General features: G+C 35.4%; 11 protein-coding genes, 1 long non-coding RNA gene and 6 other non-coding genes across 24 annotated transcripts in view; 7 read left to right on the forward strand and 11 right to left on the reverse strand.

Moving 5' to 3' along the window:
• LOC132634884 (ubiquitin-conjugating enzyme E2 5) overlaps nucleotides 1-96 on the forward strand; it is a 4990-nt gene extending 4894 nt beyond the window's left edge. The window contains exon 6 of the mRNA XM_060351017.1: nucleotides 1-96. This exon is cut by the window's left edge and continues 225 nt beyond it. The gene's annotated coding sequence lies outside the window, so the exon portion shown is untranslated.
• A 10222-nt stretch (nucleotides 97-10318) lies between these two features.
• Nucleotides 10319-14939, reverse strand: LOC132634885 (uncharacterized). 2 transcript variants are annotated; one of them, XM_060351019.1, is made up of 3 exons: nucleotides 14628-14939; nucleotides 14180-14363; nucleotides 10319-13577 (listed from the first exon to the last, which is right to left on the reverse strand). In XM_060351019.1, exon 3 carries the CDS (start codon nucleotides 13512-13514, stop codon nucleotides 10527-10529), a length of 2988 nt encoding a protein of 995 aa, XP_060207002.1. In that variant the 5' UTR covers nucleotides 13515-13577; nucleotides 14180-14363; nucleotides 14628-14939; the 3' UTR covers nucleotides 10319-10526. The 2 variants fall into 2 exon arrangements, with proteins under 2 accessions (XP_060207002.1, XP_060207003.1); XM_060351020.1 differs by lacking the exon at nucleotides 14628-14939 and adding an exon at nucleotides 14487-14606.
• A 12361-nt stretch (nucleotides 14940-27300) lies between these two features.
• Nucleotides 27301-30215, reverse strand: LOC132637084 (uncharacterized). Its single transcript, XM_060354231.1, has 4 exons — nucleotides 29834-30215; nucleotides 29252-29779; nucleotides 27971-28578; nucleotides 27301-27843 (listed from the first exon to the last, which is right to left on the reverse strand). The coding sequence occupies exons 1-4, from the start codon at nucleotides 30213-30215 to the stop codon at nucleotides 27301-27303; spliced, it is 2061 nt and encodes a 686-aa protein (XP_060210214.1).
• A 4445-nt stretch (nucleotides 30216-34660) lies between these two features.
• On the forward strand, nucleotides 34661-44370 carry LOC132634886 (puromycin-sensitive aminopeptidase). 3 transcript variants are annotated; one of them, XM_060351021.1, is made up of 33 exons: nucleotides 34661-34891; nucleotides 35490-35597; nucleotides 36031-36108; nucleotides 36243-36287; nucleotides 36384-36524; nucleotides 36614-36689; nucleotides 36892-36968; nucleotides 37088-37201; nucleotides 37328-37402; nucleotides 37484-37591; nucleotides 37875-38087; nucleotides 38181-38242; nucleotides 38334-38361; nucleotides 38450-38536; nucleotides 38638-38663; nucleotides 38811-38874; nucleotides 38962-39042; nucleotides 39149-39196; nucleotides 39317-39335; nucleotides 39464-39480; nucleotides 39600-39656; nucleotides 39758-39867; nucleotides 39952-40032; nucleotides 40337-40520; nucleotides 41382-41530; nucleotides 41618-41756; nucleotides 42142-42288; nucleotides 42400-42481; nucleotides 42566-42738; nucleotides 43228-43338; nucleotides 43416-43532; nucleotides 43957-44028; nucleotides 44119-44370. In XM_060351021.1, exons 2-33 carry the CDS (start codon nucleotides 35520-35522, stop codon nucleotides 44197-44199), a joined length of 2940 nt encoding a protein of 979 aa, XP_060207004.1. In that variant the 5' UTR covers nucleotides 34661-34891; nucleotides 35490-35519; the 3' UTR covers nucleotides 44200-44370. The 3 variants fall into 3 exon arrangements, with proteins under 3 accessions (XP_060207004.1, XP_060207005.1, XP_060207007.1); XM_060351022.1 differs by having other exon boundaries at nucleotides 35493-35597; XM_060351024.1 differs by lacking the exon at nucleotides 35490-35597 and having other exon boundaries at nucleotides 34663-34891.
• A 5261-nt stretch (nucleotides 44371-49631) lies between these two features.
• On the forward strand, nucleotides 49632-49719 carry LOC132639034 (small nucleolar RNA snoR114). Its single transcript, XR_009582081.1, has one exon. It is a non-coding gene; the product is annotated as a small nucleolar RNA snoR114 (small nucleolar RNA).
• Nucleotides 49720-53859: 4140 nt separating this feature from the next.
• On the reverse strand, nucleotides 53860-53947 carry LOC132639037 (small nucleolar RNA snoR114). Its single transcript, XR_009582083.1, has one exon. It is a non-coding gene; the product is annotated as a small nucleolar RNA snoR114 (small nucleolar RNA).
• Nucleotides 53948-54178: 231 nt separating this feature from the next.
• LOC132639038 (small nucleolar RNA snoR114) lies at nucleotides 54179-54266 on the reverse strand. Its single transcript, XR_009582084.1, has one exon. It is a non-coding gene; the product is annotated as a small nucleolar RNA snoR114 (small nucleolar RNA).
• A 241-nt stretch (nucleotides 54267-54507) lies between these two features.
• Nucleotides 54508-54596, reverse strand: LOC132639033 (small nucleolar RNA snoR114). The gene has a single exon (XR_009582080.1). It is a non-coding gene; the product is annotated as a small nucleolar RNA snoR114 (small nucleolar RNA).
• A 5-nt stretch (nucleotides 54597-54601) lies between these two features.
• TRNAG-GCC (transfer RNA glycine (anticodon GCC)) lies at nucleotides 54602-54672 on the reverse strand. The gene has a single exon. It is a non-coding gene; the product is annotated as a tRNA-Gly (tRNA).
• A 986-nt stretch (nucleotides 54673-55658) lies between these two features.
• Nucleotides 55659-57909, forward strand: LOC132638071 (xyloglucan-specific galacturonosyltransferase 1-like). Its single transcript, XM_060355059.1, has one exon. It carries the CDS (start codon nucleotides 55870-55872, stop codon nucleotides 57766-57768), a length of 1899 nt encoding a protein of 632 aa, XP_060211042.1. The 5' UTR covers nucleotides 55659-55869; the 3' UTR covers nucleotides 57769-57909.
• Nucleotides 57910-60041: 2132 nt separating this feature from the next.
• On the forward strand, nucleotides 60042-60164 carry LOC132639012 (U11 spliceosomal RNA). Its single transcript, XR_009582061.1, has one exon. It is a non-coding gene; the product is annotated as a U11 spliceosomal RNA (small nuclear RNA).
• Nucleotides 60165-60320: 156 nt separating this feature from the next.
• LOC132634887 (probable phospholipid hydroperoxide glutathione peroxidase) lies at nucleotides 60321-64161 on the forward strand. The gene is made up of 6 exons (XM_060351025.1): nucleotides 60321-60588; nucleotides 61673-61749; nucleotides 62622-62683; nucleotides 63426-63544; nucleotides 63679-63846; nucleotides 63962-64161. Exons 1-6 carry the CDS (start codon nucleotides 60337-60339, stop codon nucleotides 63992-63994), a joined length of 711 nt encoding a protein of 236 aa, XP_060207008.1. The 5' UTR covers nucleotides 60321-60336; the 3' UTR covers nucleotides 63995-64161.
• Nucleotides 64162-64761: 600 nt separating this feature from the next.
• Nucleotides 64762-66028, reverse strand: LOC132634888 (putative ripening-related protein 2). The gene has a single exon (XM_060351026.1). The coding sequence runs from the start codon at nucleotides 65228-65230 to the stop codon at nucleotides 64796-64798; it is 435 nt and encodes a 144-aa protein (XP_060207009.1). The 5' UTR covers nucleotides 65231-66028; the 3' UTR covers nucleotides 64762-64795.
• Nucleotides 66029-66327: 299 nt separating this feature from the next.
• On the forward strand, nucleotides 66328-66719 carry LOC132637085 (putative ripening-related protein 2). Its single transcript, XM_060354232.1, has 2 exons — nucleotides 66328-66412; nucleotides 66460-66719. Exons 1-2 carry the CDS (start codon nucleotides 66328-66330, stop codon nucleotides 66717-66719), a joined length of 345 nt encoding a protein of 114 aa, XP_060210215.1.
• Nucleotides 66720-67318: 599 nt separating this feature from the next.
• Nucleotides 67319-72541, reverse strand: LOC132634889 (AT-hook motif nuclear-localized protein 5). The gene is made up of 5 exons (XM_060351027.1): nucleotides 71465-72541; nucleotides 70620-70687; nucleotides 69965-70096; nucleotides 67986-68147; nucleotides 67319-67886 (listed from the first exon to the last, which is right to left on the reverse strand). The coding sequence occupies exons 1-5, from the start codon at nucleotides 71934-71936 to the stop codon at nucleotides 67668-67670; spliced, it is 1053 nt and encodes a 350-aa protein (XP_060207010.1). The 5' UTR covers nucleotides 71937-72541; the 3' UTR covers nucleotides 67319-67667.
• Nucleotides 72542-84988: 12447 nt separating this feature from the next.
• On the reverse strand, nucleotides 84989-87114 carry LOC132638072 (uncharacterized). Its single transcript, XM_060355060.1, has 2 exons — nucleotides 86945-87114; nucleotides 84989-85872 (listed from the first exon to the last, which is right to left on the reverse strand). The coding sequence occupies exons 1-2, from the start codon at nucleotides 87027-87029 to the stop codon at nucleotides 85229-85231; spliced, it is 729 nt and encodes a 242-aa protein (XP_060211043.1). The 5' UTR covers nucleotides 87030-87114; the 3' UTR covers nucleotides 84989-85228.
• A 5070-nt stretch (nucleotides 87115-92184) lies between these two features.
• Nucleotides 92185-107579, reverse strand: LOC132634890 (uncharacterized). 4 transcript variants are annotated; one of them, XM_060351028.1, is made up of 5 exons: nucleotides 107197-107579; nucleotides 95550-95813; nucleotides 95365-95418; nucleotides 95222-95287; nucleotides 92185-93595 (listed from the first exon to the last, which is right to left on the reverse strand). In XM_060351028.1, exons 1-5 carry the CDS (start codon nucleotides 107336-107338, stop codon nucleotides 92637-92639), a joined length of 1485 nt encoding a protein of 494 aa, XP_060207011.1. In that variant the 5' UTR covers nucleotides 107339-107579; the 3' UTR covers nucleotides 92185-92636. The 4 variants fall into 4 exon arrangements, with proteins under 4 accessions (XP_060207011.1, XP_060207014.1, XP_060207013.1 ...); XM_060351030.1 differs by lacking the exon at nucleotides 107197-107579 and adding an exon at nucleotides 100006-100705 and having other exon boundaries at nucleotides 92187-93595; XM_060351029.1 differs by lacking the exon at nucleotides 107197-107579 and adding an exon at nucleotides 96754-96977 and having other exon boundaries at nucleotides 92188-93595.
• Nucleotides 107580-108511: 932 nt separating this feature from the next.
• LOC132638073 (uncharacterized) lies at nucleotides 108512-110302 on the reverse strand. Its single transcript, XR_009581595.1, has 2 exons — nucleotides 109626-110302; nucleotides 108512-108725 (listed from the first exon to the last, which is right to left on the reverse strand). It is a non-coding gene; the product is annotated as an uncharacterized LOC132638073 (long non-coding RNA).
• Between the last annotated feature and the right edge of the window lie 2753 nt (nucleotides 110303-113055).

Raw genomic sequence — 113055 nt, forward strand, 5'->3', positions numbered from 1 at the left:
AGAAAATTGCTCTGTTTCTTCTGTCATTTAAATTGTACTGTTATGTGATTACATTGTGTCCTGATTCCTTAAATGTTCATCTGGACCTTTAGACTTTCTGCACTTTTATCTAATTTAAGTAAGAAGCAATATGATAAAGAGTGGTACCTATTTGATGTAAGTACTAATGCAGCTTGTCAACTAATAGCTAGCTTAAAGAGCTGCAAGTAAGTACACTCAGGTAAAAAATGGAAGCTATGAGTGTTAAGTCGATATCTTTGGTGGATGGAGTTAGCCGGTATTTGTGCGAGCAGAGTGTAGCAAGTTTTAACCCCGGTTACCCTGGTTATTAAAGTAATAAGTCTTAACAAAAGCTTCAAGTTTTCAGCTCATTATCAATTAAAGAGCTACTAGCGGGTTAAGTTCACAAATGGCCTCCATAGGAGGTGGTCATGAATTTTTTATCCCGCTTAACAATTTTTTTTAAAAAATAGCCTTCGCTTTAGAAAATTCACTAGGCAAAACTTTTATTGCCCATTGAACATAAGTTGTGAACATAAATTAGTTTAAAGTCTGCTCAATTGACCACAAATCATGCCTTATAGGCAAGAGTTAGAATTTATGCCTGATGGACAACGGAGGGAAGCTTTTGTTGTCATAAGGCATAACTTCTAGCTCTTTGCTTATAAGATAGGAGTTCAGAATATTTCAAGACAGTGAACTGCTCAATTGACCACAAATTCTATCTTATAGGCAAAGTTAGAATTTATGCCTGATGGACAATAAAAGTTCTTTCCTAACGGTTTTTTAAAATTAAGGTCATTCTTTTAAAATTTTATTTAGCAACAACAACAACCCAGTGAAATCCCACCACGTGAGGTCTGGGGAGGGTAGAGTGTACGCAGACTTTACTCCTACCAAGGTAGGACGGCTGTTTCCGAAAGATCCTCGGCTCAATAAAAAAATATTAAAAGAGGTCAGATAAAAAAATTTATTTAGCGGAGACAAAAATTCAAGACCGGGCACTTTGGGGGACACACGTCATTTCCTGCCTACTAGTTAGTACACTCAAGCACTATACATGATGGTACTATAGATATATACAGTGTTTTTAAAAAGTGGCGAGACGTTCTATGCAGCACGGGGCGAGGCGTAGCCCCGAGACACGGGGCGTAAGTCTCTTGGATCTATGGGGTGTATGTCTCAATATCTACAATTTTATAATTGTATTACTAAAAAATAAGCAAAAATAAAGTTTTCATTGAAATTCTGCAACTAAATTCAAATAAATCATCAATAATATAAAAAAAATTATTATAAATATTATTTGAGAAGAGTAACAACACAAAAAGTGATAATAGCATATATAATCTTTAAATGAAATCTTCATTCACTTCATCATCAATCTCCAGATCTATTAATCCTTCCCATCCTCAACTAATATTTGCACTGACTTTTATTTATAAATTCAAAGAAGGAGAAGGGAAAAAAGTGTAAGAGCAATGAAAAAAAATGGATAAGTTGCTTCAAAAACATTATGCTATGATGTAACACCTCAAACCTTTAATTAAGCTTTAACCATGATTCTAGACTTAGAAAACCAGATAAGGAATGTTCGAATTGAAAAATTCTCTATAGTTATTAGATGGAGATTTACACCCCAGAATACGGACCGTATAATCCTGTATTTCAAATCGTAAAGTGACACCCAAAATCACTGTGCATTCTGGATATTTGGCTCAGGAAATTATATAGTTAAATACGACTCGTATTTTGCAATACGGCCCGTAATTGAGGAAGGAGTTAATGTTGTCCACTGTTTTGGGACCAATATGGGAAATATAAGAAGTGTTTTGAAAACTAATCAAATCATAAGAAGAGTCTTTGAGTAAAGCAAAGTTGGAAGTCACTCTTTGGGGCATGTTTTCAAGTGAGTTTGGTCTTACTTTCAGTGACCGTAACCCCTTTATTAATTGGGAATTTGGGAAAACTTCCTCATGAAAGTTGTAGATCTTTGAAATACCTTTCCAACAGTATATTATGCAGGTCAATCGGACATCTGTACAAAAAGTTATAGCCATTCTACTAAAGGGTCGCAGAGCAGTCCTGAAATACAACCCGAAATACGGACCATATAATGAAATACGGCCCATATTTTCTTGGCCGTAAACTTCAATGCTCCAGAACAGTATATATTCGTCTATATCAGTCCAAATCATTATTTTTCATTCCTTCAAGCCCTAGAATGACCTCCTACCCTCTCCCATCACCAAGAACACCAAGGTAAGCCTATTCTAAGCCTTGTAAGTCAATTCTAATTATTCCAAGTGAATTCTAATATAAGATTATGAACATGAAGCACGAATTCAATGTTCCTAACCTAGGCTTTTCAAGAAAACCGATCTAAGGGTTCAAGACTTAGGCTTTTGGGATTCTTCTCAATTTCAGACCAATAGTTACAAGACTTGGAGCGTATACAGGTATGTGAGGCTAACTATCTACGTTATGGAATGTTCATGATTCTCCCCACGCCTCATTCTTCATACTTGTTAGTAAATTGACTCAGAATATAGTTAGCCCTAGTTTCATGAACAGCTATAGAATTCATGTATTTTAGGCATTATAACTGTCACGACCCGTCTAGAGGGCCGCGACGAGTACCTGGTGCTAGCCCACCCGGGCACCCCTTAACTTACTTTTATACTTACATCTAGGTGAGCCACATAATTTAACATACATTTCGGTTCATCAATCACACTAGTCCCATTGGACGACGTTGCCTTTATATCATAATTGGCATTCATGCCACATCAACGTACATGAGCCGACGAGGCTATCAAAATGATATACAAAATATAGGCCGACAAGGCCAGACATACCTAACCATATACACGTGTCTACGAGCCTCTAAGGAGAGTATAACATATCACATGAGCGGGACAAGACCCTGCTATGCCCATAATTATATACACAAAAGAATAAGTACCCAAAAGTTATGGCTCCGAATGAAATGGAGCTCTGCTATGTAATCTCTGAGAAAGCAGCTATGGATCAAGTCTGTCTCCCTGTGCACCTGCGGGCATGACGCAGCGTCCACAAACAAAAGGACGTCAGTACGAAGAATGTACTGAGTATGTAAAGCATGATCAATATCAATATAGAAGCATAATAGACAACATATGAAGTAGCATAGGTGGGGAGGCAATAATCTCATCATCATGGCATTTACCTGCTTTCCATAGGGACATTCCGTTTCTATTGCGTATCCGCATACATAAATCCATATCCGTGCTTAATTACCCTCATAATCATCTACACCTCATATACATAACATATTCGTACTCTTAATGATGTCATATACATAGCTTATACACGTATATACATATATACATAGCGTGCCCGACCATGAAGGTTCGGTGTTTCGTACATACTTGGCCAACCAAGGCTCAAGGTTATATCTACCTGGCCCTACCAAGGCATCAGATTTAACCGTACCATCTGCAGACGTGCGCGCGCGTTACGTAATCATATACATACTCTATATACATCCATATACATATATTCTACCCGACATTATAAGCTCGGGGTTTCATTATAGCCCTTCATAGGCACACATACATATAATAGCTCATAAGCATCTCTAGCATCATTTTACTTTCATCATCATTACTATCATCATCATTATCGTTACGTCTACATTATAGGCTTACTCGTCATATGAGGAACGTAGTACAATCGTAGTACACGTCAAGGATCGTAGGCTCAGTAGCTTTTGAGAATAGAATCATATAGAGCACATCATGAGCTCATAGAAGGATAAATGATTGGCCAAATAACCATGCCTTATGAAAGAAGGGTTGGCCTTACATACCTTTTCCGTTCGACTATTTACCACTTGCACGTTCTCTTTCAACAGTTGCATTTATACTTTCATTAAAATCATACTATCGTTAGAATCGACAACTAGCACACATGGCTAAAGCTAGAGAAAATTGGACGGCATCTCCTTTATTTATACAACATTTCTCCGTATCGTAATTCAACTACCAAACGTCAACAATGCATTCACAATATCATAACAATGGCCATTAAGCATATTCACATTATCCACATTCCTCAATTTACTTTCATTTCTCCATATTCAAGATCGTAACACATGATTTCGTCCATTCACATACAATGTCTATTTCATGATCTTAACGTCATTTATAACCCATTCATGTCACAACACCACAACAATCATGATTCAATCCAAACTATTTCTCAAAATGGCACTATTCATCATTCATGACCCATTTTACCATATTCTCCTACAATCCAAGTATTTCAACTCTCCAATATCTTAAACAACATATAAATATCATGAATCTTACCTTATATGTCGTAGGAACGAGCCTTAGTTGACAATACTACACTTTGAGCAAAACCTTAGTTTATCTCCATTTGGATTTCTTGACCTTGGATGATCTTTGATGGTTTTTCTTACTCTTGATTCACTTGTTTTATGTTGTTGATCACCAAATATCTTTGAACTCTTGTGAAATAAATGTAGAGAGATGTTTTAGAGAGAAGGGGTGTGATGTAGAAGTGAAATGAAATAAGCCTTGGTCCTCTTATTTAATGACTTGAAAATCTGAGTTGAAGTGCACAGTGGTTGTAAACATGGTTTACGGTCCGTATTCCAGTTTACGGACCGCCCTTCGTGGTCGTATTTAACCATAACAGAATCAGAAACTCAGGCTGCAACATGGTGATTTACGACCATGGTTTACGGGCCGTAAATCACTTTACGGTCCGTACTCCAGGTCGTATTTAACCATTTGATCAACTGGCAGAAAGTTAAAGTTTTGAATGCCAAAATACGACATGCCAGTTTACGGACCATATACCATTTTACGGTCCGTATTTCACTTTACGACCACTGTCCAGATTGCAAACCTACAACTTTTCACATTTCTAGACTTTTCATTCTAATCATCCACATCCATGTACATACATTGCCCATCTCATACCTTGCCTTATCTTGGCTAACTTTCTCGTCTTACGTCGGATGCCTTTGAAATCTCGCCTAAGGTCATCAAACGTCATTTCTTACTCATGGAACATCATACACTCGTACTCATCATTAGTTCATTCACTTGCGTACCAACGGAAGATTTTCCGAGGTGTAACAATAACCTCAAAATTCGTTCATGACTATCAATCCGAATATCATGAACTCAGTACGTAATCAGTATAGACTTGTGAATTGTATCTCATGAGTCTCAGTATGAATGCTTAGAATTATTATGAACAGTTATCAGTTTTATTTCCATAATCAAATAATCAGTAACATGTTATCAGTTATATCTCAGTCTTAGTGCTTGTTATTGAATACCTGTATTAGGGCATCAAGCCCACAGATATGAACCTAAGGTCACAGATTATATATATGTATACTTAGGCCTCAGGCCACAGACTTTGCATGCATCTTATTGTTGGACCTAAGTTCACAGACAATAAAGAGGTTATTCATTATTCAGAACAGGGAGTATCCATAACTTTACTTCTCTGTTTCGGTTCAGTTATCAGTATTTCAGTTCAGTTTCAGTTCAACTTATTATTTCATTCAGTTGCTTTACATACTAGTACAATTCCAGTGTACTGACGTCCTATTTTCTCGGGGCCTGCATCTCACGATGCAGATACCGATATACAGGGTGCAGACGCAGCTCGGTAGGAGGGTGCTAGTCAGTGGTGAGCCTCAGTATTCCGAGGCCTTACCTTTATCTTTATTTTCAGTCAGTTAGCTGACAGTATTTCAGTATTAAGGTATGCCGGGGGCCTTGTCCCGGTAGTCAGTATTCCCTTATTCAGTAGAGGCTTCATAGATTACAGTCAGTCAGATATTTCAGTATTTTGTTGGATTATTGAGTTAGCCCTTTAGGCTACCACTTATTCAATGTGGCAGACTTATTAGTATTTCTTTCGCACAGATATATTTCAGTCAGTTATACTCAGTTGATTAGCATGTGTTTGTTACATTTTGATACCAGTATACCATATGTTGATCTAGTCAACCAGTTGGTTCGCTCGGTCACATGTAGATAGGCACCGAGTGTCGTGTTACGCCCAGATCATGATTCGGGGCGTGACATATGAAATCTATCATATCAATTTCAGGCATATTCATCTAAAATAAACTATTTATGGCAGTGTTATTTTCAATGAGAGTTGCTTTTTATTTATATATCTTAGGAACAATCATCACTAGAACATGATAACATAAAGTATAAATATCATATACCAATAACAAAAATCATAATTTATAGAAAAAATACTTTTAACAGAATAAAAATCAAATTTAACGTTTGGGGCATACGCCTTTACACTCGAGGCTTACGTTTTTGCGTCTGGGACTTACGCCCCAAATTCTAAAGCATACGCCTTATGGATCTAAGCCTTTCATTTGCGCCTCGGAGCGTTTTTTGTACGCCCCGCCCCGGGGCTCATCCCGAGACTCCATATATATATATATACCAATGTGATTAATTCATTAATAATCAGAGAACAGATTGGTATATCGATCCATTACTCATTCAATTCATATGGAGTCGCCTACATGAGTCAATTTTATGATTTTACTATAATTGGGTTCATTTTGTGTCGATACTAATTAATTTTCCGTATAAAGCTAATTAGGAGTTCTTTAATTCGTTCACTTAGCACTAAACGAGTAACCAGTTTAATTCCAACTAGTCGACCATGTAGATTTTTAGCTTCCATAATGGTACTATTGAGAAAGTAGGTAAAGAAAGCTAGTTTAGTTAAGATTATTTTTCCCTAAAAGTGTTTATTTTTAAAAAAGTGAGGTGTTTGGCTAAGATTTTGAGAGAAAATAAGTGCATCTGTAGAGTAGCAGAAGCTGTTTTTCGGAAGATAAAAAAATTGCTTCTGCCAAAAGCACTTTTGAGAAAAATAAACCTAGACGTACCTTTTAAAAGCTTGGCCAAACCCTAATTGATGCTCAAAAATGTTTTTTAAATTAATTGGTCAAACACAAACTGCTTTTCGGCAAAAACATTTTGAAAAGTGTTTTTTTCTAGATAAACTGATTTTTGAAGCTTGACCAAACAGACTATTATGAGTGAGTGCTTAAACTTCCTATCCATAAAATTTTTGTTCTATTTTCCAAAAATGTATTGATGGAATTAGTCTCGTGAACATGAAAATGACTGACTCAATAGGGAAAAATTATCAAACCAATAGAGGAAAACCTACAAATACTCTATACTTTAACTCTTTACACTAATGCTACAATTTTCATTTTTTTTTTTTTTTTGGGCACAGAGGATTTACTTTCATTCACTAAATTCTCTTGGTCTCGTTTATTTAAATGTTTAGTAATAGGTATAGTTGATTGCATAAGGTTTTGAGCAAGTTACATATTTGGCCGGAAGGTATAATTACATTTGCTGGCTAAATATATAAAACAATATATACTATTATGTATCATAGAGGTATATTTTATGTATATTATACATCAATATACAAAAAATATACAAATGCCGACTATTATTTTAGTGAGCGGCTATTTGTCAATTTCCCTAAAGTTTTCTCCTGTAGAAGAAAGCCCAAGATGTTGAAGTAGATAGTGTTTAAAATCATATTTTGAATTAGAACTGCATTGTTAAAATCCTTTTATCCCTTTCTATCCCTCATGTCGAGATAAAATTTTAAAAAAGGATTTTTGTACTAATGTTTTTATATATTTATGATCTTTGGATAATCACATGAGTAAACTGAATGTGATTCGACCATTATTTAATGATAAGCTGCATGTCAACTGAAAAAACATAAAATCCAACCATATTTTAGATTGCGTACAATAGACCCTTGTGGTCCGGCCCTTCCCTGGATCCCGCCAATAGTGGGAGTGGTCCGGCCCTTCCCTGGATCCCGCCAATAGTGGGAGTTTAGTGCACTGGACTGCCCTTTTTTACTTTATATACAGTTTACTTACACCAAGAAAGGCTAAAAGGAAAGGAAAAAAAAGAAGCCACCCCTCATTAGAGCAAATAATTGCAATGCAGAAGTTTAAGGAAACAGGAAAAAAGAGAGGATTCAGGATTCACCAACTTATGCTCTTATTACTTTGTGATTGATATATGGAATGCCTCATATAATACGTTGTAAACTTTATAGCGATTGCGCATCAATAAAGATCTTCCGATCAGAAAAGGGAAAGAAAGACAGAAGCTGATAATTTGTAAAGTCAAGATCAGCGGGAAAATCCACCTGAGCGAGCTCAAAATGGGCAACCAAATCTAACACAAAAGTGATGTAGTCCCAGTAGGATAAAAAGAAGCAAAATGAACTGGTAACTCCATTTTAAATATTCTACTGACTTTCAAGAATCGACGAATAGTTGAGCATACCTTTTGAACATTGTCCGAAAGCCTCCTCGATCAAGATAGACGGGAGGTAAAAGGAATAAGGAAAGTCCTTGGTGCGGACAGTGGCGGATCCAACAACTGGTTCTTGAGTTCAGCAGAACCTAGTGCTTTAACGTTGAACCCTAAATATATGCGTGAAAGACAAGTACAGATAGAGTTGAATATACAATTATGAACCCTATCTATCAACTCAAAACCTACGACGTCTAAATTCTGAATCTGCCACTAGCTACTAGAGGTGCCTCTTTACTAAAATGGAGGGAAATAAAGTATTGAATTTTAACATTGTATTTGGACATAAACCATCATCCCAGGAATTTACACCTTGGATGTACCATAACAGGATTAATACGCAAGTCATTTGCACCATGCATTGCTGCCGAAAAATGTTCATGTGCTACGCTAGCTTACTTTGTCTCTTGAGTAATAATACCCATGTTTACCGAATCCTTGACATGTTCAACAAGTGTAGTGAAACTTTAGCTCGATCTTTGTACACCGAAACTTTGGATAACTTATTCATCTTGACGTAAGAATGAAGAAGTGGGGTTTCATCTTCAAACAAAAAGAAGAGGTTCAGATATAAAAGGCAAAAACAACAATTCAGACAGAACCACCTTCTCTGGATCATGCACAAGACTAGGTTGCAGCGACTATGAAATTACTTTTGTAGTCCTGCTTCCTTGACTTCATGATGTCCAGTTCAGACAGCATGAAATTGTTGAAGCAATCTAGCAAGCTTGACTAACCAAACTGTCCTATCAAAAAGTTCCTCACCCTAGCTTTGAAAAATTGTGCAGGTCTTGTTGTATTAACCAGAAAGATCCTGAAATGACATCAAGGTAAGAGTACAATAGCTGATACAAAACACCACGCAAAGTCATAGATAAGGCACAAGACTTCTTTTATCTTGGACAAGTATAGACTTCAGTGTCAAAGAGAATTAATGGATGACAATGCGTTTATTTCCGTGTAGCCAAAGAAAAGAAGAGTACCGCAGAGGCCGACGATGTTTTAATAGCTTTGATAATGCAGCTATATGCTAAGCCATCCCACGAAATCTAAGAATCAGCTGCTTTCCAAGATAAATGAAGCAAATGATAAATAGCATCTAATATCTTATCTGGAACTCTACAGACATTTGAAGATTAGTACAAAGATACTAACTGTTTTTCATTCACAGGTTCAAAAATCTTTTAGAGCCAAGATTGAACTAGACAAGAATTTGGTCAACTAGCAAGACATGTCAAATTTGTGTGGTTTTTGCTGATGTCATTTAGTGAGTCTTGGAAACAGATATGGCAAACCTTGTAGATGCATAGATAATACTCAACAGCAATAATTATAAAGAACAGAAACATATTTGGAGCAAATATTATAGCGTCAAAGTCTTACCTTGGCTCTTTTTCAAGTGATAGGATTCTGACTTCCGACAAGTTTTGCCACTTTGAACTGTCTCGAGGGGCCGAATATCTTCTGCATATATCTAAGCCAGCCAAGTTCTCCCACTAAGCCATCAGCCACATGAGGTTCTTGAAGCAACAGAATTATAGTATTCTGAGAAATATGTATTTCTTCCTTCTGCAGGTAACAACCTAAGAAAGCAATGTGTAGTATGGAGTCTTGACATTTGCTTTCCATTAGCCATTTCTAGAAGGCCACCTTTTTTTCTTTTTATTTCTACCCTTCTGAAGAGGATATAATCAACCAACCACGCCCCAATATCAAATTGGCTGGATTAGCTGCTTGAGAGCTTTTTCTAAGTCCTTTTGAAGGCAATCTTCCATTCGTTTTTTCCCCTTTGAAGAGGATAATGATAATAAAATCTTCTAACAATGGAATACTTAACCATTAATATAAGAAAGATCTAACAAACAGCAAGTGGAAGAAAAAGACACCACATGAACCATCAATAATAAATAGGAAGGAGGATAAGAATAGCAACATCATAGACAAAGATGGAAATGAAATTTGCATATCAAAAAGACATCGAAAGAATTTGAATAAGAAGTATGGCTACTCATTAATATCAAAAATTCTATCCTTTGAACTATTAAAACCAGCTTATTCTGATAACTTTCTATAAATCTAGCTAAACTATACTACCAACAATTAACTTCTATTTGATGTATGATTTTGAACATTAGCAAGGAGTCTTGTAAGTTTACTGAGAGTTTCATGAGCAGATACGGTGTCTGGATGGTCCTCGCCACTGATGGAAGTTCTTATGAAAATTGCCTTCCTGATTAAATCATCACCGATATCAAACTGTCCACCCCTTAGCATTAGCTTTGCCCTAATTTCAAGCACCGTAGCTCTTGATAAAGCAAGTTCCTGCCAAAGGCAAGGGTTTAATTGGGCACTTGTCTGTATAGGTCTCCAACAAAGTGATTTATCCAACCACTTGTCAACAGGCGTGACAAATGCTTGATCAGCCGCTTCTAATGCATCTGTACAACGCCGTAGAAGTTCTAGAGCAGCAGTACACCGTGAAAATGTAATAAATGTTCGAATTGCAAGTGGTAGAATCACTTCTTTCACAAGAAACAACAATTCGGAAACTTTAAGCTCAACTATCATGGGGTCACTCCCAAATCCGAAGAGCAAAAAGCATGCTGCCCATATGTGCTCGGAATGGTGGGCTATTATACCACGACTAACAACAGCTTGTACTGTGGCTTGTGCAACTCCGTGGACCCCTCGTTTTCGAGCGTACATTTTGATAAGCTGGTGGAACTGAACGTAGCCTTCCTTTCTACAAGTCCTTGCAATGTTGAATCTCAACAAAAGAGAAGATGCTTCTGCCTCTGATTTCTTAGCATATGATGATGTGAAACCACAAGTTAAAGAACATAAAATTTTCTTCAACATCGTCCGGCGTCGGTATTTCTCTGGTATCTTGTGAGCAGCTAGAGCTAATAGAGAAACTGGAATAGGTGATGGAGCAAACCAACCGGTTGCGAGAACCATTCTTGTTGCTAGACTTCTTGGTCCATCAGCATGGTCAAATATTGAGAAACAAACTTCAAAAAGTTGCAAAAGGAAATTGTTTCGCCTCAATGGATGGTTTTCCCGACGAATAGAGATTATTTCCTTCAAAGGCATACGGTTGATGGTATCCAAGAGCCTACTAGGATTTATAGGAAGTTCAGAAAGAATTGCTCCAACAATGGCAAGGCCAAGCGTCAGTCTTTTAAGTTTTTCCTCAATAACTCGCAAAGCATCAATTTCAGCAATCGGGTAATCCTTCACAGCACCCTGCATCAAAGACATCGCCTCAATCTCTGACAGATAATTGAGTTTCATAGGATCCATGTTCATCACCCGAGAGAGGCGCGTGGATATGAGAACATGCGTTTCGCCTCCAAAACGGGGAAGCAAATCCATTATAAGTTTGTGGTCCCACCAGTCCTTTTCACTCTCCAAGTTATCAATTACCAACAAAAATGGAATGTCTCGCATGAGTTCTTTCCTAACCCTAGCTACGGCAGCCTCTTCTTGCTCCTCAAAGCTCTTTATCCTGCTTTTATCAGGTGAGTTTTCTACCCCGACATCAACTTCTAAAAACGACCACAAGTTCAAGTAGTTTTGTCGAACGTATCTGCTTTCGCCTCCAATCCAAAGGACCATTTTGTAACGCTGATGGAATTGATACGCATACTCAAGCAGTAGCTCAGTCTTGCCGATTCCCGGCTCCCCAGACACACAAGCGATCCCCTTTCCGTAGACAACTTTCAAGGATTTACCTCGCTTTCCATGCTTCGCCTTCCTCGGCTTTGGTGTATGCTGTTTGGTGGTATGAGAAACTTCAGCATTTAGCATTTCAATTTCTTTCTCAGATTCCTTCCATGTCACTGGCTCTTTCCCTTTCCTTTTGTTTTCACTAGGCCGCTCGAACCGTCTTTCGTTGATTGAGTTACTCCGACTCCAACTAATTGTCAAATTCTTTCGCTTGGGTTTAGCCTTTAGTTCAATATAGTCTTTCTCTGCGTCCCCACTAACATCACCAAACAGACGAAACTCGAGCTCGGATAGCTCTTTCTTTCTACCAACAAAATTCTCATTTCGAGGGAACGGGAACTCCTCCTTTTCCGCCTTCTCCCTCCACCTGGACAGTCTGTCCACAACACTTCGCCTCCCTAACCTTAAAGCTAATAGAGTTACAGCCCTTAATATGCATTCCCTCCACTTTCCATCATGAGCCTCTAGCTTCCACTCATCGACACGCAAAAGACCGTTAACGGCATCTCTCCACTCCTTCTCCAACCCGCCATAAAGTAGCCAAAGTTCACCACCGTGTTTTTCCCAGTGCTCTCCTCTTCTCTCAATTATATCTCGAACAAGACAATCCTCTGGACGCAAATCGAAGTACACTGGCACCAAATTCTTTTTGCTAGAGAAGAAACGCAGCTCCTCTATGGTATACGGATTCCTGAATGATTTCTTGGTTAAGATCACAACTCCGAATGTACAAGCATCCATTACTCTCTCAACCATCCCATGCTTTCTAGAATTTCGACACCTTGCTCTGTCAGTAACAAAGCAACTTAGCCCTTGGATTTCTAACTCAGCACGGAGCCAATTCATGAATCTGAGCAGTAAAGGTTTACGTCCATGAAAACCAATGTACACATCACAGCTCCTCACTCTATTTGATAGAGAGGAAGTTGATGTTGGAGTAACACAAGTTTCCTGTGTCCTTCCACTTTTTTTCTGCTTACCTCTAGGTCGCAAATATTCATATTCAGGGCCAACATTATAACTCACTATAGTACTCTTTGACGTTGAAGAAGACACAAAATCCAACTTCTGAAGATCGTTCGAGGCACTAGTTAATGCAACAGGATAAGCATCTGACAATCTAGCATTTGCAAATGATTCTGGATCTGGAATGACCAAACTAGCATCTAAGGCACCAGCAGTAACATCACTATCACGAAATTGATTATCTGAGCATGTCGATATCAGGGACTTGGGTGATCTAGGAGAGAAGAACGGCGACTGGTTCGCAGAAAAGAACGCTGAAGATGAAGATGAAAGGTTTCTTGACGTCGTGCTTGGTAACGAGCCAAATCTGGAGCTTTCGTCCCGGAGATCCATACTTAAAGCTGCTCACTCCCATACACAAGAAAAATTCATGCATTCCAGGAAAACAGATAACGTCTGAAATTGTAAAAGAAATCAAAATGTCAGTAAAGGACAATTTCCATTCATAAACTGCTAACTGTATGTAGCCACAAGCATAAAACTTTTAACTGGTTTTCCAAGTGAAATAGTAGCTTTACTTTTTCAAATGAAAAATCTCTATATGTAACAAAAGAAATGCAGGATACCTCCATTCATAAACTGCTAACTGTATGTAGCCACAAGCACAAAACTTTTAACTAGGTTTTCCAAGTGAGATAGTAGCTTTACTTTTTCAAATGAAAAATCTCTATATGTAACAAAAGAAATGCAGGATACTATACTGAAAAAAGGGAGTTAGTTAAAAAAGATGCCATATCTAGATTGACATAAAAGCATTAATGACTTATACTAATGTGTCATTTGACTCCATAATCCACATTTAACAATCAAGGAAAAAATAATTAATGCTGCATTAGAACAGAAAACCTAGAAGGGAAACAAAGAGCCTTTCTAATCTGCAAGCATTAGATCTGTAGATGAATTTAAAAACCACAAATTGATTTTCTTGAAAAGCTCAATTTAAACAATCAATGATGCAAGCTTATAGTTCTACAAGAACACAGATCCAATATACTTACTTGAAGATAAACCATCAATGATGGTGTCCAAAGATTCAATCTTTTTTCACTTCAATCACCCCCAAAATGTTCAAAGTTCCAATCTTTTCCACTTCAATCAACAAAAAAGAGCATTCTTTTGAACCAATCTTAATCCAAATAAAATAAAACCTAAGTGGCATCCACAATCAATATCTTCTTGAACCTGTCAAAACAAAATAAATAAACTATGAATATTCAAACACAAGTACTAACCAAAAAAATATTTAAAAAATGTACATATATACACACACACATATACACACTTTGACATGGATCAAGAACTCACATAGAGGAAAATGAGTTCACTAAAGCAAGGAAGTAAGAGAGAGAAAGAGACCCCAAATTTGAAAAACAAAGAGAGACAAAAGAGTAAAGATTTGATTGATTGATTGATAGGAAAATGAAAGGAATGAGAAAATGAGTTTACCTTTTTCAAGAACAACTAAAAAGAGTTCAGTATTGTTGAGATGACAATGAAGCTGTTTTTTTCCTTATATATTTTTTCTTTCTTGTTTTTACTCAAAAAATTTGTACATACAAAACTTTGAAAACTCCCTCTTTTCACACTACCCCCCTCTTACCAAACACTTCATATAGTACATGGGTATGTGTAATAACTACATAAAACTACAAAAAATAAAAATAAAATCTTTCTTTCTGTGTCTTATGTTATAAAAAAATAATCAGAGGGTACTGAGAATATGGGCTGACAAGAAAAAGGAGCACCGTTAGAGAGAGTGAAGGGTTCTTCTTCTACTGCTCTCTGATAGTAAATAGTTTTCTTGATTGTTGGGGTGGGGTGGGTGGGTAGGTGGGGTTGGGTGTTAAAGGGGGGTGGGGTTTGATAAACAGTGGGACCCAACAAGAAAGGACGGATCTGACGAGGAATGGTGGTGTTGTCATAAAGTTTTCTTTCCAAAGTCTACACTTTGGATTTACAAACTATAGTATTGTGCTCTAGTACAATGTATCACTTCAACACTTTAGAGCCCGTTTGGATTGGCTTATAAGTTATTTATAAGCTGTTTTTAATTTTTTTTAAGCGTTTGACTGGTCAGTTTAAAGTCATTTTGTGCATAAAATAAGCTTAAAAAAATAATTGAGCCCGTCTGGTTTAGCTTATCTAAAGCAGCTTATAAGCTGTTTTCAGCTTATAAGCCACTTATTTTAAGCCCATCCAAATAAGCTCTTACTGTTCAGAATTTTTACTGAACAAATTTTGTAATATAAAAAATCAAATACATAAAATAGGTAAAGTGACTTATAATTAGAACTGATATATACGGGGATTCGTATGAATTTCTTGCGCCTCATAGCTCCGCATCTGCTCAGTAGAATGATGAGATAGATGAAATTGTTTCACTGTTAATCAAATGTATCAAATTTGAGTGCATTATATTCTTTAGTGAAAATATACGGCAAAATTCTCAATTAGTCCAACTAGTAAACTTCAGATACCAAATAATTAAGCGGAAAGACATACGATTACCAATTTTTCTTTCACATTAATAACGAACGTTAATGATTTTTCCTCTCATTTGTTTACGTCTCGTGTTTCCCTTTCGTTTTACTCTTTTATTTGGGGTCTTATATAAATTTTGATTTTTGTGTGACACTTTACGGTTATTCCTTGAAATTAAATCAAAATAGGCTAATTACTTTCATTAAATATCATGTTATTAAGATGCACGACAATTATTATAAGGTTTAAACAAATCTAAAAGGATTGTTGTGTTTGATTTCTCTGATATATAAGAAAAAAATAGAGAACGATCATGAAGTTCAATATGGTATAACCCATCACATTCTCTTGTTAAGCATATGAGATTTTGATGCAACGTGATGCTAGCACGATATAACGTCTCTTACCGCGCTGCATGGAATGTGATTAGAATGTGATTTAAGTTGTCAAGGTGATAGAATTATTTTTTTGAACATTAAAATGACAAAAAGAAAAAGATAATATGGTCGAGAAAGGAAAGATATCAAAATATTTTGTAGAATATTAATGTTTGTGGGCTATGCTTAATATGGAATAAAAGACATGGTACTTTATAATTTTAGTATTGATAAATGTAGTAATGATGTTTAAGTTGATGTGGTTGTAGAACCAACTTTGCTCATAATTCTCGTAATAATTGTTTTGAGTTTAATAAGGATTTACAGATGATGTAATTGACGGTTAATTAATTTTTACTGCTTCATTGTACTTGTAAAGTTGTAAGTAATAAAAGAGAATAAAACTACAATTGTACGAGCCATGCATTACTCATATGGCAACCGAAGTTGTTGATGAACTCATGATTTATTGGGCTTTATATTATTCCATCCAATTATTGCAATTTTGTAATAGTAGTATAAACTTTAATTGTTTTCTCTTCCCTTTAAGGTACACGGTTGGTCATTAATTAATAAATTATATATGGAATTTTTGTATCCTTAATTTTCTCCTTTTTTTTTTCTTCAAGTATTGATACTGGTATATTTGTTTGAAGTTACAAATTGTAATTTAACTAAATTAAAAAAATGGTCAATTTTGTTTTATCAAAGTAATTTTTAATAATTAAGTAAAATAAAGCAAAACGAATATACTTTAACATGTTCGCTTGAGATTGTCTCGTTACATGAACTTGGAGGATTATGCTTTTGTTCTACCGGTAATATATCTGTTTAGATCGTAAATACATATCTCTGCATGGACATGAATGATAAATTAAAATCCTTTGAAGTCACTAACAGGTTTTTGCAATACATAGTATTTAGTCAAGTAAATATTTAATTTATCATATTCGGAATATATATAGTATTTAATTTTCCTTTTGCAATCGCTCGTTTGCTTCGTGTGTCTGGCTCATTCAAATCTAATATGTAGTCAAAATCATTTAAAAATTATGCAAATATGACTTTTACCACTATTTTATATATATATATATATATATCAATATGTTTTTGACATATGGTAAGCATGCAAAATCTACAGAGGAGATATGCATTAATGGTGCAAGATCCTCATAAAAAGCAACAAAGAAGTTTCCTTATCAAGAAACTATGCTAAATAAGAAAATAATTAAATTTATACAAGTGAACTAAAGATTTTCTGAAAAGCATTTGATGATTGAGATCCTCTGAAAATAATGAAATAAGCAAAACAATAAAATTCATAAGTGAATTAAAGAATTTCCAAAAAAACTATGTAACGGTTAAGATCCTCGGAAAATACTGAGACTAGCAAACAATAAAATTTGATGATTGAATAAAATAAAAAAAATTACCTACTACGTTACCATCGTAAATATGATCTCCACCAGACATGCATACGTAACGTGAAAGGAAAAAATTACAAAGGTGAAAAGAAGATATTAAATATCTACCAAGGTAATTGATTTTTTTTTTTTTTTTTTTGAGGAATAAGTAATTGAAAATTTCAACTAATAAGAAACCTGATGAACCTTAAGAGAGAGAAAAAAAAAAGAGACTTTGTATTAGTATTTACCGATTCTAAATTATATAAATGGACTCTCCAAGTACGTTAAAACTCCATCCCATAGTCGCTCTGCGGATTTGAAAACTATAGGAGCCAAGGCATAACTTGTATTTATGCGATTCATGTTCATCTGGAGTTCACTCCCAAACACATATATACTAATTAAATACATAATTATATTTCGTTAAGATTTATATAGAACGCTCTTATTATTTTTGTATATCAAATCATACTTCGATTGATATACCTTGAACAAGTGACACTAATATCAAGTGACAAAGCTTTGTCATGCAAAGAATGATATTTCATTCATGTAAGATACTACGTCAACAAATATTCAGAGACGGATATACCTTATTTCAAGCAGTGTCACGGAAAATCATTTCGTCAATTTTTTTTTTATTTATTTTGTTAGGTATGCATATAATATTATAAGCAAATCTTAGGTACGCTATTGCATATATAGTATATATACTCAAATAAAACAAACATGCATGAGTGAATTGGTAACTAAAGTAAATTGTTCAATCAAATAAGTTAATTTGCTAAGTGAGGCAAAAGAGAGTATATATTATCAGAGGAAAACTTGTAGAATGGCCATGAAAAAAATTAAGAAAAGGCCACTTATGAACAATCAGACTCTAGAAAGAACAAACCTACCAATCCCATTATTGATGCATATGAAACTCATACATCAAATGGACCTCTTTATTATATTTTTCTTCTAAAAAATCATTCATATAATTTGATAATATCTCTTATCTCCAAGAGGACTATTGAGTTGACTAGAATGATACTACATTTGGATCTTTCAACATCAGTCCAAAACACACTCTTTTGTTAGTACTTATGGGCACATGCTTCCATGTGAGGAACCAAACTATGAAAGACTTTCGATATCTTTTTCACACATAATATTGCTCTTTGAAATTGAACCTTGTACACAAATTCTAGATATTGTTGTTTCAAATATCAATTCTTCCCAAAAATAAACAAAACCAACCAATCGAAAAGAAAATGCTAACCTATTAAATTTTTCAATGATCCGGGACGGAACAAGAGGAGTGAAATTCACTATTAAAAACACGTGAACTTCTAATGGAAATTTTCAAAGGGAGGTCTTCGGAAGCTGTTGCAACGTATGTTATGTCGGAAATCCAGTCCGAACCTCTTTCGGAAACTTGAGTTCGGATATATGGAGCTATAGAGGCGAAAGAGATACATCTGATGAAACCTTTCGCCGTAAAATTACATTGTACATGCAAAATTTTACTATCTTGCTAATTTGTGTATGTAAACTCATATTAGGAAACTATTAGAACATGGAAATTCCTTGTCGTAACAACATTTAAGGGCCTACATACGTACTCTGTGTAATGAATGATGATGTTACTTCTTTTATGATGTTTGCTGGTGGCTTAAAATAACAGGTTCACAAAGTTATTTTGTTTAAGTATTAATGTATTCATTTAATTTATTTTTTGGACCCACAACTAGTTCTGTACATGCTTCTCGCCCATATTTTATGATTCCTCAAAAAATAGATGAGGAAAATAATTGTTGATATCCAAGTACATATTTTGATTTGACAATTGTCTTCGTTTAAGCAGCATGTCTCCCACCCCACAATGACAAAAAAGCCAAAGACTACAATGAAAGAAACTTACGAACTGAAAATGTAATTGAGTACAAATAAGCAACTGAAATTAATGTTTAAAATATATATGATTATAGCACTTATTGGATCTAAAACATTTTTTTTCACCATCTTCATAGTGTACCATACAAAATAGAAGCGCCTTTTTTATCGAATAAATAAAGAATTCCACTGAAAATATTTAGACTGTTCTACCTAAATTTAATTAAAATTTCTTTTTGGCGTGTCACTACCGAAAAAAAAAACGAGAATTGACTATGAAATTTCTTGTTCATCTGTAGCTAAATAACCTGTAGTGAACATATTTCATTGTTAACAAGGATTTTTGTTGTTTAGCCACAAAAGTTGTACATTTTTTTTTTTTTTGGTAGTGTGTGGAATTATCATAAAAGCTCTCAATTTGAAAGTCCTAAATTGTTAACTGGGCGTGGGGGGTGGGGGTATCTATTTAATTTTCTTTTCTTACAAATTGTTTCATTTGAATTGTAATCTATGCTGGGCACATGCACTAGGAATCCACCTGGAAAGTGCTAAAAGAAGGATGATTAGGTTAATGCACAGTTTTTCATTACTCATAATTAGACCCATAATCAGCCAAAAGTTAAAAATAACAAGAACAAGTTTCTTTCTTGCTTAGTTATTTTTGGCAAAACCAATGCCCTACCCCCATTAAACAATTAAGGTTTTATAGATCAAGCATATGATTCAGAATTGTTTATTCCCTTTGGTTTGAAAAATTTCAAACTTTTACATAATCCAAGAGAGGCTAATCCAACTTTGGTGGCTCAGTTCTCAAAACCCATGTGTGGCAATTTTTTCATAAACAGTAAAAGACAAATTCATTAGTCAGTCAGTAACTATGTTTTGTTTTAACACATGCCCTAACTAATTGATTAAGGGACCATCATTTCCATAATCTTTTTAAGGTGTGAATCCAATAGGATAATAAGATTTTAAAACGATAAAGAAGGAGAAAAAGGAGAAAACATGTACCCAAAAAAAAAAAAAAAAGAGAGAGAGAGAAAATAAAAAAGACAATAAGATATATTGAGGGATCATAATCATACAAGCTAAGAAACACTTTCTCAAATTTTTGTTTTACCAATTAAGAAAATAATAAAAATAAAAGAAGAGAAGGGAGTTGCCATTAAGTGAACAACTAGTATAAACCTTCATAAAAAATAATAAACTAGTACTATTATTTTTGTTGAAAGTGAGACCAAAAGTTCATTTTACTTGGACTATCTCTATGTGTTCACTTTTAACTTGAGATCTCGAGTTTGAGTCTTAGGTCATATGTACACCTAATTATTTTCAAATACATATGGTTAATTGTATCAATAAAAACACAAAAGATATGAAATATCATGAATATAAGAGGAAAAGCAAAAACGAACAAACAAAAGAAATGAAAAAGGCAAGAACCTTGAAGGAGTTGAACATGGCAGCATGTTTCTCTTTGTAATACTAAATTAGAGACAACCGTGTCTTTTGATCTTATCTTAAAGTGATTTTATATTGTTTAAATAAATAAAAGAACATAAATTAGATTGTTGAAATTTTGGTTGGATAATATAAACCAAGGTTGAATCATGTAAGCACATCATATATTGGTGATGAAGAATCCTGTAATAGCCCATTTGGTCAACACATTATATCCAATGGAGTATTATATTTGATAGTGTTTATTTGTTTGCAAGATTCTAAAATTGCTATTTTCTCCCAATATTTTAGAATACAGACTTTCTTTTTTCACGTAGTTAATAGGCGAATAAGAAAATCATCTTATCTTATTAATATTAATAGTCAGGATATGTGAACCAGTTATATTAAAATTTGAATTATACCGTTAAGTTATATGCTTTTAGGATATGTTACTAATCGAACAGATTAAAGAGGAGTTCAATTTTTCGAAAAGCTAAGTGCTAATTTTCAGGCAGTCTAAAGTGGTCAACAAAATAAATAATTTAATCAGATTGTGAAGTGTCAAAGAACTTTTCTACTTGAAGTGAAACAATGACGGATTGGGCTGTCTCATTATTTCAAGCATGGTCTACAATATTCTTCCCTTTTCTTCACCTTCTTCCTTTCTTATTTAAGTTTAATTAGTTAGACTGGTTTTGGAATTAATAGTGAAAGTGTCAAAATGTTTGATTCTAGAACAATTTTGTGAAGGCATTTTCAATAGTCAGAACAGATGCAGAACTAAAATTTAAACTTGACGGATCTAACTTTTAACTGATTGTTTAATTTGGAACAAGAATATTCTGAGATTACAATTTCGAGATTATGATTCCATACAGAAATATGGATAGATAATACAAATACTTTGGTATAAAAAGTGCCGATTTTAGCTAATATCAATAATCAAACACGGGATAAATGTAATCCTAATTTTTATATCGAGATTAGTATCCTGATTTCTTAACCAAACGACCTCTAAAACTCGTCACTGAATTCACTGTACCTATAAAATTATAGGTTCATGTTTAATATATGTTCAAACTTCAGTGAATTTTCACATATATTTCTGTGTTATATTCAAATAGATATGTTTTTGGTTTGGAAAATTGACGTGGAAATACAATAAGGACATACTATTGGCACAAAACAACCAAGATTTTAACTATTGGCAAGTAATAGCCAAAATACAGAATTCCTTCTTAAATATTGGCGTTATATAACCAACTAATTAAATATACAAATACAAATTAATTAATTCTCACCTATTAAAAAAGTGTCTCCTTATATCTCCCCATATTCCCTCTACGTCTGTAACTGTTTTTATCTCCTAAATAACCTCCATCTTTCTTCCTTCTTTCTTTGCGTATATTTACAGGAAATCTAAACTTCCACAGATGTATACTCAGATACTTTAGCGATGTTTGATGGTGTGTTTAAGAAATTATTTAGGAGTTTAGTTGTCTTGCATTTGAGTTTTGAACTTTGTAAGTAAACAATGGTGAGGAAACATGTAACTATGGGGGTTGTAAAAACTTCACACAATAAGGTAGCCGGAGATTCTGATTTTGAAGATCCGATATTTCTATTTATGGTTGGTGTGTTGCCTAATGTGTGTTTTTCCTGGTGTGATGATCCTCCACAGTTCTAAATCCATATGTCGTACCAATGGAATACTATGTATATAGGATTTTAGGCTCTAATAAAGTGTTACATTGAGAAGTAATGTGAGATAGTTTGTATATATAAAAATGTGATACACTGAGAATGTGATACATTTATTGCCCATTCCATTATATTGCCAACACTCATGTGATACATTGAAAAGTGTTAGATATACATTGTGTGATATACATTATATGTTAATACATAAGGTACACAATAGGATATACATATAATGTGAATTGATCTCATTTTTTCACATTCCTGCCCCAATTTTCCTTATGTACAATTGTTTGGTGGTGTTGAAAAAATCTTCAAGAGTAGTTAGTCATTGAAGATTTACTCAGCTATTTGATTTCAATCTTGGCATTTTGATATAGCAATTTGGTTAATACTTGCTTAGGTTTCTGTAAAAAAGTACGATAGTGTGAATTTTTGGTGTTGATGGCTTTTGAGTTACTTTAGTGTGAAATTTAAATTTGTGTGAATATGTTTGTATAGTAATTGATATTATACATCGCACATATCGATATAAACACAGAATCTTGTAACATATCAATATACACAGAATCTTGTAGTTTCTACATATTGATATAATTTTGGAGTTGAAATAACAAAAATTGTTTTAATTCAACTTTCCATACAGATTATTTATTCAAATATATCTGCATCGAAGGAAGAACTTGGTATTCTACCTTTGCTAGAGAATGAAGAATATGATCTTCGAGATTGTCGTCCATTCCACGATTCTCCTGAATTTCATGTAGGTGATGATGACTTCGACATTCCACCTCCGAAGAAGATGAAGCAGCAACATCAACAAGCAGCTACAAAGATGATGAGTTCAATTAGTGACATTCAAGTTTCAGCCGAGAAAGTTATGATGTCTGATTTAAATAATGTAAGTTCAGTTTAGATTTGACTTAAGGTAACAAGTTGTTAGTTGTTTTTAACGGTTATACTGTTATAACATTCTTTATTTTTAGCTTAGGGAAGAATTTTTCTCTTTTAAGCATGATGTGAAAGAGTCATTGGCCAAATTTTCACATGGTGTTTTAAGCATGCCACCTCCAACGAGTAGCAACAACCGGCAACAACGCACTTCCAGAGTTACTTATCGCTCTTTTGATCAAAACCTTCATGAAAAAGGTTTCAAAGGAGATTTTGAAAAGGTAAGTAATTTTATGCTTATCGATTATCAAATAAACTGTGATTTAGCAAAAAAATGATTTATGTTTAGTGATGAATCTTATTCACAACATTACTCTTACTACTTTTAGTTTAGCGATGAATTTTACTCATTCAAGAAGTTTGTGATGGAGTCATTCGTCAAATTATTTGAAGATAATGAGGATATACGTAGGAGATTGTTTAACAAGAATGAATCGGAGGTATTCTAATTTTGCAGGAGGATATATTTTCTATAAATAATTAATGAGTTTCACAAAAATTTGAACTACTTTATATACCATTATTTTTGGATTACGAATGTTTATATTGCTGAACAGGGTGGTCTTAGTAAAAATCTTGAAAATGAAACACTTCAGAAAGCATCTAAGTCATTTTTTGGGCATACTAGAGTTGGAGCTCTGAAACATATAGCTAAAGCAGTACCGAAACATGTGGAAGCCGCAGAGGTAATTCCATTTTTTTTTATTAGAATCAGCATGATGAAATAAGTTTTCTTCGTCATTTTTAAATGTGTATAACAGTATAAATTCTCTTGCAAAGATGTATCTCTCTCATAAAACTTGTATGTAATTTTGTATATAACCATACTATTTAACATAATCTTAGGCATGATATACAAGCTTTTTTTGTAATCTTAAACTTAAGGATTCCTTCTGCTTTATATAGGTCGGCTACATGCAGAAAGTTTACAATGATGTCTCATATACACAGTTGGATGAGACATCCCTTTGTTCAGGTTCCCTAGGTGGTGGTGTCCAAAACAGTGTTTTCCAGGGTAATAACTTCCCTATGTGGTTGTCCAAACCAACGTATTACTTCTTATCAATTATATTTTTTCTATTGTTTTCCTTACTTGTTCATCTGTTTTTCTATATAGACGCGACGGTTGATGAAGTAAAAAGGAAAACACGTTTTGCCTTGTTTGATGATTCGTATTACCCCGTTCCAACAGAGTCCCAGATTGTTGAATTGGAAAAGTCATTTGCGAAAGTTCCAAAAATTCCTTCCGATCCAAAGCTACTTGCGCAAGTTTCAGGAATTCCAGTTGTTCCAACGCCTCTTCTTGAAACAACAATAAGGTGTGAGGGGAGATATAATGTTTCTCCATATGCGGACCAATTTGGTTTTGGCAGCAGCTCTGTGGCTTTACGACCGTCAACATTCTTCAGTCTTAAACACCCTTTCACCGTAGAAGTGGGGACAGAAGTTGACACCAACTTGTGCTTTGCTTTTCAACAATTTGTCGACAGATATATGTTGAGAAAATCTAAGTACGTACTTTTTTTAAGAAGAAAATTATATCTGTTATAGACCTCAACTGTTAAATTTTTTATTTGGGTTCATTACAAGGTAAATATTTACCAGAGTGGTAAAAGCCAGATGAAGAAACCATATGTATTTGGAGATCAACACATTCAGAATAGGGAATGGTTCCATACCTTGTCGTACATCGGTCGACCTTTGAATCACACGGTACAAATATATTTCCCTCCAAATCTTTTTTTTTTTTTTTTATAAAAACTCAACTTAAGGTTTCTATAATCTCTTTGATAAACTCTAAGTTCAAATTTATATTTGTCTTGCAATTGTCGCAAACTAATGCATTTACAAAAAAAAAATTATAGATCTACTGTAGAAAAATCTGACTAATAATAATCATAGAATGAGAGAATCATAGTTGACACTGAAGAAGAATGTTATAGATTATTTATAGATGTCTATTATCCTTTTATCATTATTTTTCTTCTTACATATGGTATATCACGCATATCTTTTCAAACTTAATTATTTTTTATTATTTACATAAGTTGTTTTTTTTTGTACAGCATATTGATGTCATATTTTACTACTTGCGGAAAAAGGGCAAGTATGATTTGAATATCCCAAAATCCTTCACCACAACAAATTCTGCTTTTGTTGATAAGGTTAATTCTTTGTACAAAAAATTTATTGAGAATAATAGGGATTATGTTGTAATCAACGATGATCATGATATAGCTGAATATATTCATGGGGTTTTCATGTCTTGCAATGTCCCGTGGCACACCATTGACCATGTGTTAATTCCATTTGGACTAGAGGATAAAACAATTTGGGTTTTGGGTGTGTTGACATTTAAGGAAAGGTGTATATACATATACGACTCAATGCATGGCGTGGGTCATAAAGCAAAGATTCGCGAGGCTATTTTACCTTATGCAGTCTTGATCCCCATATTCCTGGCTAAAACAAGGTTTTATGACAAGAGACAGGATATTGATTTTACCAAGCTTCCGTACGCTGGAATACCAAAGTTGGAACCATTGAATATTAAGATGGTTGAGGGTTTGCCAGTTCAACAACAAGCATATCTTATTTGCAGTTGTTTGCTTCTTATTTAATTAATTTATATTTTGTATGTACAAACCATATGAAGGCTCGTATATGTTGATTTCTTATAGGTATTGTGGTGTATTTGTGGTGTCGTTCGCTGAGTATTTCATCCACCAGATTCCTATCCCAGTTGATGATTTTGAAGTCGAGCTGCACCGCCAAAGGCTTGGAACATTGTTGTGGGATTATGGAAGAAATAAAGAACAACAAGGAGCTATCAGTGAACCTGATAGTTGAAAAACCAGTTTTCAACAAAAAGTGGTGGTGTTAGTAGATAGTTATAGAAGTTTATTTTGTGGATTTATGCAGAGAAAATTGGATACAATTTCAGTTAGTTCGGTTGGGGTAAACATATTTGAAGTTGTTGATAGGTTTTTTACTTTGGTGCTTGTATCTAGTTTAGATGTTCTCCTGCCTTAGCGTATGAATTATGTATATATTTTTCAGCAGATACATAATATCACTGGTTTTTGTTGACTTCTTTTTTATCTATATAATTGCAAAGCTTATTCTAGTTTGTGTGATTATAATTTGTTAAAGTCCTGTAAGTATTTTAGAGCATCTTTCTGTTGGAAAAAAGATATTACAAATGAACGAGCAAACCTTTATGGAGTTAATGAAACGTACGTTTAATGCTATGAAAGGTCGACATTTTCTCTGGTTACATGGCATTCAGTCTAGACAGCATTGTCATTGTTTTCCTGTACGTTGATAAGTCCATCTTTTGTTCTTTTGTATGATAAATCAACCTATTGTATACATGTGTGATTACCACCAACGACTTAATGTTGGATGCTTTGATGAAATTGGTTACAGAAGCTGGCGGATAAGAAGTTGACTTTTGAATTCTGGTTTTGGAAATTGGAGAGGAAGAAGGAGTTTTGCTTCTTCAAGAAATGGAATGCCACTGAGCTATCGCATTCAAACAAAGATACTAAAAAGAGATTCACATAGTTAGCTACTCATTTACACAAGTGAAGGTTCAGAAAATAACAAACCTTCCAAAAATGCTTTTTACATGCTCTGTAACGGTGAAGAATATAAATGCACACATATGCAAGTACAAAAGTGAAGGTTCAGAAAATAATAATCCTTTCAAAATTGCTTTTACATGCTCTGTAATGGATTTCTCATGGCAACACCATCCTAGATCGTGGAGGGATTAGAATAAAGTGACTAAAGTGAAGAAATGAGGTAACAATAATTATGACCAGTGATATATATGGATACACAATTATAAAGAGCTTATAAAGATATAGCATTAGATTGTATTCAACTAATAAAAACCACAACAATCTTCAATAAAACAAAGAGTCGTTTCTCATAACATAAGTTTGCAAATAGAAACTTTACAACACATGACACAAACTTGCTTACGCCTTTTTTCGGCATCTTCTTACACGTTCTCCTGTTGTGACCTTCATGTCCACATTTCCCCCATGTAGTCTTAAACTTCTTAATATTTGTTTCCCAAGCTGACTTATATCTTGACACCTTTGGCCTTCCCGGGTTTTTTTTCCCAATTGGTGGCAATACAACTTGCTCCAGCACATCTGTTGGAACTTTCCACATTTTCTCATGCGGGAGAGGATTTACTAAGATTTCATATGTCTTAGCCATATATTCATTAGTGTAATACAACGAACAATACTCTTCTCCATCTAACCCTTTTAGATTCAATACTGCCATAGCATGTGGACATGGAACTTGATCTAACTGAAACCTTCCACAACTACAAGTTCGCTCTCTAATGCACACAATGAATACATTCCCACTACCAGTCACTGTATGTAAGTAGTCATTTGAGGGAGTAACCTGCATTCGATATACAATATGATGAGTCTACATTTATATTTATAATTAGGAGAAAAAAAAAATACTATGATAAGAGTACAATAAACAGTAAAAGTAGAATGTTTATTGAGAAATAAAATATTTCTACCGTCATGTATTGCGAGGCTTCATAATTTTCATCGACCATACTTTCATACTTTTCGGTGATCTTTTTAAAGGTTGCCTGCGCCAACTTCATGTTTTCAAAATTCCACTTCTGTACCAAATTCCTCGTCTCTTCCAACAACCGCATTACTGGGAGATTCCTTGCTTCTTTAGTTACTGAATTTACACACTCAGCAATATTAGAAGTCATTGTCATGGTTCTGATACAGGTGGCATGCGCTCTACACCATCTATGATACCCAACGTTAAACAAATAATCCTTCACTCTTTTATCTATCCTTTCCATCTCAGACATATAGTAATTAAATTCTTCAACAGTGTATGCTCTGGCCATGGCAAAAAATATCTCCCTCGACCTCTTCTTATTCTTCCTGAAATTTCCCTTAATGTTATTCCACAAATGCCACATGCAACAATGAGGGATATCTGGATACACCTCAAATACTGCTTTTTTTATGCTCTCGTTTCTGTCAGATACTATGCACATTTGTTCTCTCTGACCAAAGGCTTCTTTAAACCTCTCGAAGAACCACTTCCATGAAGCATCATTTTCTGAATCAACAATTCCATATGCTAGAGGTAGAATCTTACCTAGATGTATAAATATTACATATTTATAAATATAAAAACCACGTCCAATGACATCCATCATGTAGATATGCACAGAAATAATTCAACGGATATACATATATAAATGGTCCTTAGCTTATCTGTTAGATGTATAAATATGTGGTAACATCAATAATAAAATAAACACATTGCGTGCCTTAAAAAATAACTCGAAAATATTATATGCTATTAGTTCTGAGTATACAACTAAAACATTTTATGAAAATATACATTTTTTTATCCTTGGTTGCTCACAATCGAGGATGAACAGAATACAATGTATCTCTAATTCTATTTAGATCTGATCGACAGGGAACATGATCTAATTCTCTTTAAAATGTATCTCCTCGTCTTCTAAACACCCTCTCCCTTCTCCCTTATCGCCTCCTCTCCCTAATGGCAAGCACTCTAAGATAAGGATTTCATTATATCTTACTGTTGTTACGTTATAGGTATATAAGGTTTACCGGATTAAATGGAACCCATTGTTGTTATGTGTTTATTTATAGTACAAAACCTGTAATTAGCGATCAAGTCATTTTGAACTACATCCTTGGTATAGTCAACACTTCAGGCCATTTTGTTTTAATTGAATGAATGTTTCTGCTACGACTTCATCTATAATTGTAAACAACATATAATTAAAGCAACACACCTGCTGCATCTTGAGTGCTTGCTATTAGAAAAGTCCCTCTGTGAGATGCTTTAAGGAAGCTACCATCTACCACCACAATTGGTCTACAATACTCCCATCCCTTTATTGATGCATATAATGCCACAAAGGTATACATGAAATGTCCTTCATCAGTCTTACTCAAGCTAACAACTAATCCTGGGTTTGAATGCATCAACATAAATAAGTATTTAGGTAGCTTTCCATATGATTCACTTGCGTTCCCTCCTAATGATTCAAGTGCCTTTTTCTTCGATCTATGGGCTTTTGAGTAGCTTATGTCAATACCATATTGTTTCTTCATGTCTTTGGCTATGTCCCTGGGAGTGTATACAGTTTTTGGGTCAACAAATTTATCCACTATAAGACTTCCTATGACATTCGAAGTAGCCATACGTTGTGTCAACAATCTTTCTTTTCTTGAACAAGTGTCTTTATCATTCAGTTTCCGCAGCTTGAAAATATTAGACTTGTACAATCGACCTTTGATGATAGTCTGACTAACAGGATCTTCAATTATCCCAATTTCTTCCAAAAAGTCATGTTGCTAGTCATTTTCATTACCTCCGTCAATTAGAGGAACTGTATCACAGTCTGAAAACTCATGTATATCAAGTTCCATATCATCGGAAGATATATCATTCACCTTCACTGTTATACAAAGTGGATACTTGCCGAAATCCTGAGTTATTTTCTTCATCTCAATGTATACAAGCAACCCCATATCATTGTGTATTGACATAGGTGGAGAATTCTCATCGACTTTGTAATGGATTTCTAAAGAATTAATTTCGACGTCCACACTCAATTGTTTTGAAATTGTAGCAACGAAATCTTCAAACTTGATATCAGTACGAATCAATATTCCGTCAACTTGATATTCTACAAAATTGTTGTCAACATTCCAGTAACCATTGTAATGGATATATACTGGTAAATTCGCCATAAAATCACTGTATTCAATTTTTTGTATCACATTGAAGATTGTTTTTTTTTTTTTTTTGGTGTAGGATTTGCTGGGATTTTTTTGGTTGTGAAAAGATTTCGTCGTTTAGGAACTGCTGGAAGTTTTATCATGCACTGCTAGGATTTTTATCGGGAACAAGAAACGTGTTGTAGTTATTTTAGGAGTGTTATTAGTGGATGCATGAAATTAGGACTAAATTTTTTACTTTCCCAATAAAAAATACACGGTAAATCTGTTTTTTATTTTTATATTTGTAAATCCTTTTGGCTTCTATTTGCTAAACCAAATTCTTGGCTACAAATATGTCAATAGTTTATGGGGAATGTATATAACTGTCAATTGGCCGGTTCCCATGGAGTACATGATTAAAAAAGATTCTTGTTTGATCATTTTAGTTTATGTGCAAGAAAATGGACCTGAAGCCCAATGGTCCACATTCTGTAGTCATGCTAGCCCACACTTTGTAAAGATTGGGCCGTGGATTGTCCAGTGGGTCATTCGCACTAATGTCCTCTTTCGGGGGTGATCTTTGATTTTTGTCCCTCAAATTGCTTGTCTTTAATTTTTTTCCTTTCAGCACCTTAAGTAATAAAAAAGTGGCCGAAAATACCCTTGACATTCTGGATTCAAATCCCACCAGCGTTTAAAAAAAAAATTCGCAAGTTATGATTTTCATAGATACTATGGCTATTCAGGAAAAAGTTATATCTTAAGGCATAGTTTTGTAGTGTGCCTTTTTAGGCATAGTGTGTAGTATAACTTAATTACTACAAACTATACCAGACAGGGCATAGTTTCTATATAACTTAATTTATGTCTTTGCCCCGAATTGACATAGTATCTATGAAAACCTTACCTTGCATTTTTTTTTTACTCTGCTGGAGTTCGAACCCAGAATCACTGATTTCATAAACCAGCGAATAAGGATACTTTGGCCCACAAAGCTTCATTAAATGTGAAGTAGGCACAAAAATTAAAGACCAACAATTTGAGGGGAAAAAATTAAAGACCGGTCCATTTGAAGGCCAATCCGCGCAATTTTTTGTTGTCTAGTTATCATATTCATTTTTTCAAAACACAACTTTTGAAGTAATTGCACGGGTGTCCTTCAAATGGACTGGTTTTTAATTTACTGGTCTTTAATTTTTGCCTTTCAAATGAGCTGGTCTTTAATTATTACCCTTCAAAGTCAAATTTATATCTAACGACACATAAGTTCTTTAAGGGCGATGACATAAGTTGTGGATATCATGATGCGTAACTTATGCTCCTTTAGACACAAGTTTGATTTGAAGAGCAAATAGTTAAAGAACTATCCGTTTGAAGGGAAAAAATTAAAGACAAGCACAAAATAAGGGACAAAACTGCAAATGACCCCCAACTTTTTGTTTCTTTATAAAGTTTAAATGTGACAATTTAAAATTGTTCTCTTTCAAAGTATTTTTAATTTCTAGAATATGATTCTATTTGTAAAATTGTTATATCTTAAATTACAAGGGAACGTTACAAATCAGTTTAATAATGTGCGAAGGGGATTTTCAATTGGTGAAAAGTACTTGCACAAAAGTTGTGTTTATATTCTTTTCGTGGCATCTGAGTAGCTAAAGGCGTCGTATGATAGATGCTCGATAATATAAATGAATTCAAATAGAATCATATTCAAAGAGGCGTCGTATGTTACTTTTATTTTTTTTTGTTTGGTTAAGGTTCCAACTTCCAATAATAATATACTCAAGGTCCATTACCTATAATGTGTTGTCAATCTTGCATTGAACAAAGCAGTATTTTAGTCCCATATATACCAGATAGGGCATAGTTTCTATATAACTTAATTTATGTCTTTGCCCCGAATTGACATAGTATCTATGAAAACCTTACCTTGCATTTTTTTTTTACTCTGCTGGAGTTCGAACCCAGAATCACTGATTTCATAAACCAGCGAATAAGGATACTTTGGCCCACAAAGCTTCATTAAATGTGAAGTAGGCACAAAAATTAAAGACCAACAATTTGAGGGGAAAAAATTAAAAACCAGTCCATTTGAAGGCCAATCCGCGCAATTTTTTGTTGTCTAGTTATCATATTCATTTTTTCAAAACACAACTTTTGAAGTAATTGCACGGGTGTCCTTCAAATGGACTGGTCTTTAATTTTTGCCTTTCAAATGAGCTGGTCTTTAATTATTACCCTTCAAAGTCAAATTTATATCTAACGACACATAAGTTCTTTAAGGGCGATGACATAAGTTGTGGATATCATGATGCGTAACTTATGCTCCTTTAGGCACAAGTTTGATTTGAAGAGCAAATAGTTAAAGAACTATCCGTTTGAAAGGAAAAAATTAAAGACAAGCACAAAATAAGGGACAAAACTGCAAATGACCCCCAACTTTTTGTTTCTTTATAAAGTTTAAATGTGACAATTTAAAATTGTTCTCTTTCAAAGTATTTTTAATTTCTAGAATATGATTCTATTTGTAAAATTGTTATATCTTAAATTACAAGGGAACGTTACAAATCAGTTTAATAATGTGCGAAGGGGATTTTCAATTGGTGAAAAGTACTTGCACAAAAGTTGTGTTTATATTCTTTTCGTGGCATCTGAGTAGCTAAAGGCGTCGTATGATAGATGCTCGATAATATAAATGAATTCAAATAGAATCATATTCAAAGAGGTGTCGTATGTTACTTTTTTTTTTTTTTTGTTTGGTTAAAGTTCCAACTTCCAATAATAATATACTCAAGGTCCATTACCTATAATGTGTTGTCAATCTTGCATTGAACAAAGCAGTATTTTAGTCCCATATTTACTTGTTTCCTTTAAAAACAACTTTTTGCGCAAGTTCCTTTCGTACAGTCTGGTTTTTAATTTTTGTCCCTCAAATCGCTCTCTTTAATTTTTGTCACTGCTTCTCATTTAACGAAAATTTATGGGTTAAAGTATCTCTATTCGCTGGTCTACTGAATCAGAAATTTTGAGTTCGATCTAGCAGAGTCGACCAAAAAAAAATCGCAAGCAAAGTCAACATAATTCTGTAGAAATAAAATTATTAGGCATAAATTGTGTAGTAACTAATTCGCTCGGCATAAGTTTATAGAAACTTTGCCCGAAAAGGGTGAAATTGAGTCATCGATTAGGGTAGGCCGAATTTCTTTTTTTATTTTTTTGATGTCAAGATTCGACCATTTTTTTATTACTTAAAATGCTAAAGACTAAAAATTAAAGACCAACGATTCGAGGGACAAGAATTAAAGACCACCCAAGATAGGTATTTGTGCGAAATGTCCCCTTTAAGACATTTTTTTGCGCGGATTGCCCTTCTTTTGGGGTGGTCTTTAAATTTTGCCCCTCATATTTGTGGTCTTTAAATTATGCACCTCATATTGCTGGTATTTAATTTTTGCCCTTCGCATTGCAACCTTGAGCTTTCACACAGAAATCATGAGGTCTTGGGTTCGAACCCCCGCTTAAGCATAAATTAAAAAAAATGTAAGGCAAGGTTTGGGTCGCGTGTATGCCGGACCCGGCATACACTTGTTAAGGAATTACCAAAGTTATGCCGGACCCGGCATACTCATGCCTTATGGGAAGACTTGGCATAAGTATGCCGGGTCCGGCATAACTTTGGTAATTCCTTAACAAGTTTATGCCGGATCCGGCATACTTGTGAGCAAACTTTTAGTTAAGCCTTAACTAAAAGTCTTTTCCCAGTTATGCCTTATGGGCAGACTTTTAGTTAAGACACAACTAAAAGTATGCCCCATAAGGCATAACAATAAGTATGTTTTATAAGGCGGAACTTTTCCTTAAGGCATAAATAAAAATTTGCCTTATAAGACAAAGTTTATGTCTTAAGGAAAAATTCCGCCTTATAAAACCACTTTTCCTTAAGGCATAAATAAAAATTTGCCTTATAAGACAAAGTCTATGTCTTAAGGAAAAGTTATGCCTTATGGAGTATACTTTTAGTTATGCCTTAATTAAAAATCTGCCCCATAAGGTATAACTAGGAAAAGACATTTAGTTAAGGCTTAACTAAAAGTTTGCCCATAAGTATGCCGGACCCAGCATAAACTTGTAAAGGAATTACCAAAGTTATGTTGGACCCGACATACTTATGCCTAGTCTGCCCATAAGGCATAATTATGCCGGGTCCGGCATAACTTTGACAATTCCTTAACAAGTGTATGCCGGTAGGAGCATAGCGAAATTTAAACTCTGCTTTGAGATTTTTTTTAAAATTTTTAACTGAATGAAAATTCAAACCTGAAACCTATAAATTTTGGGCGAAGGACAAAATTTAAAATTTTTAAATATGAAGAACAAAATTTAAAGACATCCGCCAATTCCCCCTTTAAGAACCCAGTTTTCAGCCCCACCAAAAAAATAAATAAATTATATTAAACAAAAAACAACCGCAAAAAGATCCAATCCTATTATAATTATCTCACCAATGGGACCATATTTCTTGAAAAACAAAAAAACCTGAATTTTACTGAAAAATACCTAGCACTCTATATAATTAGCATATGTCACTTCATAGATCACAAATATCTTCATCTTTACAAAGACATCTTTAAACTGGGGTTGCGTTTTGTTGATTATACACAGGACTACTTTCTTGATCTTGTTGATCAACCCTTTTGCAAGCAGAGGTAAACCATTAATACTAAATTTTGAATAATTTTTTTTTTGGATTACTTTCTGACAATATTTCAAATTTTCAGATGTCCTTTTAATTGATTTTTTCTTGTCCATATTCTTTGGATTATCCATATATCTCTCAAACCCTTTTAAGAGCCATTGCTTCCTTCTCTTATTTCTCTTGTGCTATTAGTAGTCTTTTCTTGATCTGAGGGCTTTTTTTGGTTTCCTTTAAAAAATTAATCACTTGGGTTTGCCTTGTAATTTGTAAAGATTGAATCTTTATTGGATTTTAAACTTGGGGTTGCCTTCTAATTTGTAAAGATTGAATCTTTATAGGATATTTTACATGGGGTTGCCTTGTCATTTGTAAAGATTGAATCTTTATTGAATTTTTTGACCTTGGGTTGCCTTATATTTTGTAAAGATTGAATCTTTATAGGATGTTTAACTTGGGGGTTGCCTTATATTTTGTAAAGATTGAATCTTCATAGGATTTTTTAACCTGGGGTTGGCTTATATTTTGTGAAGAGTTATTTTTAGAATCTTAGATTAGTGAACTATTTGGGTTTGGCTGTGAAGATTAAACCTAACTATTATTATCAACAGTAGATTACCTAGGCGTTGTGTGGTTTGCCGATGGCTCGGTTGATTCTGCCTTGCAAGGGTCCGAGTTTTTCGAAGACGTGTCTCTTGGGTTTGATCTCGAATGCTCCTGTGATTATCCAACTCCTTTTTTTTTCATTCTATAAGCAAACAATGCTAAGCAATAATGCAAAACTTGAAAGTGGTGTTAGTTATTTGAGAGTCAAGTAGTGGTATAGGTCTTCTGATAAACTATGTGACTGGACAAGTGATATATTCGAGCTTTATCGATGTTGCTGTTACCGATTTTGAGTAGTTAGAGAGGCACAATCTTAATTCATCCCTATCTTTGGCACTGGAAAAGGCTTATCCTTTTAGGTTCTGGCATTTATAGGTGGTACTTATAATTGGTTCTAGTTTTTCTCCCACACTTGTATTTTAATTCTTTTAGGTTTTAGACTTTCTTTAGGTGTGCTAATGGTGCCTTTGAAGTATATAGTTAATGTAAGCTAGCTTTTAGTGACCTGATATCGCCTAATAATTGCTTTCCATTCTTCCTCTGTAGTTTCAGGCAAGTTGCCGTGTTACTTCAGTAGGGCGTTCGAGGGATATCTGCAGATATAAACAATACCTCACTTCGGAGGTTTGTGAATATTTCTTGACTTGTTTCTGCTAGACGCATTACTTATCTGCTTTTGGTTTTTAATGCATTGTCTTACTTTGTCTGGTGCTTCTTTTTCTCTTTTCTTATATTCAGTCGTTTGCTCTTTGAATTAGGTTACGCATTGGAGGAGGTGTCAAACCGCACGTTTTCCATTAGTTGTAAGCAATTACGTCCAGATAATAACATACTTGCATATTTTGCCAATAATGCTTTTCTTTGCTGATGTTTGTTTTGTATGTTTGGATGTCTCCCAGCAACCTAGAAGAATTGACCGGAGATTAATCTGTTCAGTTGCAACTGAACCTCTGCCAAAAGAAGTTGAAGAATCCAAGATGGAAGCACCAAAGGAAATCTTTCTGAAGGATTACAAACAACCTGATTACTATTTCGACACGGTATGTCCCTTGATTCTTGACCTTCATTCTAGGTAAAAGTTTGGATTTTCTCCAAGTTAAATGAGTCTAAATCAAATTATGCTATTTAGCTGGATCTGAAATTCACACTGGGTGAGGAAAGTACTATTGTCGCTTCCAAAATTGCTGTCAACCCCAGAGTTGAAGGTAAATTGTGTTACCCCTTCGATTTGCTTATTTTTCATCCATAATTTGTTTCTTAAAGAAAATGTCATATTTTATTTAACGTTTCGTTGGGTTGATATACTTGAATTAAGCGATACATACTTTTTGGCTGATTGAAGCTCTTTTTTTTTTTTTTTTGTATTTATTCCAGTACTCACAATTGTTGCTAATTTATCTTGTCCAGGTCAGTCTTCCCCACTTGTCCTAGATGGGCGAGATCTGAAGTTGCAATCAGTAAAGATCAATGGCAATCCGCTGAAGGTACTTATCTCAAAGTTGTGCTCCTAGAATTTTCAAAAAGATGTCCATTAAATTTTACATAAGACATAAGTCAGATGATGTTACTTTTACTCATATACGATACGATTGATGTGCTTTAGGAGGAAGATTTCCGCGTGGACTCGCGCCACCTGACTCTGAAATCCCCTCCAAGTAGCAAATTCACCTTGGAGATTGTGACAGAAATATATCCTCAGAAGAACACATCCTTAGAGGTAAAATAGGAGGGCAAGATTTTGTTTTATTTGCAATTTTTCCCCGCATTTCAAATTTTAGTAAGACTGAAAAGAGTTTTTTGGTTTCTATGCTTAAATTATTGACGTTATTTATATTTACTTCAGGGGCTTTACAAGTCATCAGGGAATTTCTGTACCCAATGTGAGGCTGAGGGTTTCCGTAAAATTACATTCTATCAGGTCTGCATTTCTTTTTTGGCCTCTAGGATGTTGTTGTCTTTCCTTGAAATGCTTGCTAATGGCTATTATTTTTTCCACTAGGATCGTCCTGACATTATGGCAAAATACACTTGTCGCATAGAGGCAGACAAATCTTTGTACCCTGTATTGTTGTCAAATGGAAACCTTATAGAGCAAGGAGATCTTGAGGTACATTTGAATCTTCCTTTAGTATTTGTTGAAAGTTGTTCTATAATAACCCTTATGCAACTCCTCAAATTATTATTCTCATTTTCTTGGACTTTTATCATTTTTGGCCTGCCGGTCGAAATTAATTACGGGCGGTAACCAAAATATACATGATTATGTATATTATATGTATATTTATGTATACAATATGTATATTTTTACTTTTTATACAAGACCTATACATTTTCTGGCTGTTGTTTTCTTGAGCGGTCCAAAAATGTAATTGTTCCTTTTTTTTTTGCAGGGCGGAAAACATTTTACTGTTTGGGAGGATCCTTTCAAGAAGCCCAGTTATCTTTTTGCGTTGGTTGCCGGTCAGTTGGAGAGTAGAGATGACACATTTACAACTTGTTCTGGCCGTAAGGTCTCCCTCAGAATCTGGACCCCACCACAAGATTTGCCCAAGACAGAACATGCCATGTATTCTCTCAAGGCAGCTATGAAGTGGGACGAAGAGGTGAAATTTTGATTTCTTTTATAAACATCAAGTTAGATATCTTTGTTGTCTTAGTTATGATCTTATGACAATTTCTTTTACATTTTCGAACAGGTTTTCGGGCGGGAGTATGACCTGGATCTTTTTAATATTGTCGCTGTTCCTGATTTTAACATGTTAGTTCTCTCTTTTCTTCACTTCACCGACAGTTTTCTTTTCTTCTCTTTTTTTAATGGATCATAACCTGTTTTTCCATTTCTTTGCCAGGGGAGCGATGGAAAACAAGAGCTTGAACGTATGATGTTTGAGATGTTATGCATTATGTTGTTTGATTTATGACTTTTCTTAACTATAACCTAATTGTTTGACTTTGTTTTCAACAGATATTCAATTCTAGGCTTGTCCTGGCGTCTCCAGAAACTGCAACAGATGCTGATTATGCGGCAATATTGGGTGTGATTGGACATGAGGTGTGTGATATGTTTTCATAAGCTATTGAAATTCATGAACTTTATCTTGTATACTGATTCTTGAATTCTGAGTAAATCATCATTTCTTGTCCATGTTGCAGTACTTCCACAATTGGACAGGCAACAGGTTCGTCCCCTTCTTACAGAAAATAAAAAGCTGGTTGATATAGTTGTTATGTTTTCTATTAAATTAATGTTTGTATCTTCTAGATCTTTTGGTGTAAAATGAATGATGTATATAACATGGACATTTTAACTATTGATCTCAATGCAGAGTTACATGTCGTGACTGGTTCCAGCTCAGTTTAAAGGAAGGACTTACTGTTTTCCGTGATCAGGTTGGATGTATTCCTGTTGTAGATGATGGATACACGGACATTTTTCTGGTAGTAATAGCTTATAAGGTTCTTGAATGATTCATGCAGGAGTTTTCGTCTGATTTGGGAAGCCGTCCTGTGAAAAGGATTGCTGATGTTTCAAAGCTTCGAATGTATCAGTTCCCACAGGTTCAAAGAGTTCTTTCAAGTTCTTGTCATTATAATATTCCTTCTTATGAGTGACTGAATTGTAGATGACTAGTCCAATGTGCTAATTATTATCCTGATTTTGAAGGATGCTGGTCCAATGGCTCATCCTGTCCGGCCTCATTCTTATATAAAGGTACCGATAGTCTCTTTGAATACGGATGATCCTTATTTAGCAAGTGCTTCCCCTACCTCTTTAAGCCACCTGCTTGGAAAGTTTACTCATTCTTCTTTTTCCATCTTTTTATGTCGACAGATGGATAACTTCTACACAGGCAAGTTTCAGTTAACTGTGTACATTGAAGAGGAGGTTTAATTTCTTTTGATTCAATTTTAATAATAATTTTGTTACTGATGTTTGGTTGTGATGGCTGGTCTGGCTTTGGATATTCATAACATGCAGTTACGGTATATGAGAAGGTAATTCTCTTCCTCCGTTGCCCCCCTCATGTGACATTTCGTGCCTCTCCCTTCCTCTCCCTGCTGTGCCTCCACATCCATGACCTTATGTGTGCTTAATTCACTATTTTCATTATCAGGGAGCTGAAGTGGTCAGGATGTACAAAACCCTGTTAGGGAGCCAAGGATTCAGAAAAGTAAGATAAAGATAATATCTTGCCTATTGTTGTAGTACCGACAATTGATTTCTGCACTTGAGAGTCTCAAGAATCTGATATATACCTCCTTTCTCCTTCAGGGCACGGATTTATATTTCCAGAGGCATGATGGTCAAGCAGTAACTTGTGAAGACTTTTTTGCTGCCATGCGTGATGCCAACAATGCAGATTTTGCTAATTTCTTGTTATGGTAACCGACTCTTCCTTCCGCCATTCGAACTAGAATTCGTGATTCCTCTCAAAGTTAAGCTTTTAAATGAAAACATAAATGCAGGTACTCGCAAGCTGGAACACCTGTAGTGAAGGTTACAACTAATTATAATGCTGAAGGACGCACTTTCTCCCTCAAGTTTAGGTAAAAACATAAAATGGATTTTCGTTTCGGATAATTACACTTTTGGACCTCTCAAAAGAATAATTGCCAGCAAATAATTGCCAGCAAATGTATAGGTTTTGTATATCAAGTATAAATATATGTATAATATCCATATTGTATACACCAAATATACATATAATGTACGTAATCAGTGTATTAGTTTTGTATATTTGGCTAGCACCTGTAATTAAGCCGATGGGCCAAAAATGAAAAAAGCTCTTTTCATTTAGATCTGCAAACCTTTATCGTTTAGGCTGACATATTTCATCTGATGTTTTTCCAGTCAAGAGGTGCCTCCAACTCCCGGTCAGCCTACAAAAGAACCTATGTTTATTCCTGTTGCAGTAGGTCTGTTAGATTCAAGTGGAAAGGACATGCCTCTATCTTCCGTTTATCACGATGGGAAATTGGAGAGTTTTTCGAGCAGTGGTCAAACTGTATACACTACAGTTCTCCGTGTAACGAAGGTTATTCTGGAACTTTGATTGACTTGTTCTGTCCATTCCACTTGATTAAACTCTATATATGGAGTGTGGCTTTCTATTTTCTTTCCCTGGGAAAATAAGAAATACAGGAAAGGTTACTTCATGTCACTCATTAACTTAATTGCTGATGTTACCGATGAAACAACTGGCTTATGGATAAAGTTGCCAGTTGCCTTGAACAGCTTCTTACAGATTACAATATCCTAATTTTGGATATATTTAATTTTTGGGGTAATAGTAAAGGTCCCCAGGTTATTGATAAATATTATTTTTGGTTCTTGTGATATATTACAAAACTTATTTAACCTTCAATTAATTAAAATCTATGTTTTTGGTCCCTTCAGTTAGAAAATATGTTATATTTGACTATTTATACAAATATATTACCGTCAGATATAGAGTAATGGTACAAACTTAACATAGTTCATGAATAATCAAGTGGTAGAACAGTTAATATTTATGATAAATTTGTGAATATACACAAGCAACGGGATCAAAATTTCACAGTTTTACTAATTGAAGGTTTAACGTGCTTAGTCAAATATCGTAGGGACTAAAATCAGAATTTACGAATAGCTGAGGGACCAAAAGTGCTATTAACCCTTAATGTTTTCACCAAGTAGAAAGTAGAATCTAAATTTTCTCTTGTTTCCATCGTTCTTTGGAGAACTGAAATGAAATCACAAACAGCAGTCTTGGCTTATATCCTGCTAATTGTAGATTAGTTTCATTGCATAGCAAAATGATAAGTTTGATGAAAAATAGATAATGCTTATGCAACATTTTGATCCTCCTATAACCTAATAAGGATATAATAAAAGACTTTTTTCTTGTCATATGCAGAAGGAGGAGGAGTTTGTGTTCAATGACGTATCTGAGAGGCCAACACCATCTATATTACGGGGTTTCAGTGCTCCCATCCGTCTTGAGTCTGATCTCAGTGATAATGATCTACTTTTCCTTCTTGCTCATGATTCTGATGAGTTTAACCGGTTTGTATTTTCGAGATCTCTCGTTCATTATCTTTTAGATGATCACAAATTTGAAATAATCAGACAGTAATATTATCTGTCCTTCAGTTGGGAGGCTGGGCAAGTGTTGGCAAGGAAGCTGATGCTCAGCCTGGTTGCTGATTTCCAACAGAACAAGGCTTTGGTTCTTAACCCTCAGTTTTTGCAAGGAATCAAAAGTATACTCACTGATTCGAGCCTGGATAAGGTGCTTGCCCTCCTCTTTTCTTGTAGATATTTGTGTTTTGGGGTGTCAAATGGGCGGGTTGGACTCCCCGCAGTTCTTACTAAGTTTTAATTTCTTTGTTTGTTCTTTTTTACTAGTTTTTTTAGTACCTAATAAAAGTATATTTTTCCTTTATTATGGCTATATATAAAATATCAAATAAAAGTCATTTTGACAATATCTTGACAAGATTTCTGATGGATCAATTTGGGCTACATATCAGCCAAATATTTTGATGGCTAAAATGGGTTGGGCTGAAATGGGCGGTCAATGACTAGCCCAAACTTGCACGGGTTGGGGCGGATCATGTTTTCGCAGGCTAATTTTGCCACCCCTAGTTTTGCTAATTGGTGTTGTATCCTTTCAGGAATTCATTGCGAAGGCAATAACTTTGCCAGGTGTAGGAGAAATCATGGACATGATGACAGTCGCCGACCCCGATGCAGTTCATGCAGTCCGGACTTTTATCAGGAAGCAACTGGCTTCTGATTTGAAAGAAGAGCTCCTTATCACTGTAATAACATCTCAAACTCTCAAAGTGTTACTACTTTTTCTTAATACTGATCCTCAATTTGCTCAAAACATTATCAATGAAAAAAATATTAACTTGGAATATACTTTGCAGGCTAAAAACAACAGGAGCTCTGGTGCATATGAGTTTGATCATAACAATATGGCACGGCGTGCTCTTAAAAATGTTGCTCTTGGTTCGTTCTTCTTATTATCTCTCTGGATGGAGTGTTTTTAAGAATTTGACAAATTAGAACTCCGCTGACCTATTTTGTCTACAGCTTATCTTGGATCGCTTGAAGAACCAGAAATCACAGAACTTCTATTGAATGAATACAGAACTGCCACGAACATGACAGATCAGTTTGCAGCTTTAGTGGCTATTGATCAGCAACGTGCAATTCGTGAAGAAATTTTGGCTGATTTCTATAACAAGTGGCAGCATGATTACTTGGTACATCTTTACGCCTCTCTAATACCTTGCACTATTGCTTGATGTCATTTTTCAGTCCCATAAAGGGAAACTTGGGGCCCGTCTGGACATAAAAAAAGTACATAAAAAAAGTTCGCTTTTTTCTCTCCTCGAATAACCTGTTTGGTTATTCATTGTTTCGATTTTCACTTTAAACTTAAAAAATTGTAAGTCCAATATTTTTTCAGGAACTCCAATTTTTCACTCACAAAACTTCAGCAATTTTTCGAGTGAAATACATGTCCAAAACACAACAACTGCCAAATACCCCTTTTCAACTTAACTTCAAATGCAACTTTTATTCAAACATCACACAATTCATGTCCAAATGCGCTCTGGGTGAACATTGACTGTAATTCTTGCCGTCACCCGTACTTGCCGTCTAATTGTTGGTTAACCTCCGTGACCTCAAATTATTCATAACTAAGACGAGCATAAAAATTCTCTTTATCTCACTCTATTTTTCCTTAGGTTGTGAACAAGTGGCTTGCGCTTCAAGCTATGTCAGACATGCCTGGTAATGTTGAGAATGTGAAGAAACTTCTAAGTCATATATCCTTTGACCTGCGTAATCCGAATAAGGTATGTGCTTTCTGGTCTGATGTCTTTCTAGTTTACGTCAATTATAAGACGTTATATCTTATTTTGGACAAATGCAGGTTTATTCGTTGATTGGAGGATTTTGTGGGTCGCCTGTCAACTTCCACTGCAAGGATGGCTCCGGCTACAAGTTCTTAGGGGAACTGGTGGTGCAACTTGACAAGATAAATCCACAGGTCTCTTAAAAATACTTATTCAATTGTTTTTAGTCTTCATGGGAACAACAGTTTAACACATGAACATTCGCCAATGAATTTCGAGCAGTGTTGGAGGCAGGATTTTCTCCAAGGGGGTACATTATCTACTATATAAGTATATATACATAAAAATGGTGACCTTGTATATATAGTGTGCTTTTCTGGCGGGTCCGGATGAACCCCCTTCCACCCCTTCAGCTCCAACCCTTATCGCGAAATGTTATGGTTCTTACGTATAATTTCTAGTTTATTCAGAAGTATAATTCACGAGACATGCACCTCTCTTTCTTAACTATCATGGAAAATGATACAGCTTGCTGGTCCAGTATATTCTTGCAATAAACAACTCAAAAATTGCTTGAACAACTATTGACATTTTCGATTTTCTATATGCTCATGGCAGGTGGCTTCACGAATGGTGTCAGCGTTCTCTAGGTGGAAGCGTTATGATGAAACACGACAAAGTCTCGCTAAGGTTAGTAGCTGCTTGCTCAAACATTATGCATCCATGTCTTTAAGTATCTGTGAACTTCCATTTGAGTAACAAATATGCTATGTTTTACAGGAACAACTGGAGATGATCTTGTCTACTGAGGGACTCTCGGAGAACGTGTTCGAAATTGCATCCAAGAGCTTGGCAGCTTGATTTTCGTTTTTTTCTTTCTTTTTTCTTTTTCATTTTCGGATTAACTGTACTGTTACTAGTATTTATTTTGAACAAGCTATGATGATTTAATAGTTTCAGTAAAATTTAGAAACAGATAATAGTAAAATTTATAATTCAGTGCTTATTGAATAACAAGCGGTTTATACCTGCTCTTTTAATGTCTCCTTATTCACTGCTCCCAAGTCCATGTCACATTGCCATTTTTGGTCCTAAATGCGTTCGAAGGGAAATCGAACAACCGAACCAAACTGAAAATTGAATCAAACTGAGAAAAAACTTGATATTTTTTTGTTTTGGTTTGGTTTTGCCAACAAATTTTTGCTTCTATAGTTGTTCGAGTATGTGTATTGTCACATATATATTTTTTTTGGCCAAAGAAACGGCAAAACCAAAAAAAAAAAAAAAATCGACCAAAGTTTTACACAAGTTTATGTTGATATTGTTCTAGGATGGATGACTGTGATGGCACTTATTTGAAAAAGCAAGTCAATATACGAGCTAGCTATTCTAAGATAGTTTCGATGATTATTCAACTTTTACTTTGTTGTGTTAAAATTATTAAATTATTTTATAATGAAAATATCACTCAATTACCTAAATTTCATGACAGTCCATATATTATTTTTTATATCGAAAAGTTACTTAACTTTGCCCAAATATCACATGGAAGGACACATATGCATAAGATAAACTAGCACAAAGAACTTGAACATCAACAATATTTTGATGTGAAAAGTTGAGTGGTTTTTATTATAAAAATATTTTAGTGACTTTCTATAGTAATTAGGCAAGTTTACAAAAGATAATTTAGTGATTTTGGTGCAATAAAAATTGAGTGATTATCAGTGAAATTACCCTCACGATAAGCTCAAAAATTTCGACTGTAAAGATGGGATATTTTGGGATGGAGAAGAAAGAGATTTAGATCTAGGACTTTATTTACACGAAGATGAATGGGGAGAAGTGCTATTTTTTTACCGTTCTAAAAGCCGATTTTTTACAAAAAGACTTTTGCGCTTATATTGGATAAAACAACACGTAATAAGCTAGGTAGGATATAGTATGTGTTTAAAAGACACGTATGAAACGAGGTGACATGTCCATATAAAGCACTACCTAAGTTTGAAGTGGTTAAAACTTTATTGTGACAAATGTGATCAATTCAAACCCAGCTCACTACTTTAATCACAAAGCGTGATCGATAATTACTTTTGTCAATTTGTTCATCTTCTTTAGTCGAAAGGATCTTTACACATTCTTGTTATGAAGCCATTTAGGGGAGATAGCAAATTAGGTATGGAGTTTAATAACGTGTTGTATTATATATGCAAGTTAGTCACTTAGTCTATATATTGAACTGCAATCAGATCTGAATTAAATTCCGCATCTGCCTTCTTCCTCGAGGAATATATCACACTCAGTGAGTGACTTTTGGCAATCATATTCTTGTCATTAATCCGTCCCATCGCCGCAAAAGGATTATTTGACCATTTCAAAGTCTTACCGGCCATTATAACCATGTTGGTAGCGCTCATAATCAACTTTCTGATCGTCGTACTTCCTCATCTGATACGTTACTGTCAGGTGTTTTGCCGCTATTATTAGAGCTTGTGTTACATAATTTTTAACGATTCTTAATGGTTGGAAGAAACTTTTTGCTAGAGTTAATGCTCAAGATGAATTTCCAAATTTTCTTAAATCTTGCTCTCCTTGCACTAGGCTTAGGCACTTCTAACTTGAATTCTATCCATATCCAAATATCCCCATGATCTTGTTACTCCCATAATCACGTCTTTATCCCGAATTAGTTATGAAGAGTTACGGGGTTGTACATATATCGGATGCATGAACGCACGGGATGCTCATATGACACACAAGATGTACATATGACGCATATGACACACAAGATGTACATATGACGCACAAGATGCATGAGTGACGCACAAGATGCACGCATGACGCACATGATGGACGTATGAATAGAATCTTCTTCTCGATTTTAGGGTTTAATTATGAATTTCTTGAATCGAAAAAACGATACCATTCTAAAATGCACCGATACATAATGTTTTTGTAGGTTTTGTCGGTATCGTGTCCCCCGATACGGTGTACTTTACTCGAGTAAATGACCCGACCACCCTAGGGACGTGGGTCCGCGCTCTCCTAGCAGCATATAGGCGAATACAATACTGTATCAGCGGAGGAAGTACAATTATTAGTAAAATGTTGACCGTGATGACTCCCAGCATGATTATACCAGTTTTTATCGAACTTAATGCCTCCGAGTCTTCCTTTTGAGGTCACGGGACGAATAAACGAAAATACTAATGCTGCAACTAACAGCCACATGTTCGACATGGAAGAGTGTGATTTATATCTGACTATCTATGAGAAGAAGGAGATTTCAGAGAAACGAAGAAGAGAATGAGATCATAGCAGCGATTCTTTATCGATGTATAAGGTTATTAAGTGCTGTTAAGTGCCTTTATCTTTTGAATGAAAGTTTACGTTTACGCTATCACTTCTCTCAACCGAAACTAGCCATTAGTGGACTAAAGTATTTACTATTTTCGAGGTTAAAAACATTTTAGATTGGAAGGATCACCTTTTGTTTCTCTTCTTTAAAGGGAGTAGTGACAAAGAATACATATAGTGTATTAGCAGTAGTGGAATATTACTTCTAACTAGTTCTTTCAGTCCGTCGATAAGATTTCTTTGATTACTCGCAGAGGTGGAATGCTGAAATGTTGTCTATATAAATTAACATTACCCATATATAGAAGTGTGCCCAATATTCTAAGATGTCTGCAACATTAAAAATCTACAACATGAAATAAGATGGGAGGGATAGTTAATAAATTAAAGGGCCCTAAATTAAATCAATATGCATAAGATTATCATGTGCTTTATAGCATATAAACTATATAGCAACTTGGATTTGGAGTGCAATTTCCTTATAATTGATTTTCTTACGGTGGAAAAGAATTATGTACCTGTGCATGTAAAGTTAAATCGTTTAAATACTTTTAACCTTACCAGTTAACAAAGAGCTAATGTATAGACTACTATGCTTTCACTTATAATATTATAAGTGAAGAAACATGGTGTTCTTCCATTTAAATAGGTGACTTTGTCTCTCTTAATACATATCATGTAATGGCTCCTCTGTCTTCACATGGTCACGGAATCTTATCTCTCTGAGGAACTTACTGAAAGGATGTTAAGATCCAACAAAGGATTAAAGGTGAGTTGTTGTGGACGTTCTCCCTTCTAAGAGTGAGTTCATTCTTGAGATATTTGATATGAAGATTTATCCTTGACATTATGCTGGTTGTAGTAAAACATATGCTTTTGAAGATGCTTGATCAAGAGGGGAGAGAATAGTTTTAGTTTATGTATTTTAGTCCAATTTGTTTCCATCAAAAACCTAGAGATCCGAAGGGACTTAATCACCTCTGTTTATATTGCTCAATCTTTCGAGCCTATAATAGGTCCATGTGTTTTATCAAAAAAAAAAAAAAAATCATGTGTAAGGATCAAGATGGATCACCAATATAACTGTCAGTTGTCTACTTTGTCAAATAATGTGCCTTCTGCAGTATATTCCTTAAAATATTTTGCGAGATGTTTCGGTTGAGTGAAAAGAAGATATCTCAGTTGACAACGTTTGCAGAAAAAAAATTCAGTTGATAAGCCTCATGTTTTGAGCACATTTGCCTCTATGATCCTTATTCAATATTACGAACATATTTTATTCTTCCCGCTGATCACTCTCCGCTTTAATTGACCTTAACCCCTCTTTACATTTTTTACTGGTAAGTTATCCCCCTTTTTGTGATTAGAGGCTTATTATGTGCCAAAGAAAAGATAGAAAAGTAAAGAAACACTATACTTGTGCTTTCAATTACACATTTGAAATGAAATAAAATGATGTCCGGCATAGGTTCTATATAACTTCACCCGAATAGGCATAGGTTCATAGGTTCTATGCCTTGCGAAATTATTATTATTTTCAACTCTGCTGGATTTCGAACCCAAAACCTCGAGATATTTTCGGCCACCTTTATAAGCGAAGGAAAAAAAATTAAAGACCAGTCCGTATGAAGGGCAATCGTGCATATTGCCCTAAATATTTTGACTATCAAAATTATTGGGCTCGTGTTATGCACGGGCAAACCTTACATTTTTTTGCGCGGATTGCCCTTCTTTTGGGGCGGTCTTTCATTTTTGCCTCTCAAATTGCTGGTCTTTAATTTTTACCCTTCGCTTAAAAAGGTGGCCGAAAATATCCCGAGGTTCTGGGTAAAAAAAAAAAAAAACCGCAAGGCAAGGCTTTTGCAAAAAGTCTGCCGTCTCCAGCAAATTTTTAGTTATGCTTTAAGGCAAAGTCTGTCGTCTCTGGCATAGGTTTTATGTAACTTCGCCGAATAAGCATAGGTTCATAAAACCTACGCCTTGCGAAATTATTATTATTTTTGACTCTGGATTTTGAACCCAGAACCTCGGGATATTTTCAGCTACCTTTTTAAGCGAAGAGTAAAAATTAAAGACCAGCAAATTGAGGGGAAAAAATTAAAGACCAGTCCGTATGAATACACACGTGGTGTCCACTGTGACATTTTAATAAATGGGTCCACTGCCACATTGGAGTACTCTTAAAAATAGGGGTAAATTTGATTACTTTGCTAACGGTAGAGGTATATATAACCCCAAAGTATAACGGAGGGTAAATGTAAACTATATTTGAAAATAGAGGGGTAAATATGACCCTTTCCCCAAAAATCTTTGATGCATCAACATTGCCTGTATATACCTAGTGGCGGATCCAGGATTTTTTCCAATCAGGGTGTTCGAAAAAATAAATGAACCAATTTTTGCATTTGTTCAGGGTGTTCAAAAGACAATATATGTACATGAACACATAAAATTGACCCTAAATATACACTGTAAATTTTTACCGAGGTTATTCGGGTGAACACACTGGGCCTTGACTGCATCCGCCCCTGTATATACCAGACTAATGTTAAAGTTACCAAATTAATTAACATATAATGAAATCACTAAAGCAAGGACTTTCCTGATGTACTAGATGTACGACAAGTGAATTAGTACATGAGCATATATCATCTTTGCTAATGTTATGAAGATGTTATATAGAGAGGTGGAGAATTTAATGTGATTTTCTAAAGTATGATTAACAGAATCCACAAAAAGTTTTCCAGTTAGTATTTTCAAGTAAAATCCAAAAAAACAATCTTGACTATAGATCAGATTACCATCAAAATCATTTAATAAAAAATCTAGAAAGATTGTCTTGTAGAAGATGTAACAAAAGCACCAATGGGCTAGTGATAGAATAGTACCTTGCCGCGGTACAATCCCGGGTTCGATTCCGGCTGGTGCATTTGAGAGAGCAGTGATAATAATTGCACAACTTGTGAACGATGGGTCGTCACCCTAATCTGATATTCAGATGAAAAGAATTGGGCATCTGAGCTCTCTTCTTTCATTTTAGTTTTTCATTAATTTGCTACCACTTTATCTGTTGATGGACTTTCTATTGTGCCAAATTAGTTTGTTCTCAAGAGATAATAGTTTATCAAAACTCAATACCACCTTAAGGTTCATGTTCATTGTAGTCCAGTGAATGAGAATAGGATGCAACTCTATATAGTAAATGCTAATAATATGGATGTGATCATGATCATGAATAGGCAAAAATTAATTCATCTGTTAATTAATCACCAATTTACTCCCTCTCCCTCTTTCTGACTGCATTCTTGGACTAGATTAGGTTACAATCTATATATAATATAAAGATAAGCATAGACAAGGTGATGTGACACCTCTCTATGGTTAGCATTCCTATTTATCTTTTTTCTCTTTTTTTTGAAAATTTTTATAACATAATCTACTAATTAGATGGCTTTAAAAAGCCTCAAAAAATAAAAATTGATATCAGCCCATGTAGTAGAGGACTTTAATGCTAATAACTTGGCTGCATTGAAACCCCATTAGGCTTTCTTCCGTCCTTCTCAGGGGTATATTCCTGCACAAAACTTTCAACCGTTTCCTATTCTTTTAACAATTACCTCATTAACTCCTACATAATTACACCTCATACATGAACTGACACGTTACTAATCATCTTTACACAAATACATCCTCTATCAAATCTTATATATGAGTTATGACCTCTCCCTCATCCTGTAGCATTACACATCCCTTCCTCTCCGTTTTCATAAAAAATCAGTTTTTTTTGTAAATTGTTTTTCAATTTTATCGGCTCTTTCTTTTCTTCTTTTTCTACTTTCTTTATTTTAGGTAGATTTTGTATTTGTGATATGTATTGAGACCTTTTCCGACATGTTTTTTTTATATGTATTTTTAGATCTTTTCCAACTAGAAATGCTTAACATTAGAATATTAATTATACCAACACCCTATAACAATATTGAGCCAATCATTTATGTGGAAGAGGATTTGCAAAGCAAATGGAGTCGCTCTTCAAATTTGATTGCCCATTCCTATGAAGGTGGAGCTTCATTTCTCGGCGTATAAACATCACAATATGACCTCCTTACAAGCTAGCAAAATGTATGTAAAACTTGATTAGTACAGTAGTAATCAATTGTATTTTTTTGTGCTATTTATTTTCTCTCTCTCTCTCTCTATATATATATATTATAAAGCTAGACATAGATAAGGTGATGTGGCACCTCTCAATGTCCACCATTGCTATTTATCTTTTGTCTCCTTTATTTAGCATTTTTTCCTCCATTTCTCTACATAAGTAATTAATTAGATTAACGAAAACAAAAGCTTAATAATTAAATTAACTCCATGTTGAACTCTGTGTAACATTTTATCGGTTTCATTTTGCCTTTTGCGTTCCCCGGAAAAGGCCAAATATCGGCAATTATTTGCATTCCCTTTAAAAATGAGCAAATCCACATTATCATTACTATTCATTTGCATTCTATTTGAATGAAAAGAAACGGTGCTAATTCAGCCCACGACAACATATTTCTTGCTACATTACATTTCTCTACAATGAAGTCAAAAGCCGTTTTTTCCATTCCTTCCCACAAGTCTGCCCACGTTTGTGCATCAATGATTTTAATGTGTATCCCAGGAGTAATTCTTAATATTAATCACTAATAACTAGAGTCATTTATTCCTCCGCCTCTCTATTTTTGGCCCAATATGTGTCTTTTTATTCATATTACTAGTTATGTGAGGCCCGTGCTGAGCCCGGGCCCAAACTAAAGATATAAAAGTAGATATTTTAACTAAAGAAATATAATTTGTGTTAGTACAAGTGTACAACAACAACAACCACTATATACCCATTGTAGTCCCGCAAGTGGGTAGTTATATGAAAGCAAAATTTTCATTCCACTCCTTTAATACTTTAACTTCCATTTTGATGAAATTATTTACTTCAAATCAAATGTGGAGCCAGAATTTGACATTTATAACTTATGTATCCTAATTTTCTGAAGTTATTTAGTTCCAAATAAATAATCTATACATAGTTAATGAACTTTGAAGACAAATACATACTTTAACTTTTGCAGCGGATGGAGCTGCTTCTCTCTTAATTAGGAATTAGGGGTTCGAACATGGATATGGAAAAAATCTTTGGAGGAAGGCTCCTCCCGAATAAGCGCGATACAGTGCGAATTATTTGGATTAATTGGGATCAAATGCGGATATCAAGCACCAACCAGAAAATCAAAGAACATGAAAAATGAGGTAGGAGGTTCGATAGCTTTTGAAAAGTAGACCTTAAAAACAAAAAACAAAAAAATTGACTTACATAAATAAGATTAGGACCTAAAAGTAATTAATTAAAAAGTTTTAAAAATTTTAAAAATTATTGTGAGGACTACAAAAGTCTCCAGGTTCGATAGCTTTTGAAAAGTAGACCTTAAAAATAAAAAGCAAAAAAATTGACTTAAATAAATAAGATTAGGACCTAAAAGTAGTTAATTAAAAAGTTTTTAAAAAATTTAAAAATTATTGTGAGGACTACAAAAATCCCCACATTTGCTCTTATATATAATAGTAACAAAAAGTTAATTTGAGGGATCATGTATTACCAAAATAAGTTTGGAAGTGTCTAGATTTATTGAAAATATACTTTAATATATATGCAATAAATATCAAATACAAGGGTAAAATTGAAATTGCAAACCATTTGGTTAGGAAACTCTCCAACAAGAAAGTTGAGAACTAACTAAGGCCTACAAAATTCATTACATTGCCACTTATTATATATAGTAATTTCCACATGTCGTACCTTTGTGCAAAAAAGTACTAATAACAAAGACTTCTTGTATGATCATATTTTCTAAGATTTTCATTTAGTAAATTCATGTTTATCCTATATTGATTCTAAGAAAGAATCTAACATGTAAAATTTTACTTTGTTTACTTAACAATGTCATTCATAGTACAATAATCTTTGTGATGTATTCAGAGGCGTATCTAGCCTACAAGGTTGAACCCCAATTTTTCGACGCGGAGCCTAAATTTATGTGTAAAAAATTACTAAAATTGTAATAAATAGTAGATCTGAACCCCTAACTTTAAAAATATAATGGGTTCAATGCTAAAAATCTTAAGATTGAACCCATAAAATTTAAATCGTAGATCCGCCTCTGAATGTATTGTCTCTTGCAAGGACAAGGAGAAGATCAAATGATGGATAGATGAAAAGGAATAGAAGATGACTAGAGGAGATTTCAGATTTGAGAATAAGGACAAAGGCATATAATCATTGGCCACTTGATACGAATATCCTTGTGTGTAATTTTTTTCCCTTGCTTCATCTAAATAGCTTAAGATTAATGTTCTTTTAATTTGACTTTACAAAAAAAAAAAAAATGGTGATCACCTTTTCACCACATGCAAGGTATTTTTTTTTCTTACTAATCAAGATATTAGGATGGCTTAATTTTGTTCATAATAGTAATTATTTATTTGCTTTTTAAAAAAAAAAAATTGGCTTGATCTCCTCTTTGTTCATTGTTTTTGCTAGGTAAATAATTCTCTCTCTCTCTGTGAATAGGTGATTATTGGAGATGTGATCACCAGGGCAGATCTATATTTTCAAAATTCTGTAATTAATATTAGCACCCCATAAGTTCAAAGAATTTGTATACACATATGCACATGAATCTAAACTTTTTTGTTTGTTTGTATATTTTAACCATATTAGATATCGTTTATAAAGGATGAAACAAAATCAGACTACTTCTTAGTTCTTAGGTTTGCATTTCCAAATTTTTACTTTATTTTTTTTCTCTCTTCTTCATTACTTTTTTTGGTTTGTTTGTTATTCAAGTTGTCATATATTAATTTAAATGAGTAGTTTCATATACTATCTTGATGTCTCTCGCATATTCTTTCAGTCAAAAGACTATATATATATTATCTAAAGAATCATGAAAATTTGGTTAATTCATGAAAAGATGTTCATTGTTTCTATTATAAAATTATAAAAATAATATCTATTTGTATTTTATATTCTTTTTACCACTGCGCGAAGCGTGAGCAAGTACACTAGTAGTATTATACAGTTTGTAATTATAAGAAAAAAGTCTTATCAACCAGACAAAGCCAAAAAAATGAGAGCTCAGAAGCACATTTTTTTCATCTGAATATCAGATGAGTGTGACGACCCATCGTTCACAAATTGTGCAAGTAAACACCACTGCTCTCAAATTCACCAAAGACTATATATATATATTATCTAAAGAATCATGAAAATTTAGTTAATTCATGAAAAGATGTTCATTGTTTCTATTATAAAATTATAAAAATAATATCTATTTATATTTTATATTCTTTTTACCACTGCGCGAAGCGTGAGCAAGTACACTAATAGTATTATACAGTTTGTAATTATAAGAAAAAAGTCTTATCAAACCAGACAAAGCCAATAAAATGAGAGCTCAGAAGCACATTTTTTTCATCTGAATATCAGATGAGTGTGACAACCCATCGTTCACAAATTGTGCAAGTAAACACCACTGCTCTCAAATGCACCAAAGACTATATATATATATATATATATATTATCTAAAGAATCATGAAAATTTAGTTAATTCATGAAAAGATGTTCATTGTTTCTATTATAAAATTATAAAAATAATATCTATTTATATTTTATATTCTTTTTACCACTGCGCGAAGCGTGAGCAAGTACACTAGTAGTATTATACAGTTTGTAATTATAAGAAAAAAGTCTTATCAAGACCAGACAAAGCCAAAAAATGAGAGCTCAGAAGCACATTTTTTTCATCTGAATATCAGATGAGTGTGACGACCCCATCGTTCACAAATTGTGCAAGTAAACATCACTGCTCTCAAATGCACCAGCCGGGAATCGAACCCGGGTCTGTACCGTGGCAGGGTACTATTCTACCACTAGACCACTGGTGCTTGTTGTTGAAGATCTTATAGAAATCTGTTCTAACATTCAGACATCTGGACTTGATAATAAAAGGACAAAGATCTTGCATTATATGCTAATTCCTAAGGCATGTTGTAAATCAAAATCCCAGATTTTACTTTGCCAACGGTTTTCTTATACATGTTTAATTCTGCTTATATATAATGTCTTATGAAAGACAAGAGTTGTGGTCGGATGGAACCGAGGTAAAATTAGTCAATTTATGAACAATCGTCATAATACATAATATATCGTTGGGACGTGCTCATTTAGGCACGGGCCACATCAGCTACGTCTCTATTGAGTTTGGGATTGAGGCATACTTATTATTTTCTCATACAGGTTTCTAATAGGAGTGTGGCATTACTATTGCCAGCCAAGGATCCTCCACATGAACTCAAAGTTATAACAAGCCGATTTAGTGCACCCTGACGAGCTAGATGAAGACTGTTGACACATTTTGAATTATTGTTGGTGACATTGCAAGCCAGGGGACGATTTCATTCAACGGTTAGCTGGTGTGAACCCCGTGCCACATACATGATTCGAGCCGAAAATAATGAATTCAGTTGAACTGATAAACTGAGACCTAGTCATCTACCAGTGCCATCAATTTCCTCTGCCGGCTGCCTGCTAGAACATATAATATTATATTGTCAGTTCGTGGCTGAATTGGTCTGAGTTTACTAGTTCCTTCCTTTTCTTCTAATTGTATACTTAGTTCCACCATTAATGTGATCTAGTTACTAACATGATATTGATCAGGACAAATAAAAAATCCTCATGGCCTGTCTACATCTTTATGTATAATAAACTATATATATGGCCTAGTTGTTTAATCTGCACGTCCAGCACTTCATGGAGCTTATGTTTGGAGTATGGTAAACAATGTTTGGTAATCACTGGTAAAGGGGAAATTATATATATGCCATATTCTTGACTCTGTAAGATTGGTTAGTATGAAAAATATATAACATTGGATCATTGACTTTTTCTTTGTTAATTCCCTCTGGTGCATGCAAGTTGCAGTGGAACATATAAACGTGCCGGCAAATATTGGATTTTATTCATCTTAGTACGTGCTACCATGTTATAGCCAATATATTTTGAAAAAAGCCAACACATAATACCTTCCTTAGTAGAAGAAAGAGCAAGATCAACAAAATTTTATTGTTAGCCACCACAAGATGGCAATTTCTCTTTCAAAGAAGAAATCTAAGGTTAACAAACGAGTTGAACCTAAAGAAATTAGCTTCTTTTTTTCTTCTTTCTTAGCTAAATTTCTTTTTCGAATCCCTACTATAGTCCTTATTTTGATTCTTATCTTCTTATGGTCTTCTTCTACTACTATTATTTCTGGTAAAGTGCTCCATGTTTGCATCTCATCACGCAAACTCAACCATCTTTATTGCATTTCTGCTGGCACCGAACCAAATCTTGACATCACGATTTCTCCTCCCAATGGAACTTCTCCTTCTACTTTTGTTGAACATAAGTATACAGCGTCAAAAAAATCTAATGATGAAAGTTTCACATCAATTGATACCATGTCAAATATTGTTGATATTTCGCTACAAAAATCTAGTCTTCTTGACATCCCAATTCCGCGAGTCAATGATAGCACAACATCAATTGATACCATGTCAAATGTTGCTGATGTTTTGCTAGAAAAATCTAGTCATCTTGACATCCCAATTCCATCGGTCAATGATAGTTCCACATCCATTCCTAGTGAGAAACAAGAAAGTACAAGAGTATCCGTTGATTCTTTTGTAGGAAATTACCAAAATGTTGCTTTCAGAAACAACATGGTTAATAAAGGTGGTGATGAGGAACTAGTGATAGCGTATAATGATGTGGAGGATCAATTGCAGGTGCATCGTTCGTGGGCAGCAACGAGCAAAAATCATACAACGTGCGATGGCAGGGGAATTTATGTGTATGATTTACCAACAAAGTTCAACAAAGATTTGGTAGCTCAATGTGAAAATATGATTCCTTGGGTCAACCTCTGCAAGTACTTCATGAACAACGAGGCGATGGGAGAACCGATACGGAATCTTGGCAAAGGGTGGTACCAAACACATCAGTATTCATTGGAACTGATATTTCATTCGCGCGTTCTTAATCATCCTTGCAGAGTGCACAATGCTGATGAAGCAAAGCTTTTTTATGTGCCTTTTTATGGTGGACTTGATATTTTAAGATGGCATTTCAAGAAGAACGTTTCGCACGATATCAAGGACTCATTGGGAATAGACCTTGTGAGGTGGCTAGAGGCGCAAAAACATTGGTTTCAAAAATCAGGTAATGATCATGTTTTTGTTTTAGGAAAAATTTCTTGGGACTTCAGAAGGACAAGCACCAATTGGGGGAGTAGGTTCTTGGAACTAGACGAAATGCAGAATCCGGTTAAGTTATTGATCGAACGACAACCATGGCATGTTAATGACATAGGAATACCTCATCCTACTTATTTCCATCCACAATCGGACGATGATATAGTGACGTGGCAGGACAGGATCATCAAGTCAAATCGGAAAAGCCTTGTGTCGTTTGCTGGTGCAGCAAGGCCTGGTGCACCAGCAAACATAAGATCAATCTTGATCAACCAATGCAAATCAGCTAAATATCAAGAATGCAGATTCTTGAATTGCAATTCAGGTAATTGTGATCAGCCCGAGTCGATAATAGAACTGTTCATGGAATCCGAATTCTGTTTGCAGCCTCCAGGGGACAGTCCAACAAGAAAATCAGTTTTCGATTCGTTAATATCAGGTTGTATTCCAGTGATCTTTGATCCCTTCACAGCATACTATCAATATTCATGGCATTTACCAGAAGATCATAGGAAATACTCCGTTTTCATTGATCAAGAAGATGTGAGGAATATGAAAGTCAATGTTGTGGAGAAGCTTATGCAAATTCCAGCAAAAGAAAGAGGGAACATGAGAAGGTACATTATTTATGAGTTGTTACCTGGATTGGTATATGGAGATCCAAAATCTAAGCTGGAGAAATTTCAAGATGCATTCTCAATAACAATAAACAATTTGTTTCAGAGATTGAACAAATTGGAATCATGACAGACTGACAATATTGACTTGTAAAGTGCTGTCAATTTTTGTTATTTCTATTTTTTGCCCAGTTAGTTATATGTATCATACTTTTGTATTAGGGAAAGTGAGGAGATTTTAAGTTTCTCTATGTGTAATTGAACTTATAGTTCATTTTACATCGTCACCACTTTTCGCTCAAGCTTTTAGATATGTTCAGTTCTAGTCCAAACACCACCCACGAAGATTGAACTAATCTTCCTTATAGACTTCTACATTTCTTTATACTCTCCTCCACGCCCCCCCAAAAAAACCCACCCTTTGAAATAGTTTAACGATTCAAAACTATAGAGTGTGAGAATAAAGTCCCAATAGTTAGGGGCGGCAAAATAAGCCCATGAATATATATATATATGACTCACCTGAACCGCTCATTTATTAACTCAACCCACTTTGAACCGCTCAATTATGCCCATCAGTAAATTGGACAATTATGTAGCTCAAACTAACCCCTAAGAAACTTTACCAAAATAATTTTAGAAAGATATTTTTTGTTTAATACTTCATAATAACCATAATAGAGAAAAAGAAAAAGGTTTATAAGGTCCTTAATCAAATTATAAGAAAATAAATGAAGAAATTAAAATTTAGTGAGCATTGGGTGAGATGGCCTATGACCCATGGTTTAGCCTATTTTGATCCAGCTAATTTCAATCCAAGTAAACTTTGAGCGAGTTAATAACTGTCTGTTTATTAACTCAGCTTATAGTGATCTGTTTAGATTTTGCCGACTGCACATTTGACACTCCTATCGGTAAGTTGAAAGGAGAAAGAAGTTACACATATGGTTTAGAAAAAATCTTAATGATGTGAGACATTTTGAAAAAATCATACGGATTTGGTTCAAAAAGGACAAAATTATTCCATACTAAGATTATCTTTGGATTGTTTTAGCCCAACAACGCGAAATATAATAAGACTAATTCAATTCTGATTTCCTAATACTCAGTCTCTCCATTGATGAAATGAAATGCATTTCGACAACATTAATATAACCCTATCCATATTGTCTGAACAAATGGAAAACAGTAGACTATTTTTTAGTGCCTTAAGCGTTCTTTTGTTGGAATCTTCGAAAGTTTCCAGAAGATTTAGTCCATTAAGTTACAAACAGAGGACAACTTTGACCATAACAAATGTGAACACAATTGCACATCGTATATAACTTCACATCATTGCTTACGTAAGTTAAAAAATAAACCAATTCATCTAGAAAATGAACCACAAAATTAAACCAAATCATCTAGAAAATGAACCACAAATACCATAGGAACAACATTCTTTCACACTGTTACTCCATCACAATTCCTCCTGGACAAATTGAATAAAAGATCCTGTCCATTAATAAAATAAGCCGATTAACAAAGGCCGCTTGAAATAGTTTGATCATATCTTCTAAGATGCACCACTTATATATGCGCACAATAATACATAGTAACATTTTGTAATAAGAAGTAAATAATGTTTTGATTCATCGAATTTATTTAAACACTACATGCATAATATTGGTCTAGAAAACAGTATACATACAAGCGATGTTGCTTAAAAATAATACATACTAAGTAAACATCAATTGACATCGAAAGTATATGCTTGAAAACGTTAAAAAAGGATGAGTAGACGTGCGTAAGTAGAAAAGTTGCTCAAATAATCAAATAATCTACAAGCTATTGGAATCAATGAAGATTAGCTAAGAAAAGAATACAAAGAACCAAAAATTTATATAGGCAATTCGACTACTTTAGATTAAGTTATTGTTACACACTAACACGGTTACACTTACATAGTTACATCTAAATTCAGTAAGTATTTTATACTATTGAATTTAGTTTATTTTTAAAGACTTGTATGTCCATGTAAGAAATAAATGTGAAACTTGACAGCCCTAATATTTGATTTTTTTTTCCTTTTACATCCAACCAATAAAATGGAATTAATATTGAATATTCAATATTTCATACAAACTTTTTGGGGGTTGAGTTTTAACTACGTTAACCTTGACAGTCAATAAAATCAGACCACCAAAGGATATGGTGCAGCGAATGAGCTCCTCCTCCTTTAATCAGAGGTCTCGGATTCGAGTCATGTGGTATGAAAAAATCTTTGATAGGAAGCGCTTCTCCCAAATGGGGCCCTACGCCGCATGAATCCGAATATAGTGGGACTTCAATGTGGATATCGGACACCCAGCGGGAAATAAAAAAAAAAAAACCATCACATGAAAAGTCCAAAGAACAAACGTAAAAAAGGGTTGGTTGGCTAAATATGCGACTCTCACCTGCGTGGTGAGTGCTGTATGGCTCAAGACATATGGCCGACATAATTTCTGGAATTCCATAGGGTTGGCTCGCCTGGCCGACCCTAAAAAAAAATTAAAAAAAAAAAAAGAACAAACGTGTTCGTGTCTCATTCTGCCACGTCATGCCACGTGTAAAAGCTTGTCGTAATCTCTAAACACAGGGTTCACACACGGTCTTAAGATATTATCGACCATACAAGCATCTTCCAAAAAATCTGCTATATATATTTATACCCCAAATGCTTTGTTCTGCAAGAAAAAATCTCAGTTTTATAAGTCGATTTTCTTCAATTCTAAGCCAAACCCATTTTAATTCAGTGTCAAATCTTTCTATTTCTCCTTTCTCAAAGCAGATCCATACAGATTTTACCCATTCTTTATCTCCTTTTCTTGTTAAACATAAGAGTTTTGTGTTGTTGAGTTTAAGATCAGATCATACCATGGCTAGTCAATCAAACAAACCTCAATCTGTTTATGACTTCACTGTTAAGGTTAGCCCTTTAATTATTTCAATTTGGGGTTCTTTTTTTCTTTCTAAATTGTTCAATTTTGCCTATATTTTCAGCAAGAAACATTGTTCTGTTTGGTTTATTAGTTACGAATTAGGAAATTGAGTTATGGAGGGTTTTTTTAAATCTTTTTTTTGGGTTAGTGAGTGATTGAATTTTGTTTTTGTATTGATCTGAACAACCAACTTAAGTAAAGAATGTGAAAAGATCATAAAGAATGTGAAAAGATCATTCATTTTTGCTTTTGTTTATTTTCTTGTGGTTTTGTTGATTGGGGTTTTGAGTTGTGAGGCACTGGTTTGAGTTTGTGGCTTAGTAAATGATTTAAAGACCTTCTTTTTGTATATATATGAATTACCAAGATAAGCTAACAATGTGAAAAATCATTCATATTTTATTCACTTATAGTTTTGGTGTAAAGGGAGAAAGCTATGACGTGTAGATAGTTGGGATATTTTGTTAAAATGGATGTGGTTGAACAACACAAGCATAGTGTATTGTATACATTTTCCAACCTCTAAGTGCTATTAGAGCCCGTTTGGATTGGCTTATAAGTTGCTTATAAGCTGTTTTCAGCTTTTTTGAGTGTCTGGCTGGCCAGCTTAAAGTTATTTTGTGCATAAAATAAGCCTAAAAAAATAATTGTGCCCGTTTGGCTTAGCTTATTAAGCCAAAAAAAATGTTAGCCTATTCCAAACTTATTTTTTTTTTTGGCTTATACACTGTTTCTAGCTTACAAGCTGCTTATTTTAAGCCCATCCAAACAGGCTCTTAATGCAATTGATTAAACTTGTCAGTAAAACAGAAAGGAAAAGATGAGCATAAGGTGTAAACTTGTGGTATATGGTATTAGCTTAGTGCTAGCAGCCAATTAACTTGTGATATATGCATTTTGTGGGGCTTGTTTTAGTTTCTTTATAGTCTAAAGTTTTTGTTTCAAGTCTGTTTTGATGTTGATAAGTAATGAAACATTATTGATTGAGAGTAGTTCTTTCTCAGGATTATACGGCTTAAGCTGTAACCGTGATAAGATATCGGATGGCTAAAGCTCTTTTAATTTTTGCAGGATGCCAAGGGCAATGATGTTGATCTCAGCATTTACAAGGGGAAGGTCCTTATCATTGTCAATGTTGCATCACAGTGGTATGTATTAGCTTGATAGTTGTTTTATTCAGTATATGTTTGAGATCTCTTCCTCTGTTTTCTAAGATTTCAGTAGGAACTTTTGTCAAAGAAATAATAGTCTGTTTTTTCATTCCTTTTTGTGATTTGTAAAGTTTCCATGGTGTTGTTTTCCATAGAATTTACTGAAAGTATCCCGAGCTGATGGTGTCTGCATCGATAATTGGTCTTTCATCAATCAAGTGAAAGAACACATACGAATTATTCAGCGTCTATTTATTTGCATTTGTAGTATCACACTCGGAATTTTGCTGGTGTGTGAATATAGTCCTTTGTTAGCCATTTTGTGTCATATGTCCTCTGAGAGACGAGGTTAGTGTGGTCTAGTTTTTCGGCATTCACTGAACTTCAGTAAGCATTTTATTTCAGATGCTTGTTTTCAGAAATTAAAGTAAAACCTTATCATCCTAACTTATCTCCTCGGATTAGGCCTTCCTTTCCTTAAGCTGAAATGCTATACATTCTACAGAAAACCTATTGGGTGAAACCAATGTGCTGATAGAGCATTACTAAAATTGGATATGGCATTGTTCTACGGACCTTTTTAGAGGGTTATTGATTGATTCTCTGGGGCAAATCCGAGTGTAAACATTTTCTGGGGCGAGCCCTGATGTAAACATTCTCACTATGCTTGGTCCAAGGACACAGACTCCTAAGGGCTATTTGTTGATACCAATAATGACAAGTTTGTGTAACTTCAGATAACATGTTCTGGTTATTTCTTTGTATTTTGATCTCATTGCGTAGTTTGCTGTAAGTGTCGTTTTTATGATTGGTTCTGTTATGTTTAACATTTGGTGATGAGCATAAACTGATTCCTTTTTCTGATGCAGTGGCCTGACTAATTCAAACTACACCGACATGACTGAGTTATATAGGAAGTACAAGGATCAAGGTTTGTTTCAGTTTTTCTAAATTTGTGCCACTGATTAATCTAACTAATGAGAAAGAACATTCTCTCTATTAATTCCCCTGGCAATGAAGACACTTATCACATTGCAAAGAGAACTTAGGAGCTGTTTGGACATGATTTCATCTCATGAAATCATGTTTGGACATGTAATTTGGATTTCTTAAGTTGCAGTTTTTTTATGAACATAAAAACCCCACAAGTTGTGAAACCCATCAAAAAAATTTCAATTCTTATACAATCTTATCAAATGAGTAAATCATAGTTCATAATAAAATTAATAGGCTACTAGAAGGTCTTTCTAAAAAATACAACATCAATTGATCAAATTTTAATTTAATTAGAAGGAAAATTTAACATGAATATTAATGTAACTACTCTTTAATATAATCCTACTACATGGTAAACATGATTGGTAAATATATTTTACCAACTTGCATATTAATATTTAATACAAATGGTTGGTAAACATGATTGGTAAATATATCTATCAACTTATGAGTTTTTTTTACAAAATATAAACGTATGGGTACATTTATATTTTTTTTTGAAATCATGATCCCAAATCATGCCTTTTTGGATGATTTGATTTTCATCTCATGAGATGAATTCAGAGATGAAATCGCATGTCTAAACGCTTATTTCATCTCATGGAATGAATCGCATGTCCAAACGCCTACTTAATATGAAATAGTTGCTTGTTTGTAAGAATCCTTCTGTTTCACAGGTTTGGAGATTCTTGCGTTCCCTTGCAACCAGTTTGGTGGACAGGAACCTGGAAGCATTGAAGATATCCAGCAGATGGTTTGCACTCGCTTCAAGGCCGAGTACCCCATATTTGATAAGGTAGCAATGCAATAACCCAAATACTTTTCTCTTCTGGTCGTGCATATCATTCCATATTTGCGCAGCACATAGACTTGTTCAAGAATGCAAAACAAGTAGCATGTATTAACAGCTTTGATTTTTATATGATGTAGGTTGATGTGAATGGTGATAATGCTGCACCACTGTACAAGTTTCTGAAATCAAGCAAAGGGGGGTTCTTTGGGGATGGTATTAAGTGGAATTTCTCCAAATTCCTTGTTGACAAAGAAGGACATGTCGTCGATCGCTACTCTCCCACCACTGCTCCAGCTAGCATGGAGGTAAGAATCCAATCTCCTCTCCTATGGTTGTCTTTGCTTGCTCTAGAATTGTTCACGGACAATATAGCTAATAAAACTCTCTCTCTCTCTCTCTCTCTCTCTTATATTTCTGCAGAAGGATATCAAGAAACTCTTGGGGGTCTCTTAAGCTCTGAACCGCGCCGTTACTGCATTTTGTACCAGGAATAATGAGCGTATTATAGTGAATAAGGTCTATGTTTGATGTAATTTCTTCTTGTTTAAGCTGCTACTCCGTTTGCTAGCTACCTACTTGTACAAGTTCAATATTCAATATACTTTTGTTTGCAAGTGTAATCTTTAGTCCATACAAGGTTGTAGACATGGTGTGTAAGAGAACAACGCTATATACTTGAGGGAATATGGAGAGAAAAAGAACAAGTTTTAGGAAGGATTTTTGACATTGAAAAACTTAGCCAATATCTTAGTATTGTGAAGAAAGTAAGAATACTCACTAGAAAAAAAAAATATTTGAGATGTACAAAATAGGATTTGCTCTGTTGATCATTTAAAACTCTGGTAACGATGACTCAAGAGCCAGTTATAATATTGGCGGAATGAAGAAACCTCATGGCAGACATGTCTTTTCTGAAATTATCTCAAAATCTGTTTTGAAACACGTAGTTCATCCTTAGTTTTTAGATGATTGCAACTGAAGATAAGAAAAGAACATTTGCTCATTTCAGACAATTGCAAATACACATCCATAATTTCAGAATCTCAGAAAAGCAACAAAATAATGCAAACAACTTTTACACTTACAAGACAGTTACAAGATGACAATTTTTATTATTGTGGTAGCCTGATCAAGACAGCTGTGTAAGCCTTGCGATCAGAATCTTTATTTCAAGTACTTATTGAAATGAAAGCCAACAAGGAAGTCTGTATCTTTCCAATATACCAAGACAACAACAGAATTACATCAAATTCATTAATCAGACCAGAAGATGTGCATCAAACCATATTTGGGGTCATGTTGAGAAACACCCAAAGCTTTCCACACAGCTTCAGAAGCATCAACAATGTTATGCTTACAACCTCTACTTGTGTCACATTCATCAACTACCATGGCTTTTGTACTCTTCCCATTTGCATAAATTGTAATTTTGTCGAAACATCTTCTCCCTTTACTGTACCATCCAGTAGATAAAGCCACAATTGGAATTGAATTATGGTAATATTTACCACTACATTCTGATGGACCACCTCCATCACCACCTTTTGAAAAGTCATTGACTGTTAAAATTGCCTTCATTCGACCATTGTATTTCTGACCTTCAACAACTAGTGTGTTGCTAAAAGTCATGATAATAAAAATCAAGAAAGCAACATAATGAAATGTGCTGAAGTGAGTCCCCTTCTTCATATTTTATAAACTCGATGGTTTTTTTCCTTCTTTTTTTTTGGGTGCAGACTTGATATAGTTGCTCAGGTATTTATAGAAAAATTTGCCCCCCAACAATACTTGGAATATAATAGAGTTGGTCATGTAAATCCAAACCTTGGAACATAAGGAGGTAACAATACTAAGAAAGTAACGGCACAAGAAAAATTACAATGTTTTCGAACTTCTAGGACTAGGATAGTTTTGGCATTACTAGATAAAAAAGGCTAATCATACAAGTAATATATGTTGCAACTCCGTTCTTTGTTTTATAGATGTGACATCCTTGAAACTTTTAGTTGTTTTATGTAACTGAAGTATTTTTGGCTTCCGAAACTTGGTAAAACAAGTTTGTAATAAGTTTTTTTTTTTATCTAAGATGGGAGCAGATTTTTACTCGTCCGTCTTTGGAGGCTAGTTACATCCAATGTTTTCTACGAGGCTATCTCAAAGTCCTTTTTGTCGAGAAAGAAAGGTTTTTTTGGAGCAACTTCCGAAGATTCTGGACCTATAAGTCAACTTTTCTGTAAGAGCATCCGTATATGTATCGGTCCATGGAAGAACGAAAGGGTCACCCGACTAATCAGCTTCAAAAGACCTATCAGATTTTGGAATGAATCATGATTTGATCGATGAATATTTGTTTCTTTCTTCAATGTAGAAACCATTAACTATTTAACAACAATTCTATTACTCTTTTGTTCCATTTTATATGACACTCTTTCTGTGTATTTGAGGTCTGCCGTCATTGTTATTGTTCTTGTCCTTCGTTTTCTTAGTAATTCTTACCCGTTGTGTTCGTTATTTGGATTTACATGACCACAACTACTTACATTCCAAGTATAAACAAGATATTAAGCGGCAAAAATTAACATTTTTGGGTGGCAAACTTTCTATTTATAGCAAAATCAATTGTATAAACTCTTCACCACAAGAAAGCACAAAATTAATAACATTCTCAAACACTATAAATGAAACTTATAAGTGCAACAATGAAAAATGGGATTTGCCTTAGCCTAGTTCATTTTATTGCTTTCTTGGTCCTTGTAATTTCTCTGACTTGTAATAGCACATTAATGATGGAAGCTCAAAGGTGCAAGCCAAGTGAAAAGATCAAGGGGAAAAAGCCCCCAAAAGATCAATGTCACCCTGGTGATGAATGCTGTAAATAAGGAAAATTTTACACTTAACTTACAAATGTTCACCTCCAGTTTCTGGTCACATAAAGGCAATTCTTGCCATCAACGACTTTGACAAGGGTGGTGAATGTAGTGGCAAATATTACCACAACTCTGTCCCCGTGGTGGCTCTGTCCACCGGATGGTACAGTAAAGGGAGACGTTTTGAAAACATTACCATCCATGCGAATGGGAGGAGTGTGAAAGCCATGGTTGTCGTTGAATGTGATGCAGGTAGAGGTTGTGATTCTCCACATGCATATACCTTCCAGGCTTCCACCTTGCCAGAATAGTATTGTTGATGCTTCTGAAGCTGTGTGAAAAGCTTTGCATGTTCCTAAGAAAGATTCGGGTTGGCTTGAAATCTTCTGGTCTGATTAACGAATCTTGATATCATCAGTATTGTAAGTGGCATAGTAGCATTGTTGTCAATCTACCACGATCCACTAGGATTCAATTTTTTGTCATCCGATTCGTAAAAGAAAAAAATAATCTTGATATCAATAAATACCCTGCATATTCCAAAGGAACTGATAGCAAGGGTCAGTTTCCTTCTTTATTATGTTATCACACAACAGTAACAAAATGTTCTTTTTCTTGTTTTTCTTATCCCCTTTCATGTTATACTAGGATAGAAAAGTTTCCTGCTAGCTTCTCTATTATTAAGAGAATAAACAAGTATAAGCAAGCAATCTGCTCATACTGGTTTCTTTAAGCAAAGAATCATGGGGATCTCTTTCAGCATGAATTTTATGCAGAAATCGGATCTCTTGCTTTTTCAAGATGTACCACATTTATATAATGTCCTGGCAACACAGTTTTCCAGTATTTGCAAGCAAGTTCTAAGAAATTAAGACATGATATCTAAGAAAATAACTTTGGTTCAGGACATAGGCAAAAAGAAATCTCATGTTTGGCTTGTAGATTTGTCCCAGAATCAAAGTATTCTAAGTTACAACAGAAAAGAGACCAAAAGCACTTCCACCACTTTTCCTGATTAAATTTGGTCCATCAAAAGTTAACCTTCTACAGAAGCAATAATGCATTTTACTTCCAACAACCATCATCCTCTCTACCTTACCACTAAACAGTACCTAAAAGGAGAATTTTGTTTCAAAGTTAGCTTAATCCATCATCTACTAATAGGCAGACAATTAAATCGTTGAGCTGATCCCCTGGCGCATTTCATTTACAACAGCACATATATACAAACTCATGTGCAAGCATTGCAGCAAATTATGTCATCCACGCGTCAGGTCAATCTCGGTCTGGGAATTTCTTACATCTGGGCGGGAGCTTGGAGGCCAAACACCCGAACCAGACCCTGAAGCAGGATCTTGATTCAGAGTGGCACCACCAACTGGTGTAGATGACTTTTCAGCAGACTCTTTCTCGTCTTTTACACTACTTTCTGGTTTGCTCTTAACTTTAGGATCATACACAAAGCTGCACACGACTACCTGCAGCAAATATTCACAGAGAGTAAAAATACTTAACTAAAAGGGTGCCAACAATGACTAAGGATATAGATAATCATTAAACAAGCATTAAGCAAATACCTGAACAGGGCTGGCTGCTATAAGCCGACCCCCTATAGCACCTCCAATTACATGGCCATCAGGACTACAAACTGAGACACTTATACCACCAGTGCGATTACGGGGACCACCAGTTTCAGCAACCAAGTACGAACCAGACAGGCATAGTATCTCAAAACGGCCCTGCACAGAACATGTAGTTCTCATGACACGTGTGGAAACTTTTTGTCACAAGGATAATGACACAGCACTTGGCAAAAGGAAAGAAACAATTTTTTTTTTTTTGCGCCGGGGGGGGGGGGGGGGGGGGGGGGGTTGTGGGGGGCGCACAACTGGAACAAGGTTGATAAAGGCATTTTTCAATCAATGTCAACGTCCATTCACATGATTTATAAGTGTGCGCACGAAAAGATGGTATAGGCAGGGAGACAGACAGATTGAGCAACAAGGAAGACACATATTAAAGTGTTCCGACTAAAGTAACAAAGTAGCTAATTTCTGAATTTTGCACTTTGTCACTATCAACTAAAGATGAACTTGTCAGACTGCATGTATCATATTACAAATATGTAATGAAAAGACGGGATTGGAGAGACAAAGTAAACTAAATTGGGGATTGCCACAATATGTGCATGTTAGTAAAACCAAACAATTTATTGAAGGTTTTTGGTTCTCTTCCAAGGTAGGGGTAAGGTCTGGATACACTCTACCATCGCAAGATCCCACTTGTGAGATCCCACTGGGTATGGTGGTGGTGTTGGTTTTTTGGTTCTCGAGTACGGGTACTCTGTTAAGTTACCAGGACGTGGTATATGATTTTTGTGTTGACAAATATGTCGAAGTACTTTGCTAAACTAGTTAGATTTGCAGCATCAAAATTTTTAGTTTTCCATTAAAGAAATGTCTTTCTCCAAATCAAAAAACCACCAATTTCTTGTTTCTTGTATAATTTAAACCATTGTAAAGAAGAAGAATAAACAATCTTGGAAAGATGATATGGATCGTATACTATCATTTTAAGTAGAATCTGATGCAGCACTGACTTTCATTGCAATTTTCTTAGGCATACCACCGAATCACTATCATGGATCATTATAGTATTAAACAAGAATATTAATAGAGAAGTTGAAGAATCACAAGCAATATATCTACCAGTAAAGAGTTCAGTCCCTTAGATACAGGAGAATTTTTAGTACACTCAAGAGACTAGATTAAAAAAAAGGGGGAAACATTTCAGACATTCTAATGATAAATGTAGACCAAAAAGAAAAGCTTCACATACTTCTTTGAATCATTAAAATATGTACAATTCAGGTCTTTAACATTGAAGGCAAATTTTCAGACAAATTAGTGCTTTGTTTTAGACAAGATTATGAAAAGGTCTCTACTGATTTCATGTTGTAAGTCACATTCAGACATGATCAGCCTAATATTCCGAGAGGACCACCATCTAATAACTCTTAAAATTGCAGTGTATTATCTGATCTCTCCTAATTGCAAAGTTGATATTAACAGCAGAGTATTTTCAAAAGAAGCATAAAGCTCTTAACAAACATGAAGAAAAAAGCCCCACCCACCTCCTTTTTTCTCTTTATTTCCCCTATATATAACCCCCGGCCAATTAAGGGTGGGGAAGTGGCAATGCTCCAATTAAACTCTTAATATGGGAGAATAAGGAGGCAACAATATAAAAACTAGTCATCAGAGAAACCATGCCTCAACATCCAGCAATTGTTAACAAGATAATATGCAGCATCTTCCACAGTTTCGACAAGTTTTGATCAAGGGATACAACATTTTATTTTCTACTATGTTTCAAATTGTCAATAGCTCGCCTACTGGTACTAATCAGTTCTTCACTTTCCATAATCTTGATTAGGATCTCTAAGGGAGAATAGTTTATGTAAAATCCCAGTCTAGGATCTCTCTATAACTCGCTTACTGGTATTTATCAGCTCTCCAAGTCTAAGTAAATCACAAAATGTTAAACAAAGTCTAACCTCATAAGTAACAGTGGCACCAGAACTAGCAGGGGGGCGTAATGTTATAGCTGAAACTGCGCCATTAGCTGATAAGATACATAAAGCCCTAGGCCTCTGCTGTGCAAATGCCAACAACTTTTCCGCAACATCCTGCAAAGTTAAGGATCGTATTTATAAGAGCATTTCGCATAAAGAAAAATAAAATACAGGTCACAAAAGTTGATGACATAGAATGTTTAAGCATATGCGTAGATTAAGATCCAACATCAGTCGAATCACATTTTTCCATATCTAAAAATCTCTTCCCTCTGGACAAACACTGTGGGAGAACCTTCCCAACAATGTCAACAATGTTCCTGTTTAGGTTACCAAAGTGATTCTTTGCTTGTTTGCATCACCTCGACTCAAGTTCTCGCCGTAGAAAGAGTCAGAAAGAAAAACACAATGCATTTACTTCAATTTGTTTAAAGGTAATGAAAATCACAAATCAACATCACCGTTTGATACGCTTTCGTCCATGTGACAGATTTATTGTGAGAAAGAGTTCATATACTCGGATCAGAAAAAAGGGAAACATGCTAAAAAATACTTTGGTCATCTGGTAAAGACAATCGTTGTAGCATTTGCTAAAAGAAAACAAAATTATACATACGAAATGTGGTGAAAGAAATACCTCTCCTACACCAATGTGTATAACATGAGGAGTGAAAGCCAATCCAGCTGAACTACTCATCCATTCACCTGCAACAAGCAATTTAATCTTCAGAAACTACGAACAAATAAATAGGACATCTTGTGAGTTAGTACTCCAATTGAGAGATGTATTAACCAACATGATTAAAACTATTGGGGAGAACTTTCCGACCTACTCGACATCTCCATCTCCCTCCTGGGAACTGATGGGACCTGACCTAGGGAAGGGGAAGTTCAATATCATTATTATGTGATATGCAGCCATCAACATGATGCAGAGTGTAACCAATTCAAGCCAACAACAGAACAAGTTTGTCTAACTAAATGAGAGTTACTGAATCTGCACGAAACATAGTTTGAGTTGCATACAATTATTTTCTCTCTTCTAATTGGTGAACAAGATTCAAGCTATTAGCACTGATACTCACTGACAGGTAGCACCGTAGCACCAATTAATATGCTTAGACGGGACTATAAACTCAAAATTAATTGACAGTTTGATAATAGTATAGCAAATGAATTAGAATTCCAGTCACCTGCTAAAAATGTAGCTCACATGTCATGTACGACCTCATAAATGTACCATCAACATAATATGTATAGCATGAAAATAAAACAAACAAATAAATCCCCTGTATGTGTTAACTAGGAAGCATAATTTCACCTGTAAACAACTCATACTTTCAGAAATACAATAGTTTTAGTTAGTCAACAACTTAAAAAGCTATCAAGCAAGACTGTAGGAGACAACAACCACCATTCAAATTACACATTGATGAAATACCATCAAACCATTAATGTTCAATGACTCAAATCATAACTCACCAACATTAGCTAATTGTTGCTTCCACCCAGTACCGGGAGGGCGGCCCCTTATTCGCTTTGGCCCGGGAGTTATGGACCCACCACTTGAAGGGTTACTAGACAAAGGGGACAAGGCTAAAGACATATTGGTCCCATCAGGACCATATTTCCTAGGTCTACCCCTCTTCTTTTTCACTGGATCACTACCAGTACCAGGTGCAACACTAGAACCCATACTAATGTTAACACCATGACCAAAATTAAGTGATGGGTTCTCAACTTGGTATGTTGAGTTCACATTAACACTACTACCACTCCCCACATTGGACTGAACTGTAATATTAGCATTTGTTAGGGACTTAAAACCAGGTGGGGTAGGTACCCCTGGGGGTGTCCCAGACCCACTAGCAACACCAGAATTAGAACCACTAATCCCTCTATTGAGATAGTAAGCTGAAGAACCAGATAGTGCCATCCCTTCCCTTATATCCATGCATTTACTTAGTAAAATTCAAACTCCAAAAGAGAAGAAAAAAACTGAGTCTTGGTCCTTCTATTTACTAAAAAGGTGGTAACTTTCTTGGAGTTCAATCAACCAGTTCAAATGGAACATAAAGTACAAATCAAGAACACAAACCCCAACAACAGAAACCTAATCAAACCAAGAAAAAGAATATATTTTTTAAAAATTCTAAGAAGGGTTTAACATGGGTTTTTCAAGAAGTTGAGGAAAAAGCTAAAAACAAGAAGAAAAAAAATGAAATCTTGAAGTAGAAAGAACAACAAAGATTGAATTTTGAACAAACAGAACTTCTAAAGATCATACATTTAAGCTTTACTTTCAAGAATGGTTAAAATTTGTAAGTTTAACCCCCCAAAAAGACAGTAATTTTGAGTGAAAAAAGTTGAAAAAACTGTGGTAAAGGGACATCAAACAAGAAAAGTGAAAAGAAAAAAAAAAAGAAAACCCTAGATTTGAAATGAGAGAGAAAAGAGGTAATGAACTGAGTTTTTGGGAAAAGAGGAAGAGAAGAGAAGAGGGTAAAGACAAAAGCAAAGTATGAAAATAGTAGTAGAAAATTTTCAGACTTTTGAATTAAAGAAAAGAGAAGACACCCTTTCTTTCACAGAAGTAGAATAATAATAATAATAAATGTATTTATTTTTTATTTAGGGGGTTTGGCAAAGGGTTTATGAAGTCAAGTGTTGGTGCAAGGTCTTGTTAGATTTGTCACATGTGAAAAAATAATACACTTATATTATCTTTAGCAATTTTGGTAATTTGATTACTGCTAAATTATGTTTATAGTCTTTGTGATATCTGATTAAGTACTTTAAATTTTCAATTAACTAAAGTAATGCACTTTCAATCCTTCTGCTGATGACTCTTCACAAATTTAGGAACAAAATTTAGGGGTCGTTCGGTACCCGAGATAACGTGGATATCTCAAGATTAAGTTTGAGATTAAATTTATATTGTGTAGCCTGGATATCGCAGTATAAATTTAATCTCAGACTTAATCTTGTGATATCCCACCATATTCCATCTAATTTGGGATTATTTTATCCCATTTCCCAGGTAGGATAAATTAGTCCAAAGATTAATATTATTAATCGTGACACTACTTAAAGGGCCAAAAACACACTTTGTATTAATTAAAGTTAAATATGCTAAGTTATACTATATCATAAGGACCAAAATCATAATTCAACATAATTAAAGGATAAAAAATGTTATTATCCCTTTTTAATACATAGTGGGAACTCTCTCTCCAAATTTCAAATAGATCATTGGCTGACATGTTCAAAATTATAAGTTTTAAATATATTATAGCTACACAAATATAATATTATATTTAAAATCATAAATTTTGTTAAAAAGATGTTTTTTAAGTTCAATAGTTAGTTAAATAGATTCACATAAATTAAAATTGAAGAAGTAATACCTAGTATTATAGGTTCGTAAGCAATTCTTAAATTTTATTTATTGTGGAGATTTTTTTGGGTCATTGGGGGACAGTTGGTGCACCTAAAGTACCAATATGTCTTTTTCAGATTACTACCAATTAGTCCATCTAATTTCTTAGGGATGTGAGAGAAAAAGAAGTGTTTTTTACCCTTTTCTTTCATTTCTCTCTCTTGAGGCCTGTAGTGTACTCTCTGATGAATTTAATGAGAGACCTTTTGTGACCTTTGCTTTTTGAACATTAAAGAGAGAGACAAGAGAGTGATTTTAAATATTGGAGAGAGAAAGAGAGAGTCAAAGTCCTTTGAAAAAAGACAAACATATAGTCAAACAAGGAGGGAAATTTTAGTGCGAGGAATATGTAAAGAGTATAAATTCTCATTCATGACCCTCAATTTTCTACCAAATGACATATACCCGTGTTTGGTATGAAACAGCAACAGCATATTCAGTGTAATTTTTATAAGTGAAGTCTGAAAACGACAGAGTGTACGCATACGTTATCCCTATCTCGTGGAGGTGGAGAGGTTGTTTCAGGTAGACCCCCGTCTCGAGTGCAGCAAAGCATGGGGTGTGTTTGGTATAAAGAAAAATATTTTTTATGGAAAATGTTTTCTGCTTACTTATTTTTTAGTATTCGGTAAGTAAGAAAGAAAATATTATTACAAAATATTTATACTAATAATACTCCCTCCGGATAAAAAAAAATGTCTACTTAGTCTTTTATTCTTGGGTTAAAAAGAGTGTTCACTTATCAAATCAAGAAAGAATTAACCTTGTTTTTCAGATTTTCCCCTGTTAAGTGTTATGTGCTCAAATCTCAATACTTTTTTAATGAAGGGCAGTTTAGTCAAATTACCTATTTTTTTAAGAGTTAGTATTTTCTTAAGAGGTGTGCAAATGGCTAAGTAGACACTCTTTTTTATCAGAAGAGAGTAAAACACTAGGGGTGGGATGGGGTGGGGAATGGGCGTCCGGGGTGGGAAGGGTGGGGTTGGGAGCCGTTTGAGGTGGGGAGGAAACAATGAGTTTGGGAGGCCACTTTTGTAACTTATTTTTCCCACTTTCATTAGAAAAATCATTTCTTCCACTTTTAAGAAACTTGGTTTCTTAGAAATATACTTTCCAAAATATTTTGAACAACCAAACAATAGGAAAATTAACATATATTGTGCCCATCTTCCTTCGAGACAAGTTTAACAATACCACCAACAACAACATACTCAGTATAATTCCACAAGTGGGATTGGAGAGGGTAGGATGTACGCAGACCTTACTTCTATCTTTGTGGGACATAGAGATTGTTTCCGAAAGACCCTTAGCTAGTTAGCTGAGACAAGTTTAACAAGTTTCATTAAAATGAAAAAAAAAATATCTTGTTTGACTATAACTCTGAGAAGTTAAAAGTGCATATATTAAAAATATAAATGCTTATTTTAAGGTGTTAATATGCTTGGCTAAACTTTTAGGAATAACATAAGTGTTTTTTTAAGTAGTAACGAAAACTGTTTTTCAAAAGCTAAAAAATGTAGCTTCTCTCAGAAACACTTTTGAAACTTTGGTTAAGTACAAATTGTTGTTGTAATGTTGTAAAAGTACTTTTTAGCCAAAGAAGCTATTTCTCCAAATATACTTTTTTTTTAAATAGTTCTTGTAAAAAATATTTTGGTTTTTGTCATGACTTCTTTACTTCCATTATTTTCTTTTTTAGACTGCTTTGGTTTTTTTTTTTTTTTTTTAGCAATGGTATATCAGATCAACTTCTCTATCTCCCGAGATAGAGGAATCCGCGACTTTTCTAGCAAAAAAAAAAAGTTAAACCAAACTAGTACAAAAAAAAAAACACATAAATAGAATTCACGCACGAATTTCGTGCGTGAAAGGACCAAACTGCAAAAATAACAGTTTGGCCTTTCACGCACAAATTGTGAATGAGGCAAACCATCTCCCTGGCCATGTCAGTAAAAAAAAAGAATAGAAAGCAATAATTTTTAGAAATCTTGTGAATTGTGGGGGCCAGGGAAGAGACTTGACAAAGCTTTTAACTCACATTTGTATTATTTTGCTCCATGTAGAAAGATTTTGCTTTAAAATATCCCTTCACATTAACGAGTCCGGAACCAAAATGCCCTAAAAAAAATTTTGAACTAAAATACTCCAACAAAAAAAAAGTTACCAAAGTACCTTTAGCGCAGTATTTTACTGCGCTATATCACTTGCCAGAGACGGAACCGTTAAGTGCTGTAACGCAGTATTTTACTGCGCTATCCAAAAGTTTCTCTCACCTATAACGCATTATTTGACTGCGATATAGGAGTCCGCCATTTCTAATAACATCACATTTTTCACTCCTCTTTACGTAGTTTATCTTTTTTACGTAGTTTAGCCGTATATTAATCATGCTTTGAGACTCGGGAACTTCAATATTTTATATAGCACTTAACGGTTCCGTCTCCGTCAAGTGCTATAGCGCAGTAAAATACTGCGCTAAAGGTACTTTGGTAATTTTTTTTTTTGTTGGGGTATTTTAGTTCAAAATTTTTTTTAGGGCATTTTGGTTCCGGACTCGTTAATGTGAGGGATATTTTTAAGCAAAATCTTTCTACATGGAGCAAAATAATACAAATGTGAGTTAAAAGCTTTGTCAAGTCTCTTCCCTGGCCCCCACAATTCACAAGATTTCTAAAAATTATTGCTTTCTATTCTCTTTTTTTACTGACATGGCGAGGGAGATGGTTTGCCTCATTCACGCACGAAATGAAGGCCAAGCTGTTATTTTTGCAATTTGCTCCTTTCACACATGAAATTCGTGCGTGAATCTTATTTATGTGTTTTTTTTTTTTGTACTAGTTTGGTTTAAATATTTTTTTTTGCGCTAGAAAAGTCGCGGATTCAAGATAGGGGTAAGATTTGCATACACTTTACCATCTCCAGATCCCACTTGAAACTATACTGAATATGTTATTGTTATTATTGTTGTTGTAAAATAAAGAAGCTCGGCCAAACACTTTACTCATCTTGGTACCTTTTCTATTTTGTTTCTAAGAAACACCAAAGCCAATATACAATTCATATTTGACCCAACAAAATTAAACAATTTAATTTTTTGAAAACTTACCTGTTGTAGCTTCTTCTAAGATGTAATTATTAATAATAACTATCTTTTGCAATAATTACATTTCGTAGCTACATGATACACCAAGCAGCTGTGACTGGAGTGGTTATTGGTGTGGGCTCTGCCCTTTCCAGCTCAATGAACCTAGCCAATCACATTATTTTTCTTAGCTTTTTTTCCTTGTATCTGGGTGTATTTTGAGTGTATCTGAGACATTCAGATACAAAACAATACAGTGAATACATTCAACTTCACGGCATCTCGATTGACGGCCGGAAGTTTTCTTTAAAAGGGAGTATGCAGGTTTCTACTTTTTGTGATAACCAAATGAAGAAAAATTACAACACTGAATTATGAAATTATTTGGTGAAAAAAAAATTATGAAATTATTTGACAACTTGCATTCTTCTCAGTCGTCTCAAACTGGTCATACAAAAAAAATACCCCTTTTTATTTAATAATGAATTTTTATTATATATAAGAGAAAAGCCAAGGAGCTGTTTGGTTTGGCTTTTAGGAAATCTAACCTCCACATAAAAATTAGCATAACTTTATACAATATGTGGTCGCGGTTTAAGGAGATTTAATTTTCACATAGAATTTTGTTATAATTAATATAACCTTGGTAGCTCATTTTATTTTTCTCATGAATAATATATAGCTGCATTGTGAAATAAAAATGAGAGTATTAACAATATATGAATCAAAATGCTAAAATGACCAAATTAACACTCATAACAGTTAAAAAAAAAAACATTTTGTTTAAATTTATACAATTTACACTAATAGTAATATATATTTTTCGATTTCATGTAAACACCCCTAAACACCAACTATTGGGTAATTCTATCATCCAATGTTTGGATAGATGAGAGATTTGAACCTAAACCTCATGTTTCCTAATTCAATTCATTGACTGGACCACTTCGAGTCCAATTATTTGTAATCTCATTAGGTATCAGGTAATTCTGTCCACTAGACTAAATAAGATAAAACCTTCAAATGGAAAAAAAAAAAAAATAAAGAAGTTGAAATAGAGGGATCGAGGGGGTTGCTTACCCGATGCTCTCTGATTCTGTAAAGAGGCTCGATGTTGGCCCTTTTCATGCTGCATGCATGTCATGTTCGTCGGAAAAGCTATCGATGATAGAGAAGTGGCGTAGGCAGCAATAGCGACGGCGCGTAAACTATGAGGAGTCTTCATGGTAGGTCGAAAGTTTCAATTTTCCAAAACTCTTTTTTCAACTAAACATCAATTTTTTCCCTTAAATATCAATCTTCCTAACAACTACTTGGTTTGACTGATTAATGTAGAAAACTTTATAATATTATGATATTAAATTAGAAATTTTAATATATAATCAAATTGCGCTTAGAATCTCGTGATCTTGACCACATCATTTATAAGGTAAGTATAGTTAATGAAATAATATTGTAATGAATGTTTCAGTAAATCTCGGATATAACGTTCTTTCGGTCCAAATTTTGGAAACGTTTTTATGCGAGTTCTCAATTGTACATTATGTATGTAACACCTCGTGCATTCGGGCTAAGATTTGACTCGTAAGACGGGGGTATAATGAACCCAAATTGAGTAGTGTATAAATGGTGTTTGAAACCCAATCAAGACATGGGAAGAGTCCTTGAGCAAAGTAAAGTCGGAAGCTACCCTACGGAGCGTGTTTTCAAGTGAGTTTGCACCATATCTCAATTAAAATGAGTATACGAAAAATCTGTAAGGAATTTGGGAAAATTTCCTTCTTAAAAGTTGTAGATCTTTGAAACACCTTTCCAAAGGTATATTATGGAGGTCAAACATACATCTGTTAAAAAAGTTATGCCTGTTTTACTAAAACAGTGTTCCTGTCAATTTACGGTGGAATCAACGGGCCGTAAAACTGGTCCAAAAAGCCCAAATCACTGTAATTGATTTACGGTGGGATCTAAGCTCTGTAAAAATTTTACGGGACGTAAAATAGGGCGTAAAATGGGTCCGACAGCAATTTTAAAACTTCGTTTTAAGGCTTTTTCACTTCATTCTTCACACCCCCAAGCCCTAAAACGACCTTCTATTCTCTCCCATCATCAAGAACACCAAGGTAAGCCTATTCTAATCATTCCAAGTCAATTCTAATACATATCCTTGTAATCTAAACAAGAAATCATCATTCCTAAACTAGAGATTTCAAGAAAACCCATCTCAAGGTTCAAGAACTCAAGATTTTGAAAATCTTCTTCAAAGTTAAAGTATTTAATTCAAGTTTGGAACATTACCAGGTATGTAGAGTTACTATCTACGTGTGGGAACATCATTGTTCTTCCCCACGCCTCATAATCCATAAATTATTATTCTTTACGAAAACTAGGGTTTCTATACCATGCTCATGATAACCCTAGGTCTATGTCCATGATTATATTATGTATGAATTGTTATAATTCCATCAATGAGTTTTTAATATTTCTTTATGATTATTAAGAATCTGTCTGTAATCTATGAAAAACCCATATATCCCATTCCATGGGTTCATGCATGCTAGTTTATGATATATTATGCTATTTTCAAGAAAATACTATACATGTTTTACAAGTTCATGCAAGCAAGCTATAATTCATGATATCCATGTACAAGCAAGTTATATTCATGAAAACCATGGGCAACAAGTGCCACTTATTTTACATGTCCATGTTTTTGGGAGTTACTTTAATTACAGAGGAGGGCTTCAGATAGCCTGAAATTACGTAGCCACCGTAGGATGAGGATCGCTCCACCCATGTCTCGGACGATCTCTCATAATGACTGAATCCTTTCATAGTATTATTAAACCTCATGTCCCTGGCAAGGTATGAGTGTTCTGCTGGTAGGACGCAAGTACCAGACCATGTTATCGGTTGTATTTACTGCTCTCCCTACTCATGATACTTTACGCATGATATCTATGTATATGTACTCATGTTCATGATCATGTTTTCAGTTTCAGTTCTTATCATGTTATTCCATGTCCCATGTTATTTCTTCAGTTGCTTTACATACCAGTACAATCAATGTGCTGACGTCTCCTTTTATTTGCCCGGGGGCCTGCATTTCACGATGCAGGTACTGATTTACAGGACGACACATCTGCTCAGTAGGACAGCATTCGTATCAGCTTATTGGTGAGCCCCATCTCATTCGGGGTTTAATCAACTCTTTATTTAATGATTAGCTATGCATCTAAGGTATGCTGGGGGCCTTGTCCCAGCGAGTATGTTTCATGTTCAGACTTATGTTAGAGGTTTCATAGACTAGACAAGTCAGTTATGTCATGTCACACTTTCGGAGTCGTATAGCCATTTTGGCTCATTCATGTTATTTCCGCACTCATGTTTAAACAAGTATTTTGATTAAGTATTATGACTTATTGCATTTTGTAAAGGCTCACCATGCATTCACATTATATTCCGCTCATGTTATGCCTCGTGATGATTCAGCAAGCCATGTGGTTCGCTCGGTCACATGCAGTAAGGCACCGAGTGCCGTGTTTCGCTCAGGCCATGGTTCGGGGCGTGACAATGTAGATAAGTTAACTACTTAAAATATGTCAGTTTCCTTAATTATACGCATTAGCCACCTCAAGTTTGGTCCAATTGAGTCTAATGTGTATAATTAGAAGTGATTGATTTATGTGCCTAACTTATCTACGTAATAAGCATTTGAAAAGACAAACAATTTTCTTTCTAAAATATGAGCTAGAAGTGTTTAATATGAACCCTTTAGCATGCTCTCAATGCTCAATTAGAACATGTCATAGTTCGAGTGTCTAAATAAAATTATTTACTGATAAATTTAAGGGGTTATTGATGTATTCCGCCAAATTAAATAAAAAAACAAGACACATAAATCAAAACGAATGAACCACGAGAATGATGATGACAACAATAACTTAGCCTAAATCCCAATTAAATTAGGATCTGCTACATTAATCTTCACTAATCATATTTCTTCGTAAATCCAAGAAACGATGTGAGCAATATACTTTCAATAACTATGGTTTATTAACTAACCAAAATTTAAATTTACTTTTCATTGCTAAATTAAGTTTTCATTCATATATTACTTTATATATTCTTTTAGATTATTACTAATGTACATATCCTGCCTCCATACACTTCAAACTTTCCAATCTCTACTCCGTAAGTAATTTTTAAGAGGCGAATTTTGTAAAATTGGTATGCGAATCATTTTTTTATTCCGACTAAATAATCATGTAAAAGTCCCTTGATCAGTAGATGCTCATGCTACTCCCTCCGACTCATTATCTGTCGGGACTATTAAAATAGTGTTGCCTCAAATTATTTATCATTTTAGAAGTTTAAGCACAATTAATTATTTTTTCCTAGTAGAATTTTGTCATTAGTAAAGAGAACACACAAATAGTGTAAAAATTTAATGAAGAGATATTGTAACTTAGACATAAATAATAAGGGTAAAATTAGTCAAATACGTACCTTTCCTAATTACTCCCTCCGGATCAAAAAGAGTGTCCACTTAAGCATTTGCTCACCCCTTAAGAAAATACTAACTCCCAGAAAACAATAGGTAATTTCACTAAATTGCCCCTAATTAAATAGGTATTGAGATTTGATCACATAGCACTAAATTGGGACAAATCTAACAAAAGAAGATTAATTCTTTCTTGATTTGATAAGTGGACACTCTTTTTGACCCAAGAAAAAAAAGTTAAGTAGGCATTTGAACATGCATTTTGAAACCATGAGATGAAAGCAACGTTTGGACATGCATTTCATCTCATGGTTTCAAACCATGGTTTGAAACCCCAAATCATCCAAAAAAGCATGGTTTGGGATTTCAAACCATGGTTTCAAAAATTTTAAATGTAAAATTTGACCCATAAGTTTATATTTTGTAAAAATGACCCATAAGTTGGTAGATATTTTTAACAATTACTCCTACCAACCATTTACCAACCTCATTAACTTCCATCAACCTTTATTTATGTCTACCAACCTCATTACTATTCATGTTAAAGTTTGATCAATTAATGATGTATTTTTTAGAAAGACTTTCTAGTAGAGTATTAATTTTGTTATGAACTAGGACTTGCTCATCTGATAAGATTGTATAAGAATTAGGAATGTTTTGATAGTTTTTACAACTTGTGTGGTTTGTATCTCTATAAGAGAAAATAAAACTTAAGATATCCAAATTGCATGTCCAAACATGATTTCAAACCATAATTTGGAACCATGGTTTCGGACCATGATTTGAAACCATGTCCAAATGGCTCCTAAGTGGACATTCTTTTTTATCTAGAGAAAGTAATATTTTTTAAGAGGCGTGTAAAAAAAAAAAAAGACAGATTGAGATGGAGGCAGTATTATTTGATCTGGGCGTTAAAGCTAGGTAAAATAAGAGCATGGATTGTAATACTTGACTCTTTCTGCACTACTATCACATTCAGTTAGTATTCAATCCATTCAATAACAACAACATACCCAGTATAATTCCACGAGGTAGGGTCTGGGGAGAAGTACTCGGTCCATTCAAAGTCAAAATTTCCCAATAATTTTTTTTATTTGCTTTATATCATTCCATGGAGAAGAAGAAGAGATGAAAATGGTGAAGAATGCAAAGAGATAGGAAGACAAGCTTGGCCATGGTAGTTAAATTTTTGAAAAGCATGAAAAAAATAAATCAAATTCTAAGAAAATCTATAACCAAAGCAAACCATTACACGCGTTTATATGATGTGTAAAACACACATTGTCCATGCCAGTAATGTGTGTTTAATAAACACAATTCAGTGGATGTTTAAGTGTCTAATAGGTACGCACAAGGATTATTGAAGTGTCAAAATGAAAAATCGTGAGAACTTTACGGATCGTTTGGTACGCGGGATAAGATGAATATCTTAGAATTAAGTTTGAGATTAATATTATATTTTATTTGATGATAGGTATAAATTAGTTCCAGAACTATACTCCCAGAATTATAATCCTGAGATAATTTAGTCCGCATACCCTGACCCGTAAGTACTTTAGGGTAATATTAATTCACACGACCTAGACTTATGCATTATCACCAGGTACCTCATAGAGTACAAAATGCTAATATTACCCACATATTGCATGTGGTAAGTCAGTAACCTTATAAAAAGTGCGATTGTTATCTATCTCTATAGTTTCAACTTTTCTAATTTAATACTCTAAACCCCTACAATAAGGAGTCCGTTTGGATTGGCTTATAAGCCGTTTTCAGCTTTTTTGAGTGTTTGGTTGACCAGCTTAAAGTCATTTTGTGCTTAAAATAAGTTCAAAAAAATAATTGGATCCATTTGACTTAACTTATCTAAAGCAGCTTATAAGCTAAAAAAAATAAGTTAGAGCCTGTTTGGATGAGCTTATGCCTATAAGCTGTTTGCAGCTTATAAGCTAAAAAAAATAAGTTGGGGGTAGTCTAACTTATTTTTTTTTGGCTTATAAGCTGTTTTCAGCTTATAAGCTGCTTTAGATAAGCTAAGTCAAATGGGCCCAATTATTTTTTTGAGCTTATTTTAAGCACAAAATGACTTTAAGCTGGCCAGCCAAACATTCAAAAAAGCTAAAAACAGCTTATAAGCCAATCCAAACGAGCTCCTAGACTACCCAATTTATTTTTTTAGCTTATATAAGCTGCAAACAACTTATAGGCATAAGCCCATCCAAACAGGCTCAAGGAGTCCAGAGCCTAAAAGGCACCTTTTGCTTGCCAACAAACAAAAAGGGATTGCCAAAAATTTTACATACAAAAAAGGGTTGTTCGCTCAATGTCTTGTGCAATGATTTTGACGGATGGTTCCTGACGTCGGGTTGATTATTTTATTTTATTTTATTGCAAAAAAGAGTTTTAAATTATACTCTCTTAGTCTCAATTTAAGTGTGTTCCTTGCCTTTTTTGTCTATCTAAAAAAGAGTGTTTTTTTTTTAATATTTAGTAAGTTTTTCAATACCAAAATTTTCATGGCAAATTTAACAATACAAGGTTTAAAAAGACTCCACTGATCTTTCATTTAAGACCACAAGAATAAAAAAATTCCTTTTATTTTTTAAATTTCGTGTTCAGTTAAACTAAGACACTTAAGTAGTTCGCAAACTACTATGAGAAGTTCAATTTTTTTTTTTTTGTTTAACAGTACGTATACCAATTTACGGACCATTACTATTTAAAACAAAAAAAAAATTAAAATGCGAATCCTAATACATAGGACTGCAAACCAAAAAAAAAAAAAACTTGATTTTTTTTTAATTTGGGGTTAGCAAGTCCTGGTACAAACTGGGAAATATAATGATAATTTGGGGTTCGCAATTGTTTCTACAACTTTTGATTACTTAGATCAGCATTTTTCTTCTTGTTTTAGTGATGCCACACTCTTGACGGCCAACTGCAGGGGTGTTAATTAGGTTTATTATATAAGAAGTTATTATTATTATTTTTTTTAAACAGACTAGCTAAAAAAAATAAAAATAAGACACATAAATTAAAAAAAGAGGGAGTAATTTATTTACTAAGTTATCAAATGAAGCTTGTTGTTGCATGCGATCACTTCAAATTGAATGTTAAAAAAAATTGCATATTAATAGTATACAAAAATCAAACTCATTAAAGTATTAAATTTTGTTAGAATAAGTTTCCTATTAAATTAACCTTCTAACTATTTTTTTCTTGTATTCTTAATATTAGCACTAATAATTTTAACTAACAGTTTAAATATCTTATCAAATTAAATAGCATCCCATGAAATGCAATGAGTGAATACTATTACAATGGGAACCTAGAGCAAAAATGAACTAATGTGGGGGTGGGAGAACTAACTATATATTGAGGGCCGATGTGGTTAAGCTACCAAAATCAGCTTAAGCAATACTTCTTAATGAAAAGTGCTTTAAAAAAAAAATTAGGGGCCAATTTCCCCAATCTAAAAAGATGTAGGCTGTGTTTGGCAGGAAGGAAAATGTTTCCTTGAAAAAACAAGTAGAACAGCAAACTCAGCAAGTACAGAAAAACCAGGCATTGGTTTTAAGATTAATGTTGACAACACCTGCATAAAGATGAAAAACCAATGGTGAAATTAGTTAGCATGAGAAATAATAACCTGGCTTGCCAAATTATGAAAAAAAGGTACCAAGAACCCATACAATAAAAAGATGAAACATATAGTATTTCTAACTTGACCAGCATTGCTATAAGCCTGTAACATAACCTCTGCTTGGAAATATAGCAAAAGATTGGAAAGAAGGGACACTAAATAATAAGTAGAATGAAACGGCCAGCCATTTTGTTGGTTTCAACTAGGAGTATGTATAAACCGATCATTCTTCTAGATTAACATCATAGAATAAAGGTAAAGTGTATTTTCCACTACCATACATGTAGAAAACTAATCCAAAAAACGTATGCATTCATTTTTGAATTAAACTTAAAAGGGAAACGGAGAAGAACAGGGGAACTTGTTCAATGAGTATCAAAAATCCCAAAACAATTCAAGATAGTCATGAGGACTTCCAGTTCACCTAGTAGGGAGCTTGTACAATGAGCTATCAAAAATCCAACTAATAGAGATCACCAAGAGATGTAGGACTGTAGGCATCGAGTGGTGGATTCAATCCCTGCGAGAGCTGCATTCTTGCACTGCTCAATCTCCCTTTGCTTCCCTTGAGCTGCCTTCAACTAGGTGCCAAGTTCTTGCATCCTGACTTTTGCAACTTCATGGGCTTCTTTATATTTTACTTCGTCATGTTTCAGACGCTCTTTTTCATTTTCATAATGTGCTAGCACTTGCTTCAGATCCTCGATTTGCCGCTTCACAGCTTCCTCTTTCTCCTTGACCTTCTCCCGTTCTCCTTGAGTACGTAGGATAACCCTCTCAGCCTCATTTGCACCAAGTATAGCATTTTCATAATTTTTCTGCCATGCTGACAAAGACAACATGTTTTCTTCTCTCTCTGCATCTTGCGAATAGAAGCGATGTTCAATGTATCCTGTGATGACTTTGTAAAAAGAGCCGTAATTAGCACCAACCCCTTGCAAATATTTAAAGGTAATATTGGCCTGATTGACCATGTAATCAACGTCATTCCTTGAAGAGAGCAGATTCCGCACCAATAAAGTTGGGGGTTCGTCCAGTCTTGATAAAGGATTTAGCTTTAACTTTGTTTCTCTTTCTTCCTTCTCTTCATTAAAGGGAACTTCCAAAGGCCTATCACTGCTAGACCCCAATGGTGGCACATGAGCATTTGTGGTCGCTGCAACTCGCAATGGAGCATCTCCGTTCGACCCCGATGGTGGTTCAGGAGGTGAAACTGCTAGAGCTTCTGTATTTAATGGTGGCAGTCACATTAACAACATCAACAATTTAAAGTTAAAACACAATTAGAAGTTACTAAGGCTTTAATTTACTTTACAAGATGTATTCTTTGAAGTTAAGAACTTATTGAAAGCTTACTAGTAAATCTTTAGTTTAAAAAGATGTATTCTTTGACATTGAAAAATGAAAATCTACTAAATCTTTGGTTTAAGAGATGTTTATATGCTTAGATAATAAAAAAAACTGACATTATTTAACTTGGTGTACATTAAACCTTGTGTATATTTTTGTAAGCATAAAGTTTACTGACCATCATGATGTAAAAGAGAGGAATCCTCTCACGCTCATGCAAACTGTAAAGTATCATCTTTGTGACACAATTATATTGGCAAAATGTAAAGTTTTATACGTAGTGAAAACTTGCTAAATAGATAACAATCTTGGATTGTTGATGATGACTCAAGCTCAAAAAATAAATAAGAGCTGACAGTAAGTACTGCCACGTTCTACAGGTTGATGAATGGCTTCACACAAAACTCAGCTGAGATCTAGGATAGCTCTATTTCTTAAACTACACAGCCTAACGGGAATTTCTAGATTGGAGTTTTTCTCTGCCTTTGTCAAGAGGGTGGGATTTAAGGTTAGTGGTTGAAGGCAAAAGGATGACAGAAAATGATATTTGGACTGCAAAAGATGATGAAAAAAGTTGATGGAAAACAAATGAAAATAGAGGTGGCCGGTTCTCCTTTCACCGGTTTTGGTTGTGCAGGGAAAAAAAGAAAAGAAAAGAAATAGCATTATAGCACCAGTACAATGATATATATTGGACCTTTATCATTTATATACAACAACACCACCACCTAATTCTTAATTAAGTTGGGTTTGGCTATATGAACTCTCGCTGATGATGTTTCTCTTTTTTGAAAATTCATCTCATGCACTTTTATGAATCATACAGGAGTTTAATAAATTAGTGAACTACTTAGTACCCCCATAGAGAAAAAAGGAAAAGAAACCTTGAACCAAAACAGAATGTTCATGAGGGAAAAAGTAAAGAGTGGAAAAAGGAGGAGGCTCACCATCTGATCTCTGTTTCGGAGGGCGACCTGAGCCACGTCGTAAAGGTTGCGAGACTGGACTTTCTGTTGTTCCCATGTATGGCATTTCAACGTCAACAACATGGAAAGATTTAGTTTAAGAAATTGGAAGAAGCAAAGGGAAAAGATATATGCTTAACAGTTAGAACTTACTGAACTTTAACTTAAGAAGGTACAAGATGTTTAAAGTTAGAACTTCTTGAAAACTTTAGTTAAAAAGATGTAAGCTTCAAAGTTAGAACTTATTGAAACATTACTAGGAGCCCGTTTGGATGGGCTTATGCTTATAAGCTGAAAACAGCTTATAAGCCAAAAAAAAAAAAGTTAATTAAGTCAAATGAGCCCAATTATTTTTTTGAGCTTATTTTAAGCACAAAATGACTTTAAGCTGGCCAGTCAAACACTCAAAAAAGCTGAAAACAGCTTATAAGCAACTTATAAGCCAATCCAAACGGGCTCTAGAGCTTTAGTTACAAATGCATGCTTTAAACTTAAAAATGTATTCTTCAAATTTATAACTTAATAAAAACATATTAAATCTTTGATTTTACGAGATTTATTCTTTAAATTTAGAACTTACTGAAATCTTGCTAAAAGAAACTAGAGCTAACAGGTGGAACACACTATTACATACCCTCTTATTTTCCCATTTTCCTTTAAAAAAAAAAAAAACTGGTAACTGTATTTTCCCATTTTCCTTTTTCATACCTAAACTTTAAAAAATGGCTAACCAGTACGATGATATGTATTGGATTTTTATCATTTCTATATACAACACCGATGCCTCATTCCTAAACAAGTTAGAGAAACGACTATATGAACTCTCATTGGTCATGTTAATCTGTTTTAAATTCACCTCATTTATATAGGGATGAAAAATATAGTGAACTACTCAGGGACGATAGTGGTGGAGCCAAATTTTTTATTCAGGGGTGTTAAACTATAAGGGGTTGTTTGGTAGTTGGTTAGAGTTATGCAGGTATTAGTAATACATAGATTAGTTATGAAGGAATCTATGTATTATTATTATGCAAGTATTAGTTATGCAGGGTATAGTTATTCATGTATAAGCCACTTCACCTTTTGCCCTGCATAAAATAGTGCATAGACTCCCTCATAACTTATACGTGTATTAGTTATGCGAGTTTCTAAATTGCAAACCTAACACTGTACTAATTTTATACATGAATAACTCACTTCATAACTAGCTACCAAACACGGTATTACTTATGCTGGATTTTAATACATGAATAACTTATCCCTAACCAGCTACCAAACGACCCCTAAAAGGTACACACGTAGAAAATACGGGGAGTCAACATATAATATACATGCATAAAACTACTCCCTCCGTCCAATAATAAGTGTTACCTTAGCCATTTTTTCTGTCCCATAATAAGTGTCACCTTAGGATACCAATGCATATATTGACTAGTTTTTTCCATCTTTGCCCGTGGACAAAAAATGACAAGTTTCTTTATTCAAGGCCAAAAGTTCGATTCACAATGTCAAATTTTGGGTTCTTGTGAAAAGGAAAGTTTTGGCCTATGAAAGATAAGATTAGTAAGAGGGGCAAAAGAAGTAGTAGTACTCTAAATGATGATGGTTGGATTCCCAATGTCAAAAGATGAACTACTTGTGCATGCTCTAATCATCAAGAGATTTTTTTTTTAACATAAGGGTAATTTGGTAGACTTTACACTTCATCATTGGTTTCTTAATATGCGTGTTTTTGGCGAAGGTGACACTTGTTATGAGACGGAGGGAGCAATATATTGACATAGCAAAATAGTCCAATTTTCCAACGAACCCCTTAGCATAAGGTGGCTCCGCCGCTGCTCAGAGACTTAGATAGGCTTTAACATATGAGTTCGCAAAATCAGTAGCTTTGACTCAAATCCGATATATATGTTAATAAATCACTAAGATATGCATAAATTAAATTAATATTTGAGATCGTTGTCATAGAATCTGCATCTAGAACTACTTTAATAGTAACTAGTAAGCCCTGCAAATTAAGAAATCTTGAACCAAAAAAGAATGTTATTCAAGTAGTACTAGATATGAAGTCATTAAACCAAAGAAATTAAGAGCCTAGCCCTAGATTACCATCTGAGCATTGTTTTCGAGGGCGACCACAGCCCCATCGTAAACCTTCGTTGTGTGGTCATGGAGAAGGACACGAATGGGTGGGAACACAGAGATCTGGAAGAGCTCTTTTTCTTGAATCGCCCCTCTTAACAGGAGCCCTTTCACCATTATTATGATCACGATCATCCATGTCTATAGATGTTATCATGAGTTTGGAAAATTAGCTGGCTTTCCTTTTAGGTGTAGATCTGTTTTTAAAGTGTAAATCAATTAGAATATTCAGTGGGATTGTAGTAGCATATTCCTTGGGATTGTAAATATCTTCCCATATCTTTGTAATCCTATATATTGTACAGCTGATTCATAATGAAAAATATCCCATTCCACCCATTTAAGTTGGTATCAGAGCAACGGTTTATTCTCTGATATTATCCTTCTATATCCTAAATTTATTCTACCGTGAGTGACTCTTCTAAAAATACAAGTACTGTTCCAAAACCTATAGCCATTCCTTTTGGTATGAAACTCAATGGAAACAATTATTCTCTTGGTCTCAAGTTGTTGAGAAGTTTGTTGCAAGTCGCAGAAAATTGGGAATTTATCGGGAACAATTAAAAAACCTCCCACCAGTGATGCCACATATGATAAGTGGAGTATGGATAATGCTATTGTTAAAAGTTGGCTCGTCGGTGCCATGGAACCCAACATTATGAGTTTATTTTTTTGTTCTTCTTCCGATGGCCAAGAGTATTTGGCCGTATCTCAAACCTATTATGAAGGGGCTAATAGATCAGTTATTTATGAAACCAGAGGGAAAATCAGTTTCCACATACTTTGCAGATTTGCGCAAAATATGGCAGGAACTAGATCATCGTAAGCCAATCTCTTTTACACAACCTGATGTTGTTAATGCCTGACTGAAGGAAATTGAAGAAGAACGTGTGTATATCTTCTTGGCTGGTCTGGATGATATTTATGATCGTGTTCGAAGTGATATTCTTCGCATGGATCCTTTTCCCAATCCAGAATCTGCTTTTGCTATGGTTCGAAGTAAAGAACAATGAAGGAACAGTATGTTAAGCAATAATACAGATCTAGCACACCACTGCCAACTGCAGGAACGACTTTAGTATCAGTTGAAACTGGCAATTCTTATTTACATATAGCCAACCACTCAACAAATAATATTGGATCAGTTCTCATTAATATCAGTTCTGATGATAGGTTATTGACTCCGGAGCCACTGATCGTATGAACTTTGATCAGTCCCTTCTACAGGCTTCTAATAAAACCTCAAGCTTGTCCCAATTGACTCTTACAAGCAGCCAAATGACCCCTTAATATTTTCCTGAAAATTTGTCCAAACAACTCAACTCTTTAAATAAATGCTTTTGACTTCCCAAAATCTTGGCCAAACAGACTATATGTTCTATATATCGATGATGTAAAAAAATTTACACAATCAGGCCATTTAGGTATTTATGTGTAATTGTTTAATATTCTGATTGGTAATCTGGTAAAATGGTAAGGTATCACAAGTTAAATTTAAATGATAGGATAAATTTTTAAACAGTCAATGTAGATAACTTCATCCTATTCAGAAATAGTTTTAAAAATTGGTGTTCCAAGTAGTTTTCTATCACAAATTTAAAGTCGATGATTAATTTTTTAAAAAAGAATCTCTTCATAAACATCAAATGGTAAAAAAGGAGTAGCTTTTGCATTAATTGACTGCTACTGTGTGCACTAGTACTTGAGAAGGGGAAAAAACAAGAAAGCAAAAAGGTTAAAACTCATATTTTGGTACATGATACTGTTGAAGCACGTTTCATGTTTCCTAGTTAGTTATGTTTCATGTTTCCTAGTTAATTACTTATATTTCCTAGTCAAGTTCCTATTATATAGGAACAAGTGAATGTAGTGTCTTAGTGGGTTAGTAGGTTATTTCTCTAAAGTTAGGTTGTAAGTGTGATGTTAGTGCGGGTTATGGAGTACCCATGTAATTCCTCTGTAAAGCCTATATAAGGCTAGACTTGCTGTAAATTTTATCTAAGTTGTTCTTACCACAAGTCTCTTTAAGTTTTCATCATTTATCAGTGGTATCACAGCTGTTTCGTGGTCATCAAAAAAGCAAACTATAGTCACATTGTCTACCATGGAAGCTGAATATGTCGCTGCAACTTCATGTGCCTGTCAAGCAATATGGTCAAGAAGAATTCTCGAGGAGCTGTGTTCCAAGAAAGAAGGACCAGTAACTATTTTCTGTGATAATAGCTCTGCCATCACACTTTCAAAAAATCCTGTTCTCTATGGAAGGAGCAAGCATATAAATATGAGATTTCATTTCCTCAGAGATCTTACAAAGAATGACGCAATAGAACTCATCTATTGCAGAAGTGAAGACCAGATTGCTGACATACTCACTAAGCCCCTTAAAGCATCAACATTTCAAAAGTTAAGGGAGCTGCTTAGTGTTGGAAGACTCAAAAACCAAGTATGAAGAGCTAAACTGTATGTTGGGAACATCAGTTTACGGGAGGGATTGTTGAAGCACGTTTCATGTTTCCTAATAAGTTAGGTGTCATGTTTCCTAGTTAATTACTTATATTTCCTAATCAGGTTCCTATTATATAGGAACAAGTGAATGTAGTGCCTTAGTGGGTTAGTAGGTTATTTCTATAAAGATAGGTTGTAACTGTGATGTTTGTGGGATTATGGAGTACCCTATAATTCCTGTGTAAAGCATACATAAGGCTAGATTTGCTATAAATTTTATCTAAGTTGTTCTCACCACAAGTCTCTTTAAGTTTTCATCATTTATCAGATACAAATGGAAAATTCATAGTTTTCATCTCTAATTAATCTTTAGCCTGGTGGGGAAACATTCAATGGCTGTGATCAAATCAAGGGGACAAGTTTTCATGTTTCCTCCATTGTACTATGCAGAAAGCTGTAAAGGAGATTTGAACTGAAACTGAAAATAGTAACTAATCTGCAAGTGGATGAACCAAAAGATTCTCAAACCAAATCACATAATGTCAAACAAAATGAGACCAAATAATGTTGGAAAATACAACCTTTACATCGGATATTGGGAGGGGGGGGGGGGGGGGGGGGGGGGTTGGATGTGCCCAATTTATTGCACTACATAATTCTTTAATGGGCAAAATTTTATAAATTGGCATGCTAATAGTTTTTTTATTCCACCTAAATAATTATGTAAGACTCCCGTAATTAGTAGACGCTATTCAAAGAGAGAGTTTCAAAGTGTACATTACACAACCTATGTGAATCCACACATGGTTTGGACGACTGAAACTTTGCTATGCCCAACAAGTTTCATAGATAGATCATAGAAGTTAGTGATCAAAAACAGAAACTTCGTCTTTACTAACTTTGCTAAGTTTCCTATCTGCAAACATATGGAACCAAAATATTTTATGTTTCCACTCTTAATATTTTACTCTATCCTATACAAATCTCCCACCAACTAATGAGGTGTGAAAATTGGATCTAGTAAGATATCTGATCCAAGAAGATCCAACCTAAAACACCAGCATGGACATAGAGACAGATAGAAAATTTAAAACTCTTGAAATGCCTCCATCAAAGGCATGTTTTCGAAGTGCTGAATTCTGAGTGCCTGATCATTAATCAAACTGCTTATATCTTCAATCAACAACGTATCCGAGTCGAGCAAATTTTCCTTTCTTTCAATTTCAGACTTGAGTTTCTCCAATTCAGCTTTCATCAATTCCAGATCCTTCTTCTCATTTTCAATCTGTTCCGCGAGCCTATTCTTCTTATCATTGAGCTTTTTTGTCTCAACAATAGAATTTACCCCATCTTTAATCTCATCAAGCCGAATTCTTAACCAGTTGACATTCACCTTTATTTTCTCAGCATCCCTAACTATAGAGCAATAGGAGTTCAAGAGATTACAATCGACTTCAGTCAAATGTTTCTTTTGGAGTTCTTGGACAATCTTACATATAGCTTCTAGAATAGAAGTCAGCATGTAACGTGACTCAAGCGGACAATCATTTGTAATGTCTCCGTGTTTTTTGACAATTGCTAGAAAGGTTGGTTCAAGACTTGGGTTTATGCAAATTGATTCTTTCGCCAATCTTGTGCTTTCTTCTTGGTTTGCTTTTACTTCCTCAAATGCAACCGCTACTTGTTGAACGAAATTGACATCAATACATGTTGGCTGATTAATTAGATCAGCAATATTCTTTGCTTTGTGATCACACCGAGCACCAGTAGTTGTGCACGGTTCTTCTTGTATCGAAGGATTATCACTTGTCCCTTGAATGTCAGTAGCATGAGAAGGAAGACCTTCACCACTCTTTGCTTTAACACTATGAGGTGGAATTTCTTCAGTTTCCGTATTCACTTCTGAAGTTAATCCTGACTGTGGTTGCATATCTGGTGACCTATTGGCTTGGCCTAACCGACTTTGCTGACATCCTTCAGCTTCAATTGATGCTTCGGACTGATGAAATGATGATTGTAGTGATGCCACACTATCTTGAATACCAGCTGCACGGGTTAACACATGTAAAGAACCAAATTAAGAGTAACCTAATCACCAAACCAACGAGTTGAAATAGAACAATGGAGTTGCCAGAAGAGGTACAAAAGCCATGGAAATATGCTAATCCAATGCTATTACCCATAAAACATATATATATATATATATATATATATATAAGTTATGCCCATCAAGTATACAAGGATCTATCCCCCTAAAGAGTTCAAAAGAATTTATATATATAAGCACACCATTAAATTTACATTCTTGTTTGTGTTTGGGGATGAAAAATTGCAGCAGGACACCGAGTCCTGAGTTTAACGAAGCCCAACGATTGGGACTCAAATCCAAATTATGAATATGTCATTTGATTGGTGATGCAGAAAGCCAGAAACAACCAGGGTGGAGCCACAATGACAATTAATGGTTCGGCAGAACACACTAACTTTGGCTCAGACCCTGCATTTGTGAAAATAATCTTCTGATATGGATAAATAATCTATGCAGAACCCAGTAAGCAAAGAGAATTATGGTCTAGAACCTATAAACTAAACATTCTGACTCGGCCTCTGAAAACAACAAGGCATCCTACATAATTGTGGCACCAATTGTTACTCCTTTTTTGTTCTTTCTGTTTTGCACCAAATGTTACTTGACCCGCAATGAACTAAAGAAGCACATTGTTGCAAGCTCAGTACTTTCAAGTTTTTGGTTTTTGTTTCTTACTAGCTAGGTCACAAACAGTGAGCAACTCAAGATTTGGATGCAAATAGACAAAATGAACTCCAAGAAGGTACCCTTAAACATTTATCATTAGAGTAAGAACGCAGTCAATGCTACACATTTCTTAAACTCCGCCCTGTCAAACACCTGGCACGACGTGCAGGGCAGAGCCACCCCTTTATTTATGAGTTCAGCAGAACCAAGTAGGTCTGGCTCTAAATATTTGTGTTATAAAAATCATTTGAAATGTATTACTAGTATATATTTTACTAGCCAAAATTTCTTTAAAAAATTTCACTGCTAAGTTAACTTTTCATTCATTACTTCAATATTGTTTGTTTGAAATTATGACTAAAATAGTTATCCAGTCTCCATACTCCATAGTACCCTTCAAGCCTTCCAACTAAATCAAATGATGTCAACCAAAATGAGACCATAGAGTCAAACTTTGACTAAGACATTATTGTTACTTCGAAAAAAAAAATGCAACCTTTTACGCTTTTACATGGGAAATATAATCAGGGCTGGAAGGAAGTTTTGTTCAGCCAGTTTTGAAAATGTTCCCCTTTTCCGTGAAGAACGACGACCGCGAATACACACTTTTTGAAAAGATCGGGCTAGGAATTATGGGAAGAAGCCCAAAAATAGATTTCGTAACTCAACAGGCATTTGATGAGAAATTAGTTTAATTGATCCGTTATCACAACGAAAACCTGGTGATTCATATTGAAACCTTTTTGCTCCACAAAATGTACAGTCTGGATCAGTTTTAAAGTGTACATAATATTTTGGCAACAAATTACCATTCTGCAAATTGACTTCTAATCTCTTTTTACCTGTACATCGTGATATGATACTGTTACAAACAGCGAAAGTTAAATGCGATATTGCCTTAGCAAAGGGAGACATACCTCTATTTGAAGTAACCACTGGAGATGAAAAGTTTTCTGCCGCATCACAGCAACTTGATGTTGATCCTGGTATTTAGATAGTCAACGTTTAGACATGTACAATTAGTATATTACTTGTAATTTTGCAATTTTTCCCGACTCACCTACTTCGGAGATAGAGGTGCAATCAGTTGTTTTTGTAGCCGCAGAAACATGTCCTATGAAATGGTTGAAGAAAAAGTAGCATAAATTAGTAAAATCAATTTATGTATCAAGGTATATCTATATGTACACAAGCGACGTTACGTGCATGTATGTGTAAAGTTTTATAAAGGAATGTCTATCTGACCTTCATTTCTAGCTAACGAGGGATCAGAAGTTTGAAGTACACTTTGGTTTCCATCTTGACTATCAACTTGTGACGAAGATAATGCATTATTGGAATGCCTTTTTGATTGTGCATATCTAATACGACGTCGCGATAGAACTAGTTGTTTTCTTTCAGGTGAAATTTGTGCATATCTAGTACGACGTCGCAAATTTCTATTGGCATGCCTTTGTTCCTTAGTGTTTTGAGGTCCATGCAACGAATTGTCATTGTTTGTCGACATTCCTGTTGCAAAGTAGTTTTCAGTTTTGTTAAAGTAATTGTCATAATTCGGTTTATTCTAAAAGTTATAGTACATTATATCGGATTCTTTTTTGGTAAACAAAATTGTCCTGACATCATCAAATTGCAATTGAACAGATGCAAGCAAATTAGGAACACACATATTGTTCAAGAATACATAACTGTGTGGAAAAATTAGGAAATTAAAAAAAAAAAAAAAAAAACAATTGCTTTGGCATATTTTCGAACACCTTAGGTGCATTAGGGTGTGTTTGGTATGACGTTCTCGAAAAAGAAGTGATTTTTCCTATTCATTTTCTATTTTCTTGTGTTTGGTATGCGAGCTGAAAAATATCATCATTTCGTATATTCAAAGCAAAACACTATAAACTTTTAGAATTCACAGTGCAATTTTTGGTGGTGGGGTTGGCCGGTGGGAGGTGTGGTAGGGTAGGTGCAGGGGTATGTGGATTGGGGATGAGTTTGGTGTGTTTTCACGCACAAAGGAAAATAGGAAAATATTTTTCAGTCATGCCAAGCACACCCTCAAGGGTCGTTTGGTGCCTCTGAGATATTCCGGTATTAATTTTTTGTACCGTATTTAGTAGGAGATCTCCTCTAAAAACACGGGTACAAAATGAAGCATGATTCCAAGGGTGGGATATCCACCTTATCCCACTAAGGTTGGGATTATTTCAGATAAGGTTGGGATTATTTCAGATGGAATAAAATAATTCAAAAGGAGGAATAAATTAATCCTAAAATTATAATCCCGGAATAATTTTGGCTACCTGCCAAAGAACCACTTAGTTTAGTAGAATCACGTTAACAATCCCTATGCTGTCAAAATATATTTTCATTTTTATTCAGCATTTAAATTGATGAACTAAACCAGATAGTTATATGTCACTTTGTACAGTAAGAAATTGCAGTAAAAACTTACCAACATAAAGTGCTAAGATGAACACCGGAGGAAGAAGCTAATGAAATTACAGAAATGGAACAGAGAGAAATTGAAGAAAACAAAATGGGTGTGACCAGCAAAGTGAATATGAAAAGATGCTAAAGAGAGATACACATTTTCCTATTAAAAAAATGAATATTTTAATCATCAAAGAGAACAAAGAAAAGTAGACTGTCAGAACACTTGAGATAATGATGACATATAGAATTTCAAGCATTGTCAACATACCACAAGTGGATATTTATTTTTTTCAATTGTTAAACTTTTTTGATTTTCTAGGCTGGAGACGATAATTTGTTATTCATAAATGTATTACGATTCATATATCCTATTTTAAAAGGAATTATAGACGAGAACATAACCCCCTTGTTTGGATGGTGGTTTCCCGTGATTCATTAATGTATGATTTTCTATGAAATTATGTTTGTTTTTATTGTTCTTAAAATTATGTGGTATGGTGTTGTAAACCCGTGGTTCATCCCATGGTTATATAACCATGAAAAGTCCCAATTTTTGTAACCACGAATTTGATGGTTTTTTCGTGGTTACATATTTCATTTCTCCATTATTCCCCACCCTCCACCATCCACCCCACGCCCACTCCCAACTACCCCACTCCTCTGCCACCCACCACCTCAACCACCACCCCCTAACCCCACCCCACAACCACTCACCCTCACCTACCACCCACTATCCCCACCCTCATCCCCTAACCACCCACTCCTCCACCACCGCCACCCACTACCCCTCACCACCGCCCACCCCACCCCCACCTTACCACCCACTACTCCACCTTCATCCCACAACTACCCACCTCACACCACCCACCCCTCCACCACTCCCATTCACTACCTACTTATTTTTTAAAGTTCCTGTTTTGTTCTTTACCTGAGTTTTATTAATATATATAAACTAATTTCTAATTAAGAGTTAAGGGTATTTTAGTAAACTTACAAGTTATTATACAGTACCATACAGTCAAAACAAACAATACTAATGTTATTAAACCACAACAAATGATACAGTCTATCCAAACATTGTGTTCATTAATACAGTACAATACAATACAACACCATACTGTACCATATCATATTGTACATTAATGAACCACGTGAAACAACCATCCAAACAGAGGGTAAGGTTTTGGGAAATTTAACCGCGTGATATCTCAGTGAACGTATTGAGACCCGGTGAGAGAGCCAGATAGATTTCATTTCTATAAGAGGTCTGTTGGCTATAACTAACCGCACGTAGATGATATTGTAAACCTTGATAAAATTTAGTTCCTTCTAAACAATTTCTACATTGTCTCTTTTACATCCTGTTTATGCATGTGGTAAACGTGGGAATAGAAAGAATTAGTAGGTGGTTAATAAATTTCATGTCTGTTTATACTTTCTAATGGGGTCGAAATTCATCAAACATGGATTTATAGTGTTTGGCTGTAAGTTGCTGAAAAAATCATGTATGAAACCTGATCTTGAACTGACCCGCAACGGAGTGAATGTTAAGCTGGAGGTTTGGAGACAAACTCTGGAGTCTAAAGGGTTCAAGTTGAGTAGGACCAGGACAGAGTACATGGAGTGCAAGTTTGGTGACGAGACACATGAGGCTGGCGTGGAAGTGAGGCTGGGTACCCAGGCCATCCAAAAGAAAGGAAGTTTTAAGTATCTTGGGTCTATTGTACAAGGAGATGGGGATATTGACGATGATGTCACGCATCGTATTGGTGCAGGGTGGATGAAATGGAGGCTCGCTTCAAGAGTGCTGTGTGATAAGATGGTGCCACCAAAGCTTAAAGGCAAGTTCTACAAAGTCGTAGTGAGACCGACTTTGTTGTACGGGGCGGAGTGCTGGGCAGTCAAGAACTCGCACGTCCGGAAGATGAAAATTGCGAAAATAAGAATGTTGTGATGGATGTGTGGGCACACCAGGCGAGATAGGATTAAGAATGAAGATATCCGAGATAAGGTGGGAGTGGCATCAGTGGAGGACAAGATGCGGGAAGCGCGGCTGAGATGGTTTGGCATGTGAGGAGGAGAGACACAGATGCCCCAGTGCGGAGGTGTGAAAGGTTGGCTATGGACGATTTCAGAAGAGGTAGAGGTAGGCCGAAGAAGTATTCAGGAGAGGTGCTTAGACAGGACATGACGCAGTTCCAGCTTACCGAGGACATGACCTTAGATAGGAGGCTATGGAGGACTCTGATTAGGGTAGAAGGCTAGTAGGTAATCCCACGTATCCCGTCGTACTAGTAGTCGCAGTTTTGATCTTCATTTTCTTGTCCTTTGATTCGTGCAACTATATGTTGGTCCTTGTACCACAATTATCGTATTTATCTGTGGTAGCTACTGTTTCTGTTTTCTCATACTGCTTTATCATGGCTTTTTCGCTTTCGTTAGTTTCATTTTCGTATTGTTTTGAACTGTTTCTGCTTATCTAACCTTTTCTCATCATGTTTTCTCTTGAGCTGAGGGTCTTCCGGAAACAGCCTCTCTATCTTCCGAGATGAGGGTAAGGTCTGCGTACATTTTACCCTCCCCAGAGCCCACACTGTGGGATTTCACTGGGTATGTTGTTGTTGTTGTTGAAACCTGATCTTGAACCAAAAACATACATACTTCTATATATTCACAATATATACACACACATGTCCACTGTCTAGTTCAACTATCTTCAAGCGTTGTTATAAGTGTTTGCATATTTAAACACAACACAACCATATTCTAATATCTTCAACCAGATCCATTCATACAAATCTGGGTGACCAATAAATTACATACCCAGCTAACGATGTGTTCAAGAAATAGAAATAACCAGAGAAACCTTTGAATGAGTTGTATATTCTATGCTAAATATCGAGATTATACATTGGGGGGGGGGGGGGGGGGGGGTAGGTTTACTATCTTTATTGGTGATCTCTAAGTTCAATTTTGTTAAGGGGATCTTTGAGAGAAAAACTTAATGCACAACATGTTTCAACAAAGTTGAATCTTAAATGTCTATAATCTGTGGACCTAGTACTAGTATATTATTAATAGCAGTACACTGTTAGAGTAACACTAAAGGTGGACAAAAGTTATTAACCACACCATTTACTTTAAGCTTTCACATATGTAAAGTAAGTAATCACACAATTTCACAAGACAACACTTCTCTAGTAGTATTTCAAAAATACTAATCTTGACAAATGCTTTAGTGTAGCTTTTACTAATATAAATTTCATTTTACCTGAGTGGCAAAGTAGTTTGTCTCACTTGCTGATGCTCCTTGCTCCTTGCGACTCGTTTGCACATTTTTCAAGAGACAAATTATAGGCAGAAGTCATAAGAAAATATCTTGCAGCTGATCAGTTTCAACTATATTGACTCAATCTAAGTCCAGCTTTATTTCATCAATGTAGTCAACTGCCTAAGCTATGCGTGCTGTTAAAACAGAGATTTTGTATCAAAAGTGTATTACAACCTATATGAACCCACACATGCTTTGGACACTTTAAGATTGTTCTATTCTACACCAAACAAGCTCCATAGGGGACCAATCAAAAGAAAAAAGTACCACAGATCGAAGAAGAGAGTGATCAAAAAACAAACTTTGTTTCTACTGAATCTCCTTATCAAGTCTTTACTGCTAACGCCCTTAAGTCGTTACTGCTAAGGCATGCATATGAAGCATAACAGTCATCAATGCAGTTCGTATAGAGAAGAAAAAAAGGGTGAATTTCCAATTTGCTAGCATGTACAGCAAAAATACTTCTATTCCAGCCTTGAATATTTTACTGTATTACAAAAGAGCTCCCACCAACTAATGAGATGTGAGAGTTAGATCAAATGACACTTTGGGTAAGTAACAATAAGCTAGAGGAATATCTATCCTAAAACATCAGAATAGACTAAGGGTAGACAAAAGATTTTGACACAGTAGAACTATTGAAACGCCTCCATCAATGGCATATTTTGAAACTGCTGAATTTTGAGTGCCCGATTATTAATCCAACTGCTTATATCTTCAGTCAGCTGCATTTCCAAGTCGAGCTGACCTTCCCTTCTTCTAATTTCAGACTTGAGTTTCTCCAATTTAGCTTTCATCGATTCCAGATCCTTCTTCTCATTTTCAATCCGTTCCGCGAGCCTATTCTTCTCATCATTGAGCTTTTTTGTCTCAACAATACAATTTATCTCATCTCTAATCTCATCAAGCCGAGTTCTTAACCAGTTCACATTCACCTTGATTTTCTCAGCATCCTTGACTACCAAGTAATAGGAGCCCAGGAGATTACGATCAACTTCAGTCAAATGTTTCTTTTGGAGTTCTTGGACAGCCTTACATATAACTTCGAGAACAGAAGTAAGCATTTCAACCGACTCCATTGGACAATCCTTTGTAATGTCTCCGTGTTTATCGCAAATGGCCAGAAAAGTTGGCTCAAGACTCGGATTCATGGTAATTGATTGTTTCACCGTTTTTGTGCTTTCTTCTTGATTTGCTTTCACTTCTTCAAAAGCAACCGCCACTCGTTGAAGGAAATTGACATCAACGAAGCATGTTGGCTGAATACTTAGATCTGCCCCTAGAACAAAAGTAGTACAAGGAGGAGGAAGAACTTCACCAATACCTCCTTGAATAACATCAGGTGCAACATCTGCAATTTCTGTCGTCACTTCTTTTAGTAATCCTGACTTTGGCGGCATAGCTGGTGAAGTATTGGTTCCACCAAACTGACTTGTCACTATAGCACTTATTCGACATCCTTTAGCTTTGGTTGATGCTTCAGACTGAAGAATTGATGGGTTTAATGATGCCACACTATCGTGAAGACCAACTGCAGGGGTGTTACACATGTAAGGGAACAAATTAAGAGCATCTAATCACCAAACCATTCAAGTTAAAGCAGAACAATGGGGTTGTCCTTTTCTATTAGTAAATAGACAAAATCAACTCCCACAAAGTATCCTTAAAATTCTATTGATAGAGTGAGTGATTAAGACATAAAATTGATAAATAATTTCTCTATCAGCCTAACTTTTTTTTTTTTTATCCGTCTGAATTCGCAACCTAGGAAACTCAGGGATAATGGGCCCGCCCTGTATTCTTCTCCACTTAAATTCCTTCATCCTTTGTCACTTGAACTAAGCGCCGGGGCTCTATCCAACTACCTTTTCAAACACTGATTTTATATTTTCTTCCTATAAAAGCAGGTTATCCAGCTTTTTATTTAATTACTTTGCTGCACACACTTGTTGGGAATAAAATAGACCCGCAAAAATAATATTCACAGTATTAGTGATAAACGCGGAACATTAAGTTATGGTTAAATCAACAAGAATAAAAATGCTACAAACTTCAACCAATGAGAATTCTTGGTTACTTGCAATTTGCAAACGTTCTGCAGTAGCCCACAATTTTGACTTTGCCATTTTCAACAATAGCTGCAACTTTGAAAAAATACATACCAAAGGAAGAAAGACAACTTCCTTTATATAGGGGCTGGACCCCACAAATCTCCCCCTCCAGACCCATTCACCTGAAGGAAGGTACACCGGGCTTCTAGTTTGAGTGCATGCCGACAAGTTCTTTGCACAATTTGAACTTGTCTCTTGGTACCACCTTGGTTAGCATAAATGCAGGATTTTCACTTGTGTGTATCTTGTTGACCTGAAATGATTCGTTCTCCACTTGCTCACGAATCCAATGATATCTGACGTCAATGTGTTTTGTTCTCGCATGGTACATGGAGTTCTTGCTCAGGTCTATTGCACTCTGACTATCGCAATAGACGACATACTCCATCTGTTGCAATCCAAGTTCTTGAAGAAATCTCTTGAGCTATACATCTCTTTGCCAGCTTCAGTAGCTGCAATATACTCCGCTTCAATTGTAGACAGTGCGACACACTTCTGCAACTTCGACTGCCATGATATAGCTCCCCCTGAAAAAGTAACCAAATATCCAGTAGTGGATTTTCTGTTATCAAGGTCACCTGCCATATTAGAATCTGTATAGCCCTTCAAGATAGGATTTGATACTCCAAAACACAAGCATTCATGTGAGCTTCCTCTTAGATACCTGAGTATCCACTTCATAGCTTCGCTCTTTTCCTGGATTTTCGAGAAATCTACTAACAACACCGACTGCTTGAGCAATATCTGGTCGAGTGCATACCATTGCATACATCAAACTTCCGACGGCAGAGGAATAAGGAATCTTGGCCATTCTCTCTTTTTCCTCCGTTGTTGTAGGACACATCTTCTTGCTCAATTTCAGATGACCAGGAAGAAGTGTGCTAACCCACTTAGCACTCTTCATATTGAAGCGCTCCAGTGCATGTTCTATGTACTTTTCTTATGACAAGTAAAGCTTCCTTTCGTCTCGCGAATGAGTAATTCTCATGCCTAAAATCTGTTTAGCATGACCCAAGTCTTTCATTGCAAAAGACTTACTCAACTGTTTCTTCAACTCGTCAATCTTGGAAGCATTCCTGCCTACAATCAGCATATCATCCACATATAGCAGGAGGATAATAAAGTCATCATAAAAAAATCTTTGTACAAAAACACAGTGATCTGAAGAAGTCTTCTTGTAGCCTTGCTCCCCCATAATAGACTCAAACTTCTTATACCATTGTTTGGGAGCTTGCTTCAATCCATATAGACTCTTCTTAAGTTTGCATACAACATTTTCTTTTCCTTTTGCCTTGAAGCCCTCAGGTTGTTCCATATAAATCTCCTCTTCTAAGTCACCGTGAAGAAAAGCAGTCTTCACATCCATCTGCTCAATCTCCAAATCAAGACTAGCAGTCAAACCAAGAACTATCCGAATGGAGGATATTTTCACGACAGGAGAAAATATTTCGTCAAAGTCAATACTTTTCCTTTGACCAAACCCCTTAACAACCAATCTAGCTTTGTATATAGGCTTCAAGCTGTGTTCCTCGGCTTTAACTTTGAACACCCACTTGTTCTTCAAAGCTCTCATGCCCTTAGGCAATTTCACCAACTTATAAGTATGGTTCTCATGCAGAGATTTCATCTCATCTTGCATGGCTTCAATCCATTGATCCTTGTGCTCATCTTCCATGGACTCCTCATAACATTCAGGTTCTCCCCCATCAGTGAGTAATACATACTCATTAGGTGAATAACGGGAAGAAGGAACATGCTGTCTAGTAGACCTTCTAAGTGGAATACCTGACTCATCCACAACTTCATGAGTAGGAGCATTTACCTCATCAATAGCAGCATCGTTAACATTATCAACATGCTGATCTGAAACATGATTCTGGGCATCATCATCGTCATCGAGCCCATTACCGTCATCAACATTTGTATGAGGGACTTGATCAAGATTAACTAAACCTTCAGAACTTGAAGATTTTAGCTTCTCCGCTTTGTTAATATCTTCAATGGTTTGATCCTCCTGAAGATAACATCACGGCTTCTCACGACCTTCTTCTCAATTGGATCATATAGCCTGTAACCAAACTCATCAAGGCCATAACAATGAAGATGCACTGCCTTGTCTTGACAACTAATTTTGACCTCTCATCTTTATGCACATGTACAAAAGTTTTGCAACCAAACACTTTCAAGTGGTCATACGAAACATCCTTGTCATACCAAACTTTATTTGGAACATCACCTTGCAAAGCAACAACAGGAGATAGGTTAATAACATGTGCAGCAGTCAACAAAGCCTCACCCCAAAAGGAATTCGGCAACTTTGCTTCAGAAAGCAAACATCTGACTCTTTCCATCAAGGTCTTGGTGTCTAATACTCTGTTGCTTGCAGTATTCGTCAAACGGTCCACAATATTCACCACCGTTATCAGTACGAATACACTTCAGCTTCTTTCCTGTTTCTCTTTCAACTGAAGCCTGAAACTGCTTAAAGACACCCAACACTTGGTCTTTAGTCTTTAGGACGTAGACCCAAAGTTTCCTTGAGCTATCATCAATAAAAGTAGCAAAGTAAAGTGCACCACCTAAAGTCCTTGTCTTCATTGGACCACATAAATCTGAATGCACCAACTCAAGCAACTCTGTCTTTCTTGAAGGAGGATGAGACTTGAAAGAAACTCTATTTTGTTTTCCAGCCAAGCAGTGCTCACACTTTTCTAATTTAGCACTTTCGAAATTTGACAACAATTTCTTTTTGGCCAGAACATTTAGTCCTTTCTTGCTAATGTGGCTAAGCCTCTTATGCTATAATATTGAAGAGCTATTGCTCTCAACTGCATTCACCATATCAACACAGGCAGAGGCTGTAGTCCAGTATAGACCACGACGCTTTTCACCTCGAGCCACAATCATGGAACCTTTAGTAAGCGTCCACTTTCCAGCACCATTGGTACTGACATATCCAGTGGCGGAGCCAGGATTTCCACCGAAGGGGTTCAAAATATAAAAAAGTAAACATACGAAGAAGCTTAAGGGGGTTCAACATCTATTATATATACATAAAAAATAATTTTAACCTTGTAATTAAAAACAATATTTTTCTCCACCGAGGGGGTTCGGATGAACACCCTCGGCATAGTGTGGCTCCGCCACTGGACATATCCCTCATCATCCAAAACACCAACAGAGATCAAATGCAAACGAACATCGGGTGCATGCTTTACATTGTTTAAAACTAGTTTAGTTCCAATACTAGTTTCCAGACAAATCCTTCCAACACCAGCCACCCTAGATACAGTCTCATTACCCATACTCAAAGTTCCAAAGTCACCCGGAGTATAGGATGAGAAAAATTTCTTCCTTGATGTCACATGAGATGCGGCACCACTATCCACAACCCAGCTTGACTCATCACAAGCAATATTTATCAGATCCGCATCAAGGACAGTAACAAGATCTTCTGTAGTGACGGTGGCCACACGATTGCCATCTTCTTTCTTTTCCTCCTTGTCTCTATTCTCCTTTTTCAAAATTCGGCAGAACTTCTTTGTGTGCCCTTTTTTCCCGCAATGATAACACTCAATATCTTTAAGTCTGCTTCTGGATTTGCTTCTATTATGTTCTCTATTTTGAAAACCACGATTCTTGCCTCTCCCCCTAGAGTCGGTCACCAAGACATCTGATGAGGAGAAGCCTTGAGATTTTCTTCTCATCTCTTCATTTAAAAGACTACTCTTGGCAAGATCCATAGAGATCACACCATCCGGAGCAGAATTTGATAATGAAGTTCTAATAATTTCCCAAGAATCTGGTAGGGAACCAAGTAGAAACAAACCTTGAATTTCTTCATCAAAATTAATGCCCATAGCAGATAACTGGTTCATGATCCCCTGAAAAATATTCAGATGATCTGTCATTGCGGAACCATCGTAGTATTTTAAACCCAACATCTGCTTTATCAAAAACATCTTGTTGTTTCCAGTTTTCCGAGCATACAAACTTTCAAGATGCTCCCATAGGGTCCGAGCATGTGTCTCCCCAGAAATATGGTTCAACACATTATCGTCAACCCACTGTCTAATGAAGCCGCAAACCTGCCTGTGTAACAAATTTTACTTTTCATCTGATTTATTGTCAGGCTTTTTAGTGGCAAAGACAGGTTGATGAAAATTCTTGACATAGAGCAAATCTTCCATTTTGCCCTTCCAAATGACATAATTTACGCCACTCAAAGTAACCATTCTACTAGTGTTGGCTTCCATTGTTTATCACAAATACAAATAATATTTATTAGGAGACCAAAGTAATTCTTTTCTGATGTGGAAGTTCAGACTATGCTGCAACCACAGAGCATACTCAGACAGAACCTTGACTCTGATACCACTTGTTGGGAATAAAAAAGACCGGCAAAAATAATATTCACAGTATTAGTGATAAATGTGGAACACTAAGTTATGGTTAAATTAGCAAGAATAAAAATGCAGCAATAATGACACCAAGATTTTACGTGAAAACCCTTCTGAATAAGAGAAAAACCACGGCCAAGAGGAACAGCTTATATCACTATAGTAAGGAATTTTACACTGTGTAGTCACGAGTATAAATACTCCAAAGACCACTACACATTCAAAAAGAAAAATACTCTTTTGATTTTTCCCACCTCACTACAATATCTCTCACAATCTATTTTTCTTCACAGAGTAGGGTCTGAAGAAGATAGAATGTAAGAATGTACGCAGACCTTATCGGTAGACCCTAATGACAAGCGGTTCAAAATAGTATAAAAAGTCATGGCAAAAATACTATAAATACATGATAAAGCTCTCTGGAAAAAAAAAAGTTTTAACTCCCACAAAATAATATGATAATCGAAGTACAAGAAACAACAGATATTAGCAAAAATTGAAGGACAAGAAAATCAAACAAAAACCCAAGTAAAATCCAAGAAAAGCACAAACCTTAGAAGGTAAGAAGCATAAACAAGAAGCGACAGCTTAGTATTACTAGTGGTGAAGTAAAAGCTCACCTTGTTTACGAGGGCGACCTCTTTTACGTTTCACCATGCATTTCTCACTTTGCTGATTAGAAATTGTTGGAGGATTAATGCTTCTAGGCATAGTTGTCTTGGCCAAATGTACTGCAACAAAACCAGGTGGTATTTCTGTCATTGTTAATAGATGCAAAGATTACTTAAAGGGGATCTTTTTGAATGAACTTCTAGTTATACAACTTCAAAAAAAAAAAAAAAGACTGAATGATTTTTGGACTACAAAAAAAGAGCTAGCTGGAAAAAGTGCAGAGGAAAAAAGATGGCTGAAAAATGTTTATTTCTTGGAAGTGAAGATGGTGTGTAAAGGTGGTGATAATAATGATATTAATAGAAGTGTAGGTGGGATTTTTTCGTTTAAGTGATGTTGATGGCAGAAACATAAAAGTAGAAAGCAAGTGAGAAAATCAAATAAGTGTGGGAAAAAGGACCACATCAAGAAGATGAATATTGAATAGGATAAGGGTACTACGAAACATTAAATTAAAAAGTCCGTCCAACAACCAAAATCTCCTTATTTGTAAAAGTGATTTTCGAAAAAAATAATTCTAAAGGACAAACATAGAAATTTCAATTTTACCTTAACTTTTGTTTTTATTATAAAAATTATTGTATCTATCTCGAATTTTTCCGTTGATTTTGGTCAAAGTACCCAAAATTGATTGATCAATTCGGATACAAATCCCACAGCCACACTCACATCATGTCAATATGGGTTTGACACCGAAAGTGATGAATCCGATCAACTTAGGTATGGTTGAGGTTCCAAAAGTACTTCCGGAAAAAAATTATTTTTTTGGATTACTGAAAAATAACTTTTAGTAGTAGTTATTCGAAATATTATTTTTTCTTAAAAGTTTGGTCAACTCTAATGGCATGAGAAAATTTATTTCACAATCGGGTTATTTAGGTATTTATATCAAATTTGTTGATTGTCACGACCCAACCCCGTAGGCCGTGACTAGTGCCCGATCTGGGCACCCGAACCCATCTATCAAATATTATCTCAAATTCTATCAACCCATCCTAGTATATGGCGGAAGCCGACAAGGCTTTATTTCAAATTTAGGTAATTTCCAGAAAAATTTCGGCAGAGTTTCCTTTATTTTACGGACTATCCAATATACCCTGCACCCAGAAAATACCAACAAAAGCCACACAGGGCTAACCAAGCAATATATAAACATATGCGGACCGGCCGCCTCGGTGTATAGGATCGCCCAAACAACATATGCGGACCGGCCGCCTCGGCGTATGGGATCGCCCAAACGACATGTACATACATCCATACAGAAAGACCCTAACCCACAAACATGTCCACAGACCTCTAAACAGACCGACAGAATCATATGACGGGACAGGGCCCCCGCCGTACCCATGAACGAATATATACAAATGCACTAATAAAAATATATATACCAAAAGTATAAGCTCCGGAAAGAGAGGAGCACTCCGAATAGCAGAAAGGGTGTCCTAAACAGGTGGATCACCAGGCTGTGCGTCTGTACCTGCGGGCATGAAACGCAGCCCCCGGAGAAGGGGGTCAGTACGAAATATGTACTGAGTATGCAAAACAGAAGGTACAGAAATAAATCTGAATAATAATCGAATCAGATATATAGAAAATAATACATATCAAAATGTTTATTTCCAAAGTATAAATTATGCATAGGGCACTGGAAAATGTGGTCGCCCGCCTGTCGATGGCGCCACAACACAGCATAACACCAGAAAGTTTCAAATCTCCGAATCCCCGTCACACATCACAACACAGCATAACGCCAAACATAAGTGGAACCCGGCCCTCGAGCGAGGAGTACGGTGAACCATAAACACAGCATAACACCGGAATGTATCAAAAAGCGCACGACAACAGAACCGGCCCGGGAACCGGCGAACGATATCATAGTAGGCACGAGCGGAGTAGTGAGGAATCATATGCATAAAATCATTATTATAAATCCGAAGGATAAGTAAAATAGTCATATTCGAAATCGGAGTAATAATTATCACTTTTTGATTCAAAGTTGTCGAATTTACATAAAGGGCGTCGTGGGACCCACGGACGAGTATAGACCCGAACTGAGCCCGCCTATGAAAAACATACCCATTATACATCAAGCAAACTCCTATAAAAATTATTGGAGCGATCCGAGCCTCTATGCGAAAAATATGGCATTCAGAGATTACAAAATTTCTTAAAGTGAACATTTTCTATGCGAATTTCGGAAAGCGATTACTTCAAATACATCATGGTTCATATTTCATAAAAACATACATAAGAGTGTCAAAGAATATATATATGGATCATAACATGCTCGGATCTCGAATTTGGAATTCCCTTAAAGCTCTAATCTAGCCTATGTGAAACTAAGGCATGCCAAAAGAAGGAAGGTTGCTTTACATACCTCTTACGCACTTCCAAAATAGCCAATCTAAAGTAAATTTCCAATCTACGCCTCGGGCTCCCCAAGGTCTACAAATACGCCAACGAATACCAAACATTAGTTAAGGACACTTGAGCCATTCTTTCCAACTAATCATTAAATTCTACAGAAAATTCGGCAGCACTTCCCCTATAAATAGGCCATCCCGAGAATTTATCTCGCTCAAAATCAACAACAACCACAATAACCAACCTAGCAACATCAATAATCAATTCGAAAGGCAAAACAACATTAATAGCTCTCTTTTACATCTTTCAACAACTTTCCAAATATTCGTTTCAACGGCTTACTTTCAAGCCACAATATCGTTCGTACATTCGATTATTAACCCAAATCCATACTAACAACATTAGAGGACTTCTAAACCATTCACATAATTTTTTTCCAACAATCCAAAAATTTTCCCAAAGCTGGCCGAAACCAGTCCCCTAAACTGTGAGCAGCCCTCTCGTTGCTTTCCTTATTTTTAAGTCATGTTTTGTATCACAATCCACAATATAACGATATGATTTTCATAAAATATACAATTTACGTCAAACGCACAACTAGCCTCAAAACAGCCCCCTACACGGCTTCAACACAACTACGACAACTTCATGATTTTTTTTTATCCATTTATCCACACCACAACACATTCAATTTACTCCCAATACATGTACAAAAAGATTAAGCATGATTCCATCTAAACCTATCACTCACGGCTCACTTCAACTTCAACAACAACAATCCAATACCGACATGCAAAAAAAATTATATACATTCAATTCATCATCTATACATGTTCATAATGTATCCAAACTCATTATAAATGTAAAAGAAATAACCAATTCTTACCTTGAATACTTGGCTCCAATTTGTGTCTTAAATTCTTATACTTATTCTTGCTTCTCCACCTCCCTCTCCTTGTCTTCTCCTTAGAATTTTATTAAATCACAAAACTGATTTTTTTTTTCTCCACTCTAGCCGTGACCTCCTTCTCTTTCAACTCTTCTTTTTCTTGGTTTGTTTAGTTCTTGAAAGCTGATTTTTCAACAAGTGGAGTTGGAAAGTGTCATTTGCACTATGCCTTATTTTATATATTATTCCCCATATTGCTACACGTATTCCCTCTTTTGAGGACTCACTTTTGCACCTTGTTTCTTTAATTTTCAGATTTGATTCCCCCCCTTTTTTTTTCTTTTTTTTTTATTCGGGTGGGGCCCACATGGCCCCTTAGGCTTAATTAATTAATGAAGTGATTAAATTTTAATCCCACTTAATAATCTAATCATAGTTAATTTACCCCTAATCTCCAATAATATCTTTATACCAATAAAATTTATAAACAATTTATGTTTTAATTAAAATTAAAAAAAATTAAAGATTTCTATTTCGTGTCCGAAAATAATTCCGCCTTTAACTTGATTCGACTTGCTTGCGAATAATTTGACGTATAAATATACGGGGTATAACATTCTCCCCCCCTTTAGAACATTCGTCCTCGAATGTTACATTAGTCTTATAGGGTCTCACAACATTCCGGGTTAGTTTCCTTTTGAGTAGCATATATCAATTTCTTACCAATCAATGTAACGAATTTAGAAATTCAAACCACCTGTAAACACACCTGGTGGCGCCTCCTGGTCCTGTCGGCTGGCCAACGCATATATGCGGTTCGAAGGACTGCTAGAACCTGAAGCACCGCCACGGCCTCGACCGCGACCCGCCTGTACCGGCATACCTCGTCCCGCAGGGCGCATGGCTGAGGGAGTAGAAGATGAACCCGCGGCTGATCCCGTCGGCTGAACTGTACTACCAGAACCACTTGCCATTGGACAATCACGCATCATATGGCCCTGACGGCCGCAAGAAAAACAGGCTCCCGTAGCTCGGTAGCACTCTCCTGGATGAGATCTCCCACAATACGAACACCGAGGCATAGGTGGCCTCGCCTGGCTGGAACCTCGGCTCACCTGTGAACCTGGAACCCTGGAGCTCTGGCCTGCTCCTAAGTATCTGGCACTATCAAATCCCTCTCCGGTAGACTGCGGGGGCGCACTCTGCCCTGGCTGAGAAGACTGTCTAACATACTGTTGAGGCTGCCCGCCTTGAGGCTCCCCAGAATACCCAGCGGACCTGGCCCTCTTGGGCGGCCTCCTGTCTCGATCTCTACCAGCATAATCGGCTCTATGTCGGTCCTCCATACCCAGAGCATAAGCCTGTAGTCGGGCAATATCCATGTCTGTCTGCAATGCCACCGCCATACAGCCATCAATCAAGTAGCGGTCTAACCCCATCACGTATCTGTGCATCCGATCGGCCATATCTGCTACTATGGCAGGTGCGTACCGGGCCAGAGAATCAAACTCCATATTATACTCACGAACACTCCGACCCCTCTGCTGCAGATGTAAAAATCGGTCAACCCGCGCCCGCCGTAACTCTGGGGGCAAAAAGTGGCGGGTAAAAGCAGCCACGAACTCGTCCCAAGTAGCTGGGGAAGCACCCTCACCCCTAGATAGCTCCCAGGACTCATACCAGTGAGCAGCGACATCCCGTAGTCTATGCGAAGCCAACTCAACAGACTCAGTCTCTGAAGCCCTGACCAAATCTAGTGAGCGCCGCATCCCCCGAATAAAGTCATGGGGGTCCTCATCAGGCTTAGACCCGTAAAACTCTGGAGGGCCACATAATAGAAACTCTCGAACCCTCAGGCTGTCACGCCTATCGTCATCATCATCATCTCTCCGCCCGCGTCTGCGAGCCTGTCCCGCTACCAGAGTGGTCAATAACTGCACAGCCTCTCTCAGTGTCCTGTCCTCCGCCCCTGGCTGAGGAGCTGGAGGCGCGGGAGCTGAAGCCCCTGGAGCTAATGGAGAAGCTGCTCCAGACTCCTCTGACGATGAAGACGTAGCAGAGTCGGCTGGCCGGGACGTAATATCACGCATCATCTGAGCAAGGGTCCGAGTACCCTTCTGAGCCCGGCTGGTCTCTCCTACTACGCCCTTTTTCTTCTGGGCGGCCGTCGCCTTTTTCGGAGGCATCACTGAAAGAAAAACAACAACAGATCAAAACAGAATCATCCTAATACCACAGTTCTATCGCACGATCTAAGATCAGAAGAAAAGACAACATCCTAAATGTCCTGTAGCCTCCTGTTTATAGATGTGGTGCACAACACACCGATAAACAAGACTCTACTAGACACGATCTGTGGACACTCCGAGGACAAACCGCTCTGATACCACTTCTGTCACGACCCAACCCCGTAGGCCGTGACTAGTGCCCGATCTGGGCACCCGAACCCATCTATCAAATATTATCTCAAATTCTATCAACCCATCCTAGTATATGGCGGAAGCCGACAAGGCTTTATTTCAAATTTAGGTAATTTCCAGAAAAATTTCGGCAG

Source organism: Lycium barbarum, chromosome 4 (genome assembly GCF_019175385.1).
Source record: "Lycium barbarum isolate Lr01 chromosome 4, ASM1917538v2, whole genome shotgun sequence".
Lineage (NCBI taxonomy): Eukaryota > Viridiplantae > Streptophyta > Magnoliopsida > Solanales > Solanaceae > Lycium > Lycium barbarum.

Excerpts from the sequence above, each read along its gene's own strand:
- LOC132634885 (XM_060351019.1), bottom strand. The coding sequence starts at position 13,514 with ATGGATCTCCGGGACGAAAGCTCCAGATTTGGCTCGTTACCAAGCACG.
- LOC132637084 (XM_060354231.1), bottom strand. The coding sequence starts at position 30,215 with ATGGCGAATTTACCAGTATATATCCATTACAATGGTTACTGGAATGTT. Across the intron at positions 29,780-29,833 it reads AGTTCCTCTAATTGACGGAG|ATCCTGTTAGTCAGACTATC; the intron begins GTAATGAAAATG and ends GGATAATTGAAG. Across the intron at positions 28,579-29,251 it reads AAGCACTCAAGATGCAGCAG|GTAAGATTCTACCTCTAGCA; the intron begins GTGTGTTGCTTT and ends TTATACATCTAG.
- LOC132634886 (XM_060351021.1), top strand. The coding sequence starts at position 35,520 with ATGGCTCGGTTGATTCTGCCTTGCAAGGGTCCGAGTTTTTCGAAGACG. Across the intron at positions 36,109-36,242 it reads AACAATACCTCACTTCGGAG|GTTACGCATTGGAGGAGGTG; the intron begins GTTTGTGAATAT and ends TCTTTGAATTAG. Across the intron at positions 43,339-43,415 it reads ACCTGCGTAATCCGAATAAG|GTTTATTCGTTGATTGGAGG; the intron begins GTATGTGCTTTC and ends GGACAAATGCAG.
- LOC132638071 (XM_060355059.1), top strand. The coding sequence starts at position 55,870 with ATGGCAATTTCTCTTTCAAAGAAGAAATCTAAGGTTAACAAACGAGTT.
- LOC132634887 (XM_060351025.1), top strand. The coding sequence starts at position 60,337 with ATGCTTTGTTCTGCAAGAAAAAATCTCAGTTTTATAAGTCGATTTTCT. Across the intron at positions 61,750-62,621 it reads GTCAATGTTGCATCACAGTG|TGGCCTGACTAATTCAAACT; the intron begins GTATGTATTAGC and ends TTTCTGATGCAG. Across the intron at positions 63,847-63,961 it reads CTGCTCCAGCTAGCATGGAG|AAGGATATCAAGAAACTCTT; the intron begins GTAAGAATCCAA and ends ATATTTCTGCAG.
- LOC132634888 (XM_060351026.1), bottom strand. The coding sequence starts at position 65,230 with ATGAAGAAGGGGACTCACTTCAGCACATTTCATTATGTTGCTTTCTTG.
- LOC132637085 (XM_060354232.1), top strand. The coding sequence starts at position 66,328 with ATGGAAGCTCAAAGGTGCAAGCCAAGTGAAAAGATCAAGGGGAAAAAG. Across the intron at positions 66,413-66,459 it reads TCACCCTGGTGATGAATGCT|TTTCTGGTCACATAAAGGCA; the intron begins GTAAATAAGGAA and ends GTTCACCTCCAG.
- LOC132634889 (XM_060351027.1), bottom strand. The coding sequence starts at position 71,936 with ATGGATATAAGGGAAGGGATGGCACTATCTGGTTCTTCAGCTTACTAT. Across the intron at positions 70,097-70,619 it reads TACACATTGGTGTAGGAGAG|GATGTTGCGGAAAAGTTGTT; the intron begins GTATTTCTTTCA and ends TTAACTTTGCAG. Across the intron at positions 67,887-67,985 it reads TAGCAGCCAGCCCTGTTCAG|GTAGTCGTGTGCAGCTTTGT; the intron begins GTATTTGCTTAA and ends TATTTGCTGCAG.
- LOC132638072 (XM_060355060.1), bottom strand. The coding sequence starts at position 87,029 with ATGCCATACATGGGAACAACAGAAAGTCCAGTCTCGCAACCTTTACGA. Across the intron at positions 85,873-86,944 it reads TCCGAAACAGAGATCAGATG|AAGCTCTAGCAGTTTCACCT; the intron begins GTGAGCCTCCTC and ends CATTAAATACAG.
- LOC132634890 (XM_060351028.1), bottom strand. The coding sequence starts at position 107,338 with ATGACAGAAATACCACCTGGTTTTGTTGCAGTACATTTGGCCAAGACA. Across the intron at positions 95,288-95,364 it reads CACCTCTATCTCCGAAGTAG|GATCAACATCAAGTTGCTGT; the intron begins GTGAGTCGGGAA and ends TCTAAATACCAG. Across the intron at positions 93,596-95,221 it reads AGTGGTTACTTCAAATAGAG|CTGGTATTCAAGATAGTGTG; the intron begins GTATGTCTCCCT and ends TAACCCGTGCAG.